The sequence below is a fragment of the Salarias fasciatus genome, assembly GCF_902148845.1.
Source record: "Salarias fasciatus chromosome 7 unlocalized genomic scaffold, fSalaFa1.1 super_scaffold_4, whole genome shotgun sequence".
Taxonomy (NCBI): Eukaryota; Metazoa; Chordata; class Actinopteri; order Blenniiformes; family Blenniidae; genus Salarias; species Salarias fasciatus.
Window position 1 is genome coordinate 8,995,892 of NW_021941229.1, and position 113,430 is coordinate 9,109,321.

The following is a 113,430-nucleotide window of genomic DNA, read 5'->3' on the forward strand; positions in this document are numbered from 1 at the left end:
TGGACGAAATTTCTGACATTCATAAAGGATTCTTATCCGTCTGACCTTGTTTTTGTAATTAACGACACACTTGTTGCACCAGATATTAATTCATATCATCAATAAGTGTTAGAATTTACAGGGGAGTCTCAATACATTCACTGATCTTTGTTTCTCAAGATATTGCTGGTCTTACTGTACTGTGAACTATTTAGAGTGACATAAGAGGAGAAAGAAAAGGACTGTCAAAACAAGTCTTTTCAAAATACAATAATTTCGCAAAATTACAGCTTGAGCTACAATAATCGCAACAGCTGGTTTGTCTGCTCCTGTTACTCTCTGTAGGAACAATGAACTTACAGACATGATCTCAGCAGGCGTAGGACCGTGTTTTTACAAAGGCTTCTAATTCAGCAATACAGAAATGACTGTCATTTAATCGGCATCATCTGAATCCGAGTCTCATTAATGAAATTTATGCAGCAGTGGAAATCAGATGGGTACCCGTTGGGAAATTATCATTTTCTAGTTGAGTTTTTATGACAAGTCAGAAAAGAGATGAAACTAACCAACTTCATGTAGACTTCGACTGCATGGAAATACCACTATTTATTTATTAATTTGTTTGCTTGTTTGTCCAGAAAAAAACAAGTGAATCAAGTGGTTTTTTTTTTTTTTCATTTTAACAGAAATTAATTGGTTTATGAAGTTTTATGAGTTTGTTTTATGAGGGAGTGCATCTTGAAAGAAAACTTCAATGAAGATGTTTGCCCCAGTCTCTCAGTTGTTGTTGTTTTCCCACTTTCCCAGTTGGAAATTCCTACTTTGAAAATGTTCATCTGAATTTTTCCCACCATGACGTGGGAACCCGAGCTGCCTAGTGGTGAAGTGGTAACACAATCATTGCAAAGCAAAATTGTCCCTGTTGGAATACAGTTTGCATGTTCTTCTTTGGTGCCAGTGGGTTTTACCCTGGATGAGTTAAATTGGAGGTTCAAACCATCTGTGTGTGTTTCAGTCTGTCTCTGATGAAAAGGCCTTCACTAAAGATTTGCATGTATTGAAAGAGGCGCATACATGTTGTGGAATCATTGTAGGATATGTTCTGTGTTTTATGTGAAGGTCTTTTATTGTGTTTATTTCTTTTTCTGCCAAACACAAAATGGCAGGTAAAGAAGCTACTCGAACGCCTTTACTTGCACTTCCAACTCCATGTGTTTGTGCCAGAAGGGCGAACGTGGTTTCATGGCTGGACGTCAGAACCTTCTTTTTACTTTTTATAGCACAAATCATCATGACAAGAAACTGTTATTAAGCCTTCACTTTTATTTTTTACGTCAAACCCCGACAAGATTGGCTATTGTCGTCTCCGCGGTGAATCCGTTCGGCTGTATATACCTGCCATCAAGACAAGCAGGTCACCTAATGAGCTGTGAACGGCGCACTTCACAGTTTCCCGTGTCTTTTAAGTGAGTGGATAATGACTGACGGCAGGTTTGTCTGACACCATACTTTGCTGACGGGGGGAAAACGGAGCGTGACGGCTTCAGCGGGATGGAAACGCTTGTCAGTCTTTAGTGTGATGAAATCAATAAAGCGGTGTGGAGCGGCGACCCGCTACATCCATGCATCTGCATGTAGGGCAGGTTAGAGACCAGAGTGTGGCCGTCTGGTCTGAACACGAATGTGATGCGATTGAAAAAAAAATAAAGAAAGAAGAGTCAATCAGTTGTTTAACTATGATGAAATTAATAAGGCAGCAGTCGAGGCAGGGAGGGTAAACACAGTTTGTAACCTACACTTCTATTCTCCTCAACATCTATTATTCATCGACCAAGATGATTCTTTCATGAGGCAAGCTAGTTGCACATAATTCATAACGCAGGCTGTGGAAACTAGGACAGAGTGAGATACAGGCAGAGGAGGTGGGGGGGGGGGGTGGATGAGAGCGCTGAGTGAGAAAGAGGGTGACGAAAAGGATGAAGACAGAGAGAGGGTGCTGGGAAGAGGAGGTGAGAGAGGCGAAGAGAGCACAGGCAACAGGATTTGGGGTTTGCAGAAATATAGCTGAATACTGTTTAGTCGAAGGCGGGGGGGGGCACACGGTGCAGTCTGTTCTACTTCACTACAGGAGAGAGGGGGAAAAAAATGGAAGTTGAAACGTGGAGAAAGAGAACACGGGAGATATGGGGGGAAAAAAAAGGGGGAAAAGACGGGGAGAGAGCCGGAGAGGAGGGCTGCGTCTGGTCGATGTGACAGACGTCTCTATCAGGGCGAGGGGGGAGGATCCTGCAGAGGAGCCAAGTTTATCATTGGTGCTTTGTTTCAGAGGGGTAAAAAAGGGAGTGGAGTCGGTGCCTGGCGGGGAATCGACGGGATTCCCGGTACAGTTCGCTCACAGAATCTATAGAAAGAGGCAGCCATCTTACACATGGAGGAAACCAATTGAATTGTACTATCTTCTCAAAAAGTAATTACTTACTATTGGTCAGTGTAAAATGTGTTTTTGGAATAGATAGGTTTAGACTCCTGCGGCTGCCTAAAACCTAAGAGAGAGTGAGATATGAGTGAACATGGTGGAAGATGAGGATTCAAAGATCATTCAGCATCTCAGAGTGTGTGTGTGTGAGAGAGAGACAGACAGACAGACTAAACAGAAAGGGGGAGAGAGAGATCAGAGTGTGTGCACTCTGTTCCTCTGCTATATAGCTCTGGGCCATGTACACAGCAGAAAGTCACGACCCCGAAGTACAGACCACGTTCTGAATTCCAATGACTTTTTGACTGAGATAGAGCATTTGTGACCGTGTGTGTGTGTGTGTGTGTGTGTGTGTGTGTGTACGTGTCTTGGATGGGTGAGGGTGAGAGTATCGTGGGGAGACGGTATTCCTTCGGGAGCTGAGAGCAGAAAAAAATAGAATGCTGAATTGTGACAATGACACAGAACCTCTGTACACAAACACCAACACACACACACACACTCACAGCAGCCATCCTTGGAAGAGGCGTGAGTGTAGGGCAGGACAAGGTGACCACAAATAGAGTTGGAACGAGGCTGGGAGCCCTGGCACCTGCTTCTGCACGTCGTTGCAAGAAATCTGGAAAAGTGAAGGTAATAAAAACACATGGTGGTCACAGAAACAGGTTCATTCCAAGGAAATTAGTTTTTAAAATGACTCAAAAAAAAGGTTTCTCTGACAAATTATTTAGTGGATCAAACTGCAGAGATGCAGCTGAATTGTCTTCTGCTGTGTTTAAAAGCTTTAAGTGAAATCATCTGTCTCATACGTCCTATTTATTTGTTTTTTCGTGCATTTAACATGTTCTTAATTCACTGACTGCAATGGTAGCAAGTGTCAAAGTGTCAATTTTTCAGTTTATTACTTGAGTCATGATTTAAATAGCTATTTATGATTTTTACTCCATAAACTTGAACAGAAATATGCATACGGTCTATGTGTTGCTACCTCTGGCAGATACGGGTTCCATATTTTACAGCCTATGAGACGATTTATTGATATTTATAACTCATGCACAGGTATCCTGTCATTAATTGTCATTAATGTTTTGTTTATAAATGTTATTGTGATACAGTTTGTGAGCATGGACTTACTTTTCATTATGGACATCCACCATTCCACATGTCATTTACATACGTTTGCTGACAGTAGAAATATTAAATAAAATGAAACATGTTTCATGCAGATTTTACATCTGCAATTTTCCCTGTTGTCATTGATCCTCACTCTATGTTTCGGCAACTGGTAAACAAACTGTAATCATAGTGAGATGTTGGGACAAGTCTTTTGCTTCGCGATTGGTCTAAATCAATACTGCTTTTTTTTTGCTTTTTTTGACATTTGTGTGAAAAGTCCTTAAGACTGGGAATATAGTATACTTTTTTCCGCTTATAATAAAAAAATTTATTGGCATTCATCATGTGTTTTTACGAAAACAACTTGTTTTGAACAGCTACATTTGACAACCTTGCAGTGCAGTTGCTCCATCCACTGCCATTTGAATTTACATTACATCATTTCTTTCTTTAACTCCCAGCATTTGCTTTATAACGGCCTGTGGCACTGTGATCCCATATGTATACATTACTGTGGTTCCTGAGAGATCGGTTCATATTTCTGTTTCATTTTACTTGAGACAGCGCCTGAGCATCTGTGTGCTCAAGCTTGAGATCCCATTATTATTTCTCTGCAGCCCGTCTTTTATTTTAAATGCATCGAGTTTGCACACATCGGGGCTCGTACAGCAGCATCGGGATGCTGATTCAAACCTCTCTAATGACACAGTGACTCACTTACAGGCAAGAAGCACTGAGCTCGTCTCTGGTATTACAGTGTAAGTTACATGTAATGGGCCTCAACAAAAGGCAGTTCTCAGACTGTCTGATGCCTTTTCTGAATGCTAATTCCAGTACAGCGCTACATGTGAAAATAACTGTGATCGATCAGCCTGCAGGGAAATTAAATAATCGTGTATGGTGCCACATCTGCAGCAACAGTATGCATTTTTAAAATTGTCATTTTCTTTATGGTGATGAGGGAAAATGCCATAGTGGTGGAAGTTTGTCGACACATTCTGTAAGTGATCATGTTACATGATATAATGTGGACCAGTCACTTTTGTTAAGTTGAAAGTCAAAAACAGCAACGCTGTCGTATAAATTGAGGTTGTAATCCCAATTGTAAATACTCGCACACAGGGGAAAAAATGCCCCAGCAAAGAGGGGCATTCAAGGGCAGACGTGAAAACTCCATCCTTGGCTTGATTTCTCTAATGTCATTTTAGAAGCGCTATTTCTCCCATGCTTTACTTAAAACCCCCGAATTAGCACTCAGCTGAAACTTTAGAGGGTGCTTTGGTTACCAGCACACCCATTTGGAATCAATACCAGAAGACGTCTCCCCCTTTAAAGATCAATAGAGGCACTTAACAGAGGAGTTTGGGTTAGGTCTTCTTTTTTCTCATATGGTCAAAATCGCACAGAGCTAAAAAACTTTGGTGGAGACTTAAAAATCATATATATTCGGGATTATCTTTGTTTGCAAAGTATATTACATTTTCTTTGTGGTAATCCATAACTATGAATATATTGTGCGCTAAGCCTTCTGTGACCGATAACAAATGATATGGAAATGTGACTTACATTAATTTCATGGGCTGTGAAATGGAGCTGGCTGTCCTCCAAGCTCAGGTTATGTCTTGATCTTGAGAAAATGGTTTAAATGTCACCTGCGATGTAAAGGAGTGTTCTTGTAACCTTAATTGGATCAATTTGAGCCTGTGGTTATAAAAAAAAAAAAAAAAAAAAAAAAAAAATGAAGGAGAAAAAAACCTTTTGGTTCCACAAAAAAGTTGCACAGAATTTCCACACCATGTGTTTTGAATGCTCTCATGACTAAATCAAGCATCAGGCCTCAATATGAGGAAGCGGGAGACCCCACCAGAGGGAGCTTTGACATTGCTCCGACCCAGAATATTACTGATAGTCATGGTAGATGTGGTTTTGGTTGATTTCCCCTGCTGGGTCACTTTATATTGGTGATGCCCTCAAATCTCAGGTGGCCAATGTGCAGCCTCTCGATATACGGTGGGGCGGACAGTGTGACTTCCACCGTGGTTCAGCCTGTTCTTCCATTCATTCTCACTTTGCCGTATTGTCTCTGCTTCTTGTTTCTCTCAGGTTGATAATAGTAATAAAGTAACAGTGTCTTCTATCTTATACTCATGTGTTGCTCATGCAGTCTGTTCTGTCTTTTGTTTTTTTAATTGAGAGCATTGATTTGATTGATTCAGCATTTGTTTCTATCAAAATAACCTGAGGACAACAGGAAGCTGATTAGACTGACTGTCTATGGTACTAAGTGAACTTCCTCAGCATGCATTCAGGGCTAGTCTGGGCAGTAATATTGACGAAATAATATCCAGAAATAATGCTTCCAGTTTATTAAAATCTTGTTTTTTTATGTTTCATATCAGTATATCTTGGCACGAAACCTTCTTCTTGATTGCAAAAGTTAATGCAATAAGGTTATAGTTAAATTTAGACACAAATTCTATGTTTTATATGTTTTTTGGGGGGATTACAAGTTACTTTGGGACTTAAAGTAACTTTACTATGAAATACTGTTCCTAGCAAATATATCTCACTGATGCAGTGTTTTTTTTTCACAAGGTGCAGTGTCAAAGTATTTACACAGTTATTAATATCCACCTATTCATGCACACACCTTCTTACCGATGGAGAGGTGTAAATGTGGATCAAAGCTGGAGGACCACCTTTACCAGGAAGGTTTGTTAATTTCACTAATAAACTGGATAAAAAAAAATCAAGATCATACCCACAAAGTCAAACATAATAAGCCTTCAACACAGACTTTGTCAGTTCTGTAGTTCTTTCACCTAATTTTCACATTGTTCCATTCATATTGTATTATATGCAAATTAGTCATTAATAGGTTTTTAACTCACAATGCCAGTAGCTTTTTCCTGGAGGCGAAGCTGAAACCAGACATTACATTAAAAAAAAAAAAAAAAACTGTGTGCCATCAAAGAAAGGAATTTACCTGCAGCGACTGACTAAATCAGTGCTGGATGAACTCATTTGGCACAGACTTGAAGGTAACAGATGTTCATTTATATCTGCTGTCTAGGTTTAAACTGATTTGTCCCGGTGTTGGTGCAAAGAGCCGGTGCTCAGTGCAACAGCGGTTCTTCAGAATTCAGAATTCTTCCCAAAATTATAACCCAAACAGACTAACAAAGATGAAACCTAACAGCTCATATGCATTTGTGTTTTTCTTTCATGTATTAATTTATTCTGAAATGAAATGTGTGAACCTTATCTGGACTGGCCCTGTTAATCAATGCTTACCACAGATTGCATTCTTAATGTCCTGATTCACCGAGTCCTCCAGGTAGCCGCGTATCAAGATGTGCCATAGTATATTTGAAGCTACAGAATATGCAAAGCACTTCATTTTAACTAAGGAATCTTATTTCATTTCGACGAATAAACACATATCTGGGTGTTGCTGTGTGATGACGGATAAGAATCAAGCCGACTGTGTCTTCAGAGGCCATTTACGACGACTTTGAGTGATGGAAATGGATAAATAATGATTCACGTCCTGTAACTTCCTCACATCACTGCACAGTTCTCCCATCACTCTCACTTTACGCCTGTAGCCATTTAGCGAGAATTTAAAGCTCATTTGACAGGTTGGGGTTTCTGCTTTCTGCTTGATCTCCCTGCTTGGGTTCTCATCTTTATTGTCTTTTTCTATTAGTTCCAGCTCTGTTTTTTTTTTTTTTTTTTTTTTTTTTTTTTTTTTGGTGGGTTGACATCCTTTCTCAGATATCTTTAGGAGCACTTGTGATGATGACTCAGTCATGAGAAACACATCCGTGTGTGTGTGTGTGTGTGTGTGTGTGTGTGTGTGTGTGTGTGTGTGTGTGTGTGTCTAAGCCTACTTATCATAATTAGTTGTTTCCTGTATCAGGCTGTTTGCAATTTGAAGCATGGGCTTTGCCAAAGACCCCAAGGGTATGTGTGTATATATGCATGGAGGTGTGTGTGTGTGTGTGTGTGTGTGTGTGTGTGTGTGTGTGTGTGTGTGTGTGTGTGTGTGTGTGTGTGTGTGTGTGAGTGTGTGTGTGTAGGAGAAACACTCTGGTGGTTCTTTGTTTATATTGGGGTCAACTGACATCACACATCCTGTGCTCCAGTATTCCCTGTCTGGCAGTGTGCATCTGTGTTGGGAGCATGTCTGCCTCCGTGTGTGTGTGTGTGTGTGTGTGTGTGTGTGTGCGTGTGCATATTACGAGTGGCAGAGTGATGACTGTGCTCTGCTGAACCCATAATAAAGCTGTCACCCACCCAGTGACTTCTGGTTCCTCCCTCCTTCCATCTCTTTTGCACCATTTTGCTGTTTAATACCTCTCCATATATATATATATATATATATATATATATATATATATATATATATATATATATATATATATATATATATATATAAATATATATATATATATATATGTGTGTGTGTGTGTGTGTGTGTGTGTGTGTGTGTGTGTGTATATATATATATACATATATATATACATATATATACATATTCAACTATGTTAGGTTTTTTCCTTCTTTTTCTTCTCAACGGGCTTCTGTCAGATATATATCATATATTGTCATATAGCTAGATACTCTACATATCTCCATTTTTACTCATCATTTTTTCCTTCTCCAACCTTCCTTATTCCTTTACTTCTCTCTGACACGCTCTTCTCTCGTCGCTTTAGAAATGGTTGGATTACAGAGATGAGAGTGTGTATTGTTCAGGACGGGGCCTGTCTGTGATCCCCCGGTGAAAAAAACAGCCTCAATGCCCCCAGCTGAAGAGGGCTGCATCACCAGGATAAACAGCATGAGGCTCCCCAGCTCATGCAAACACACACCTTGCAATTATGCTCCTGCAATGCACACTCGGGAGAAATTAAAATCCTCTCCGGTGAATGTGGAATAACATCCAAAGAATAGCTGCATGCTGAAGAAATGATTGGACATATTTTGGGCCAACAAGGAATTGATCCCCCCCAAAAAAAACAAACAAAAAAAAAAACCTGTTCTTAAAAGTGACATTTAGCAAGTAACACACAACTGTCCTCTTCGTATTTATTTTCATTCTATCAAAGTACTGTAAGATTTCTCTATAGCGTTCAAGGAGGATTACATTAAACATGTTGTTCACGTCCTGTGTTGCTGCGACACATTGTCAAATATTTCAGTCGTATTTTGAGGTTCAGTTTCAGGATGATTCGTTTATGTGGTTCAGCTGATGTTGCATCGGTTCATTAACTGATGTAACATGCTCTAAAATCCAAATGTTACAAGTGTTTCATATGACGAGAAGAGGAAGCAGCACAGTGGCAATTGATCAGATGAGTCTTACAAATAGATCAAATTTGCTTTACATGATGGTTCACATGAAGGTTTTGGTGAAAAGGTATCAACTTTCTTTTAAGAAAAGTTGTGAATTCACACAGCAACATTTTGGAGATGATAAATATACTGCATATATATAAAAGGGAAAAATGCTGAATACAATGTAATTTTTTGTACACATGTACGCAGAGAACAATACACTGTAAACACGGCGAGGATATGACTTTCAGATGCTTTGGATTGTGTTGTGTTAATAGACATGCAAAACACAACCAAAGTTTAGTGTTTTCACATGAAAACAGGTTCTTATAGTTAAATCCAAAAAACGTCTTTTACTTTTGTGTGGCGAGATATTGCAGGTTAATTGAGATAACAAAAGTTTCTCTTCATACATTATCTTGGATTATTGTTTATGTAAACAGTAGGTGAGAGACAGCAGCTCTGCAACCATTTTCAGATATGAGAGTATTAATCACCCTATTGCAACTCCCAATAGTGATTCTTTTTATGTTACTAACTTCTTGATCTGTATTGCTCTCTTTAATAATGATACATTTGTATTAATGCACTACTTTATAGCATTTATATCTTTATAACTACAATGCCTCAGTGAATAAATCCTTCCTTAAAGTGAGTTCGATGTTTTAGTACACACTTTTATCCGCCATGAATAAAACACACATGCACTTGAGAGAGAAGAAGTCTCTCACACCTACACACAAACACTGAAGCGCCTAACAAAGTCGTCATAGCTGTGCAGCTAACTAGATGAGGCAACCACCAGGGGGGTATTATGCCACAGAAGGGGGGCTCCCTTCTCCCTGTTTTTCTATTTTTTCTCCCCCTTTTTTTTTTCTCAAAATCTCCACCAGCATTCGCTGCTTTGAAGTTTTAATTTCCCTCTCCTCGTGTTTACTAGTTCCAGAGGAGCGTTCACACGGTGTGTGATTCAGTTTGTCATGGTGAGACACTTCACTCGTGTAATGCAGCACTTTTCAATCCAATGAAATGTCTGTCAGGGTATGGATTATATCTCCCTCACTTATTGAGTGTGAACAGACGTATTTAAGCTCTGTGGATTGGCAAAGGGCCGACACACATGACAAATTTGTTTTAAAATTTAAGTACTCGTGTTTTAGAAGCCGAGTTCATCATCTGAGCTCAGTGAAGGTGAAAACTGTTTTACAGCAATAATCTTACATCCCAACATGCTGTATTTTTATTTGTGGCATTTCAATACAGTGTTTGCTGAGGCAACAATACCAAGCTGCAAACAATTCGAAAAATCAACCTTTCAGTTAATAAGCAGCTAATCTGGATTCAGACGAGAACGACAGCTTATTGTCATCGCAACACTGATTGCCACTGAATATTAATTAAAGGTCAACTGTTTGCGCTGCAGAAGCTGCACACATGATTATTTTATGCATAATGTCATGATTACATTTTAGCGGTGGTGCAAAATACTCTTGACACGCAAGACATCATCATGTGTTTCAAGCTGCTGTGTGAATTTCTGATGAGGTGTTTATTCCCCCTCTCTTCTCTGCCCGTGAGAATACAGGACATTAGAACAGTGCTGGGAAAATGCAAAGAAATGAATTCACAATACTTAATTAATATCATAGATGTAAAAACAATCAACACAAGAACGTACATGTATTCAGGATATTGGAAAAATTGACTTTAAAATGCATCCTCTCATTAATTGCCATTGTGTTTGATAGTTACTGAAATTAATTGCAAAGCAGATTCCACTTGAACCTGTGGTGTGGGGAAACCATGGATTTATAATATAAGTGTGTGTCTGTATGTGTGTTAATAAGTGTATGTAACGTGCAGCCACCACTTGCACATATTAGCATGTATATTTGTCATGGATTGTACAGTGATAACAGTCTGAACATGTATTTTTAATGATAATCAAATAATAAAAGGTGGTAGGAATAAACAAAGCAAATTCCTTCTGCTTGTTTTCTTATACTATTTCTAATTGTCTTCCCATCTGTACTTTCTCTAAACAACAGTTCATTTGTATTTTTTCCGGCCTGCAGAGGAGATGGCTTTTTCTTTTCTCACGTATTTTTTTTCTTCATCATGAATATCGAGCAGCTTCTTATATATTTTGCCAACACCACAAGTTGTCAACAATATTTTTGGTGTAAAAGGACAAAAACGGAACAAGTGCATGAGCTCCAGGTGATCGACCAAGAAGCGATCGCTGTAAGGTTTAGTGCAACAAAATGGAAACATATAATTGAGCAGTTAACGTTTCATGATCTATCCTTTTGTATTAACAACACGACAACTTGGAATCTGAATAGAAGAACTAAAACAATAATCATTTAAAACACACAAACGAAATAGATGACCCATCCAGTTTTATCAGAAATTTTAAATCTTTTGGGTTTTAAATGGTTTTTATTTAGTGAATAAATATTGCCTTTGTTTTACTCATATGAATAAGTTTCAGCCACATATCCAGCACACCTCTCACACACACTAAACATGGCCATAGATCAGTACAGGCCTGCATCAATTTGAAAACAGTTTAGACGCACCGCTGCAGACTTTCACAGTGTAAAGCCATCCCAGTCGAAGAGAGTCTCCAAAGTATAGTTTTTAGGAAGGTCCCAAACTGATGGAAGAAACCTTGAGAGGCTCCAAACTCAAAAATGTGTAAATGGTGCCATTAAATGTGAGATAGACCAAAGTTACAAAGTAATCATGAAAAATCTGAATATCCAACAGTATGGGAGGCATGCATGAGAACACACCAACTAGAAAACGAATTGCAGATCTTCTTTCAGTGCACCTGATAATGCTCCTTTCAGTTCCCAAATGTCAGACAACAAACATATAGGAGCAGAAACCTCGTCAAGTGGCTCCAGTGGGACTAGAACGGCTTCCAAATTAACCATAAGTTACTGAATTTTGAGCACATTTTCACATGGTTTGGTTCGTGACAAATGGCAAAGCTGCTACCAAAATCCACACAAATGAGATGCGATGTAAATGGAACGAGTCCTCTGCATCTCTGCACATGGATTCCATTTGCTTGCAGATTTTGGCAGGGATTTGCCACGATGACAACTGATTTTAAACAATGGCATGTGAATTTGGACTCTAACTTCCTCCTCATAGGCGTCTGACTCTTTCCACTCCAGCCCAAGGTCGACCCGCTCTACCCTCTGTTCCACACTTCTCCGTTCAGTAATCCGCGTCAACACACACATATCTGAATACAAACACAATTACTGCAGCAGTGCTGCCCGCTCCTTACTGTGTGTTTTTTTTTTTTTTTTTTTTTTTTTTTGTTATTTATTAGGAATGAAATTGGATGGTAAATTGGTAGGCCAGCTCATCAGCCTCTTCTTTTATGCCAACGTTAGTTTAGCGGCGGGCGCGGGTCCCTGCAGAGGTGACGAGGAGGGGATTGGAATAAGCCGAGGGAGGAATGTGGACTCTCCTCTGCTTTGAAAGTTTATTCTATTGTGCAGCATTTCGGCTCCTGTGCGTGTCTAATGCAGTTAATAATAGAGCGAAGAAGGGCTTTTTTAAAAAACTGCAAAGCACTGCGATGCAGGGGTCGGCACACTTCTGTAATCGCTCGTCAGACGCAGGTCAGTTTCTCTCCTTCATTTTTTGAGCTTTGTGGTTGTTTAACTGCAAACTTGTATTTTCTTCCAACTGCTAATGCCACATTCAGGTGATTGGGGGGGTTGAATTTGCATCCCTGCCTGAAATTAGTTGCTTCAGCAGTTTTTTGTTTTTTTTTTGTTTCATTCCCCTCCCACAGAGCCTCATAGCAACATAAAGCCATCACATTTTTTTTATGTCTTTTTTTTTTTTTTTTTTTACTGCTGTCCTATATGTCTGGCTGCAAGCTGTTCTCCCGGCACCACCGCAGTGTCACCAGCTGTGCCACCGCTCCCCTGGCAGGTAAATGATGAGGCCTGATGAGACAAGATAGCATTGTCATGTCAGCTTTTTATGCAAAGAGATGTTTTGCATTATCAAAAACATGGGTCACCCAAAACATCCCAGCCCATGAACACTGACCTTCAGGAAGCTTCAAAACGGTCAAGAAACTTGATTTTCCTCCAGTTTTTTTCATGAAAGATAAATTAAATGTGCCTTTAAATACAGCATATCAACTTTTACTGTTAAGTTTTCCGGCTGCCGCCGTCGAAACGACCTGATTTCTATTTTCAATCACAACCACAATTGACAAGATAGTCAGGAAAAGGTGTAATTATGAGTGTAATGAATGATCCATTGAGCATTAAAGGCTTATTTTTTTTCCGGTGATAGGCAGTGAGCATCCAGTCGGCCCATATACAAGCTGTTATTAGAGAGCCTCTGCAGTGTCTACCAGCTGTGCCAGCTCGCCCCTGGCAGGCACCAAACCATCTGTGTCTGCAGGCACCAGGCAGTGACACCGGCGCGCAGCATACTGTTTGCCCTCCTTTAAAGTGGCGTTTTACCTCTGCTTCCACAACACCATGAACAAAGAGTGCCTCGCACTGATGTCTGACACCATATACTTTATTTCCCCAGTCGTGTTGCAGAGCAGATATCACTGTCATACTCAATTCTTTATGAGGCGCTGATCAAAATACAGATTTTATGTAAAGATAATATTTTACTTAAGTGACTTTTAAAGTTGGCAAAATGAGCTGATTTCAGAATTTAAAGCTAAAAAAATGCAAATGTTCTGTGATGGGTTTCCTTTTTTTTTTTTTTTTTTGGTTATTGCTTAGATATGAAATTTCCATAGAAGTATATAATAAAATACTGCATAAAAGTACAGTTTTCAATTTTTTTTCCATATTTTAAATCTAGTTACTTTTGCAAATGAAGGTCAAACAAGCAGTATCTGTGGGATTGTGATCCTTTTGAAGCAAATTCTGTCCAAATTTCACTCATTCACAAAATCCTACCAACATTAAAATATCTTAATGCATAGCAAGTATTTTAGCATATTCAGTGATGATTCGGAATAGTTAGTTTGGAGAAATTGTAAAGAAATGAGGTTACCAGATGCAGTGAATGCCTGAAAAAGGGGTTCAGTAAATCAAGTGCAGATTAACCTTATCTGTCTTTTTCTTCTTTCTGTTGATGCATGAGGTTGAATGAATTATATCATGCATGAAAAAGAAGAAAAGAGATGTTTCAAAAGGAATGCAGGAAGTAAATTTGCTGAGAGAGTTAGCCCCTGACCTGGCTGTAGTGCTCTTAATTACTGCCACATTTCTGCAACACAATGGCGCAAGGAATCGATTCTGCAAGGTGTGGAAAAAAAATATGGGTCCCTTGCAAAAAATGACGGACAATCCTGTAAAATCCCAGACTGTGGAAAATTGCATTCTGTTGTACTCGGGAGTCTCTCTGCATGACATTAAACGCACGTCCAACGAGCTCGGCAACGTCGGCATTTTAAGGGAAATTTCATGGTTTCATTATTTTCACTAAGAGTGTGTGTGTGTTTGCGTTTTACGCTTCAGGGTGTAGATTGAAGACAGACAGGTGAGATATCCCTGTTTTAGCAATTGTTTTGTTAATTGATTTCAGCTTCAAAAGTAGCATTGTGTCAGACGTTATTGAAAGGTTTCTGCTGGTTTTGTTTCTAGAAGAGCAGTGACCTTTTTGGTGCAGACTGTTTGAGTTTGTTATGTACATTTTTGTTGCAGAAAAGTTTTGCATTTACACAGCAACATTTTGGGAACGATGTCTATTTACATGGAAACGGCTTCATGTTGGGACTGAAAACACACTCACATGCAAGAAGAGAACAATGTGCTGTAGACATTAACAATGGCCAAGTTGTAACCTCTAAGTTGTTGAGAAATAGTTGCAGTTTTTTTTTTTTCTTTTTGCATTTTTGTCTTAGATTTACTTCATGCATGTTTTGTTTTGTTTTCTGGTTTATGAGATTCAACGTGAGATTCAACATAATAATGTTAATAATTAAAAAAAAAACTACAGAGGTCTTTAAGTTGTTATAAATTGAAATATATTGCAATGTCATATATCTATGCATAAAAATGTTAACATTTTTAGTTCACAATAAGACTCATTTAACTGGTTGTAAGTGACTAAAGACAAAATAGCATATATGTTGTAACAGAGTTGACTTTAACCCAAATTGTATTTTAAATATCAGAAAATCATTAATGAAGCTTATCAAGATAATAATCAATGCATTTATCCTGCCTCACGTTTGATCTAATTGGGTTTTCTGACATAAACTTGTCGTAGCCGAATTGCATACATGTGATTTCCTATGTGGGCGCTTTGGGTGGCTGACATCTTGTCCAACCGCCGATAACATCTGTTCAACTCCATCATGTTTCCCATCCACTCCCTGCACCCCAATCTAATACTAAATTTTTATACTTACAAAATAAAAATCAGACGCGCGTCCTGGGACGTGGCAGTATGTAACCCCCTCCATGTGGGGACGAGCCTATTAGGGACAAACATCTGGAATTTCCCCATCAGTCAGAAGTGAAGGCAAAGTATTTTCCAGCCAGGCGAAGTATGGTAACCTTGATTTACTGCTTTTAGAAACATACAAATATAAATGCGTCGGTGTGTACCAGAACACGTTTCTCCAGCGTGAGCGAAAGGAGGGTATAATTCATGGCTCCTCTCTGGGGAACTCCTATCCATATTCCCCCTCTTTTATATCCATCTACACACACGCCGCCGCGTCTGCTATTGCCCATCAGGGACTCATTCATTTTCACATGGAACATTCAGATTAAATATCATGCATGTGCGTGTGTGGGCAAGAGGCTGGCTCATGCATATGTCTCCGTTAGGGAGGGAGTGAAACGACGAGGTGAATGCGGAAACGGTGTGTGTGGGATTGTTGTGGGAATTGCATATGATTGACAGCGGTTGGAGGGAAACCATTGATTCAGCTTGTTCCAGATCATCAGAATATTGATTTTTAGTTGGTTCGTGGTTCGTGCGCTGTGGATGCTCATGGAAACTGCTATATGCATTTTCTCGCCAAAGGTCAGTCCTGACCAGATACGTGCACAGAAAAAAATGAAAGCATTCCTTCAGATTGCTTGAATGTAATGTTGCCATTAGCGATCTTGGCTGTGTGCTCCCCTTTGCCTGGAGAATGCCAAAGGCCAGATGCATTTTTTTTTTTCTTTTTTGCTGTTGCAGTTTTGTTGTTGCTTTCATTATCTATATTTCATTAGTACATTTTTGCTTGCATTAACTAAAAGATGGACTGATTACATTTTGGGGTCCAAAATTCACGGTCCTTAATGAAACTTCACAGATATGTGTGGAAATATCCCTGCAATGAAATGAGTTCAATTTGCCAAATCTTGCACATACCTTTATGATCATTTATTGGTAAGGAGTAAATGGATTTTACTCACATTCCGAGTTTCCACTGCTTTCTCAGCCCTCGAAACATTTTACACTGTTGCTCACATTCGCCGATTCACAAACGGATGGAGGCAGCTGGTTTATAACAGACTCCATCTATCCAGGGTTCAGTGAATTGAATTATTCTTCTTCATGTTTACATGGGAAACACGTTTATTTGCCCCCGTATAATTCCGCTTTAACTCCGGGGGCTGGGAAGAGTCCTGATTGTAGAGAGAGCGAGAGTGACGTATTTACATCAACAGGAAGCTAACATTTTTATGTCTTGATTAACGTTGATGCTACAGCTTTAAAAAAATAAAAAATAAAAAATGCTTCCGTCCGTCTACCCTTTTATTATTTCATTTATCTGTCTGGACCCCTGTGATCGGAGGCCCATCAGCAGTGTGAAAGAACCCAAGGGAGCAGCTGCTATGGGGCCTATTAACAGGCCCAGAAACATTGGCTTCACCGAGATCCAGCACTGTCAATTATGACAGAGAGACTGGAGTTGAGGTGAAAACAGATTCTATTGACCTCCAGACACATACAGCTTGGCTTTGCTTCAGTCCAATGCCTGTTCAAGGATGTTCCACAATGCTCCATAGCAGTCCATCTTACTGACAGATCCTCAATGGCCGACAGTTTTGTTTTGTTTTAGTGGTATAGGCACCACTGGAAGCCACTATGGTAAATTTTCTTGTAAAGAAAATCCTTTAAAATCAATATTCTCTGTCTTTTGTATCCATGCACAATGCAAAATGGTTACATGTCTCTTTGGGACTTTGTTTTTCATCCACCCTTCTGGGGCTCATATTTCCATGATTTCCTGCTGTTTGTACACATTTGCACTCTGCTGTGAAAGAATCTGAGGAACTCCATCTGCTCGGCAGCGCAGAAGGGTATTGACGGGAGCGCCAGCGATCAAGGGGTTCACTGGCTGTATTTTGCCGCCTTATTGTTGTGTCACTTAGTTCATTGTTAGATCAATGCTCATCATGCAGTGTTTGCCTCACTGCTTCGCCCTTCTGGCTTCACGCTGTTCACATAACACTGCGAGCACCGAGGAGTACAAACAGTGTTTACAGCAGTGCACCTCGCGCATTATCATTGGTTTGATGCTCACATATGTGATCATACGACTGCGTAATTCCGCTCATCTGCACGGTTTAGTGTTTGCGTGGAAATCTGTGCACACTGTCGACGCATAGTAAACTGTGTTCAGTGTATTCTGGTGGGATGCTGAGGAAAAAAGATAAGAGATGGGCATAAACTGAAAAAAAAAAAAGACAAAGCGATGCCAGCTTTTTGTTAACACAATTGAAGTGGACTAACAATTGATTGGATTAGCCTGCATCCCCAGGGTGTCTGTGGGCGAATGCGCACATATGTGTGTATGTGTGCACGTAGCCGGCATGGTGTGGTCATTGTGGGTTAATAGAAAGCGGAAATGCTGAACTGCAGCAATGGGATGTGTGTGTGTTTGTGTGTGTGTGTGTGTGTGCGTGTCTGTGCCTATCAATACATCTGAGAGCCAAATGTTCCCACAAAGCTTAGACGGAAATCCAAATGTAATCAATGATAATCACAATTACAGTAAAAACAGATCATTTCTACCTCATTTTCATCAAAAAAACAGAAGTTTGAGAGCTTTCTTTTTTTTTTACTTTTTTTTTTTACTTTGTGCCATTTTTTCTAGAAAATGTTGATACAATTTTGAAACTTTCTTTAAATGTCTCCAAAAAACTAATGAACAAAACAGCACCCACTAATGCCCCTACACGAAAACTACATCATTTCCAACTTTTCAGCCATTTCTGTGTAAACAGATATAGATCTCAAAATATGACCATGTCAGTGTGAAACTTTTCTGAAACGAAGATGCAAAAACAATGCGTTTTCACTTGAAATGTTGTGCAAACGAGGCCTCAGGATAACCATTCATGGCCATGCCACTACCACCCCTAACTAGTCCATAAAATTGTTGTCCACATCCGTTTCATACAGTTTAGCGCCAGAGCCAATCCAACATGAAACTGAGTTTTAGATACATAAGAAAGATCCGCAAATAAGGAAAGAAGACCTATATCTTCTTGCTTTTCTGTAATTGTTGAAACTTGCTTGTTCTGTTTTTTTTAATTGTCACTGCCGTAATAACTGCAGCCACTTAAGGACAACTTTTCAGCGGCTGGTAGTGGAACCAATGAATAACGCTTCCAAAATGTTAACTGTGTCTATCTGTGCTACGCTGCAAAATTGTTAAAGCAAGACAATCTACAGCGTTTGCACTGTGAGGACCGAACTCCCTGTAGCCGCTGCCTTTATCACATCATCTGAATTGGTATGTGTGGCGGCGGGAGGCTGATGTATAAAGAGGGGAAAACCAAATGAGAAGTGATCACATGGAATGAGAAAGCAAGGACGGGGAGGACAAAAAGCATGATGTATGTGCTATAGGTGCGAAAGAGCAGAGGGGGGAGAAGAGCGAAGTGGCGAGGAAGTTGAGGGAACTGGCAGGGAAGAGAGAGAAAGGAAGGGGGAGGCATTGGAAAAGACAAAAAGGATGAAACAGATAAAAAGGATGGGGGGAGGGGGGGGGCATGCCTTTGGGAAACGGATGAAATCGATAGAAAAAGATGCCAGAGAAACGGGGCAAAGGGGGGAAGAGGAGGAGGAGGAGGAGGAGGGGTGCTGAGTGTTATATAACCCCCCAAAATGGCAGCCCTGATTTTCCGAATAATCAAAATTCTGGAGCACCCTCATCGCTCCTGCACGCTGACGTGAGCGTAATCAAACCGCACGCGCCGTCTCCTGTGAGCAGAATTCCATGAACCTGAAGCGGAAGATGAAGGATTGTTTATGCATCCCAAAATGTCAAAAAAAAAAAAAAAAAAAAAAAAAAAAAGAGCGAGAGGGAGAGGAAAAAAACCTGTTTGACAAGTCCACATTTTGTGCATGGTAAACAGCGGGGGGTCAGAAGCATCTCTAATAGGATCGGTCGTTCCCATCAGCGCTGCAAAGGGACTGAGTGTAAAATCAATGTGTGTGTGTGTTTTTTTTTTTTCCCTTTGTTTCTTTTTCTATTTGAATCCAGCTCAGGTGATTTGTTTTTGCTGTACTTGTCTTCATTGTTTATACTTTCATATTCGGCTCAATTGTCTGCCCACACACACACACACACACACACTGAGGAGGGTAATGAATGATGTACCACCGTTTCTGATTGCTCTGGAGGCACTAAACCCATTTACTTAATGATTTTACTACATTATGAATGATTGTGCATACCTTTACATTTTTAATATTACGAGGCAGAGTGAATGTTTAAATTGATTCATTTAGCTTTAAAACTTTGCAGATTTACATTTTTGTAACATTACAGATTACTCATTGTCAGTATCGGTCCATTCCAGCTCTTTTGTTTTTCTTTTTGTCCTATTATCTTATGGGATATCTTGCACTGTATTTTATATAAAAGCATTAAGAGGAATGCCTAGCAATATAAACCAAAGCACTTTGTCTTTATTTAGTATTTATGGAACAGCCCGTCTTGCTTCCATGGGTTTTTTTTTTCTCTCCCCCTCCACGGACTGCTCTTAGAATTAAGTTATTCCTCAGCCCCTACACACTCTTTTTCATAAGAAGTATATATATATTCTGTAGTTCCTGAGTTGGGAGATAAAATGTGTGAAAAGAGAGCTGTAGGATTTGGAGCAGCATGCAGAGGGGAGCAGCCAAAATAGAGAGAGAGGGAGAGAGAGAGAGAGAGAGAGAATATCAGCAGCGCTGCCTGCCTGCCAGCCTCACTGAGCTGCTAAGCAGGGCTTAACGATGCCCAGGGGGTTGTGTGTGTGTGCGTATGTGCATGTCAGTGTGCGAGAGAGAGAGTGTGTGTGTGTGTGTGTGCGTGTTTTTTTTTTTTTTTGAGTGTGTGCCTTCTTTCTTCATAAGCCCAAAACAAGAGCTCCATGTTTCGGGGTCAAAGAGAGGCCAGAGAATTTGAAATGCAGAACTTTGTTTGAGTGTAAATAACTTGTCAACCAGGTTGTAATCTATCAATTGCAGGATGGAGTAACTGCAGGAAGGTGGCGGTGGAGCGAGCTGCTGTTTGATCCCCGGTTTCTGCCGGTGCAGGAGTGTGTTTGTGGTGGCCTCTGGGCTCGCCGAGCGCCATAAGGGTCTCGTTGGAACACCTTTCAATGCCGCCGGTCTCTTCCCCCTCCTCCATGCAGAGCCGCGATGGAGTTGTCAGCTACCTTTTTAACCAACGAGGAGCACTTTCACCCCCCAAGAGCTCAGCGGCTAATGATGTTCACACTGTCTCCCAGATCCTCTGAACCTCCCTGGATGGAGAGCCGACCTGGCCGGCGAGCGGTGGGAGGAGTCGCCACTGGGTCTGAGTACAGTCTCTCTTTCCCACTGTGAAGGCAGCAGGAGATCCGCTGCAGACTCGTCAGGGGAAGCAAAGGCATGGCACTTAAAAACAATGGCGTTTTTTTTTTTTTCCTTTCTCGTCCTCGTCCTCTGCCAGCGAGACAGAATGCACGGTACCATGACAGTAGAACAGAGACGTCCAGAAGGAGCGCAGCCATAATTCATGCTCATAATTAGACACATGGTTTTTTTCCTATTGCGAAACGTGAAAATGTCTGCCATGAGAAGCGTTCATTATCCCTGTTTGGACCACCTTTCGTCAGTTTCCCTTCTCTGTGCCACTCAAACATGAATAACGCAGTCCTCCAGTGTTGAATCCAGCTTTTTTTTTTGCAGTTAATTCAACTCTAAATGTAAAGCAGAACATAACAATTCCGTAAGCTACACTTTTACAGCCTCGTCTAATCTTGTTTCTAGTTGTACTGTTCCAGACGATGGCGTATGCCACAGCGGAGTAAATATTTATCTGGAAACGTAATGCAGTGCAACGTCTGAGCACATATTGTCGTGGAGTTGTGGAAAGTCCCACAGTTCCTTGCAGCAGAGGCCAGCTGGTCAAGCCCCAAAGCTGATTAGTTTGGGAATTGGAATGTAATGTGTGTTTGGGTTAAACGCTTGAGAAGTGTTGTGTGTGTTTAGTAGTCTTCTTTTCATATCAAATGTATGGTATATAACTTTTCAAATGGCATCATGAAACATTACAGTGGAAAGAATTTTGCTCGTTTTTGGATTTGTGGTTCTTTCTTGGATTGACCCTCTTGGAACACGTCTTTCGTTTTATTGATTCATTAGATGTACACACAACTCAGCCAGTGTAGCTACAAGGATCTCCATTACAATATTATGATTGAATTACACTGGCATTATTACATTTAGGTCTCTTTTGTGTGACAGTTTCAAGTGAAAACGTCCTCATGTTTTCATTTTAGAAAGATGTGCATTCTCACATCAGCGCTTTGAAAAGAGAGGCGGTCTACACGGAAACAGCAGAAACGCTGAAAATGATGTTTTCCGACTTACAATGTCGGGACACAATTTGTGAGTTCTGAGACTATACTCAGCATACGATGTTCAATTCTTCTAACACATACATACATGTTTAAAGTAAGAAATGACCTTTATGTAAAAACCTGTCAGATATACAGGTTGATTTCTGGTTTTGCTTCTCTTTCTGTTTGGTTTTACTGTGTTGTTGCTGATGTTTGTTCTCTTCATGTTCAACATAAATTTAATCAAGTAGGAGCACACAGAAGAAGAAAAAAAACAAACCAAGTACTCTCACAGAATGAATCTAACAACAACTATGTGACATTTTTGGTGATTTAAACTCACATTTTTCCAATTCAAATACCACGAAATATTTATTTAATCAATTAGTTATTCTCTAGTTGTCAAAGACGATCATGGTATTCCTGCTTGAAGAGAAGCCCTACTTCCTCACTGAAAAACTGGTTGTGTCCATTTACTTCAGCTGATAGTGTCTGAAGCAGGTGGTTGATAAAAGAGACATGACTTGGGGTGTTTAACAAAGACAATCTGGCAAATGGAGAGAGTGAGTGTGTGTGTGTGTATGTGTGTGAGTTTACATATTTATTTCTATATCCACGAAAATAAATATTAGGCCGCAAGTGCTCAAAAGGTTAGAAAGAGACACTATAATAACTCACGTTTCAAATGAAAATGCATTTTTCAAGGCACTTACTGTGGAAAATCCGATTTTAGTGAACAAAAGGAATGGGTTTATGTACTGAGAAAAAAAACAAAAAACAAAATCATATGATTGCTACCACTTGTGTGTGTGTGTGTGTGTGTGTGTGTGTGTGTGTGTGTGTGTGTGTGTGTGTGTGCATAGAACTCAGTGACTTCTTTTGACTCCCAACAGCAGAAGTCAAAGATATCCAGTGTGCCTGCAAGATTCTCCCTGAAAGAACTGTGCACATAAGTGTGTGTGTGTGAGCGTGTGTGTATAATATGCGTGTGCTTCACTGACCCCCCCTGACCTTGCCTTCCTTTTCTCCCCCTCCCACCGGCATAAGTGGCCAGACAAATCACAGCCTGGCTGCTCGGCCCCCGAGGCGCCATCACATCTGATTGCACCAAATCATTTCTTTTCGAAAAAAGCCTTAATACGGCCACCTTTTACCCCGTATTTGGCAAAGGGAGGAAAAAAAAAAAAGTGCCAGAGGTTGTACCACCATAAGACAAGTGAGAAAAACAGTTCAGATTTTCAGGTGATGTTTTGACACTTCGATTCTGCTTGTTTGTCTTGATCCGCCGAACGTGTCAATGCAGATATATGGATGCAGCTGATCCGACCAGCTGGGAAAAGATTCAGTCGGCATGACTCAAAGACTGCCGCTAATATGTTGTAGAGAGCTCTCTGATATAAAATTCAGTTAACATGCTGCACTGTCACCCTGTTAGGTATTCGTTTGAGTCACGCCACCAGCATATTACATTCATCCAGTATGTCTCCTCACCGTGTTGCGTCTCTTCCCTTACTGTCTTGGTCTTATGAAAATATGTTCCTAAAACCGACAATATTGGTGAAATGAGTCATCTTCCAATTGACTTCACCTAAGAAAGCAGGAACTAAAGTCCTCAAAGCTGAAGATGAGGTTTTTTTTTGTTTTTTTTTTACACTTTCCTCCGCAGACCTTTTATAGAATTAAACCGACACCTTCAGGAGACAACAACAGTTTCTGGCATCCCAGAACCACCTCCACACCCGCTGTCAGGCTGATCAGACCCCTACACGTCTTACACACCCCGGCTCTACACCTCCACTGCATCGTTCATGCCTGGCAAACATTTCTTCGGCATATTCAGATTCCGAAGGCGCCAAATAAAGAGCAGATAAAAATAGGATTGGACTCTGTGCATCTGTTGGGGTTGACTGCAGGTCTCAGCGGGGTCACGGAGACTCTGAATGTGTGGTTTTTTTTGGCTCGTGTGAGCGGTGGATGAATCGGTGTATGGATTTGTGTTTGTGCTTATGGGCATGAAGCGAGGAGCGTGGGAGGCGTCAGCAGGGTGAGCCACGGTAATATCATCAAGGATCGCTTTCTGATCAAAGAATTAAATAGAACCACGAAGAGAAGAAAGTCCAAAGATCAGATACAAATAGAAAATACTTTGAGAAAGACCCACCGAGAAAAGAAGGCAAAAAAAAATCCATTATAAGTGTTATTATTGCACAATAGGATATGAGAGAAACAAAGGGCGTTTCTAAAAGGATGTTTCCTGAATGGATCAAATAAGCGAACTTTGAAAAGTCATGATTAGATGTGCAGAGGAAATGTTTTATTCTAACAGAAAGAAAAACAAAATGGACTCATGTTTATTGTGATTTTTTAAATTTATTTTTCAAAGGAAACACAGTGGTGTTTTGTTTTGTAAGCTCACAGCTCTATGTAGAATATATATTTTTAGACCAGTCTGGATTTTATATCATGCAACAGAATAGATTTGCTGCAAGGACCACTCAGCCCTGAGACGCTCTGATTTCCTTGTGTTTGCTTCGGTGTGTTTAGTCCTTCTCTACATTAAAGCCATTTCTCCAGAGAATGTTTAGAAGAGGACAAAGGCAGGTGCTGATTTCTTTCTCCATCATGGAAATTAAATTTCATTTCATAATTTAGCTCTTCTCCAAAAGACATAACTTGCGCTAACACTCCTGTAAACATCAGGGCTTTAATCTGTCAAACTGTGTCTTTCTGCACAAACTCAAACAATGTGAGGCGGTTTGATGGCACAGATGTTGTGGCACTTACGAAGCACACACCATTCAGGATTATGTGCAATATATTTGGGCAATATGCAATATTTTAAACAGTGGAGTAGTGTTTTTTTTTATTACCGCAACTTGTATTCTCTGCAAAAGAACCATGTGGAAAGTACACTTCAGTATGTTATGACAAATGCTGAGTATTTTACCCAAAGCGCCTCCTGGCTGTGATTTGATCATCTGCTACACTTGATCTATTCGTATTGTTCTGCGAGCTTCTTCTCTCTCTTCTTGATATTTAAAAAATAAATCTTTACCTGCACCTGCATAAATGTGCTAAGATGTTACGTACCTGAGGAAGTACCAAACCTACCTCAGTTCTGGTGTTTAACAATATTAAACATTATTCACACAAAAAAATCCTTCTTTTTGGATGAAGGGTGTTTATGTAACCCTATTTTATGTGTCCAGAGCTCATATGGTGTCAAAGAGGTAAAACACTCGGTTCTTTATGTTATTCAGATGGAGTGTGAGGCAAAAGTGTCGAAGTGTCTTTATAATTCTCACCCATCATAACTGTTGGACTCTTAATGTCAAACACCACTTTAATTAGGTTAACACTCTAAATCAGATTAAAAAAATAAATAAATACTACTGAATCAACAAACTTACACAGAGAGAGAGATAAAACAAGCAAACTCCACACCCAGGACCTGAGGAATATGATGCAACAACATGAACCACCTTTCTGTCAAGAGAGAGAAAATGTGCCAAGGCGGAACACTTACAGAGACACTACAGGTTGGCGAGAATTTTAACAAACATACAAATATTCCCGCAGGTATAAAAAGACTAAACTGTGACCAGAGACTCTGTGTTGATCCATTATGATCCAGAATATCAGGCTTAATTGTGACAAACACCACAAAACACTGCCTGGATGTGTCACTGAGCTTCACCTAATTTTCTTTTCAATGGCTTTTTCTTACTGCTGACGAAGGCTTCCTAACACATCCGTGTGCACTGCTGCCAAACACCACAAGCCAGATTTTAATTAAATATGCACACTAAGCACAGAACACAAGATGATTGTATTTCATTAAAAATAGATTTTCCTCCCGTCACACAAATATTTTCAATTAAAATCTGACATTTTACATTTTCCTTTTGCCAAAATGTTCCAAATTCACATGACTTGAACACAAAATACCCCAAGAAAACCTGCAAAACATGTAAAGTCTTGGAGTATATTGAAGTTGCGAGTTTAAAACGTGTGTTTTCAGGGGCTCTGGATGAGACTGATGCGCTTGTTCGGCGGCTGGACATGATGTTAGACGCGTTCTTCTAACAGAGAAGCTACAACTTCACCATCAAGTCGCGCCTTTAGCAGAGTAGTAAGTGGCAACGATTGCTGGTGGGAATCAATCGACGAGCGTCCGCCGGCTGCGGGGCTTCACCTGTGGAGGGTCTGTGATTGGAGCGGCTGTGCGCTTCACTCCGCCCTCCCGGCGCGCTGCCCGCCTTCCCCCAAACCAGCGCGCCGCGCCGCGCACTGCGCTCCTCAGTTACCTTCCTCCTCCGCCGCCGCAGACCATGAACCCCCGTCTCTCCGGTCGGATGCTTTTCCCACCTTTTCCCGACTCGTGCTGACCAGAGATTGTGTTGACAGAGAAAGAAAAAAGGGGAAAAAGAAAGATCTCACCCGCAGTTACCGGTTTCTGATCCTTTTTTTTTTTTTTTTTTTTGGATGCGCCATGCAATCTTCCCGGTGGAGTTGTGGCTTTTGGCTGGTGGCGTGGACGTGGCTTTGGAGTGTGACATGGCTCGGGGCGCGCGGCATCCCCGCCAATGAAGGTAAAGTGAGAGAGGGGAGGTGGTGCGGGGTTAATTGGCGCTGGTCTGGTTGTGTGTGCCTCTGGTGCGGCGCACCGTCGGCGCCTCATTCAGACGCTGCTTGGATGGAAAGGAAAAAAAAAAAAAAAAAAGGAGGTCGCCTGTAAAAATGAACACGATGATCTTTATGACAACTGTGTTCCCCAACTCTGAGAGCTGAGACCGTAAAAGAGATGAGATAAAAGAATGAACCTTTGGTCGGATCATGCGTCTTTCTCTGATGATCCGTCCTCTGAGGACATGGCAGCGCAGCCAGACGCACGGCGCGCTGCGAAAACCTCCACATTCATCTTAAACATTCATCGCAAGGTGCATGAACCTCATGGCGATGTGCTTTTCCTTTCACCGTGCTCATGGAGGGAATCCCATCTCAATTAGAACAGTTGATCATAATCCACTTTCTAGACATTTAAAACACGTTCATGTTCATTTTACATTTTTGAGAATTGTTGAGTGCAGTCTTGTTTTTCCAGGTGAAATTGGGGACATTTAACCTGTGGGTGCTGACAGTCACTTCCCTCTGTCTAATAAGAGCAATCATACTCTACTCATCAGGTGAAACCTGTACAGGTTGAAATTTCATCACAGGGCGACCACAAAGAGACAGACAGTCTGATATTAACAGGCTCATTTGCTGGTATTGGTAAATCATTGTTGATTTATGAGCTCACTGGGTCCAGGCAAGCAACTGATCTCATGCACACCGATCACTGTTGCTCAACTTTCTTCTCTTAAAGTGTTTTATACTTGTATGACCTTCTTTTGTATTTTATGGTCACATTTAAAAAAAAACTTCTTAATGGGTTTATTAGCTTTATTTGTCTTTTTCATGCAGTGTGAGCATAAATGGTTTCAGGAGAAAATCAAATATCTTTTTATGAGGCGTTTTGGTCGGGAATCATCTTCTGATCTCGAGGTTGGAGGCTTGAGCCCACATCTCGTCCTATCCAGGCATCATTGTGTCCTTGGGCGAAACGCTCATCGGTGCGAGCGCCTTGCATGACAGCCAGTGGCGTGCAATCAAATGGTTCAATGTGTCTGGAAGTGTTCAACGCTTGAAAACCGCTTTGGTGAAATCCATTTACCTGCATTGTACCTGAATGAATGTGAAACGTGGACAACGGTAATGTGATGCAAGTTATAAGTAATTATGATAAAAAGAAATGTTTGAATGAGACGTATAAAACAGTGTGTGGGATATTGTTCCCACGCCATTGTCCACACAGAGACCAGCGTCCTAATAGCTGGAGATGAATGCCATTGTTTGCCGCTGTCATTATCCGGGAAACGGGGAGCATTCATCACCCTGTATTCTTCATGTGGCAGATTTATTTGGTCGGAGTTTAGGTTTCACAAAAGTGGATCCCCAGTGTGTGGTCACGGAGCGCTCGGAGGGTCCCGCAGGGGAACGCTTCAGTGCCACATAAAATTAGAAGAGCCCAGCTCCACTGGGTGGTTTACGTCTTTGTTTGAGGGTCTTTCGGATTGTATAACCGCATCAAGGGGTTTACCTACCATTCCACGTATCAGTGGAATATGTGCCTACTTTGTATTTAGAGGAAAATACTCTTTAATTATTCATTTCAATTGCGTCTGTTGACCTTCTGGTAAAATGTGCAGGGAAACTACTGGAATTCCAAATTTTGTTGAAACAGAATCAGAAAAAGGAGCAAAGTTCTCAAAAGAACAACTTTTTCTTTTAATATCAGTCAGGATTTTGCCCTGAGTTGCACCCAGTTCAGCTGGACGTGCTCCAGCCCTGCTGATTATCAGTTAAACTAGTATTGAAAATGATAGATGGATGAATATCCTAACACTGTTCATGCATTTGTTCCCTTTGTCTCTCCTTTTCTTTCTCATTTGCATGTTTTTGAAAACACAAGTTTCCTTCAAATTTGACAAGAACAGCCACGAACTCCCCTGAAATCACACCGTCCGACATGCTGGGCCTCGTTTCAGCGCCAGAAGCTGCCTTTCATCGCTGCTTTTACATTAATTCGGCACATATTTGCACCGCAATGGATAATCATACCATCAGATGCGTAATTGGAGGAGATTGTGAAGCCCGTAATTAAACTCGCCCCTCAATGGACTCATTTATTGTAATTGACAGAAAATAAGACTACACAATTTTTCACCCTCTGAGGTCCCTCTGGGGATTTCAGCCGTTTGCCCACCTCGGTATGTGGCGAACATCCTGTCAGACTGGATGCTGAAATGCTACACAGATATCCGCCATCAGCTTAGACTGCAGGTCAACCTCAAGCAATTGTTTTCGAGTTAGGTTTTGCTGTGCGGAGAATTCCTGATGCTTCCGTCTTTGTTTTGAAAGAGGTTTTTTTCTGCAGTGACAGGTGCTGCTGATGAATGTTTTCTGAAGGAAACTGTACTCAGTTTGCCAAGTTGATTGATTTCTCCTCTTGCCTCCCGATCCATTTCGATTTAAAGCGATCGCCTCCAGAGAACCTCTCAATGTGGAGCCAGATGCATCATATCTGTTTCTAAAGATGCTTTGATTAACCTAATGGTGTCGCAGTGTGTCAGATTAAGGCTCTTGGAAGACTTTTCAAACAAATATTGTCTCGACTGTGTTGTATTTTAAAGAAATAACAGTTGCTATAAATCCGCAAACTCCCACGTAAATATAATTTACAGATTGGCCGCAATTGCATCAAGGAATGACAAATTTCAGAGGGTTTTTGGAGCAGATTTTTAATAAACAATCCCTGAGGTCAAGATGAGTCTTGAAGCTTTTACCTGCTGAAGGAGTGCCCAAGGAGTGCTTCTGAAAATAAACACGGCTCCGACTTTGCAGAGCAGCCGTTCAGACGCAGACTCAAGGAGAACTCGATCAGTATTCCCCACGCTGACAAAATCCCCTCGCTCTCCAGCAGTTCGGAGACGCGTATCCTTGAAGTGATGTCGCGTAAGACTTTAAATCACTCTCCCATTCACCGGCGCCGACTTTTTAATAATAAGTTGTGTAGATCATTGTCATCGCCGAGCGCTGACTTGTTAGGTGGTTTGATCCTTGGAGAGAGCAGGAGAGAGTGAAAGAGGTAATGCATCCCTTATGATCTAGTTCAGTATCACTTATCTCTTCTTTATGGCCTAATTAGTTGTCTAATCGCCTCCTAAGGACATCTTTTATTATTCTTGGCAGAACAGAGGAGACAGTAAGACGAGAGTTGCGTGTGTGTGTCTGTCTTTGTGTGTGTGTGTCGAGAGGAATTGCGGAGCAAGTGTGTCTTGGTTGCTGAGCTCGTATTTGCTTATTTTCCTTCGGCTCACACCAGTGCACCCTCTTCCAGGAGATGTTTTATGGATGCCCATCCTTTTGTTTACCTTAGGGCATGGTTCACTGCAGGATTAGCTGTTTTATAGCGAGGCTTATCCGAGCACGCCGACCTGTACATAGCCACCTCAGCAAAACGGCTATAAATGCGACATGGAGTTATATGTTCGGGTTATTGATTTAATATCTTACATAACAAAGGTTGCTCTGTTAATAACCAATCGTTTGCAGCTTCTGAACTGTTGGAATATATAGAACTCCTGAACGTTTTTAACTCACCGCACAATCTTGTAAAATTAGGTTGCTGTTTTTTACCAAATTGGTCAGTTTATAAGGCTTTGTTAAACCTTAGGCAAGAGAAAAAAGGTCTCACAGGGTTTGTTACACTTTCTTTGTGTCGGTTAGTTTTGGATTCGTTTCACAATTGGAACAAAATCTGAATTTTTCAGTCGATTTTCAGGATTTTCAGTGGAACCTCAGTGCTTCATGCTGAATGTGGGCGCACTTCTATCAGCTGAAAAAGTAAATGGGAAAGTATATTTATGACCAACAAAAAAAAATAAATAAATAACAGCTTCAAGTCCTCTGTTCTCCACACCACAGTCGATCTTTCATCTGCCGCATTCTGAGTTTGGTGTGTTTTGCTGCGTTCATACTCCAATAAAATCACAGAGATCATTTGGAAGTGGATCGAAGGTCCTTGAGTAAAAGATCTCAATCAGCTGCTGCATGCTCCTCCACTTTCAATCAGCGGCTGTTGTGGTTTGAAGTGTGAACGTGGCACGGAGCAGACTTCAGAAGTGGATAAACACTCGAGTCTTCATGTACTTTTTTTTGTGCTCCATCATTTGGATTGCAGCTTTCCCGCATGTCTGAATGCTGATCGGCCGCTTCTCGTGAAGGCACACCTGACACGTCCAGCCTTAAATATTTCATGGTGGAATCTTGTGTGTCCACCTGGCCGGTTAGCGATACTTTTTTGCTCCCATTAATGGTTTTTCTCAGACGTCCAGCTCTTAATCTGTTACGTCTAAAAGCCTGTCAGCGGCTCATTGACTTGTACTCTCCCTTTTTATGATTTGAGTCCACGGAACGAGACGGACGTTATCGCAGAGGAGATAACGGGAAAGTGAACTCCAGCCTGGCAGGACTGGAGTTTATGGCTGTGCGAAAAAAAAAAAAAAAAAAAACCCCGCGTGAGACATGTCATATGTTGGTGTGATTTACGAGGCGCCCGTGAAACCGACCGCTGAGAGTTTGTTCTGGCTCGGTCATCCAGACATAATGCTCCGGCCCTTGCCGGAGTCGCTCAGGTCTTTACTCCTTGCCTGCGGTATTTTGAACACGTCCAACACGTTGACGGTGAGAACTGACATCTGACTTCCAGATGTGCTCTCCTGCGAGATAACCAGCCTGCTGTCAGTGACAGAATGGCGGCTCACTTTGACTTCTGTAGCGCCTGTGCTTGATTTCTCTAGATTTATTTGACCTGTTGATGGGAAACACAAGATAAGATGAACTAACCCAGAGCAGGAGGACGTGGCAGAGGGGCTTCTTTAAAGTATGAGCTGTGAGTTGGTGTGCACGTGCTGCTTTGTGTGAATCAGATTTAAAAAAAAGTGTTTTGGGAGTTGTTTTGATACGTGCACTTCGATTGTCTCGGCTCCTTGTTTCTTTTAGATTCTCACACATTCATACCAGCATGGTAAATTGTACAATTATCATTTACTCTCCATTAGAGAGACACAAAGCCTCCAGGAGGAAATTGCATTCTGGTTAATTTGATTTGAATTTTGTGCTTCACCTTGACAAATGCACATCATTAGAACTTCCTTTTGCAAAGACTAAAGATTCCCTCCGGGGAACAGTTCCTGATTTAGATTTCATCAGCCATCCAAATTTGACATTGAAAGCTGCAAAATAGTCCTGAAAGTCTCTTAACAAAAAAAAGAACAGCAATGTTTGAATTATATTTGATATCCATATGTTTAGTTATTGCACTTCACACAAATGTGCATTTCTACCAGCCAGTCACACTCCAGTGCGTTTTGGTCGGTATCCAAAGATGTTGGATCGCACTCTTGGTGGTGCAGCTTGGAAACTGAAGCAAACATTAGTATTACATAAAATGGTATTTGACTCTGTTTTGCAGAAAGAGGGAATAAGTGTATTTGATGTGAAAATGTGTTTTGAAAAGGTTTTGAACACGATCTATTGTCCCATGTACATAAGAAAAAAAACTAAGAAAACAAATTCTTTATATGCCTCGGGTGGGGGAATCTTTATTACTTGAATTGCATCCTATAAACTAAAGGTGATTATTTTTTTTTTTATTTTTTTTTTTTTGTTTTATTTTACTGCACACAAACTGTGCAAGTTATCACAAATCAGTGCTTCTACCTTAGACACCACATCCAGCACAGCAGCTCTTAACTTCTTACTTTTTATAGATTTACAGCACGACAGTCAACAAATATAACTGGTTTATAAACTACATGTATTTCTTTTTTACAGTTCTTCAAAAAATCGTATAATGCTGTGATCTGTGCAGATATGTATTTTCTAGCTGACTTTAATTATTATTATTGTTGTTGTTGTTTTTTTTTTTAACTTTGAACAGTGAATCTGCTGGATTCGCGCTCTGTGATGGGAGACCTGGGCTGGGTGGCCTATCCAAAGAACGGGGTGAGTAAAATAACTCCTGTGTGTAAAAATTAATGTGTAAAAAGTTCCATTGTGTTCAGTGAGTGTGTTGTTGATGTGTACAGTGGGAGCAGCAGCATGGTTACACAGGGGGTTCGAGTGTTAAGCATTCATGTTTTTACTTAAGTGGCATATAAGGACTGCATTTATGATGGAGAGAAAATATGTTCGATAACTGAAGAGGTGCTCCGAGTTTCATTAATTGAGAAAAAAGAAGAGAATAGTCATTAATTGATAACACATGAAGCAAAACAATAACTGAATACTGACAATGTGCCTGAATAATTAATGATATTGGTCCAATGTATGATTCAGTGTGATGAATTCTGAAACGTTAAAATAGAAAATATACTTATTTTTAACAAGTGGGATGAGCCGGACGTGCTGCGGTTCGAATCCCGCCGCTGATCCGTCCCTCAGCTCTCAGCTGCTCAGGTTATGTCAGGAAGTGCGTCCGGTGCAAAACCTGTGCCAAATCAGACATGCAGACCACATGATCTGCTCTGGTGACCCTTGGGGAGGGCGGGGGGGTTAGTTAGGCCGCAGGTTGGTTTTGTTGTGGTTCAAATCCACGGGCCAGATGTGCATGTTACCAAAACACCTCTTTTCTCAAAGGAGGTGGAAACAAAGCCATGCTGGTTCAGCACATTGCTGCACATCTGTCTTTTGTCTGAGTGTATTTCAAATGTCTGTGTGGTTTTCTACAGGTCTAAAACTCAATTACTCATCGGCAACGAAGTAAACATAAAAGATGCTCCCGTTAATGGAACAGAACTGGAAAGAAAATAGTTTCTTCCTCCCTTAAATGAAAGCTTCGCAGCTAAGCTTAGCAGTCTGGTCCAGGAGGTAAATTCAGCTTTTAGGTTTGCTTGGAGGCTTGGAGCGTAATGAAGTGCAGGTAGTTCCTTTGTTCTTAAAAAGGTTAGAGGTCATTTCATTTCCAAGAATTCTCTATTCATTATGGAGGCAAATTGAATTCATGAATAAGATATTGGAAGTCACAGTGGACGATGATATTCTCAAGCCAGGAATTGAATTTCCATTTCCAAGTATTCCTGAGAGGAAGGCTAATTGGGGAATGACTTACTGGAGTTGTGAAATAGTTATTCCAAGATATTAAATATTGTATTTTACTGATAAAGTATTAATGCGCGTGGATGTGTCATACATTGACTCTTCACAGTCAGAGCTGGCAACTTTCCAGAAAGAAAAAAAGAAAAAGCATTTGTGAAGCTGCGTGAGGTTTTCGGATTCAGCGGACATTCATTTATGTATTTGTTCGATCTGCATGGAAAAAAAAATATTCTCCCATATAGTCAGAAGTGTAGACAAATACGGAGCTGGGCCGATAGTGCTGACCGGAGCACTTTCTCCTCCCTGTGTATTCAAATCACAGCCCCGCTCTGTGGCTGTATGTAGATGGAGGAGATAGTGCTGACAAAAGCAGCCGCACACGCAATCATATTAATGAAGATGTGATCATGGCTTCTTTTTTTTTTTACCCCTCCAACAATGCAGCTGCATAAATATCAGCGCACGGCTCAGACAGCAGGAGGAAATGAAGGACATCGATAAAATAACAGAATGATATCCTCATTAGCGGCTCTGTTATTGTCGAGCTACTTTTTATGGTGATTAATTTCCTGTAATTTAACTCTGTTGTGTGGCAAATTAATGCCAGACATGCCCGAGTAAATAAACAGCCTATTTCCTGTGTTTGGCCTCTTTTTTTTTTTTTTTAATAGCATACAGTACGGTTGTTGGCCATTGCCGCTCGTGTTCACTGTTTGTACAACAACACCCCATCTGCAGTGTACTACCAGACAGTCTTCACACACACAAACACACACGTTCACACTTGCTTTGCAGTCTTGGCTAAATTAGATGTGAGGAAAAAAGCGCCGAAAGTTTTTAATGTTTAATTTTTTTTATTTTGTCTCGTCGTCCAGATGGCTCATTTCATCCCCGGTTTCCTCCTCTTTCCCTTCATCCCCGTCAACACCCGTCCCTCTATTCTACTTCTTTTCCTGGCTCAACTCCTTTTGCCGTTCCTTCCCTTTCTACTCCCAGCGAAGCATTTCTTTGACACCCCTCCCTCCTTTTTTCGTCTTATTCTTGTCATCTGCCACTCTCTTCATCTCACTTTGTCTTCTTTTCTCTGCCTTCTGCTTTGTTTTTTCCCCGAAGCTTCAATGTACTTTTGAAAGTTATTGAGACGTGCACTTAGACTAAGAGGGGTTTTGAAAAACGCCTTAAAAAGGTTTTAAATTTGAGGGATGACCTTGAAATACTTGGAAATGTTTCACTGGAACCAGTGAGACTAAATAAGGTGTAATTAAGAGACAAATGTTTCTGAGCTGGAAAGCGGAGGGAGCGGAATACAGGATGAATATTTTGGTTTAAGAGCTTTAATTGTCAGTGAAAAGTGTTCTGCGCTCATGCTGGGTTTCTTGAACTTTCTTAGTGGGGTTTTCCTCTTTCTAAGCGCTCATCGAAAATATCAAAATAAATTGCAAACACCTTGAGAAATCCTTTCTTTATTCTTGTTTGGAAGTCTTGTGTTGGAATTGAAATTAGCTACAAGAGAAGAGGTTTTTGTTCTGCAGACATCCTGCTGGGATCGTCTGGATTTGTGATGCTAAAGTACTGAGGAGTAGACCTGACAGTCGGTGACGGACTGGAAACAACAAGATGATGCACAGATCTCCAGCAAGAATCACTAGAGGAGGCTGAATTGGTGCGGGTGAAAGGATCATCAGCACAACAGCAATCAATCAGCGATTAAATTAGTTTTAGCTTATTGATCTGAGGGAGAACTGATGGTTTTTTCATGCACTTTGTATCAAAATATATATTTAATAAATATAATAAAACCAGCATCTGAAGGTTTCAATGTGTTTTGAGGCTGGCAACCTATTTTTCATTTAGAAGCTTTGGGCTTGCCTCTACAGAAAGCTTCAGACATTTTTTATAAAGTAGACACACCCACTTTCACGAGCGTGCAAACAGCAGCCTTTGAAATGAAGGCAGCGAGCAGTTTCCTAAGTGTGATACAGATTATTTATCGCACCTTTCTTTAATGTGTGCAAATCAAATTTTGACAGTTTGAGAGCATTCAAAGCCTCGGGCAGCTAATGACCTCTGGTTCCTCCCAAAGGAGACCCCAGACCTCAGATTGGGAACCACACCGGTCATTATTATATGAGACAAGATGGATACATAATGGCTTCACAAAAAAACCTGAATATTCAGATTGATTTTTTTTTTTTCCCTTTGTAAAACAAAATGCTTATCATAGATTGGATGGTCTTTACTTGGATGCTTTTATCTACCGTACTTTCAAACACCATGAAGCGACAAGACTGAAGTGAGAAAAGTCGGAGGGAAAAACAGATGATTTCTCTGCTCGGTTCCATCTGTCTCCATTACCGTCCATCAGGCCGCTAAATTTAAGAACCCCTTCTGAACATCGGTGGACGACGCTCGCCGGGCCTGTAAAACCTCTTCAACATGTGGCCGTCTCAACGGTCCAGGCAGTGACAGGAGGAGCGATGAAATATGCCGTGCTCTGCTCTGTGGTTAAAACAGTCTGAATAGAGAACGCTTTCAAATGACGGTGGTTTGTGCAACATTGCGATGTTGCAATGCGCTCCGAAGTGTAACGGGGAGCCATTCAGATGCAGCCGCCGCTGCGCTACCTGTGGGATATTATTGTGAGGCAATCAGCGGCTCATTCAAGCCTCGTCTGGCTCCAAGTTCGTCGGCTGCGCGAGGAGGAGGAGGAGGAGGAGGAGGAGGAGGAGGGCGAAACTAAAAATAAAGTGAAACCGCGCTAAATTGATGTAATCACCGCCATGCTCGGCCAGACAGCCGCTTATTGAGAGCTCTCTTTCATCGACTGCCTTCGCTGAATCACTGTGCTCAATTGACCAAAGACATGTGGGCAGGTTTGGCGTCAAAGGTGCCGAACACACTGCGGGAACTCCGGGCGACGGCCGGCCGTGGCGCAGATGCTCACCAATGCATCCAGTGACAGCTGACAGCTGGTGCGGCGTGTCGGGGCCTTAAGCCGCCCGTCCTTAATAGGAGAAGGGCAGCGCCTGTTTGAGGAGTGCTGTTTACTTTGAGATCTTTGGTTAAGATTTACCGACGTTGCTTTCTACTGTAGCGCAAAAGTAGGCAAGACATAAAAAAAGAGGAGGAGTGCAGTTCAAGAACAGGAAAAGAAGGAGAAATCAGGCACAAATTGGAAGGAAATTGGGGGGTTGATGGGGAAGGTGGGGAGCAGTGGAGCAGCATTTCTGGGCTAGACTTAAGATTTGATAATTAATGTTAGAAAATAGGACAAAAGATATAAAATGTGATCGGCGTGGGATGAAATTAGAGACGTGGAGGAATGAGATGTGGGGAGAGAAGAGGGGGGATGTGGGAGTGAATGTGATGGGGATTGTGGGGGAGGGGGTCTTTCAGCGGGAAAGGAAGCCAAAGGGACAGTTCTGTTACAGTGTCGTGATGGTCAGCGGTAATGGGCGGTAATAATAAGTTGGAGACAGCTTTATAGGCTTAGAGCCGGGGGGGCTCTCACCGCAGCCACGGGGGGTCCCGCTGACGGATGTGGCACACACACACACACACGCGCGCAGCGGTCAACAAAAGCTAAACACACAGGCTAATGAGGAGCCGAGCGGACGCCTTGGAGGGATAGTCGAACAGGGTCGGTGACAGAGAGGTTAAGGCTCCATGACAGGGTCTGGGTGTCATTAGGCCCGGTCTTTCAGCCATTTATCACCTCTGAGCGCTGGCACAGCAACGTGTTGGCTTTTTGATTGCTCGTATCGGAACATCAGATCAGCCAATCTGAACTCAATCGGCCGTCCACTGTCACAAGAGCCAGCGGTCATAGTGAGTTGTACTTACCTCACAACCTCAGAATTCACAGTTTATGAACAGAAATTATTGAATACCTGCCACCGTGAGGTTTGTCTGTTTACATGACAATGATTTGAGTGAAAACGCAAAACGTTTATTGCGTTTTGGGTGTCTCTTAATGCCATTAATGTTTACCGTACTGTTCTCTGTGTGTGTGGAGTTTCATTACAAAAACAGTGCCTACAGTAAAACTTCGTCTTCAGCATTTCTTTCTTTTCCGTTAAAACAGTATCTTCATCATGGCAATAGTGGTAATAAAAGTATATACCCAATATTTTCAAAACTGTTTCATTGTCTTTGCCATAATGTTCAGTGTTGGTATGAAGCTGTGATTGAGTCTGTTTCTACTCAAGAAGAGCAAGTTCAAAAACGGCATGATTCATCTCCTTCCTTTTCAGTTTTCTTCTCTACAATGTCATTTACAGTTACCATTATGCTTCTACTGAGTGGTTTTGGGATATTATTGGTTTAATTCAAATCAGGCGTGTAGCAGACAGCTTATGGCAGCTCCATCCTTCAGAGCCAAGATATCGGTTGTCATTATAATAACATGAATAAAAATAGGTGTACATATTACTGTTCCAGGACTTTACAAAGGATTTATTGGATTAATGAATATTATGAACCCATTGAATATAATATATGGAACATTAAGTGACACAAAGAGGAAGATGTTTAATGGAAGTCTGTAACTTTGTCCAAAACATCTGAGCATTTCTGTGACAGTCAACTGGAAAGTATATCTTAGATATTAGTATATTGAATTAGAGATGAACTGACCAAACGTTGCTTCACTGTCAGGTGGATCCGTTTTGTTTGTTTCAGCCGAGAGGATCTTGGTCCTCAAACATCAGACGCTTCAAGGATGTTTGACTTGTCCTTGCAATAACCTCTTCATTATTCCTCCATCCTGTTTGTCCTTATATGTTCAAAATGTGTTTATTCACGCTTGTGTCCTTTATTAAGCACTGCAGAAAGTTTAACTTTGCCAAGTTAGATTTGAAATGTCTGAAGATATTTGTTTTCGAATTAACCACATTAAGAACTTGTTTGATGACGGAGTTTAAAGAAACCGCCTGTCATGTCTCATTTACATTAGCGATCAAATATTGTTAATACGCTGAGCTGCGGAGTGGGAGGATTTCTAGAGGCAACAGCGACGGCCACGTTTCCACACAAACACCGAACCCATTTGGTTCTGGGCTCAACGGGAGAAGGTCGTCGGCTCGGCTCCCCCGCTGGGCCACTAATGACAAGTGTGTACGTGTGTGTTTGTGCATGTGTGTAAATGTGTGTTAAGCCGCGTAAAGCTCGGAACAGGCTGGTGGATCTGTGTGATCTAACCAGTAAGAGGCTTAATGTCTGCACTGGGACTGACTGGGTTGACGTCTGGGAGAGATAGGGGCCGAGTTACGTTGTTTCTTTCCTCCTTCATGAAGATGAAGAGTTTACTGACTGGAGAAAGTTCTGGAAAATTTAAGATTTTATTCAAAAAACAACCCTGTCATCTCAGAGACTTCATTATTATGTTGTTTTAGGAAAGTAACTAGTGTCTGAGCCGTATTTATTATCACAATAACTTGTACGATACACATTTCAAGGCCGACTGAACTGTCACACATCCATTCACCTTCTGCAAATTCAAAATGACATAATTTTCTGACAGCTCTGATTTTATTACTTGAAGCCACAGAAATCAGAAACATAAAACCAGAGAAAAATGACCCAAAAAAATCTGAGCTGATGGGGGGAAAACAGAGAAAAGATGGTATATTTAATTAAAAAGTAGATGTTGGTGAATTATGGTTGGATTGCAGCATTTTTATTTCAGTTTGAAATGAAATTGTATCAAATTCAGCTTTTCTTTGTTTGTTGCATGAACAATGCAAATTATAAGTCACAATGAAGAGCAGCTACCACAATCGACTCTCTGCTTATTTTTTTTCTAAAAAAACTTAGCAATACAGAGTTCTAAAACTAGAATGGAGTCCTCGTTCATTCTACAGTTTTATAAGTACGAATACAGGAACTTTTGTTGTGTTTTGGGTTCTTTTAGATAATAAAGGAGGTGGAAATCACTGAAAATACATTTTTTTTGAGAGTGGAAATGTGATCGTTTTGAATATGCCCTTGGGTTCCATCTCTCTTTAGCGTGAACAGTGTTGTTTACATAGCAGCACTGTTGCCATGTAAACATGAACATTTTCTTCAATGATGTTGAGTAAGGAAAGTTGAAATATAAACTGTGTGGATGCTAAACCTTAAGAATCCTTCATGAATGCCATAAATTATCAATTATAATACTGATGAATAAAAGTGATTAACCTCATTAACCTTCTCAGAAAAAGTCATTTTCTAGGACTTTTCAGTTGAGTTGTAGTCTCCCAGTTGAACCTACACAGAAACGTCCAAATTCCGAAACAAGCCGGTCATATTCAAGGATGCAACTAAAACTGAAATTGCATCTCATTAGTGCGAACATGTGCCTGTCATGAAAATGGCACGACTACAGAGCAACACAGACACAATGACACTCCAACACCTGCATGTGGTCTCACATTCTTCTGAAACGGAGTAATTATAACGAGAAGAGAAAAGAGCCAGGCTGAAGCAGGGAGGGACGGAGGGGGGAGAAGAAGACAGATGGAGAACAAGACACGGAGAAAAGACAAAGACAGAAGGCTGCGTACAACGGCCACCGCGCGGATTGATTAATATGGGCTATTAAGCTATAACACCAGATCATAGTCGGGTCCCCCTGGCCATATTATGGTGACATGATGAAGCGCCTGTATTAGCCATGGGAGAGTGCTAGTGATGCAGATAATAGCCACGTCCCAGGAGACCTGCAAAGGGAATTAATGCTGCTGTCTAGCACACACACACACACACACACACACACACACACACACACACACACATGCGTGGATGCAGATGCTCACAGACAGAAAATTGAATCCTGACTGTAATTTACATAGGTGAGCACACACAAGCAGAAAAGGATGCACACACCTGCACTTTTTAAAGACAAGTAGTCGAACGGACTTTTTTTCCTGACGAGACCGCCGCCCTTAATTTATGGTAAACACATACACACCTCGTAACACAAGCTGCTTCTTTCCTGCCTGTTGCAGTAGGAGAAAATGAGATGGGAAGAAAGAATGAGGATTATCCTATCTATACCTGTGTACACACACACACACACACACACACACACACACACACACACACACACACACACACACACACACACACACCTCTCTTATCACTTCCACTCTGCGGCTAATCCTCCTAAAAACCCTGTAGCTCATTTGTACGACTTTGCTTTGGTTTTCAGTTCTGGATGTACATGTGTTAACTTTTAGAGTTTTTTTTTTCTGATTGACACTTGACTTTTGGAGCAGATACTCATAATCAAGTGTTGACGGCAATGCGCGAAGCCATTATCCATATTCAGGTGATTCAGGGTCAACACTTCTATCGTCGCTCTTTCTATATTCAAGCACATCGTCATCAATCAGCAGTTTGTTCTCACTGAGGTTACATAAGTTGCGTTTTTATTTGCAGGACAGAAATAGCAACACTAATAGACTAGAGAGGCAAACCCTAAAAAAGACAAAGAAGTGTTTTTAATTAACAGAAGACTTCCTTCTTCAGCATAATGGATGATTTTATCCGACTTATTTCTTTATTTTTATTCTTTTTTAATGTCGTAGTGTTATCTGACAGTGTTCAGATTAGTAAGGAAGTCATGTAACAAATTTCTTTATGGGGAACGTTTGTAAGTAAAGTAACGCCGTTGTTAGTTTGATATATTACGTCCAGAAACTAGCAAAATTAGTCCATTTACTCAAGTTCTGTTGCTTTGATGTGCCGCCTCTGTCTTCTTTATTATCAGTTGTGCACTTGTATTAACTTTAACTTTTTCATGCTTTGAGAAACATGCATTACAAATTAAAGAAATCAAACAAAGAAGAGCTTAAGCACATACAAAGTCCAGTTTTAATCATATCTTCCTTCAATAAATATCAGAATATGTCTATGTAAATGCTTTTGCTCCATTGCCTTGTCAGTAGGCGCTTTATCGCTCTTAGTGTGGGTGCGTGTGTGAATGGGTTAATGTGATTTTTGAAATATAAATTGCTTTGTGGGAGCTAAGGTACGAACACACAATGAGAGCGCCGTCCAGTCTTCCCATTCCAGAGTTATTACTATTCTTATCTCTTGACCTTTTAGGACCTGGGACCTTGGATCTAACGGCATTAAATGATGTGATTAGTTATGTCTGAACCACTGAAGACCGACATGAGGAAGAATGGATTTGTGCATCAAATGCAATTGACTATATTTCATCCAAATCAACACTAATAGTAAACTGAATCCAGGATCAAACATGCTTTGGTTAATTAGATCCTATTTCATTATTTAGTGTTTATTGCCCATAAAATTGAAGAACAGTAGGACTACAAATTAATTTCATGTCAAACTACAGTCCTAAGAGACGTTTCTTCAGGACAATAAAGAATCTGAATGTTTGACTTGATCTGTTTCCAGTCATTCCGTCTTTTCTCTGTCGCAGTGGGAAGAGATCGGCGAGGTGGATGAAAACTACGCCCCCATACACACCTACCAAGTGTGCCGTGTGATGGAGCAGAACCAGAACAACTGGCTCCACACCAACTGGATCCTGACCGAGGGCGCCCAGCGGGTGTTCATCGAGCTCAAGTTCACCCTGAGAGACTGCAACAGCCTGCCCGGCGGGGTCGGCACCTGCAAGGAGACCTTCAACATGTATTACTACGAGACCAACGGCGACGAGGACGAAATGGAGGACGGGGAGATGAGGGACGGCGTGATGATGACCGAGGAGGAAGACCGGGCGCTGAAGGAAAGCAGATACATCAAAATTGACACCATAGCGGCCGACGAGAGCTTCACCGAGCTGGACCTGGGGGACCGGGTCATGAAGCTCAACACCGAAGTCCGTGACCTGGGCCCTCTGACTCGTAAAGGCTTCTACCTGGCGTTTCAGGATTTAGGGGCCTGCATTGCCTTGGTGTCGGTCCGGGTTTTCTACAAACGCTGCCCGTTCTTGGTGAAGAGTTTGGCCGAGTTCCCCGGCACCATCCCCGGCTCGGAGGCCTCTCAGCTGGTGGAGGTGGTGGGGCGCTGCGTCAACAACTCCCTGCCGCTGTACGAGCCTCCCAGGATGCATTGCAGCACGGAGGGGGAGTGGTTGGTGCCCATCGGGAAGTGCGTTTGCCAGCCGGGCTTTGAGGAAATCAACGGATCTTGCCAAGGTGAGATGGAATAGTGTTCTTTAAATATGTGTCATGACCTTTTTTAAATACTCTGGTTTGATTCCTGGCTCAGGTGTTGAGTTAAAATATCTACACAGTCATTCATTAGCTTTTCCTCCGAGTCCCAGTCCAAAACCTTGCATGTCAGATGGCAGGAAAACGTGTGTGATCATCTCTTGTTTGCCATTTGGTGACTTTGCTGACCTGACCAGTGTGAACCCAATGAACTTGAGTGTGAATTCAGTGGATTGATCTTTTTAAAGCGACGTCTCATTTGAAAACCCTTCCATGATCGAATAGTTATTTATAAAACAAAAGTTCTACTCCTCCATCTTTGTTCAGTCATGACATTCATGGTGCTTTTAGGTTTCTGTGTTCACATGCACGGATGTTTCCTTAGGTCGCTATTTCCGCTCTGTATATTTTCATAGCCGTGCATGTGTTTATTTTTGGTATTGTGTGCCCGAGCGTGCACATGGATCTGTTTATTCTCTCACTGAGTGTTTCTTACGGGAGTGCGAGTGTGAGTCTGTGTTTCTCCTCAGATTTAGAGGAGGGTATTCCCCTGAGCCCTGCAGCACTTTGCTGCTCTCATAAAGCCTCTGTTCTGCTCCGTCTTAGACCCGAACGCTCCCGACCGCCGACCTTAACTGCCATTTCCATGGGCAGCCAGGGCCTCTGCATTTTTCTCTGCCTCCATCCTCTCCAATCTTCCTCTGCGCTGTCTTTAAATTACTCAATTTTCCGACTTGCGCTCTACAATCTACTCATGCAAGCGAGAGCAGTTCTGAGTAGCATGGAGGAATTTATAAAAAAAGAAAAAAATCGCAGTGAACGCTTATTGCAGCCGCGGGAAGCTGTGGCGGCACGGGAAAGTGAAATGTGTGATTATTTGGTAGCTCGTGAGGGTTTTGATTTAATCTTCACACAATGCCTTGCAGATCAAGTGTCAGCATGATGTGATGGAGTGAATACACATGGCCAACTCTTGAAAATCACACAGAGATAGATTCTCCAGCTATTCTGAATGTAAGATTATAGGGGAGCTGATTGTGTGCGTGGCGGCGGGGGTTCATTCAAGCATTCTGCATATCAGACTTTTTACTAAACTCATCAGACGATGTGTCCAGAAGGTTTGCTGTAATCAAATGGTGAAATACAGTCGCAAAGAGTGGAGCATCCCTGCAGCAGCTTTGTCAGACACAGAATCTCTGTCGGGAGATCATTAGGAAAATAGCTGTCAGTGGGCCACCGGGCTGCCTCCAGTCATCCCGCCGCAGTCTGAACAGTCAGGCAGACTAATGTTACAGATCTACAGCTGACAGAGCTAAAAAAACTCATAACCTCGTCTTAGCAGCGGTACTCGTACGGAGCTCATTAGCCAGTGTGTATCAGAGATGTGTAACATCAGGGTGTAGCTGTACATGAGGGCAGCCGAGCTTAAATACTGTACTGAGGAAGGAACTTACATGCAGAAAGATTAAAGAACCTCTGAGCAGTGCATGATTTCCACTCATTAGCTTGCCACCCATTAGTGCGCAGCTAATTATGCTTTGCAGACTTCTGTATTGCCACTTCTGGACTCATTTGGTCCAGCCAGTTTTGTTACCTGAGGAAATATGCTGCCAGGACCTGGACTCCATGACTGCCGGTTGATAGAGTTGTGCATCTCTTTCTTTGTTTCGCTTCAGTATCTGTATGCTAATGTGTGGAACATTCAAAATGTTATAGTGCTGCAGTTTTGCTTTCAGCTAGCATTGTGGCGTCAGTCACGGCAACTTGTCTTCCATTTAACAATAATTGCACAAACTAGTGCTGTGCAATTTCTTGCAAATTTATTGTCTCTGCAATATCAACAATTGTAATGCACTTTTTGCAAAAGACTGAACTGTATTTGTTTCTGCACACTATACAGTCATGCACTACACATTAAGATAGTTGACTAATCAGATGGAGCTCTACAGAGCATAATTTCATACATATGTACACATCCATCATATTGATGCCATAGCTAATATTTATATCGCGATCACAATACAAAAGCTGGCATAAATGCATCACTACTGTGGTCATTTCTTAGTTTAAATAATAATAAATGTTGTCATTTACATTGTATAGGGCTTTAATAAGGTGGTGTCTAACACATGATGCCCAGATGGAGGAGCAAATTGTGGATCCAAAAGCTTTACAGCTATTAGTTTGTTATTCATGCCAACACAGCTGCACTGCGCTGGGACCAAAAACTAAGCTGCATGTTTGCTTTTTCGATGATGGATGAAATTGTTTGTATTTAACGAAGCTTTGATGATTCCACCTCTTGAAACGGTGGTATTGCACATCCTGCATGACGGCCGTCAGACTGAAAATCCCCTCTGCTGATTTGCTCAATCTACCCACCATTGATCACATTTAAAAAAAAAATTGCTGAAATTCGCCCTGATCCGATACTGACAGCACGATTATCTGTTCTCTTTATGCCTTTCATGTAAAACACCAGCTCGTTACACTCTGGCTGACAGTCAGCTTCAACACACCGGGAGTGATTTCAGCCTCCGTCAAATGGACAGTAACATACAAACGGTCATTCTTTTGTGTATTCATAAACATTTTACATGGATGTTCAACCACAGGATGTATTTTTGTGTCACATCTCTGATTCTCTGATACATTCTCTGTGTTTGGAACCGTCAGGAACATGGAGAGTAGTAAAATATCTATTTCTCATAACATTTCCATGGAAAAGGGCTCGGTCAGCACGCGGCACAGAGTGCTCTGGAACTGCTCGGGCCGGGTCTCGACAGCACCGAAGATTAAAACTGTGTTGCTTCTGCTGATGTAGACTGAGCCGGGAGGGGAAACGGCCTTAAAAGCAGTGATCAGCTTTGTACACGTACAGACAAAAGGGCTGGTGAGGGTGCTATTCTGATGACGGCGTAATAAAAACCTGACCTCTGATATGGGCCCCAAAGAAACTGACTCATCATAGTTTGTTTTCTGTCTTCTTTTTTTTTTTTTCATGCTGTTGTGGTGCTATAAAGTTTTTTTTTTTACGAATTACCTTCATTCTCATTTTTAATGAGTTTCAGTGTTTTGAATTCCAGGAAGATGAAGGTGTGTGATATGCAAATTTTTGCCATTGGTCTTAGGAATAAAAACATCTCGGGTGCTCACAGTAATGCCATTTATCGTGGTTTTTTTCTTCTTCTTCTTCTTCTCTCTCTTTCTAAATGTAGTCCTTAAACACAATCAAATGCAGTGAAGTGAGTAGGACACACTCCTCAAAATTAATGAAGCTACAGGATGTTTTTTTTTTCTTCTTTTTTCTCTTAGCAGTTTTGCATGCAGATGAGAGCGTTAAACCGACAGCCTTTGAAACCATCTACAGAGAGAAACGTGGCAGGGTTTCCTCTCCGCCAGCTTTGGAACCATATGTGTTCGCTGCCTCGGTAAACACTTTTTCATGTGTGTTTCAGTCACTCGCAGGAGTGTGAAGTGTCGAATTTTGTTTTTTGAGTGCCTGGAGTCCACGCTGCGAGCGGTTATGTATTCACTGTCCTTTTTATGGCGGGTGGTTTCTAGTTGCCTTTCAGAAGTGGATGTTCTGAACATCTGTGGGGCTGGATTTTTCAAACCATCAGTGGGTTTTAGTGCTTTAATTTCAACTGCATTGTGTCTATTTTACCCTCTTAGTAAATGTGTGTGTGTTTTCTGTCTTTTTTTTTTTTTTTTTTTAATTCAAGCTGTTTAAGCAGAGATCCAGCATCGGTAATAACATTTTATTTGATAGCTTGTGTTGACTGTGAATCAGTGGGTTGAAGGTCGGCGCGGCACAATGTGTGTACGCGAGAGGAAATGTGTAAATCTGTGTTGATCCTGGCAGTGTGGGCTGTGTGTGCTGCCCAGTAGAGCATGATTTAATGCAGCCTTTGTAAATGTAGGACAGAACTCATTATGGACGCCTCTCTCTCCTCCTTTTTGTCTCTCTCCTCCCCTCTTCTCTTGCTTTATCTCATTCCCACATCTCTCTGCCCCACTCTTTTCGCCCGTTCCCTTCTTTCTCATTTCCTTTGTATGTCTCTTTCTTCCATTTTTTTTCCTGCTTTAACTGCTTATCATTCACTGTTTCTCCATCCCGCCGTCTCTCTTTGCCATCTAGATTAGCACTCTTCTGCCTTTTTGACTTGTCGGTGTCTTTCACGAGATCCGTCTCCCGCTCTCTCCGCCAACACGCCAACATTACCGTCTTCATATATTTTCATCTTCACCTCCTTCACACAGTCATTCTCACGGATAAGCACTTCTCCCTGAAAACGCACGCCATTTTTATTGGCGAAAAATGCATAAAGCACCAGCACAATGAGAGCTTTTGCACAACACATCTTTCACGATGACGCAACAGAATTGGCCAATTTTCCCCTCAATCCCAAAACAAGTTATATTGCCATGTGTTCCCGCTGTAGGAACAACATGATATTACACCTAAATGACAAAAGAGGTAATTTTATGTCTAGACTCTAACAACCATGACTTTCATTGGCATTTTAACAAAAATAAACATGCTTCTGCCATTGTGTTAGGTTTTAACAGTGATCTCTGTGGTGTCGCACCGATTATGGAAAAAAATTGTAAACTTTTGTTACTTCTTTGGTTTGAGAGCCACTTCCTTTAGATTAACATCCCATTTAGAATCCATCCATTTGTCTATTTATCTATTTATCCAGCTATTGGGGTGTCTCCGTCGGTGTCTGAATAAGTGGTTGTGATTGTGACTAACACTGTAAAGCACTTTGGTGGCTCTTAGATCAGTTGAAAAATGCAATTTAAGTGAACTCCATTTCCCATTTTAGCATTTTAGTGCATCTTTTCTACCTTTTTATTCTACTTAGAGTCTAGAAGTTGCTGGTGTCAATTCATAGCTGACTGAGGGTGAAGGCAGGATTGCCAGTCCATCACATCCGTCACACACTTAGCTTCACTAATCACCTTAATACGTGTGTTTTGGTATTATGGTGGAATCTTGTGTCAGAACTTTCCACTTTAAAGCTTAAGACGGGACTATTGACCACTCCACCATTCTTAAACTCTCCTGCAGCTTTCAGAACCTACGCTACTTGACAACATCCATGGCCCGTGTCTGATAGCTCGGACAGAAATTCATCCTAACGCAGAAATACAGCCATGCAACACTTGCTATTTATTGCTGTTCCTCCGCCATTTCTCAGTTGTCATAAATTTATTTGTCGCTTATGCTGTTTGACAACTGACTTTAGTTTGTCAAGCCTAACGATGACAACATGCCTGCAATGCACATTTATTTACATATAACCTGCGTTGTGATGCCGTTCTGGATACACAAGAAGCAACGCCGTGTCAGACGACATCTAAAGACAGTGGAAGGCGACTGTGTGAGATGTATAGATATGCGCTCAAGTTGAGCCGGGATAATTGGCACAAGCCTGCAGCACTGACAGCCCAGTAAGACTGAAGGGACGAGCGGGACACATCCGCGGACGGACGGACGGATGGATGGATGGACAGAGATATGGGGATAGTACAGAGAGGAGAATTGAAGGCAAAACAATGGGGACACAAGATAAATTGAAGATTTCACACCACAGGGTGTGAGGGCAGACAGACAGAGAGATGGATGAGTGTTGTTTCAGGGGTGATAGCGACGGAGGAAGGATAACCGGGGATAGAAGTGGGCAGATGGATGAAGAGGGAGATAAGAAGGAAGGGGGAGGGCGTAGATTGAGTTCAGTCGTTGCAGATGTGACGGAGGATGAGTGAGTGCTAGACAGAAAGTGGGAATAATGGCTGAATGGAACATTGGGAGAATGGATGAATTATGGGTGAGCTGAATAACGGCTGAATGGGTGATGAGTTTCCTGACAATGCTGCCAGGATGTGACGTTTGACTGAAGCATGAAGAAAACCTGTTTACTGCTATTGTCTCATTTCAGCTATTTATATCATTTCTTTGCCTGCTTTGTTACCCGAGTAGTTAAGAATGAACCATAATCATGCACTCTACAAGATGTCCAACAATAGAGGAGCGATCATCCGTCACAGTGTGCCAGAGTCTAATGTCTCGGTCTGGTAGAGAGCACAAAGTCGAGGCCAAACCAAGTGAAAAAATACCACCAGAACTTCTTCAAGGGATTTAAACCACTCTTTCAAGGTACATGGGGTACGATATGAAGAAAATGTGGCACATGTCATAGAGAGGTATTCAGATTGAACTGGGAAAAATGCACACATTCAAAAAAAATCAGTATTGAGAGGCAATTATTCTCTATTCACTTCTTTTGTCCTCGTGTGGTTTTCAGTATCTATATCTGTATACGTCTTCTTTTCCAAGTGCTGATAGGACTTGGCGAGGTCCCAGCTGTCTCAGCAGGCTTTGCTTTGCAGAATTTACATTCTGCTGTGTGCTTTCTTTTAGATGTTTATTTGCAGAAGAACTCTTTGTGGTTTAAGTAGCCAGATCTTATTACAGAGGATTATGCCTGTACATCCAGATCTTCTTGAAATGCTTTCTGCATCCGCTGTCTTGAAGTGTGAAGGGAAGAGGGAAAAGGAGGAAGAATGCAAGTCACTGAAAATAAATTTGTTATACATTCAAGAAGCAAACAGAGACCATATTCCAAACTGTGGCAAAATCAAGACTTTTCCATTTGAACATTCAATTTTGAGAATGTGCAATCATTATGACGTTCAAATTTGGGCATCAGTGTGGTTTAGTTGTGGCAAAAACAAAATCCCAATGTTATGTCGACTTTGTCTTTGACTTTTTTGTAAGCAATCAATACGTTTCACAGTTCAGATTTGAGCACATTCATGAAATAATAGCAGGAAGATAAGTGAAATATAATAGCACCAACCAAGGCCAGCAACTCGACCTGAAATCACTCAATGAGATGTCAAGTCATATTTCCCAAGCTCTGTTTTGCCACAGCTGAACGATATTGTCTCCTTAGCGTGGAGACGTGTAGCACTGAGCGGGCCAAATGCCCCGATCCTGCAGTGTTAATGAAAACAAAAAATAACTCGCAGGTCTTCCACTGTGAGTCAAACCAATTCCAAACCCAACGGCTTTTTAAATAGCCCATGATTCACCCCTCCGCCAAGTCTCGTCAAAATCCGGCTACACCGGGAGCGTAACCTCCTCTGTGGAGGTAATAAAGCAAATGCTAAATGAATAGTTGAAATGACGAATTGAAGGTTGAATGGGGTATTTGCTGAAATGAGGGTTCTTTGAATGGCGGGGATAATGGCGTTTGAGCCGGGAGAAATGTTGTAATGATAGTGAAAGAGCTAAATGATATATTGCAAGAGTGGAACAGGGATTTGGAAGGAGTCTGCACTGATGGGATAAGGGCCGCATTCAGTGTTTGCGAAAGATGGGATAAGGGCTGACCGGGATGTTGGAGTGACACGATAAGAGCCGAATGACGAGTTTTGAAGATGAAAACGGGGAGGAATGGAAGTGTGGGATTCACTCCGCTGTGATGTTGGGATTCCAGCTGCACCGCGGAGGAAGCTGGGGGATGGTAGGAGGAGACGCAGGAAGAGAGAGAGGACAAGATAAGGAACGCAACTGGAAAATGGAAAAACAGGACGACTGCGGGTGTCAGCTTTTTAAAAGAATTACTTGGAGTTTTCCCTCGAAGAGCTGTGAAATCGAAGAGTATTTTGTTCGTTAAGCGTGTCACGGGGAGAGCTGGATCCTCCCTCGACGATACTTTGTTTCGGCGGCGGGGCTCCCCCGGTGTTCCTCTGTGTTTGCCTGCTTGTCAGACGTCACTGCAGCACATGTCAAACTCTATCTGGTCACGCTGACTGTGGCGCTGCCGTCAGAATCTGTCGCACCGGCTTCGAAACGCGAGGAAGCTTTCTGCCCCCCCCTAGGGAATTCTGGGATAGAGAACGAGCAGCTCACACTTGCTTGTGGTTGATGCAGTGACAAGGGGGTATTACTGTTGCACTGCGTTACAGAAGAGACGCACATCTGTCATTACAATCAGATTTATCATCAAGGACTGATAGCTTTAATATCACCTTGCTGTGGCTGTTTTATTTATTCCTTTTCTTTATGATGACGTACAACGATGGTGCAATTCCTGAGAATTTCACCAAACATGGCCACAATTTTTTTGGCAGGGAACAAGGAAAAGCACCATAATTGTATCTTCTGCAGATGCTCCAGTTATTTCCTCCTCTCCCCAAAGACGGAGAAGGCATGTGACCTCCTCAGCTGACCACTGTGCCGGGGTTTCCTCCTGTTGGATGGCCTCCAGGCTTCATTTATTTACCGCATGTCCACTATGAGACGGAACGGCCGCAGATTTGAAGACGTTAGAGATGCAATGTTAAGGAAATCTGATCCACCTGGTGACACGGTGGTCACATTGGTACATATCCAATAATTATCTGATTTTTTTCCAACATATGTCTGTGTGTGATCTCAGAATATTTCAGTGCATTCATAAGAGCCAAATAAGAGCAAAAAATTGGATTTTTGTCACATTACACTGACAAATGCAGCCTTTAACTTGATGTTTTGTATTTCTGTTAAGTCTCTGTTCCTTTTCTTCAAAGTCCCTCAGTACAAGTGAATTTGAGTGTTTTGAAGTGAATTCAGTTGTTGCGATTATTCTCTCAATTAAATGTAGCTGTGATCCCTTTAAATCAGGGGAGTCGAACACATTTTAATTCAGGGACCGCATGCAGCTCAATATCATCTTGAGTGGAACAGACTGGTAAAATAATGCCAGAACATTTCAATCTTTCCTTGTTGTGGCGAAGAGAGATGTCAACATCTTCACAAAACCAAAAATTATTAGACTACTACAAAAATGTAATTAATATATGGGGAAAAACTATTTAAAATTGTTATTATCCTCGCATATTTTGTGTGTCTTGTTTTCACTTTCAAAAAGCACAGGAAACAGTGTAAACAAACAAGCATCAGATTATTTTGTGTGGTACAGAAATGTGAACGTAATCCTGTTTCGTAGAGATTCCTCTCAGATTACTGTTGAAACAGTGTCACTGGATGCAAAGCTTGCAGCTTAAAATCTTCAAATCTGATTAGAAGTCACTGGACCCCGAACACCTGCTTATTAAAATTTTTCACCTGCATCCGCGTCTTTAAAATCTTTATCATTGCAGTTGGGGCATTCAGTCGCCCTTCAGGAAATAGAAGCCCTGCCGTCCGTCGGTAATGGTGAACGATAGCATACAAAAGAAAAAAAAAAAAAACCCCAGCGAGTGGCAGGAAACCATCATCTCCTGAAATATGAATTGACTGGATTTATCAGGGAAGGAGATGCCATTCATCTTTTTACATGTTGTTCAATCAGAAGTTCCAAATGGCTTCTTTCACCAAACTCTCTCTCCTCCGGCGTCTCTCCCTCTCTCCCCGCTTCCCTCCATCATTTTCTCCCGGCCCCCTTTCTCCATCACCCCATCATCTCACCGCCGTGATGCTGTCATGACAACTAAAGTGCTTCCTGAGTGCTTGTTGGGTAAACTGACTTTCCCAGAAGTGCTTCCTCCCTTTTACCCTTCCCCCCCGCCAACATGCATACACATCTACGCGTTTCTTCCTGTACTGGTGAGGAACTGAACGGATGCAGCACGCTGCACACCCTTGATCCGCAGTCATAGCCGGCATCCGTCATCAAACTTTATTATTAGACGCAAAAATTAAATTCACAAACCTGCATCGGATGCCTGAAAACAAATGTTTCTTTTAAAAAAAAAACATAATGTCCTCGCAAGTATAGAAACACGGGAGCTCACACACACACGCAGACACATTCCTGTAGTCTGTAAAATATTAATAAAATGCTTGATTCAGCAGCGCGAGCTTCTTTCCATGAAAGCCTGCTTGTCTCCAGAGTCCCGGTCAGTGATGGCTGGATGGTTGTTGGATTGGTCGTTAGCCACATTTTTAATGTATTTAGGTCGGGTAACGCCTCCTGCAAATGAAACACTACACAACATGATACTAAACAATCATGCCATCGACACATGGCGTGGTTTGTTCCACTCTTGACTCAAACTGAGAATGATACGACTGTGCGTGTGTGCTTTTGTTTTCGTTCCTATTTTTGACTCTTAAAAAAAAAATGTGGATAGATTTACAAACTCAAATCTTAGCTTGGCTTGCTTAGCTAATCATGCATGTATCACAGCTATATATTATTAAAGATGTTGAAAACTGGGAAGCGGTGACACATGACCTATAAATGTCTTTAAATGTTCTTTTTCTTTCCTGGAAATGCAAGTGAAGTGTATTTATTTTGCAAACAACTGAGAAAAGAGGCTGTACAAATTCCTGAAAACATACTAACTAGTTACTTTAAAATGAAACTGAGCTGTCAGCAGTGTGTGTAAGATGAAGTTGCATGTTATTTTTAACACCATCACCACAACACCAGTTAATAATTTTATTTCAAGCTAAATGTTCCAGGTTTGAACCCGGAAAGACTTTGTCCCGATTCCGAACATCGCCAATGTAAATCTGTGCAGATTAGTTATGGTTCCAAAATATTTAGAAAGACTTTCCTCTGCAAGAATCTACTCGTGCACATTCTTCATCTCCTGACTTCTCCTCTCGGGAGCATTGTGATCCCGCTGTGTACCTGATTTATGAATGAATGCAGCCTGCAGAGGTTCGGCGCATTGACACAGACAGATATGTGGAAAGTAAATCGATGTCAATGTAATATGTGATCCGGTGTCACGCTTGCTGGTTGAATTCCTTTTTCCCAGCCCCAACGTATCTGGTCAGCATAACTTGACATCTGATTGATCATTTCTCGTTCCCATCTGGACTTTCACTGGGCCAGTAAATTGGTTTTTGCTCAAAAAGTATTGCAACTCTCTTGACCTCTCGGTTTCTGCTTGTGGCCTGATTGTGAGAATAAATGTGTGGCGAACAATGACCTCCTCTGTCATCTCGCAGACAGGAAAACCCTATTGACTGGGTTGTATATTATTATGGTATTATCATCCGTCTTGGTTTGTGTTCACACACAGGCGTGCACGAATATGAGCATGCACAAACACATGCATGCATGCCGGGGCATGCACATCAGCAGCAATAAAACACGCAGAGGGATGAAGCTCACGCACACACACACACACACGAAAAGACACACACAGAGGCCGTGTTTGTGTTTCTTTGGCTGTAGTTTGCTGTGGGACAAATACAGGAAAAGGATATTTACTGCCTTTCCTCGTCGTGTTTATTAGTTCACAATAGTATCTGCTAACAATACATGCATTGCATTGAAACCCAGCTTGGTCGGTCTGTTGGATTTTTTTTCTGTTGAAGTTTACTTTGCTGTCAGTCTCGCTGCCTCTGTGGTCAGTTAGAGAAGCAACAGGAAAGATGAATATATGAGTGAATGACTCTTGGATTGATATTTTGTTCAATTTTATAGATCTCTATTTATAGAATCGAGCCACAGGTCTAGTTAAGCAGTGAGAGGTCTGCAATAATTGTTAAATTGTTGCGGCTGCCTCTTTTTGTGCATGTTGCATTTTATGTGCACTTGTTGGGTCGGACTCCTCCCGGAGCCACGGGGTAATATACTGCTCTCGGTCACAGAGGAAAGCGCTCAGTGACTGTCACTTTGCAGCAGACATCAGCTGGTATCCAGGCCTCTAAGGGGGGTAAAAGAATGATACTGGAAGGAAAAGGGCTGAGAGTAGAAACTTAAACATATAAAATGTGATAAGTGATACTTTTTCTTCTCTTTTTGTTGAAAAATAGTCATCTTTATAGCTATTTAGAGTATTTTTTTGGATGATACATTCAATCAGTTGTAACCTTTTGAGAAAATTGACTTAATTGGATCTAATAACAAATATGTGTATATATATATATATATATATATATATATATATATATATATATATATATATATATATATATATATATATATATATATATATATGTATGTATACACTAAACTGACATTCCAAAACCACATCCAGCATTAACATCAGTCAGTGGTTTGTGCCCTGACACAAAAAAGTTTAGTCTAGTTTATCTACATTGTTCTGTGGCTTTATTAAAACTATTTGATTCATATTCTGACAGAAGATGATCTCTAGTGCAGGGGTGTCAAACATAAGGCCCATGGACCAAAACTACAACACAAGAGGTTCCAATTTGGCCTGTGAATCTACCAAACAAATTGTGGAAATTTCAAACAAAATACTTTTATTTATTTATTTTTTGCAGATTTATCTAGATTAGTGGACACAACACAGCATAGCTCAAGGTTTTCTGTCTACTTTGTCGATACAGAAGTAAATATTCAATTGGACCAGTTGGAAATGTGAATGCTTATTGAATCATGAATCTAATTAGCATCACTTTAGGACCTACAGAATACATGAAAAAGAAAACAGCTGAATTTATTGAAACTACAGCTCATTATTCCAGGCGAGCAGTCTGGTGTGAAAGGCTTTTGAGGTTATCGTTTGCAATTATTCGACATTTCATTATTAAGACTTTTGAAGATTTATACTGGAAACTGTATACATTCTGGGCATGTTCTTCTTCATGCATTAAAACTGGGATTTCCCTTTAGATTCTCATTTTCTTTGAAGTCAAGATTGACTCTGTTTTGAACAAAGATTAAACCGTCATGTTTTTGTTTCACCGTTCTTTAATCCTGCCGGTGTGATCGTTCTCATTGGTTCTGGATTGGGTGGGAAATATATCTCTCAAGCAAAATCCTTGAAGCAGATTGTTAAATGGTCCAGGAAGCTGATCAGGGAGTCACCGCTGAACATCAGTTAAGGGCAGTTAACCAAATCCATTCCAAATGGTGATTCCCTCCATTTATACAGTGACTTCCATCTCCGTCCTTCTGGTCAGGCTTTTCGTTTCATAAAGGTGGCTGAAAACAAAATAAAAAGAAACCCAGTGCATATTTTGAGCTATTTGTCGGTACAGGTATATAATATTGATAGTTGTTTGAGTGGATTTAAATTATAAATCTTAATATTCAGATCTCTCTGGATCCAAGGCTCCTACCAATGAATTTAAATCCTATGTTGATTCACACTATGTGGTCCTTCACTTTGACTTCTGTGTCAGTTTAGCCCCCCACCCAGCTCGGTGTGTCTCTTTCTCTCTGCCTTAATCGCTCTCTCTCTCTCTCTCTCTAATCCCACCAAACGACAGCCAGTCATATAAATCAACATGTTTACAGTGAAATGTTTCCAATTAAAGAGGACGTTCGTTAAGAAGCATCAACGGACACTGCTGGAGCCTTAATTGCCTGGGACGCCGGTGTGTGATGCATATTAATTACGTATTAACCTCGAACTCACAAGACACACACACACACACGCACACACACATCCAGGCACATTGGTGTGTATTGCATATTAAATACCTATTAGCCTTTGTGCTGTGCATTAAGAGCTGCGTGGCATCAGAAAGACAGCTTGCCCAAGGGCGACACACATGCACACGTGCACACACAACACACACCCCCCAGTACCAAACTCCCACACATTAATACCACCATAGCTGTCTATTCAGGCTGCATTCACAATGAGAAATGAGCAATTTCTCTTTGCCGCTCGTGACCATCACTAATCCCACCACAGAATGTGCGTCTTTGTGTGTTCAGGTGGAAATGTTCATTTACGAGTGGGCGTGTCCCCTTCAAAACTCAAAGCGCCCCGATCGGTCCTGTCCTTGGGTCTAATGGGAGACTTCGAACATCTGAGACGTGAACACAAAGAGAATCTAACAAATTTGACACACATTTCTTTTTGCAAGTCAAGAGCTTAACCTATAATTTCCGCATGCAATTTTAGGGGCTATGGGAATAAACATCAAGTTGTCGTAAAGCATTGAAAATGCAATTGTTGTACGTGCAATGGGGTGGAATGAATACTGATTGATGAGCAGACTGTGACTAAACCAAATTAGATCCAGATGATCATGAAAACAGTGAGCAGTATTCACACTGTTCAGATTTAATAGATGTTTGCTGCATTACTACAACACACTTGGCTGAACAGGATAACTGTCTTTGTGTTTCACACAGGAAGTCAGTGGAAGGACGTCATCAGTGTTTCTGCATCCAGAGCTTTATACATGTACTTTAATGTTGCACATAGACGTTAATGTTACTTTAATCTATATGTTTATATTTTATCGATATTTATCTGAAAATGTAAGCCAAATTAATTGAGATAAGAATAAGAATTTTTCAAATATGTAGTGGTTAGCACACATGCCTTACATTAGGAGTATGATTCCAGGCTTGGTGTGTAGGGTATGCATGTTATCCCTGGCCTCGAGTGAGTTTTCAGGTGTAGTTTCCATAGATGGAGTTTTTATCGCCTCAATTCAGGTGAATTAAATGAATTTTTGTTTCATAAGTTTCACATTTTGATGGGAACATGTTGAAAATGATGTTCATTTACACATAATGCAGAAGAACTATTTATACCACAGTTGTGTTTCACGTGCGCGGTAACAGCGTTTCAGAAATGTTTTGTTTTCAGCCGTTTACACTGATATGGAGTTGGAGGGTTTTTGAAAACTTCCACCTCGGGGAGCCATTTTAAAAAAAATTGTGTTTTCAGTGGCTCTGAGCACCATTGTTTCTTTAAACAGACAACCCGAACAGTTATGACAGTTTTTCAGTTTCACTTGAAAACTTTGTCATGTAAACTCAATAATCCTCAGTTGTTTTGGAGTAAACATTGACAGAGATAACTGAATGTGGTCACTGCTTTTCGTTGAGAATCATTAAGACGATAACAGAGTAGGCATTTATCAATAGCGTTCATCAGATTAACAGTATCGACTATTCCAAAAACACTGCAGTGTTTTCCGTGCCTTTAAACCAATAACATATAGGGAACACATATAGAACAATAACATATTTGGCACATAAAACTCTGATTTCAGAGCGCCGTGCGCTTCTGCGGAGTAGATTTTGTTCACACTTTATCATTTAGCTTTGCCGCCACAATAGATTGGATCACGGTTTGTAATTTTGTCCTGTTATTTTGTACAAGCCGTTTTCCCCACATTGCTGCGAAAAGTCCTGTGCTTGAAATCCAGTTGCCATTTAACTGACATTTAGACACATGTTTTCATGCTGTCTGCTCCTGTCCTGACAGTTTACACCATGGACCTTAAGGCTGCCCTTCAGCTGAGGTTTGGGTCTTAGATTCCAGACAGTACATTCATGTTCTTTTTTTTCTTTCTATTTTTTTTTTTTTGCTCTCAGTGGCATTTTAATGGCTTTTCCCTTTTCCCAGTTCCAGCCTCCAGCTTGACCTTCATGTCCTCTGACTGCCTCCGAAACCCTTAAACACGTAATTAAGTGATGATGGTGGAATTGCTTCGCGACGTTGCTGTGTGGTAATTTTGCAATCAGGCCATCATGTCATGTCAAACAATACACGTCTGTATTTCATCCCCACACACGTTCCTCATCCGTTTGCCTGCAGAGCATAGATAATCTGTTTACCCCGGATGGAAACGAGCCAGAATTAATGACAATAAATACCTAAACATCTACTTCATTTGTGCTTATTAGTCAACTGGAATTGCTTTTTATTAAAGTGACATGCAGTGGGATTTTTTTTTTCTTCACACTCATTTGCACATTTTAATTGCAAATGTTTATGTCATTCTCATAATCATTTGCAACTTCCAGGGAGAAAACAGCATCCCCCATGCATTATTTTATTTTAATCAGAGCACATCATCTTATCTTTGACAGCACAAACGTCTATCGCTTTATGCTAATATGAAAAATCTGGATGGCAAAGTGTTTGATTTTGCACTGTTTTTCCACGTTCGCTTTTGCAGAAACAGAGACTGTCAAAGTAATCTCATGTGTTTGCTTCTTGGATTGTATAGTTAGCTGCGTCCGGTATATTCCCATTGTGCGGAGGAATAAATAGAAGAGCTGAGAAGCTATTCTGAAGTGTGACAGCTGGCCGCGGCCGTGGCCAGGAGACAAAGAAAGTGTTAAAGCGGGAGAAAGTTAAAACTTGTACAACAGGAAAGCCAAGTGGGGAGCCGTCAGAGTGCCACACTGTGCCCACACCATACTGTTTGACTGACGGCTGAACTTTGGGGAGTGCGGCACCGACACAGCGGGCGGCGAGCGGCTCACCAGAAATAAAAAAAAATAAAAAAGGGGGGGTGTGTAAATAAATAAAAATAATCAGGGATATGCTGGCATTACTTCTGAGTTATCTTGAATTATTAGGGAGTTCCTTTTAGCTTCTTAACTGAAATATTTGCGCGTGTTCAGGCTGCGCTCTCTGCATGTGTGTCTGTGTGAAATGAGCTGCCAGTCCTTCTTTATTGATTCGGCCATGGGGCTTTTGAGGATGGAGTCAAGGGGAGCTGCAGTCCAGACAATGGCAATAAATCTGGACCATAAACGCTATTGTGTGTATGTGGCAGCAGGCTGACAAAGGATTAGGTGTGTCCTACTGCCCTGCATTGAGCACACGCACACACGCACACAAGCACCATGTAATGTGGTCTTACATTCATTGACTGGATTCATTAATCGTTTATTTGGGTATTGATTTCAATGATGAATTTATTGTATTTGATAAACCGGGTTAACTGGTGCATCTAACAATAACTCAAAAAGCGCAACCAGGTTCATTTTCAATAAGCAAAAATGCCCTTCTGAACTTTCCCCATATTTTATGTTGGCTTTGTCTAAATTCATCAGCTTTATTTATGCTTGTATGTGAGAGAACTTTTCTTGTCGATGGGTATTTTCTTGCAGAACAAGATGACTAAAACATATGGCCAAAAAGAGAAGAGATATACTGTCCGTCAGTGGTGAAAGTTACATCAGTCATCTACACCTTTAAATGTTTGCATCTGGCTCTTGTTTCACATGAAAGCCTTGATGAGCATGACCCATATAGGCCTACAGTTTATTTCATAAATCATGAAAAAAAAAAATCAATCGAAGTTCAACTTTGGGATTCGTTAACTGATTAATGAATCTGATTTTCTTCTGGAACAATTTGGCTTTAGAACAACTGTCAGAAAGCAGTAAAGTCTTTGTTTCTGGGTGAAAACCCTGATATTGTGAATATATAAGCAATGATGTCATTGTTAAAGTGCTAATATCAGTAATTAAGTTGTAAGATAGGTGTAGTATAAATGATTGTAAAGGTGGTTTACCTCAATGTTCTTGATAATCCTGATCATTATTTACATTTTGCACCATTAGATGGTTTAAATGATACAGCTGTGGACTCTTCATTCTGACTCCTGCATAAAGAAAAAAAAAACAGACCAAAATGTAAATCTTTTCACATGTGAATTAACCAAACCCTGAAGGCGAACATTAGCGTCTGTGCTCTGCTGAGCATAAATTATGTCATCGTCCGTATCGCTGTCTGTCCTCTCGAAAACTAGGCCAGCCTCACGAGCGCCTCAAAAACAACATATTGAGGGTTTTGCGCGGCGTTCCTCCGAGCCCAGTGCGTTTTCGGTCAGAGCTGCGTTCGTGCGATTGCATGTGAATCCGAGGTGAGACTCGGAGCGATCCCGGGCAGAGGGAGAATTTTTCAGGCCTAATGTTCCATGACAACAGACCAAGGTTCCGTCAAGGTGAATCAGAGCCACCGTCGCCTAATGACCGACACACACACACACACACACACACACACACACACACACACACACACACACACACACACACACACACACACACACACACACAGCCTCTCCTCTTTTGTCTCTTCCCGCCTCCTCTTTTCTCTCTTTGCCTCGTAAACTTCCCTTTTTCCACCTCCCTGTTTTCTCGGCACTGCGATTCTTAATCACGGCTGCAATCTGATTGCAAACAAGCAAAAGAGGCTCCTAAACCTCCGAGGAACCTTGGTTGCTCACATTTCTCCCCCCACTTTCCCGTCTTCTCCGGTTGTCATTGACTGCACAATAATCCGTGAACACAGTTTTATCAAAAGTCTTCTAATGTATCTGTCGGGACCTGACAGCGGAGTCGTGAAGAAGACGAGGACGCCGAGGCTTCGGGGGCGGCGGCGGCGGCGGGGTGGGCAGTGCAGCCAAGGCGACAGAGATCGTTGATGTATTCTCGCGTGTTAACATTCAGAGTGCATCACCCTCCTGTCTACCTGCCCCACTTAGATCAGCCATCTGAGAGTGTGTGTGTGTGTTTGTGTGTGTGTTTGGTGTGGGAGGAAGAGACACTCTTCTCTGTCTCTGTGCTCCTGCTTCTTGTTTGTATACGCGCTGCACATATGGGATCAATATTGTGCAGCAGATGCAAGTGCAAAGTCTTAATCAGGAGGTGGTTATGAATCAGTGAAGCCCACAGAATGTGGGGAAAAAAAACTTTTTCTTTAATGGAGACAAAAGCTCTTGGAGGGAACAAGGTTTGTGTGGGTTGGAAATGAAGTTTGAAAGAAAAACTGTGACAAATTTTGGTTTAATTTCAGCTCTGAGGATTTGTATACAAATCTCTGATGAGAAGCTCTGAAACAACAAAACCACCCAGAGAAATGTTTCTGCTGCGATGCCGACCTCTTTTTTTGATTTATTTAGTTTTTCAAATGGAATAACCACGTCGCCCTGCTTTTTCCTCCCCCCCTTCCCTTTTTATTTTTACCTCTCCCCATGACCCCCTTCTCGCTTTTCTGTCTGTACGTCGACTCTTATCGCCTCATCTCTTCCCCAAACGCTCCACGGCGTCTTCTCCTTCCCGCCTCCCTCCTTCCCTTTCTTGTCTTTTCAGTCTGCAAAGTGGGGTTTTACCGCTCGCTGCTGGAGTCTCTGGCCTGCAGTAAATGTCCTCCTCACAGCGTGGCCAGGCAGACAGGGGCCACCGCCTGCAGCTGCGAGGACGGATTCTACAAGATCGAGTCTGACCCTCCTAATATGGCCTGCACACGTGAGAATACTGTCATTTTCTATTTGCAAGTCGATCACAGATTGGATGCCCTGTAGTTTTGAAAGTTGCACAATTTGCAGATTTTTTTGTGTGTGAAATAAAGTTGAATACAACTATTCTTAAACTATTGATGCTTTCCAAAGACAAAGAAACACAGGAGCTCTTGTTGGAGTAGAAGCACTTTCTTAATTCTGACTGAACTCAACTCTCTTTGCCTGTGATGAAATAAGTTAAGATGAATAACATCACCTATCTGTGACCGTCTGCATGTTGGCGCGTGGATCCCAGATGTTGTGTGAATGTCTTTCCTTTTAGAACCACTAACATTTAGAATATAGAGCATCTCACCTAAAATAGCTGATCCAGCTTTAGTTGAGCATAAATCAATAAATGAAGTGATGAAAGTTCAGCTAATGTATCACAGCGACAGTCCAAGTGAAGGAGACCCTTTAAACTAATACAAAAAGTGTTGATTCAAATAAACATTAACTTTTTAATTTATGAATGTTAAAGTAACAGCAAGACTGATAACCAGAATTTCTGAAATCTATGAACTGGTCAAAGTTTTATGCAGAACGACAGTGTGTAATATGGTGATTTTGTTTGCTCCCACCTCCGTCAGGCCCTCCCTCCGGTCCGCGCAACGCCATTTCCAACGTGAACGAGACCAGCGTCTTCCTGGAGTGGTCCATCCCGATGGAGACGGGCGGCAGGAAGGACGTGCGCTACAACATCCTGTGCAGGCGGGTCCTGCCCGACGGGAGGGGCCTGGAGGAGTGCGGCCCCAACGTCCGCTTCCTGCCGCGCCGCGTCGGCCTGTCCAACACCTCGGTGATGGTGGCCGACCTCCAGTCGCACACCAACTACAGCTTCCTGCTGGAGGCCGTCAACGGGGTCTCCGAGCTGGCCAAGGACCACACCAAGCAGTATGTGACGCTGAACGTGACGACCAATCAGGCAGGTACGTCGCACCCCGATCTGCTCCAATCAGCAGCCGGCCTCCCCACCCCTACAGCAATCACCGTCAACCATTACACCCATTTTGTCACGACTCCTTTTCATTTCCCTGACGTACACCGACCTGATGCCTCATTCCGCTCACAAAGACGACAGATGATCAAATTATCACAGTATTTGTCCAACAAATGTGTCGCTGTATTAATTTTCACTCAGGCGCCATCCCTGCAGTGAATGAGTGAGTGCAGCGTAGTCGGAAGACTTTTCTGCTTTTGCTTTGAATCCAGATATGCCATTAAAAGAAAAAAAAAAAACAGCTTTCCCTCCTTCACTCCCTCCTCAATTAGGCATCACATTTCATCAACAGGATTCTGCAGGAGTCTGTCTTACACTGAAAGCTCTTGATTTGCAGTTTGTTGCGTGTACGAGCCGAGTTGTGTGTAAGCAGGTGTTACTCTGCACGATGAATCGAGCTGATGACATGCGAGTCGTGTCTTTTAATTTCAGGTTGGGATCCACTTTTTATATAAACTCTGAGAGGAAAAAGCAAAATATTAGCTGGGATAGTATTTTGCACTTGTATCTGCATCCGAATTTCTTTTCTTTTTTTTTTTTTTTTTTACGATGCCAGAGCATCTTGGGGAACTGGCACAAACATAAAACCTGCTTAAGCAACCCACTAAAACTACAATAAAGGGCCAAACATAAAAAAAAAAAAGACTGGTTACATATTGAGCAGCTGAAAGAGTCCATCTACTTCACATAGCTGTAAATATCTCACGCTTTGTTAGCTTTGCTTTTAAATGAGCATTAGAATTCACATCTGCTTGGGGAGCCGCGCTCTGGTGTTTACAGGAGGTATGGGCATTTGTACTTCATTTTATTTGCCTGTAATGAAATGGATAGCACACAGCGTAATGAAATGAGGAGGGAAGGAAAAAAAAAAAAGAGTATCGGATTAATGCTCTCTTCCCCGAGGCTTCCATCTGGAGGGAGAAGGCACATTGTGAAAAAGCAGCGCTGAAATCGACGCGTTTCTTCTGTTTCGTTGAACAGATGGTTCGCTGGCAGTGAAAGGACGGCTGGTAGTGGTGGCGGTAGTATCAGTAGGAGTGTTGGTGGGAGTGACGGGGCAGGTACAGTGTGTGTCGGGGAGACAGATGGTTGTTGAACAGCTGAGTCGACTGACGGTCCTGGAGCTGTGCTGTCACTGCGGCTGTCAGCGCGCTGAGTGGATTACATCAGGCTACAACCGCTCGGACTTTATTGGAGTTGTGGCTGGATTAAAGTCAGCCAGTCACTGGACCAAGGCAAGATTAGGGATTATCTTAGATTACACTTGGCCGGCGGAGTCAAAGACAGATGAAATGTGCTGCCTGGGTGTGGTGCAGACCGGTGTAGGTGATGCTGAGGGGAGAATGCACTGGTTGAAAACTCTTAAATATCTACTCCATTCAGGTGAAGACCTCTGGATTCCTCCAACAACACACACTTCAAAGAATGTGCATCACTAAGGTTTTTTTGCCCTGCAATTGGAAACCATCACTGGTCACACTAACACCACTTAGCTTTAAATGACACTGAATAAAACTGGTAAATATAGATTGCAACTCTACACATTAACTTCGGAGAAGTTGTATGGCTGTTCCTTTGTGTGACATCTGTCAGGAAGTTAGATTGCTACAGAATCAGTTGGAGCACAAAGCCCACCTTGAATTTGGATTTCCGAGAGTGAAATGAAGATATTAGTACAGTAAAGATCATCAAACTTAAATGCCAGTAGTTGGATTTGTTTTAATTAATTTTCCACTCAAGGCAGTAAAAACTGTTTTCAAGAATTCTCAAGAATTCTTCAATTCTATAAACTCAACCGTTTCTAAACCGTACTCCTGCTGAGACAGTTTGAAACTTGATTTGCAATAATGACTCCTAACTTTTGACCATAAGGGGTTTTGATGATAAATGAGGAACACTGAGAGATGATTAAGAGAAAGAATTGTACTCCAATAATGAGCTGTACGGAGAGTAGCAGAAAAGGTCATTGGCTGCCCTCTTGGCCCCATTATAGGACATTTCCAGCTCTCTGGGAAAGGCAGCGGAGATCTCAGCCGACCCTCCTCCATCCTGAACAGCAGCTGTTAAACCTGCTGCCCCCCGACAAGCAGTTCACGTCCTCAACATGCAGGACCAAGAGATTTAAGAGCAGTTTTTATCCGGAGGCTGTCAAAACCTTGAACTCTTGTGGCTGTAAGCCGTGCAGTTCACCCCTGCAGAAGACACTGAAACTGTTGTTTCTCATGTAAAGACTAATTTTAGCATATTTATAACAACTGATATTGTTTTCACCTTTTTACTTTTTTAAAGACATTGCTTTGCTGTCCTTTTTTTTTGTCTGCCATCCCCCCAAAATATGCAAATGAAATGACCTGAGAGGTGAGAATCTCTGGTGCCCACTTAATCATCTACAGGAGATCCAACACTGGGGATTACTCATAAAACCTTACTGTACCCTAAAAGGCCTTTTGAAAGGTCACAATGTTGGAAAATTGGGATTCCTTTCCAACTATAAAGGCACCTCCAAAATTGCTGCTCCTCCTTTTGGAGTGAAAATAATTGGAAAACTTCGACATCTTCCAACAAGCTACGAACACACTAACACACCTCTGAGAGCTGATTCATCAGGACAGATGAAGGGATTAAAGGAGCTTCACATTTAGTCAATTCTATCACCAAGGCATACTCTATATCATGATACAGTGTCTGATCAACTCCACACCAGTTTGAAAAGGTCTCATTTCTATCAAAATCACAAAGGAGGAGAAAATATTAGATGCACCCTTGTTCCAGTGAGCTTTAGCATTCCTGATGGAGTCTCAGACCTAAGGCTGTTGGGTCAGAATGGTCCCACAGGAGGCTCCAACCTGGCCTGTCAAACCATCAAGCGAATTATAAAAACAGCTTCAGGAGAAGTTTTCACAATATTGCACCAAAGTGTGTCATCAGAATTGGCTTTTATGCTGAGATTGTAGCCATTTTCAGTAGCAATTGTTCGTTTTTTGAGAAAATATCAAAATTTTTATCACGTATTCTCTGCACCACCGCAAAGAAAAACTTCAAAGCTTGGATGTAAAGTCCACTGTGGTACTGTTTCACATGTGTGGCCAACTCAAGATGAAACTGGGTAAAATGTGTAAAATGTGGCCCCTGTACTAAACTGTGTTTGACACCGCTGTGTTAGGGTCTCGACAAAACAATTGAAAATAACAGAAATCTTCCACAGTGTGACCAGCTACATTTTTCTGTAAACCCATCCTGCTGTCACATGCACAGTGTTTGGTATGTGATGTGCGCAAACTGGCAGATAGACATGAAATATGTTTAACTCTGTAATTTTCTTTTTTCTTCTGAATGAGGTTGATGGCGCTCGATATTCGCTGCCTTGTTTTTCCAGTCAGTAAAGTGACTCCATCTCTTTCAACTCCACCACCATTTGAGTGGCTTCACTGTTTTTCAGAGCGGAGCTGTTGTTATCTTTGTAAGTGCTTGTTATCGTTGGGCTTGTTTAAAACGCTGTGCCACTGCGAGCCCCGTCTTTCTACGTTCATGTTTCCTATGCTAAGGTCGAGCGACGCTTTATAAATATATTTGCATAACAATAAATCCTGCTCCACATCCCTGCTGTGGAGCACGTATAACCTTCACTTTTCGCTCGTATGCAAGCTATGATTTTATGTATTCAGATTCAGCTTAAACACTGAGCAGAAGCTGTCAGTTATGTAATCTTGCTGGTATGGTGCAAATATGATCAACACAGGCTTGCGCTGTCTATTTCCATGCAGGAAAAACAGTCTCTTATCTGCTAACATGAGCGCTGAAATGAAATGCAAGAGACTTCATAAAGCATTAAAGGCAGACGGCATCCTCGAGGTTAGTGCTTTTCAAACAGAGAGCGTGCCTCCCCTCTAAGAGGAGTGCCAAAGAACCTAAATGTGGGGGCAGCAATGGAAAATAAAAAAACCAAACTATGGTTTACTGATTTCAGGTATGCTTCAGGCTGAATGCATCGATTTCTAGTGTGCACGGAGAAAAATGCAAAATAGGATTGCTGATAAATCATAAATTTATTGTATAATACACAGATTGTTTGTTCATGCTCTTCTAATTTAAAGCTTGATCATTTTAAATATGAAAGATTGTGATGAAGAGTGATTGATCTGCCATTGATGACCTACAGGATGTTTAAATTCATAGAATATCAGAGAAACAAAAACAAAGTTAAGAGTCTTTCACTTCTGAAATATACATGTGATTGAAAACACACGACTCTGTTGCAGCTGGTGTGAATTAGAGGCAAGAAAATAAAACTTTTTCTTTTATAAATATAATGTTGTCGTCTACGTAGGGTTTTTTTCTTGATCACCAGTGGTATTATGTGGTATTAATGTTTATCAAATATATTGTTCAGCTCTATGAAGTCAGAATTATTACCTAAAATGTGGATTTTAAATCCGGGTGCTCTCCTGCCACAGGTTTCAGAAACTGTTCTTTGAGCTATGATCTCAAGCGAAGGTCACAGACTTTGAAAATGTCTGATTTCAGCTTTAATCAATGAACAACCTTCATTCAGACTTCTGAGTCGCCATTAGGCAGCCTCCGAGATGACTTTTAAATCACTCTAATGGAGAAAGTCCATATTTTTATTTTAAAAGTCAAACTTGAAACGACTCTGCTTCAGAGCCACAGCGTCTCCTCACGCAGCCACAGCCTGTGTTAGCCTCTGGATGCATTGTAAATAGCAGTTAGTAGCTCTTTGATGCATTGTGGAGCAACCACTGTTTGTGTAATGTGACTCTTGAAATCAACAAAGTGAGCACTCCAGTCTCCGAAGGCCTTTGTAAAGCAATCAAAACAGTCCTGAAGCAATAATTGTAATGAGCAGTTAAACACCCTCTGATCTGTCTCGGCCTTTGTGTCACAGTCGCAATTACTCACAGAAGACCTTGATCAGCCTTTTTGTGTGTGTGTGTGTGCCTGTGTGTGTGTGTGGCCCGAGTGCAACAGCGGGGAGAAAAACGACAAAAAAAACGAGATGCCGAGACAAAACTACAGAGAGGGACTCAAACTGCGAAGGAGAGAAGGAGTCGAAGGATCTGCCGTTTGATGTGTGGGAAGTGTCACACACGATAAGGGATCCGTGACATAGGTGATTTCACAGTGTCCCTGTGAAGCCGCGATGAATAATAAAGTGTCGGCGCTGGAGGTGAAAGGCAGCGCAGGCGATGGGAAGACTGGGCCCGAGCGGCCGGGCGGAGGTGGAGGTGGACGGGATAAACTGTGGAGGCGGGAAATGACGGGGAGGCCGGGTTAGGGTCGCACGAGAAGCAGTTGATTGAAAATAATGGGAATTGACTGGAGGAGAGAAAGAGAGCGGACAGAGCCGCTTGTTTGCAAAAAGCTCTGGTGCATTCTGTTAAAAAGGCAAGTCATGTATTCTGCACCGCTTTGATGTTTTCTTCTCACAGCAGTGCATATTTTGATAAGGTTGCCAGCTAGGAGCCACTATTAAGAAGTAGAAATTAATTTGAAAAAGAAAAGTCAATTCCCAGAATGAGTGAGGAACCCCTCCTTCCACCCATTTACTTTCTCTATGGGCCTAATTTACCTAGACCCTCTATACACCATGCCAAACTGTGTGTGTTCATGCTATTAGAATGCACTTTCAGTCTGCATGTGTTGGGTGATCAATTAAGAATAACATCTTTTTAAACATCATGAACAAAGAGGGTTTTATTTTATTTTTATTTTTTTACATTAAAAGCATCTGGTGGAAACAGTTGTTCCCGCATTAATTGCTTGTTGAAAGTTATCAAACACGTAGCGTTACAGCAAGTTAATATATTTGAGTTTAAAAAGAAGAAGAAGAAAGCAATGATGCACCACAAAGTAAAAGCTGTGGGTGAAAGAATAGCAACAAACCTCAAAAATCATATGATAAAGTCGTGGAGGGCCAGCTGATAAAATGCCTCTCACCATATTTCATGTTGGTGAAAAGGTTTCGATTGATCCAATAAACTGTTGCCTATTTAGACAGTTAAGGACTAAACTGTTGGTCATGAAGCCAAATCTAAAAGTTGGAAACTTAGCGCTCTAATTGAATTGAAAACAAAAAGCCAGGCCTTGGTATTGTCTGTTAGAGCGTGAATATGCTCTGACAGTTCTGCTTTAATTTATCTTTGTTTCCAGGTTATTTGTTCTTGTTCACAGTGTAGGGACGCTGTAACCACCCTCCATTGTTTTTACTTTTGCTGGTTATTAATCTCAGGAGTCATGATACATGACTTTGCGGATGGTGGGGAAGAAACAAATGCCCTGCCTGGCACTGTGGCCATGTGTCTTCCTCCTGCTCTGGGCACATGTATGACAGTAGAACCTGGGGGCAGCCAGGCAGCGGGTCTGCTCTGACACTGGAATGAATTGAAGCAGAGATGGAAAAGGATTGTGTAAGAGTGATGACACAGATCAGAGGATATGGGGAGACGGAGTCAGCAAGGATAAAGCTCTTCCAGGTTGTGGGTGGCAACAAGATCATTCACATGCCCTTGACTCACGTACTGATGTATCTTCAATCTCAAGAAGCAAGGTTTTTTTTTGTTTTGTTTTTTAATACACCATAGATCAAAACAGCATTATTCCAATTTACACCTGTATATGGAGGCTTGTAAGTTTGTGGGTTATTTATGTCTTGATCTTTGAGAAATGCGTGTCCAGAAATGATTAAAAGTATATTTTCCCATCAGATTACTTCTTTTTTCTTTTTATCCAGAACTGTGTCAAATGTCTGAGAAGTCATGCTGCATTTATAACTTCAGCAACCAAGTTTGAGCTGCTTTGTGTCAGGTTTGCACCGACAGCTCTGTTAGGCTTTGGTATATCAGCTCCGAGTGTGGAACACAGCGAACCACGAACTTTGTTATCAAATGCTGAATATGAGCTGTCATTATCATGAACACTAAAATATAGAGAATCAAAAATAAATAGGACATTGTTTCAGCATCTTCAAGATAAATTTATGTAAATAACAGAAAAATGCTTCATTACACATAAACGTTTCAGATCCATGGTTTTGTGGTAGGTTTGAAAATACTTTCAACTGTTGGAAATTGAGTGCAATATGATATGGCTGTACATTTGACATTAAGGAACTGGAGAAGAAGTGCAAGAGTCTTAAACTTGTTCTCAGGCCGTTCATTGAAAAACTTGTTAGAGGACATGTTCTCGGCTCTTTGTTGAGGGAATCCGACTGATGCTAACAGCTTTGACAAGCAGTTGCCATATGTTTTCTGTAATTTCCCTCTAACTTTGTGCCCGAAATGGTTAAAATTGTCAGATAAATCATTTTCCTGCTGACTGAATGAATTTCAGTGACATGAAGGGTTAAAACGTAATTAAAACAGACGAGAGCACCTTTGGTACTTTACAGCCTTAATAAAGGCATCTCTGCCTCTCTTTCACTCGGCCTCACCATCCATCTTTCTGTCATTCTCCGAGGGTAGTTATGGGATAATAAAGCAGATAGTTGAGGGTCTGTATTGATTGTGGTGATGGTGCGGACAGATAGCGGTCTGCGAGGCTTATGTTCAGCACTCTGATAATGTTGCTCTTATCTGAGGCCAGACTTGTTACTCTGAACAGCTACTACAACCTCTTGTGACCTCTCTTGAAAGATTTCTCAAAATATTTCATGGAAGGCAAAATAGAAAAAGAAAGGGAAAAGGGAGACGTTGGTTCATGTGTCTGGTGTTCTGTCGGCGCTCATTAGCAGATCTAACACACACTGGAAGTGTTTAAACTGCGAGCTGTGATTACATCGTCTACCGTGCTGCTAAAATAAAAGTGTTGCTGGGACCCTGTCTGCACTCCGTCAACATGTCCTCCCCCTCATGTTTTACCCCTCGCTGTTCCCCTCCCCGTGTTCGTCAGCCCCACCGACTCGCCTCGTGCCTCCTCGACTTCCTGCATCACCCTCCTCTCAGCCGCTGTTTCCACAATCTCCCTTTTTAAAACTTTACTTTGTGTGACGGGAAGGTGTTGTGTGTCTGAGCTGCTCTGTGTTTGGCTAAAGAGGAACGGTGAGCGCTCGGAGGCAGGAGTCCGTAGCTGATTGTTCTGTGGATCCTCCATGGCCAAAGTGATTTAAACTGCATCGGCAGAGGAAATGAGGCTCCAGGGGGAGAAAACATCGAACTACCAAAGGTTAATGTCAGTTTGATTTGAAACGGCTTGAGTTTCTCCACCAACTGGAATCCAATAAACACGTGTGTGATTGTAAATTTGGATTAGACAATATAGAAGATACATGAATGAAACAAATAGCCCTTGTTATAGAACTTTTTGCACCTCTTGGTTTCAGTCATTGGATTTCCAGGTTCATAAAGTTTGAGCTCAGTATTTTTTCAAATGACATTTTACAGACGCTGCCACAGAGGAAACCTTCAATGGAATGGATTGATATTAAATCCTTAATGTGGTGATATATCATCACATAATGCCATAAAATATTATCACACAATAAAAATATATTGGTGCCATAATATGAAAAGTTTAGAATTGTATTTAAAAACTTAATCGCAACATAAAATAAGATTTGGTAATGAGCTGGCACGGAGAGGAACAATCACACACACACATTCATACGGACAGGCACCATATTTAACCTCGAATGAATGTTTTAGAATATTAGAACATGCAAACTCTATACAAAAATACCTCTAAGACTCCTGGACGCAGTGCAAGCCAAACATGCTAACCGCTACATCACAGTTACTGAAACATTTTTCTCTAAATTCTATCTTTTGAAATCAAGGTGACAAAGTAATATCGTGATGTTAAAAAAATGCAATCACACATTGGTATAAGTTCCTGGTTTAGTACGATACTAACTATAAAAAAACACTTGGCACTCTGATGTGATAGTAATTGGATTTGTTTGGTATTCTAGCACCAAAAGGTGAAATATTTCTTTTTTCTTCATATTGTTTGAAACATACAAGGTTAGAATATCTCATTTCAATACTCATTAAAAAAAATAAAAAATAATAATAATAATAATAATAATAATAATAATGATCTGTTCACAACATAATAAAAACACAAAGTAAACATGGGAAAGTAGCATATTTACACATTAGTCTGTCTTGTAAATAATCAATTAACGTGTAATTTTCCAGAAAATCTCACTTTTGTAACAGCGAGAACAATGTTAAAGGTCATTTCATCGATAAGATTGCTTGGCTTTATGTCTGTTTTGGACTTGATTGAGCAATAATAGGTAATTAAGAAGTATAATTTCCTTCACGTCAACACTTTCTAATTTATATAAAGTAATTAAGAACTGAGTAATTTACCAGATGAAGCTTCAGATCAGGTCGGTAGTGCCGGATGTCACTTATAGTTTACGATATATGAGTTATAAGCTTTTATGCAGACACTTTGATTTGAACGTATGTACACAGAACTTTTGATTAAATGCAAAAACAACATCAATCTATTTAGGGGAGATTTAAAGTTGGATTTTGGTGTTTTGTTACCCGTGAAGCTGCTGGGAAAAGAAGCTCCTTCTCTCAGCACTGAATCCAGGCCCCTTTGTATCATTTAAGCACTGTGCGTGCGTGTGTGTGTGTGATTGTGTACTTGTGTGTGTGTGTGATTCGGTCTCTGGTTTCAGGCTTTTAAGATGTTGCAGATAACACTTCTGTGCAGCCATCCACTCAGGATACAGTTACTGTGTTTGTAGCAATGATTTATTCTCCGTGGAGTTCTGCTGAGCCCATTGAAACCTAAACGGACTTTAGCATTTGTGTGGGGGGGTGGGGGGCACGTGCATGTGCATACACACCCTCAAACTTTCACGCGCTATCAGGATGTTGCCTGAGGGGAGCGTTTTGCCTGGTTAAAAGCTCTTTATGTGTCAGAGACTCTCCAACTGTTCCTCTGGGAGATGGACCCACGGTTCAGGTTACAACAAGATGCCTCTTTGATTGAAGCGAGGTAACTCCACTGGACTCACTTGGCTTGAGAATTCATTAAACAGTCAAATGAAAACACATCACGACAACAGAAACTATGGGAATAACTGAAAAATATAAATGTCTTTATTTCAGCATGTACTTGAAACTTGTTTTCAGTGTTTGTGTCCTCCGCTCGCTGCCAAATTTGTTGCACTCGAAGCTCAAAGCTTATGCAGTTGACTCTTCACGGACTCCTCTGGCAGCATCTGCTAGATCCTGAGATATAAAGGGATATTTTAATTAGACACCGGCGCGCACCTTGTTGCCAGATTGCAAACATGTTTTTTTTTTTTTTCGAGGCTGAGCTGCTTTTAGAGCTGAAAATAATCTCGCCGGTCGAGTTGGAGCTCGATGGACCGAGCCAAACGAGCACAGAGGAACCGAGAACATCAACAAGGAACTCTGGGGGAATAAAAATCTGCAAAAACATTGACAATTACTCTTTTCTTTTTTTTTTTGTTTGTTTGGCATAAAGATTCTAATGTGAAAAAGCGTCCCCCTCTCACATCTGTCATTGCTGTCATTTCTGATCACTTTCATCATCATTACTTTAATGTTTGATGTCTAATTTGCAGCTTAATTTTTTATACCTTACAACAATCGCAGCAAGCATTACAACCAGCTCCGTGCGTGTAAACATCAAAGGATGAGGTGTCATCAAAAGAGGCATGTCTTATGGATGAGGATGATGAGGATGAGGATGGTACCCTGCAGATTTTACAACATTGGCACCATTTCTTGTGTTTAATCACCGTTTAGCAGAACATCAAGTTCATGTTGTTTAATTTGGGTGGTTTTAAAGCGATGCAGTGGGTTGCAGCTTGTTAACCGGCTGGATTTTTATGATGCCAAAGCAAGTTGAATTTTACGACTTGAAACTGTACAGTGTGTTTTTTTGTCTTTGTGTGTGTGTGTGTGTGTGTGTGTGTGTTTGTTGTGTGTGTAGCTCCTTCCCCGGTGAGTGTGGTGAGGAAAGGTCGCACAGGGAAAAGCAGCATCGCCCTGTCCTGGGCAGAGCCTGATCGGCCGAACGGGATCATCCTCGAGTATGAGATCAAGTATTTCGAAAAGGTAAAAAAATATATATATACATTCGATAAATTTAAATGGCTCTTTTATTCAGTTCCCTGTCTCCTGGTTTCAGTCTGCCGGTGTTTTCTCACATCAAAACTCATAATATACAAATGTTGCTGAGTCTGTCACACAGGTATTGATTCTCAAAGCATTCTTACACGAGTGGAGGTGTATTTCATATTCATAGTCACCTCATATATCGATGAAACTGTGTCGCATTCACACATAATTTCACTGACTTTGAGATTTTGAAGTGTATGTCTTGGAAAACTTGTTTCAGTTTCAACAAAACACAGCATAAAGCCTTTCTATAAAGTTGGGGAGATGTGTCTCAAAGTTTTTCTTCTGTTGTCTTATCGATGCACCTTAATGCTAATTCATATGGTTTTAAATGAGCATCATTCCTCTGATCAAGAGCTGCAATGACTGAGGTGTTAATATAAACATCCTGGTAATTAGGAAAAAGTCAAACACTATCACAACCAGGCTGTCAGGTGTGTGAAGCAACAGGTGTTCAAATCTGAAATAAAAGCTACCTGGAACTGAACAAGACGAGGAGGAAGAAGGAAAAGATGAGCAGAAGTGTGAGACAGATTAGGGCTGGACGATTATGGCAAAAATAATAATCACGATTATGTTGATAGATATTGAAATCACGATTAATAACCACGATAATTCATAATTCCAAAACTTGAGTATTTACAACTTGAAAGAACAATCAAAAATAAACTTATAAAAAATTAATATCTTAAATAATATCAATAAAACAAATAAAAATACCCAATCTGCATGCATTTCTATAAAACTTGCAAAAATAGCAATATGCAAAATACACTAATAACTCAGTCAAAAACACAACCTGAAAATATTCTTTGAACTCTCTCAAAAACTTTTTTAAATAACAAAAGAGGGGTTGGCTGCATAGTTAAAAACTCCCTGTAGTTAACTTCCTACAGGTTTTTGGCAAGGAAGACGAGTCTGTTCACTTGGTCTGGCTTCAGCGACTGAAGAAGGCAGGTGACAACATTTCCACCTGCGCTGAAAACCCGCTCTGATGCAGCACTTGTGGCAGGGATGCTGGATGTCCGACGAGTTGAAGCCAAAATGCTTCCAGATGACTGGAGTAGTCCTACCTTTCTTGTCAACTAAAGGCCCCTTTTCTGCCATGTTTGTAAACCGCTTCCTTCACGTGTTGCTGATAGAGCCCTTGCTGCGGCTGCGTGCACAAGGTGCATTCATGGTACTTTGGCAGCGTAGGCAATTACATACACGTCGCGCCGTGCGGCTAATTAAGCGTTTTTCTCCGATTATAACATTTTTATGATCGTGAGTAACCAAAATCGAAATCAAGATTGAAATTCAATTAATCGTCCAGCCTTAAGACAGATCAAAGAAAGCCATCATTCTTTTAATGTTGTCATGTCTCATATACATACAAGAGGGTGGTATTTTATGTGAACAGATGTTTTTCACTAAAATAAGATGTTGTACTTGTCTGAATAAACACACTTCTGGCATTGTTCACTAATCAATGTATTTATTGGTATATAGCTCCAAATTAGCAAATTTCAGGTTACCTGGTTCTGCCTGTCATATTTGCATAGAAGTCTTGGAAACCAGGACTTCTGGGAAAAAAAACCTTTGACTCAAAGTGACTCTTTCCTGAAACTGCAGCTGAGCTCTTTTTTTTAAGTTGGACTTGAACAGAGCCAGCAATTTGATGCTTCTATTCAGATCATTGTTCCCGGTGCCCTTCCTCTTTTCTCTCTGTCATCCTCTGATGTCTTCCTTTCCAGGAAGGTCAGAATAAAGGTACAGGGGAGAGCGGAGCGGGGTTTGTGGTCAGTGGTTTAGCTAATGGCTTCAGGCTAATGGAGGCTGTGTTTAAAACCCGATGCGGTTACAGTTTGGAAAGGTGATCCCCGGGCGCACGCACTGAGACACACTGATCCGCACACAGGTAGCTTCATCATGGAAATGTTGGGATTTATGAAGAAAAGTTTCGGTAAACTTTATGCAAGAAGTTTGAGGATGAATCAAAGGTTTTTTGTTTTTGGTTTTTTTTTTAATTTGTTCACGACAGGAACAAGACTCCAGTTACACCATCATTAAATCCAAGGATACCGAGATGGAGGTGGAAGGCCTGAAGCCCTCGTCTGTCTACATTTTCCAGGTGAAATCTGCTAAGAACAGACTTATATCATCAACCCATTTCTTTGGATCTCCATATTTAACCTATGTGTCTGGAGAAACCTACACAATCTATATTCCCACAATCACAACAATGCATTATGATCAGGGCTGTGAAAATACTATAAATAGGGATAAAATTGTGGCTACGTTTGAGATGATCTGGGATTTGATGTCTTACAGGTACGAGCCCGGACCTCGGCGGGCTACGGCGCGTTCAGCCGACGTTTTGAATTCCAGACCAGCCCTTACTGTGAGTACATCGGGGGGACGCAGATCGGGGGAGCGACAGTATAATAAAGTTCAGCCTGTGCAGGGCTCCCACCTGCTCCTGCCGAGGCTTGTATCAACAACAGATGCCAGGTGTGGCTTTGTGTGCGTAACTTTGAGTGTCTAATCCCACCTCCCTGTTTCTTCTTGGCAGTAACCGCCACCAGCGAGCGCGCCCAGGCGTCGATCGTGGCCGTAGCCATCACGCTGGCGCTGGTCCTCCTGGCCGTGGTCGCTGGCTTCCTGCTCAGCGGACGGTAAGGGAGAAGAATATACATAAAATTTTAGAAAATACACCAAAAAAAGGGTGCAGATCGTGATGTGCGGGAAGGTGTGAGGACGTTCTGTTAGTGCGCAGGTGGGGATGGGATCAGCCGTGCTGAAAAGTATAAAGACGAGTATGACAGAGCGGCGGCGTGACAGCAGGAGGTGACACAAAACTACTTAATGTGCTCCGTGCTGATTGGAATTATTAATTCAAATCCATCAACAGTGAAATGTCACTGTGTGAGTGGAATACTGATGGTGTTTGGGTGTTTGGATTGTGACTCGAGTTCTGATGTTGTTTGCTGAATTAAGTGTGAGAGAATCATTTCATCCTTTAATTCCAGAGAAAAGGCCGCTCACATTTCCAAACTGCCGCTATCAGAAATGTAAATCATGCTGTACATCATGAACATGTGTGCATACATGCTTGACCTTAATCAGATTAGATCCTTTTATCCTCCTCTGACCTTGTGCTGAGCAACGAAAAACCTCAAATCTCATTTCTGCACCCTATATATCTGTGTTACTGAGCAGCTTTATGGGATTAGACACATAGCTTGAGGTTAGAACGGGGTCTGCAACGTTTTTTTTCCACATAACGCAAATGTAATTTTTCTACAACTGTGAAAATACAGATAATACAGTTCATGAATCTTTGAATATTGGATATTTCAACAAATATCTTATCCTTTGTTGCATTTGTTTTATAAATCGGTTTAGCCATTTTATCTGGTTTACCATTGTTAGTGGTTTGAGCTATTTTACTATTATTGCTCCTGTTTTGTTCTTTCTTCATATGTTTTGGTGCATAGTTTTATCTATTTTGAAGCTGTCAGTGTAACATTTCTGTTGCTCCTCCCAACTTATCAAATATACATTTTTGTAAATGATGCATATTTTGTCAACTTTAGTGTCACATTAGTCATTTCGTAGTGCTATGACTTATTTTGAAAGATAGTCAAGTATTGTAAAATAAGATGAAAATCCTGAGTTACAGCTGCTGAAAGCTTCAGTGAGCCACTCCGGGGAGGATAAAGAGCCACATGTGGCTCCAGAGAAGCAGGTTGCAGACCGTCTGCTTCGCAGTAGGTCACTGCAACAGGTAGCTTTTTAGCTTATAGTTTATAATTTCAGAATTAGGTGTAAGGTAAATCATTTTTTCTTTATATCGTTTGCTTCAGGTTGTACACTATATTAATGCAGATTTGTTTGCCTTCAGACTTATTTAACCTTTGGTTAACCTCATCTTGTAGTAGCTGTTTGTTTTCCCACAGGCACAGAGAGGACTTCTGATTACAGCCTATTTTTACCTTTATTGCCTTTCAATTTTCTGTAAAATTTGTTTGATCTTCATTAATTCTTACTTATAGCCTGTCGCAGCTTACAGGATTTGGCTTGCAGACTTCTTAGAACCATGACTTTGAGGCCGATTGTGACAAAATTGAAACTAGCATAAAGCAAATAAACAGAGCTTTACACCAATGTGAATATCATTCACTATTGTGCAACTGCCAGATCTTCTAACTTTAATTTAACCAGGAAACGAAGCGGAATTGCTCCCTCATTGCACATCTATGCCAATTTTACAGCCACAAAATCAGAATAAATCCAACCAATCAAACCCTGAAAGCCAAACACAGACTATATTTATCAAAATATAACATTAAGTTTTAGTTTACAGCATCTTACAGCAGACCGCATCTTCAGAAAGCGTCCTCAGACCCTTCTATTCTAATCTTTTCATGCATTACTGCAAGGGATCTCTCACCGGTCTGTGCAGATATGATTTTCAGTTCATTTATCAATTATTTTTACTAGCAGCACGACTAGTGTAAGTGATTTGTTATCATTTGTTATGGTGAAGAAGCCTCAGTGATTATATGTACTTATATTATTATTTAACATTGCCTAAAAGTGAAGGGTCCACTGGTACACCTCCATAAAAAGGATGGATAAAATAGGTTTATCCTTCTTTCCGCACCCTTTCATTCACAATTTGACAGTTTAGTTATTTTAAAAATTGTAATATTGTCTTGTTTTGCATAAGTATGAAGTCAAATTTGAAGGAAACAATACATTTTTGCTAAAAATGTCTTGACAAAGACATGAGGCGTATTGTTTTGAACAGGCGTGCTGTGTTTGTGTGCTGCTGATGTTCAAGGTTTAAGAGCAAAGATGCCGAGGTGATTCTGGATTTAGACAAACTGGGAGATTCCAGGATGGCTCAGGGGGTGTGTGTGTGTGCGTGCGCATGTGTGTGTATTTGTGTGTGCATGCGGGGGAGGAGAGATGGAGGAATGCCAAATTTTCCAATGATGGATTTAGGGCACGAGTACCACAGCTCCCCCCACCCCCCACCCCCGTCTGACCAGTGCACGCCTCCCCGCCCCCTCAAACCCTCCAGACTACACATGCTTCAAGCAGACAGATGTGCATTCATGGGCACATGTGTGCTTTATGTATACGTGTATGTATGCATGGCTTAACCGAGGCACACAGGTCTGGCAAACGGAGCCCCCTCTGGACACAGACGCAGACAGAGAGACCCCCCCACCCCCACCAAACTGAATGTCCAGCTGCCTGTTAACAACCTTTCCAGCCAGGAAGACTTGGACGTGATGTTTCTGCGCCTGATTGCATGCTGTATTCATCTGTCCAGAACTAAATCCTGCCCGGTCAAGTCTCCTTTTTACAAATGCAAATGAGCGAAAAATCGGTTAATTCATGTCCCAACTGCTGTCATTTGGGAATGTGTTTGTGTTTGACCAGAATGTATGTGTGTGTGTGTGTGTGCGCGCGGGTGTTTGCATATAGGATCCAGTTTAAAAATCACACCTCCTGTTTGTTCTGGTTTATCAGCGATTATCTCTGATGCCATTTGTCTAAATATTGACCTGGAGGTGCTTTTTTGAGCACAAACATACACACACACACACACACATGCGCGTCCCCACAACAAACACATTATTACAGATTTCGTCCATCGCAGCTCTGGAAGCACAAACAGATACGATGTGGACACAGATAAAAGCTGTTCTGTGAAACGCGATTACAATCTTTGTATTGGATATGCCCTCTGCTGAAAAGTGCTGGACCTGTTTCTCTCTCGCCAAACGCCGGCGCTGATTTGTGGAGAATGGAAGGGACATTAAGTGGAAACTGCATGCTTCGCTCACATCCAAATGGCTGGAAGTTCACGGAGCTTTAGTAATATTTCCAAACAGCATGTCATCTCAGCCTAAAGTGTGTGTGTGAGCAGATTGTTTGTGGTAATAGTGCAGTTGGATTTGAGGGGTGATTGTGTCCCTCTGCTGGCCGGGGCCATCATGACTTTTTCCCCTCAATCTGTCAGTCTTGATAAAGAAGACCGAGTATTCTTGTGAAAGGTGATCAGCCTCAACCCAAACAAGAATGAGCAAGTCAACCATCATAAAAGTACTTTGGCCAGTCGTCCCTCTGCCAAAAACTAATCAGGCACCTTCCATATATCCACATGCATGATAGTTTGTGTTGCTTTAGCATGAGGCCACATAGTGAGGTAATGGTTACTGCTCGTCTTTGGTAGTATGGAGAGTTTACATGCTCTCCCTGTGCGTGCATGACTGAAATCCACTCCAAAAACATTTGTATTGGAGACTTACATGTGTGAAAATGTGAGGTGGGATTGAGTGAATGGATGATGGACGCTTTCGGATGGATATCATAGTCTAAATGGCAAAAGGTTCAGTATTTCTGGGTGACTGAACGTCTGCAGGTGGAGATGCTGCCACCTGGCACACAGATAGTCTTAAAGCCATTGCTTCTTTATGTCCATTTCCTAATTTGCAATAAATTCCTTTGCCCCTTCTTCTTTTTGTGGATAAACAAGGAAACAAGCCACTACGGCCCTAAATAATCCACTTTATTGCCCAACAAATGTCCATCAGGCAGTCACTGTGTGAGGCCTGCAGTCCAGCTTGAATAACCATGTTCTCCAGACCTCCACCTCTTAAACATTCCCCCACCTTCCTCGCGCCAGGCCACGCTGAGGTCTCTGGATCTTATTCACACTGCTGCACGAGTCACTGTCACCTCTACCGGGATGCTGAAGTCAGCATTGTCCAGGGCAGAGAAAAACCTCTGACCTCCCATCCATCTGATCCTCCCACCTACGCTATGCTGCTAACAGCAAACACACAAACACACACACATAAAGGGACAGAGTGAGGGCTCTGCAGCCAGGTGCACCACCATGATATCCACCCTTTCAGTTTGTTGTCACTGTGCTGAATGGAGGTATAGCTGGAAAGAATTGTCTAATTGGCACTGGTCTTCACTGGTCCCACCTTCTAACAGGGTTAGGTACTAATTTGATTACATTACATGGGAGTAAAAATCATTCGTCACTGATTTGACACCACCCTGTGTGTGTGTGTGTGTGTGTGTGTGTCAGTGTGACAAGTTCTATCCAGTCTCAATAAGATTTAGTCAATACTCTTTCATAATGTGTGTATTATGACACTGACAACATGTTTCTTTCTGTTGTTTTTGCCTCAGACGGTGCGGTTACAGCAAAGCGAAGCAGGATCCTGAGGAGGAAAAGATGCATTTTCACAACGGACACAGTAAGTCTGCTCATAGTGTGTGTGCTCATCTTTGCGCTGGAGTTTCTATTCCTTTACACTGGAGGAGAACTGAACGTGATCGCACAGTAACCCAGTGACTCAGGTGGTCCCCATGGTGGAAATTACTGTTTTGTGATGATTGTTCATGTTATGTAACGTGAGTTTAGAGTAAGTCTGAAAAAAGGCATGATGCATGGAAACGTGTGTGTGTGTGGAGGGGTCCATGCGAGTTCACCTAAAGCTGCCGCAGCATCTACAGTAGAGAGTTCATACAGCGGTCATGTCTCTGCGAATTTGTTCATCTCTGTAGGCGTGTGTGTGTGTGTGTGTATGTGTTCGACCAGTACGTCGACACTGGGAGCTCTCCTTCCAACAACACAGCTACAAACCTGCCCCATGGCCGCTGTGTTAACAAGAGCACACTTAAAGCTCTGGCAATTTATAGGCTGTGACAGCTTAATATATTTGTCCTCAGTTTTGGCATTGTGGCCTGCTGTCCATCTGTTGGATTCAGAGCCAACTGTGACGGATACATCAGCTCCAGAGAGGCATGGAGAACAGGTTGGGGGGGTACGACAGCAACACAAAGCCAATATGTGTGGGATACTGTCATGTTGACTCATGCCGTGAAAGAAAACATTTGAAATGAATGTGCAGCAGCAGTTTTCATGCACACAAAGATGTTTACATTCAATATTAAAGACTTTATTGGCTGCAATTAGTTTTCAAATGCTGTTTATTAAATGATAGCCATAATATGTGATAAATCTGTAGCTCAGAAAACTTGGGGATGAGATCAAACTGAAGCAAAAACCCATAAACTAAAGAATTTTCTCGACGCTCACGGCCGAAGGGCCCAAACGGATAAGAAAGCTCCCCCACTGCCTATATCTGTCATTTTCTGCTACATTCACTGTCACTGTTATGATGGAACGAGCGGCGCCGTGTTTGACGGTAAATAAAATGCGACTGAGCATGTAAGGCGGCGTCTTGGTGCGAGTGTGTGTTTATGAGTTGCTGATGCTGTATGTAGACCAGGGATGAGTTATCTTTGACAGTGTGTGTAGTCGGAGCAAACACACTGAACCACACCGCAATTCAGAAAATGACAATGAAATAATAATCAGCTGCAATGTGGAGTCGTATTGTTGCCAATCATCATATCGCACTGTCCTCACAATCATTAGGCACCGATTTGGATCCTGGCAACCGCACTGGGGGGGGGGGGGGGCACTATATGTGGCAACGATGGCCGCATCTCCTGGAGAGGAAGATGAGACATCTTTAGACATTTCAATGTGTGTGAACATGGCTCTGTGGAAACAAGCCTTGCTAAATTTTGCTAATTGAAATTACCAACAGTTTAATATTGATGTATGAAAATTGGTTCCAACAAAACTATAAGCCAATGTGACTTCTCTGAGGTTTCATGGTGAAATTTGTGAAAATAGTGCTTGTGTAGCTGTAAAACACAAGTACGTCCAAGGTCGTGTTATTGTATTGCAGCAAAGCTGTGATTATCTTTGGATTACTTCCGTCCGAAACGCACATACTCAACACAACAGCACGATCCCCTGGGAGGCATTGCTTCAGTAAGCAGTATTGACGCCCGTGTGTGTTTCTTCTCCGCAGTAAAGTTCCCGGGCGTGCGCACCTACATCGACCCCCTCACCTATGAAGATCCCAACCAAGCCGTGCACGAGTTCGCCCAGGAGATTGACGTCTCATTCATCTCCATTGAAAGGATCATCGGCGCTGGTGAGTGTGATCTGTGACCTTGCATACACACACATACACCTCTGTGCGTGCGCTTTACTGATGGCAGTTTATGGCTGGATTGGCTAAAATAATGAATTATAGGAGATATTTTTATTCATTCTCAGGTAATTAATTCAGTAAGAAATGGCTTAGCATCAAACGGCGCTCCATTAAAACACCTGCTTGACTCGCGTTAGCGAGTCGAGCTCGTTCCTGTCATGTTGTGAAGAATTTATCCCCCTTTCTTATTAGCTCTGCCCAAGTGCCTCATATTTTACCTGGCCTTCATAAACCTGTCAGATTCATAATTGTATGAGCTTATTTGTGTAGATGCACATGTTTTTATTCCGTCACTGCAGCCTGATGCCTTGCAAGAAAAGAAGCGTTCACAGAGCCACAAAGAGTGTCTGTGTTCTGCTGATTTCTAGCGCTAGTTCAAAGTGCAGCTATTTAGCAAGAAAATGTTTTATTCTAGGAGTGAACCTGACAGAGGAAAACAGCTGAATTTCGGTAGCTGCAGGTGTTGAAGGAAACGTGGAGAGTTAATGTTTGTGTGTGTGCCTGTGAGTCAGGGTGGTGGGTGAGGGTTGGCCACTATAAAAACTAAAGAATTTCAGGGTAAAACTGTTATTATTTATTATAAAACACACATTTGAGACCTTAATTCAGCCAGTGTAATATGTCCATATCTCCTTATCTAATAGAACACAACAATCAGCCTCCAGAACCAGAGCTGAACAGTAGCTGCCAGCAGAGATCGTAGCCCAGAGATGCGATTGTTACGTCCCATTTACTTGTTTGTGAAAATGGAAAACGTTTGTTGTTTTGCGTGTCTTTTGACACAATGCTGATGGTCGGACCCTCTGAAAATGCGACTTTTTGAAAACAGACGAACTTGACACAACATCAGTATGAGAAGAAATGCTGTGATTGGTCAAATTGCTCGTTTTCTGTGACGTTCAGAAGGACATTTGTTGAAAGTAAATATTACAAATGTATATGTGTGATATGTGTGTATAAATAAAGACTATTGTTTGACAGTTGCAGACTACATATAACTGGGAAGACTACTCATTGTTCAGCTACTTCAACATTAGTAATAATATATTATAATGAGGAAAAATCATTAAACCAAATAAGAGTTCTTAAAAATATGAAGACATAACAAGGTTTCTGTCAACGCAATTTGAATTTAACAATGCAATTTGGGAAACGCTCAATAATGAAGGAGGCTTTAATAATTCCAATATTTTTGCCCATTGTGTATGTAATTAAACCACTGTTGCAATAATGTAATAGCTGATTGAAAGAGAGCGCTGTTCAGTTTGTTTCTTCAGTGAATGAAAATAATGACTGCCGTCCACTATGCATATTTCTGATAATCAAACTGCACAAAAACTGAAGAAAAGCTTCTATTTCCAAGAAATGCTGCCTTATTTGTGCATTATTACATTATTGCCTGTAGCTATGACATTTTGAACGTAATATCATGGGAGTTGGGGGAGTTGAGTGGGGCTCATCCTCCCACACTTAGTTTTTTTTTTTTTTTTTTTTTTCCCCCCCCTCTTCAGGTGAGTTTGGCGAGGTGTGCAGCGGACCCCTGAGGCTGCCCGGAAAAAGAGAAATCCAGGTCGCCATCAAGACACTGAAAGCCGGATACACCGAGCAGCAGAGGCGCGATTTCCTGTGGGAGGCGTCGATCATGGGCCAGTTTAACCACCCGAACATCATTCGTCTGGAGGGCGTCGTCACAAAGAGTGAGTCGTCGTCGGCAGTCGGATTTAACGCAGTGCGTCTTTTTGCTTTTCGGGCCGTGGGACCAGTGGGATCAGGAACGTAAAGAATGTCATAATGCAGATAGCGGAGGCGCCTCGGAGCAGCTGCGCCGCGTAGATATTTAAGAATGTCAAGCTCACAGCGTCCCTGATCTGTGTCTGGGAATCTGCTGTGATTCATTCGCTCTGCACTTCTGTTGGTGCTTCTCATCCATCAGCCCGAGCATCCCCCTCATCAGTCAGCTCCCTCACAGTTTATCAGCCTCTGTCAAGTTTCCACTTTTGAAATCACCTTTTTTTGTGTGTGTGTGTGTGCGTGTGTGTGAGTCACATTCAGGTGTTAGTCAGCAAATGTCATATCTTTCAGAAACACGAGCAAAATCAGAGGTTGTGTGAGATAGATAGATAGATAGATAGATAGATAGATAGATAGATAGATAGATAAATAAGAGAAACAATTTTCATAATGCAGTGTTTTTTGTTTATTTTGTAAAATCCCACATCATCTTGGAAATTGAAAAACCTTAACTCAAATCCTTGTCAATTTCATACAAATTGAAACGAGCTGAATTACTCGGATTATTGTTAGACTACACCAATTTCCCAAACTTGGCATCGTTTATCAAAAGTGAAGACAAAGTGAGATGTCTTGTCAAATCTGCTGGATACACGGGGCGCACAGTGGAATCTAAATTTGGCCTTGACTTGCCTTCATACAGTGTAGAGAATATATCACAAAGAATAAAGACTCAACAAAATAAATGACCCAAATGAGAAAAAATAGAGACTATAGTTAAGAAAAAAGTGCCATGAGAATTGAAAATGTACATTAGAAAAAGGAGTTTTTCTGGCCATGGATCTGGAGTTATTATCAGTTGAATTTTGATCTGATATACTGCGATTGTCACACACATGTTGAGCAGCGTCTTGGGAGATGCCTGTGAACCCCGGGGGGGAAATTTGACCCACATTCAGTGCGATTTCTGCCTAATTCTTGCAACAAGCTTCTGAAAGATGCAAAGTCTTAATTAAGTATTTGAATTGTGACATATGTGCACATTTTATTCCATTTTTTTGTGTCTTGTTCCAAATCTTTGCAGCACTGTACTACATTCTGTGGTATATTTCACTCTTTTCACCTATTTGTTGTGGAATCTCTCAGCATCACACTGTTTTGTTCTTTTGTTCTCCTAAAGTGCAAAGAGCTGAAGTGTTTTCCTGATCTGTTTACAGGCAAGCCGGTGATGATAATCACCGAATATATGGAGAACGGATCGCTGGACACCTTCCTCAAGGTAGGATGAAAGAGGCGAGGAGAAGGACGAGAAAGAAAATGAAGGGAGGGGAAATGCTCCAGTGTTATAATAGGAAAATTGAGTCTGTTCTTTGTCGACGAGGTGCTGGAAAAATCTCAGCGGACTGAAGTGTGTGGCAAACACAGTGGAGTGGAGTGGCACTACTGGCTGATGTGCTGAATTGGGAGGACAATTGTTGCTTAAGTGGAGCGGCGCGTTATCTCCTGGAGGGATGAAAACATTTGTTCAAACATAGTTTGACAGAGATATGGAACTGTAGTGAAACATGAACATGGTGAATGGTGAAGCCAGGTACCCAAGCTACCTCTGGACAGGATGGCTTAAATACACTGAAATTATTTAAACATGAAGCCAATAAAACTCTATATTACTCTGCATCAGATAATGCATGCCATAAGCGAATGCGTTTCTAGTTTATACCTCTTTGTGTGAAAGTTGGCAGCCTTTAATCGAATGTAAAAACCCAGGTAATGGATGGCTCTTGGTAATAATTTAAGTAATAAATAGACAGAGACTACAGAGGGTGCAGATTTTTAGACCGGTTTTTACAAATGTGGAGGTATTCCCTCGTCCAGACTGTAACACGGATCACTTTGCCAGAGAATATGAAAGTCATCTGAGCACTCAGAGCTGGAATAATGTCTGCACCGCGCAGCCCAGACTTCACAGATAGTCGACGTTGGACTGTAATGAACAGGCTGGCTGGCGGATCTCTGAATCAAGCAATCCCTCTCCAGAGTATTTAGCAGTCTATTTCACTGGTTACAATGGCAGAATGCGCCGGCAGAGCACAAGGCTAAATCCCGCGTTTGAAAGAAGGTTGAATTCCGGCGGCAGATGGCTAATGGAGATGAAAGAAATAAGGTCATGTGATTATGCACCACATTGGTATCACGGCAAAGGTGCTTCTCAGGTAGTGAAAAGGGAGAAGCGACGAATAAAATGGATGCGGATGAGTTTGAAAAGTGTGGCGTTTTCAATGAGGGGATGGCGTTCGGTCGTGGTCAGTGGATACTGCTGACGCGGCCGTCCGGCGTGCGCCGCTGGGGAACATAACCTGGAGAAGGCAGGGGAGATTTGGAACCAGCAGGCGGAGCAGCACAGAAAAAAAGAAAAAAAAAAAGACCCTGTGAAGTAATTACATGGATGGCTGGTGCACTGAGGCTGGTATAAATGACACAGCCATGAGGAAAGGGAGGAAAGGAAAAAAAAAAAAAAAGCGGGGCCAGACTGGGTCCTGGATTAGCTGTCACGGCTGCGGACAATGCATCACGAGGCTCATAACCCGCATCTTTGGCTTAACATCTCATTTCACATGTAAGTGGGATGTTCTGCTGTGGGTGGATGGAGAAAGGAGACGGAGGCGTGAGGGGAGAAGCGCCGGCCGCCGAAACGAAGGGAAGGTCAGAGAGTTTACTTTTGGATCAGGCGAAGCCGAGGCTCAAACAAAGAGAGTTGTCACTGGGAGAAAAGGAACGAGGACCCTGGTTGAAAACAGTCACTCTAATTTACGGTTTTCTGTCTTCGTCACATGAAGCGGGTTTCGCTTGACGTCTCCTTTGGCACGGCGACGCCAGTCCCTTCACAGATAATTATACACGCGACGTCCATCGTGTGACAGTACATTAATGAGGGATTCTGTGCAAAAACTCCTGATTGATAATACTGGATTTGCTGCACATTTTAATGTAAATGACAAGAACCTCTAATAAAACAGCAAATACAAGTCAGAGAAACATGAAACAGACAAATTGTGTAATCCCCGCTCGCTTCTGGACACATTATTCTATTCATTCGACCTTGATTTTCCACATTGTGTCTTAAAAATGCTGACTGTGAAAAGCTGTGATGATCACTTATCATTTATTAATGGATATTTATTTCTTATGAAATATATCAGGTTTTTTTCCTTGACACGACAAGAGAGGATGGATCTCGAAAACTTTCATTGGAAAAAATCAGTCATTTGTTAAATATTGAAAAACCAGGACTGAATGTGTCACATATGTGTTTCTTTGAGAAACACTGCAGACCTCTTCCCAGGTCTGTCCTACCTCATAGAATTGGGCTAAAAGTTTTGTTGTAGATTTTTTTTTTTTATATGGGAAAATGACATTGTGACAAACTCAAAGGCACCGTCCCTTTAGTTATTTTTTTTCTTCCCTAAAACAAAACCAGAGTGGATTATTCCTGGATTCATACTCTGCGTTCTTGAGGAGTATCACAGAAAGAGACGTCGACCCCAGACTGGCAGAGACGAATGAGTAACTGGCTGCGCCTCGCTTCAGGGGAACATATTTCTGTAGTGGATAACAGTGATTTCATAAAACATGGTGTGATTCAGAGCAGCAGGGCAACGCTGAGCTCTTGGCAGGGTTTAGAGGAGTCCTTAATCTTTGGTTTGGGTCGTTCTTATCGAGGAGGAGTGTGTGTGTGTGTGTCTGTAGCAGGAATGACCTGAGGAGCAGCGGCTGGATGACCGTCATCCAGCACTCACCCTGTGAGGAGGGAATTAGCAGAGATGTTTATTTAGTGGAGAGAACACTACAATAACGCGCGTGGCTCGAGAAATCCTCCTACGCCGGAGGGGTGAGGCCGGTGGTTTCGGTGGCGTCGGAGCACAGCTCGGGTTAATTGTTGTAGTTTGCAACCTTTAAGTGGCATTTACCGCACTGTCTTTCAGCGCAGGTGTCTCGCACGGCTTTCCCCCTTTTTGTTTTGTCATGGTATTTGTTGTGTGACCCATTTCTGCAGGCTGCATATGTTTGAAATCGGTGGAATACATTAAGTGCATTTAAGCATAATGTTTCACTGCAGTTCTCCTGACCAATCTACCATTCATGACATATAGAATGCACTGCATTTATATATCTATGTTTGCCTCTTCTTTCTTTTTTCACAAATTACATATATTCTGTGCCACAACAGAGAAAAACTTCAGTTATTTAAAGGTTATTATGGCCCTATTTCCCATCTCTGGCTGACTCAAGGTAAAATTTCAGTGTTGAATGACATTTTGGAAATGGTTTGTTTTTACTGCCACAAAACCCTCGTATCATTTCCAACATGTCTTCTTCCTCTTCTTCTAGAAAAACGACGGTCAGTTTACTGTCATCCAGCTGGTGGGAATGCTGCGCGGCATCGCGTCTGGCATGAGGTACACACTCTTCCCACCAAACTCGCTGTGTCGCAGATATCCCATCATTCATGTGCAATCCTGTCCTCCTTTGTTCACGAACGCAGGTACCTGTCCGACATGGGCTACGTCCACCGCGACCTGGCAGCTCGTAACATCCTGGTCAACAGCAATCTGGTGTGCAAAGTGTCAGATTTCGGTCTGTCCCGAGTCCTGGAAGACGACCCGGAGGCTGCATACACCACACGGGTGAGAATATGAAAAGAAACAAGGCTGTCAGTTAACTTTGATTTGATTTTGTTTGGAAGTATGCATATGCATGATATTTAAATCAAAATAGTGATTCAACAAACAGAAAAATAGGAAAGGTGCTCAAAGACAGTAGTTTGCTCATATTCTTGATTTAAGTAGAATAGTACCGATATAAAGAACGGGTTACGAAAATTCAAGAGTTTTTGCAACATTTGTGGATGGAAATGTCTATATTTGTTGCAAAACTAAGCAATTAGTACTGAAAATGACCACAACCTCAAGATTTTAATGATAGAATCTGAAGCAAAATACAGTAAAAGCTTTTGGGCCCATTTCCTTTTTGTGTTTCAGTTGTATGCATTGTTTGAAAAAGAAAGCAGAATTCTAAAAAAAAATAATAATTCTAGTGTTCAAACTTTGCTCAAGTTGAAATTTTTAATAAGTGATCAGAACAGGTAATCAGACAAGGCAACGTACTGGGTTTTGTGTAAATGCTGCTACGATCATAGTATTACAAGCCTCAATGTCCTGAAAATATATTTCTGAAAAAACAGTATCAGAAATCTTAACCTGGTTTTTTGAAACATGTCTTTTGTGTGTCATGTTCACACTTTTCACAAATCTCACCAGATTAAATCTGGAAGAGGTCCAGAATATTTTTTTTTTTTTTTTTTTTCTGTCTACTTCTGCGGTGCCCGCTCGGGTTCACACTGTTTTTAATTAGAACAAGTGTGAACACACCCAGAGTCCATGTCAGACCAAGTAAATGCTCAACACTGCTACTGGTTTTCAGTTAATGAGTTGGCATCAGGAAAAGTTAAGTCTCAACCTAAAGTAGTTATCAAAAGTCACATCTAAGTTTTTATCGCTGAGACTTAAAAATATCCCAGAAGTTTGTTCTAAGAGTCGGTTTTCTTTATAATCAACTGCAGAAAAATCCACGTTTAAAAGACAGAACCACAAAATATTTGGCAACGAATGTTTTTTTTTCTGATGCGCTAATCAGATAATCCACAAATTGGCAATAGAGAGACGGAGAGATGGCACACTGTTCCCTCTGAAGACATTTACTGTGTATTTAATCAGGTATTTTGTCTGCCTGCGCCAAACTTTTGGTGAAAACTCAGAAATACACACATCGCGGACCTCATGTGTGAACACACACACACACACACACACACACAGACGACGACAGCAGCAGCAGGTTTTAAATTGAGCTGTGTATCCCAAGCTGAGTGGCGTCCTGTCAGCCAGAGACGGGCTGCTTCCTGCCGGAGGAGGGCCAATTAGTACTCGGCTCAGTCTCCGCAACACTCAATTAGCACCGAGTCTTGCTGCCTCGGTGCCAAATATCCTGTCAGTCACCTCTCACTTGCCAGCCACCGTCTCCTCTCGCTCTCCGCTTCGCTCTGGCTCCGTCTGACTCTCCTTCCCTGACAGGATACCACAATCCACACCCTTCGAATAATCAGAGCCCGAGATATCCTGCTGCTGTGTTCATCAATACTGCATCAGGCTAATTTCACTTCTCATCAGCTAAAAACACATTTTCCTGAGGAACTCAGCAGTCTTCCTGTGAACACTTTTATTTATTTATTTATTTTATTTGTAGCAATGAAAGCCTGATAATGAAGATGAGGGAAATGAGTTGGGGGGGGGAAATCTCGGGCCCCCCGACAGTTAGGACGGGGAATTCGTGTGAGGAAAGTGAGACTTGCGCTCATGAATGTGTTCTCAAATTGGTATTCATTAGTGTTAATGCGGGGTGGACCGCATGCAGCAGAAGTGTCTCAATTAAGGCCTGTTCTTGATTTTCTTTTCATATGAGAAGACATGAGATCTCTGAATGACTGCAGCTGTATTTAAACGCCCGTAGGTCATTTGTGCCAGTGCAGGTCTTCAGCTGCTCCCATGTAAACATCAAAAGTCAAAAGCAGCTATTTTAAAGTTTTTAAAAGGTTCTTTTTATGTTGAAGTCCAAACACTTCCTTTTTTTTTTTTTTTTTGTTGGAAACCTATTACTTTTAGAGTGTTATGGTAAACTGATTTTGCTGGTCCACTGCTTTAGGCCCTGATTTCACATTTTTAAGTGAAAAAAGAAAACTTCTGTTGCACTTTGGGTGCTCAAAGCCACTGAAAATGCAACTTTTTGAAAACGGCTCCCAAATTGTATTTTTTTTTTTTTTTTTTTTTTTTTTTTAATTTTTGGAGACAGAAATAAACAGACAAAAACAGAACAGGACAGAATATCTCAGTTCATAAATTCACAGTCAAACGAACAGGTTTATAAAAAATACACATAAAAATACATAAACATCAGTATCTCTAGTCTTTATCTAAACAAATAGCAGAGGTATCTATGCCCATATATGTCAGGAAAGGTTCCCATATCTCATTAAATGCATTCTTCTTGTCGTGCAACCTGCATGTCAGAAAGTCCAGTTATGTGTTAAAGTATCGACCTTTGCCATTGTGTTTTATATGGCTTTGGTTTCTTGCTTGCTTTAGCTTTGTTACAGTTTCCTTTTTCTTAAACTGTCCTGTCCAGCATCGAAGCAGCAGAATGGAGGTCTGGCTGCCTTTATGTGCTCGACAGATTTGCTTTTCCAAGAGGAGCTTATAATAGAGCTCTTGACGACATGGTTTCTTACTTCATTTTAATTATTTTGAATACTGATACATGACATTGCTGGACCTGAAAGGGGGAAAGACAGACAGACAGACAGACAGACAGGAAGAGAGACAGAGAGTGAAGGAAACAAACAAGCAAACAAACAAACAAAAAAAAAAAGAGTGGAGAGAAGGAAGAGAGTGCAAAAATACGACGATCCTTCAATTAACATCGACATATCACTGCTGCCCCTCCATGAAGATATGATAGAAGGCATCCTGCAGACTTTTGTTGGAGAACGTAGCTGGTAGTGATCTCAGAGTTAGATGTGCTTTAATGTATAAGAATTGTGGTGTCCATCTTAATTTACATAGTCTCTCACCTGTAAATAATGAAAGAAGTCTTGTTTTGAAATGATAGATTTTTGGGTGAGCTGACTACATCAGGGTGATGAATAACACATTTTGTAAGAGAAATTCAGACATGGAATTTTCTATGTCAAGGCAGAGAGATCTAGATTTACTGTGTCCAGTCAGCCATAATATGTAAATGGCCACTAAGCTGATATTTCCAAATATCAGGGAGGTCAAAGCTTCCCTCTGAGGAAGGGAGACATAATGTAGCTATTTTAATGCGAGGCTTTCTTTTAGCCCAAATGAAAGAGCTAAACCACTTATTTAGGTTTTTAATAGCTTTGTGTGGGAAGATAACTGGAACCATCTGAATCGAGTACAACAACCTCCAGAGGATGTTCATTTTCAAAAGAGCAGCACAACCTAACCAAGATATTGGGAGGGAATTCCATCTCTCTAAATCCAGTCTGATATGTTCAAAAAGAGGAAAAACATTTATTTTGTACATCTGGTTGAAAAGTGGTGCTATATATACATATACCAAAGTATACAAATCCTCCTGGTGACCATTTAAATGGGAATGGAGATGGAATGATCCTATAACCTGAAAATGCTTTAAAATTATTAAGGGTCTTAATAAGTGTGGGAATGGATGAATCAGGCCTCTTCTGAAAAATCAGGATGTCATCCACATAAAGACGTTTATGCTTTATGCTAACTTTATAAGAAGAAAATGAAATATGGTTGGACAGAAAGCATGCAGAATGAGGTAAAATGGTTAAAAGAGCTAAAATTCCAAAATGTACTGTTTTGTGTGGGCATCAAAACTGAAACTTCATGAGCTGCGTTAGCCTCATTTCGAAGGTCAAATGTGCTTTGTGGCTCCAGACCAACTTGACTTGGTGCAAAGCCACAAAAACGGCTCTTTTGGTTATGAAGGTTGCAAAACTCTGATCTAGGACCTCTTTCTTCGTAACAGTGGCATCCAGGAAGAGCTTGTGATCTTCTGAGACTCTAGGAAGCTCAAAGTCACAATCAGTCATTCTCACACACACACACACATACACACATACATACATACTCACAATATGCTCAGTCCATTCAGGGCTCATGGGGTTCGGTGTCCTTTAAGAAAGGTGATATGAGCAAACTCTAATCTTAATGAAGTAAATCATTGCACAAACCTACAAGGAAACGTTAGTCTTCTTAGCTCTTTGAAAATTGAGGTTTGAACTGTCTAGGTTGAAGCTGCACAATATTAGGTAAACATAGAATGTATGATAATGTTGCATATTGCAGTCATGATTTTTCTTTCAAATTAGGTCGATGATGTTAATATCCTAGTGGGGGAGCATCCAGCGCAGCAGGAATCTATCTGATTGGGAAATATGTTGACATGCAGAACATGAATGCACCGCCAAGTGAAGCGTAATCCATCACAGCTTGAACAGTCCTTTGCGATATTGCACATATTGATCATGCGATAACAATAAATTGCTGTCCAAAGGGTGTCATAGCAGGTTTTTCCTCCGTCTTTTGTTTGATAATTCAAATCCATTGATCTGTTGAAATGATGTTTTCTCTCACAGGGTGGGAAGATTCCCATTCGCTGGACAGCTCCGGAGGCCATCGCGTACCGAAAGTTCACCTCGGCCAGCGACGTGTGGAGTTACGGGATCGTCATGTGGGAAGTGATGTCTTACGGAGAGAGGCCCTACTGGGAGATGTCCAATCAAGACGTGAGTCTGAATGAAGACGTCGGAGCGCTGCGTGCGGCACCGGCGTGTCCGATGACGGTGACGAGTGAGCATGTAGGATTTGACGGACGCTTTCGCTTTTACCACTCGTGCTCAGACTCAGCCCCTCCTGTGACCTCTCCATCCCCGGATTCAGACTCCTCCCTCCTTTTGGTGATTAGGCTGTCTGTCTCAAAGTGCAGAGAGAGGGAGAGGAGAGGAGAGGAGAGGAGGATGAGAGGAGAGGAGAAGACGTTTGATGTTTAATTGAAAGCGTTATGCTGGATTTTCTCTGATCTGCACAAGAAAGTGCAGGCTCTCACTCTCTCCCTCTCTAAGCTCCCTCCTTCTGTTTCCCACTTCTCTCTATTTCGCTGTCACTCCTTTCTCTTGTCCCTCCTTTTCTTTTCCCTTTGCTCCTGAACGTGATCTCTGTCTGCATCGTTTCTTTCTCTCTTTCTTTCCCCCTCACCTCATTCTCTCTTCCTCTGATCTTTCCTCCCTGCCACTCAGCCGTGTGTAGTTCTCCTCGCCGCTCGGCGATGATTTCTCCCTCCTATGCTTTAGCGTACGTATGCATGCGCTTTCATGCGTGCGCATGTGTGTGTATTGGAGCGCTATCGCGTCTGTCTTTTGTGTGAATTTGACAGAAGTAAAGGCTGTCATGAACTCGGCGAATCAATTCCCTGCAGTGAGCTGCACTGGCAGAACTAGGCTGAGAACTGCAGCCTGCTTCCCACTGCAGGGTCCAACGGAGGCAGCTGAGCTTTATTTATTATTCATTCCACTCAATTTCCCACCCCCTAAAAACATTTCTGTGATTCAGGGCTGTATCTGGTTACTTGCAGGAATCATTAACAAGGCTGCGCAGCACTGGAAATAAACAAATAAAGCTTTTATGTTGGGCTGCTCTGTTGATCCTCGCAGGCGTTCGCCTTCTCGCAGTGCGAGGTCAGACAGAGAGCAGGCGCACGCCTCCAGCTACTATCAGGATTCAGGATCTTCTTCAGGAGAACTCAATTTGGGAGTAGCATTGCATCGCTGAAGTGTGTCATGGGCCTGCTGAGAAAAACTTATTATCTGTCCGACTGTCAAAATATGTTGTGTCCTCTACAAACTGTTGTCCACACTCTGGTTTCTCATTTTACTGCCCTGCTTGGATCAGTTGTGCGTCCCTGTAGTGGAAGTCAACATTTGGATTTACTTCAGCCCCAACATCCTCTTTATCTTTTTATTGGGAAAATTATCACGTTTGATAACTTGTGCTTGTCTTTTGGAAATTAAACTCATCAACTTAAGTGGTTTTCTCACAATCATGTCGTGAGTGGAACAATCAGAATACGAGAGCTCTGTCCATTTGTATAGACAGTACTCCCCTGCTTTTTCCTTTTCACCTTATTTTTTAGTTTGGAGGAATGAATTTTCATGCAGATCATGTGGATTGCCCCAAGTCATACAAACCTGCAGCTGTCCGTCTCTGTCTGTCTGTCCGCAGGTAATAAAAGCAGTAGAGGAGAGCTATAGGTTACCAGGTCCCATGGACTGCCCCGAAGCTCTCTACCACCTAATGATGGACTGCTGGCAGCGAGAGCGCAGCAATCGGCCCAAGTTCGACGAGATCGTCTGTTTGTTAGACAAACTCATTCGCAACCCCAGCTCATTAAAAAAGCTGGTCAACTCCTCACACAGGTAAGAGTCTCTTCTTCTTGAGTTCTCCAAGGGTATTTAAGGTGCCTCTCTCTTGTGTGCTGTCAAAAAGCGTAGGTTTGCTGTGTTAGCTGTCCCATCAGTTCTCCCAATCTGTAGAAATGTTTTACTACTATGGATCAGGGCTTTACGAACTCACATCAGCTTAGCATTGATTCACACAGCTGCTGGAAAACTGAAGCAAATGTTAAATTACAAGGATTCTATAAGAGCTACAGCTTGTTTCAGAGGATGGAGCAATGGACAATTTGTTGAATTATCAACATCGTGGCAGTTCCAGCTATTAATGCATTTATAATTTTATAAATACAGTCATTTTTTTGTTGTCTAATAAAAGGATTTGTCCCTGAGATATTTAATGCGCTTTGGCATTATGTAATGAAAATCTATCACTGCGCAGCTTTCATTTTTAGTGTAGTTCTAGTTTAACAGCAGTTCTAATTATTTGTGTATGTTTTTTTTCCTGATTTCATATGTTCATTTGTTACCCATTCATTCCAAAGTAAATCATAGGCTGTCCTTCAAGCTAATAGATATAAATATCTTTTATTGAAGCAGTATATGGCGGTATGCTTAAATCAGGAAGAACGTAGGTTTTTGTCATTGGAAAGAAGAGCACTCGGTGGAGAGTGGTGCAATTTTGTTAATATTAAGCACTAGTGTGAAGAGTATTCTTGTGATTATCATGTCTTTTGAACTTTCAATTAGTATTTTCCCGCTTTGTAGGTTCACTGCATTAGTGTATAATGATACGAAACAGCTATAAGTGCTGTGAAGCAGACATTTATTCAGGCTCCCCGTTTTCTTTACCGAGGTAATGAAATCTTGATGTTTTCTTGACTTGTCTCTTCTCCTCTCTCACACACACAGACACACTTAAATAAGTAAATCGGCACCACAACTAAAAGCCTTGCGATGACATATGACGGCTGTGAAGATTAAAAGGACACCAACAAGAGCGAAGTCCTTTTGTGACGTTACACCTCTGTTCTAGCTGCGGCGTGGAGAATATAGTTAGCTAGCATGAACATTTGTGTGTGATGGCAGGGAGAGTGAGCAGAATGACAAAAAGCTGTGATTGGACCGCCGTTCAGCCTTTGTGTGATGGTGCATAAGTTCAATTTTGATGCCTCGCTGGTGCCTGTAGGGATGGTTGAGCTCGGCGGAGCCCTAAAATATATGTGCCAGCACAGTCATATTTATGATAATCGTCCGGAGCACATCCCATAATCTGCTTTTACTACATCTCAACACTCATGGATGGTTTTTCGAAGAACAAAAGAGAAAAATCGGTGGGTCATTTTAAAAGTGTGTATGCTGGGTAAAGGCTGCAGAAATACATTGAATTAAATAGTACTCAACGTACCTGGTTGGAATTGGATTGTTTTTCCATTTTATAACAATCAAATAGCCTTTTCTCTCCAACACAGCCACTTTAATCGAATTACTTGATATAAAACATAGTCCAACAGTTCAATTCCTACAAAAATTTGACAACATGACTGTTGTCCACATATAAAGCCAAACATCTGGAGTGTCTAAACTGGATTCACTGAGAGGTAGTTGAGATGCATCCTTCACCTTTCCATTCAGTTAGTGGGTCAAACTCTCCATCTAACCCTGCTGGGTCATGGAAACTGCTGCAGCAGGGAGTTTTTAGGAGTGTGTGTATCCATGTGCGCCTGTGTAATTCATGTGTGTAATTACTCTCTCCCCGTGGCTCTGTCTCCGTTTCCACGCCAGGGTGTCCAACCTGTTAGTGGAGCACGCCAGCGTAGAAGGAGACTGCAGCACTCGAAGCCAGACCGTGGGAGAGTGGCTGGACTCCATAAAGATGGGCCGCTACACAGAACTCTTCATGGAGGGAGGTTACTCCTCACTGGAAACAGTGGCTCAGATGACATCAGAGTAAGGCCACCAGCGCACATACAAACACACACGGGTACAAGGACGTCAGACAAGTTTAGCTTAACTCCCTCAGGTTTGAAGACATTTGTGTCTTTGACTTTCACTGCAGTCGCTGTCCACTTTTTTTTTTCTTTTTTTTAGTAGAAGCAATCATGAAATGTTTTGAAGGTCAAAGTGAGATGAGAATGCAGAATCTATTAAAAGTGTGTAAGCCAGTAAAACATTCTGAAAAGCATGCACCTTTTTATGGACCTGCGACCTTCTGTAAAGATAGATGTAGCCACAGTAAATCTGTACGGCGTGCATGCTCAACGAAGGGACCATGCAGAAACTACCACAGCAGCACTATAACTGCCTTTTATGTGCTTTAGTCAGGGTGAACGTTAGAGCTTCACCCCTGTGTCGGAAATGCCACCTGTCTAAAACTGTAGAAATAAGTTTTAGAAAGTTGTTAATCATCTACATCATGCTTTTTTTTTTTTCTTCTTCTTCTTTTTTTTTTTTGCAAGCAGACTGCCTTAAAAATAGTGGCCTGTTGTTTGTGTGCTGTTTTTCAGGGATTTGCGAAGAGTAGGAGTGAACTTGGCGGGACATCAGAAAAAAATTATCACTAGTATTCAGGAGATGAGAGTCCATATGAACAACACCAACTCTGCTGTAAACATCTGACGCATATGTACAGGCATGCAAGTACACTCGCATAATATGGACACACACACACCTACATACACACACACACACACACACACACACACACACACACACACATATGCATACGTACAAGATGTGGACCTAGTATGTAAACACAAGACTCTGTTGGACCTAGAACGGCTTAGCACTTTTGGTGGAGCAGGAAACCCAGAGTTCTATGGATCTAAACCCAGAGGATCCGCATTTGTGTGGAGTTTGCTTGTGCTGTCATGGGGGATATTTGACATTGCAGCGCTGAAACCAAACTGAACTGGACTGAAGGGTGCTCTGTGGAGGAGTGACGACGGCGACCTGAACTGAACTTCAAGTGATGCTTTTTATTCAAAGGATTCCAGTTGAGCTCATTGTTTTGGGCGTTTTTGTTTTTTTTTTTTTGCACCATTTGGATTCTGGAAAATGAAGCATGGACCACAAGCTTTGGCCACATTGAGCAACCATAGTTTTTTTGTTTTTCTTTTTCCTCTTCTACTTGGTTGCATCACAAACATGTCTTTCATACAGTGGGACTCAAACTGAACTTTTTTGACTTGTCTCAGGTGAGATGAGCCCAGTGCATCACATCAGTATCTTGTTGTCTTGGCAGTTTTCTCTAGAAGTGCAATTCCATCAGGACTCAGTGAATTTAGTGTTATTCCTCGGCAAAATTCACATCTGAAAGGACCAAGGGTTCATTATTCAATCTCAACCTGTGGCACTCAAACAACATGCAGATCCAACCCAATGAAAGGCGATGCCACCTTTTAAGATTGAACTCAATTGAGCCTCTAAAATTTAAGAAAAGTTACAAATTTGTAGCCATTTGGATACACTCAAAATCTGAATGCATATCAGTGTTGGAGGGAGGCAATAGAGTTTCTCTGGTGCTTGAGACCAGCTCCAGAATGAAGGCACAGATTGTTTGACAGATTCATCTGGTTGTGTGTGAAAATCTCAAATAAGATGCTCATGTTTTCCTGTAGAATTCACACAGATGTCTGCTCCAAAAGGATGCATATTCAAAATGAAACGGAAGAAAGATTGGAAAGCTGAATCAACCGGTTGCCTTATGTATGTTTTAGTAAATTGTTCGTTCATATTTTGGTCAGATCAGATGTGTCGAATCACAGGTATTTTTATAGACTTGTGATATGAAACATGTAAACTGCAGATTTTAACAAATTAAAAGAAAAATAAACATTTAACAACATTTTAAGAGATTCTTATCTCAACATTTGTGGTGAACCTTAAAACTGACAGATATATTGTTTTTCAGTTCAAATCTACCTCTCTTGCCCTCTACTTTTCACTGCAGGTGATACATGTTGACTTTCCAACAACACCTCTTGGAAAGCTAACCATGAATGAATCAAAAAACAAGATGTTATATGGTAAAGAAAAACTAATTTGGGGGGAGGGGGCTGACAGAACGGCTGAAAAACCTGAAATCTCTGGAATTTTTAACATAAGAAAATTAAGTATAGTTTGGGAAAAAAAGAATGACTTAAAGGTTAAATGGATAAAAAGACTAAATTTTCAAATTTATTAACAAAAAAATCGGGTTCAAAAATTATGTTAAATGTAATCAAATGTTCTCGATTCTGAACTGTAGTTAAAAATTTATCAATGCATCATAAGTTAAATTTTTTGTGTGTCCTTTAATACTATATATGAAACTTAGTGAGCTGCATTGATCCACTTTTTAAAGGTTGAATGTGGTTTGTAGCTCAAAACTTGACTTGGCGAAAAGTTACAAAAACTGCTCTTTTGGTCATCGAGGTTGCAGAGCCCTGGTCTAGGAAAACTATAATCGGAAACCTTAGTTTGTACTCAATTGGTTGATTCGAATGGCACAAATTCAGTCAGTCTTGATGGAACATTTCTTCAGCTGTGGACAGACTGCCCACCTGGTTCTCATTGGAAGGACCGGCCGGACTCAAACCGAACTGTTGGCTTTCCAGTGGGGAACACTCACTCAGATTTTCACGGAAACTCCGCAGGAGTTTTCATCGCAGCCTTTGGTTAAGAGTGCATTCAGATCTTCGTTGAGCCTTCACTTTGAACCGACAACCTTCAGGTATCACAGGAAACCCTCAGTAACCTGTTCAGTTCACCACGCCGCCGAGTATCTCTCACGCGCATGTCTGCCGCACCACAATAAACCTCACTCTTTACAGGACAGCTGAATATAAGGAGGCAATATTGATAACTTGATAATCATTTATTTATTTATACTTGTTTAAAAGAATTGCAAAAATTATGTGGACAGTTTGTGTTTGATCATAATCTTTTCTCTTGGACTACTGAGCAGCTCTGCCTACATGTCTTTCATGTATATAATGTATTATATATATTTAAAAGCAGGGAGCATTGTTCTTCTGTCTACCATTATGTGGACAAGTTGGTATTGGTCAAGCATCTCAGAGTAGTACACATTAGTAAATAGTGTCAAATATTCTAAACTATTGCATTTCTGCTGCCGTTAACCTGGACCACTGTCAGGTGGGGGCAACCAGCACATCTGTCCCCATCAAAGGGTCCCCGAACAGGTATGCAGAAAAAAGCAAATATTCATCTTATGTTGTTGGTGATTGTGTTTCATTTCCAGTTTTGGTGCAAGACCTGCACATATTTTCAAGTGGCCCCAAATGAGACGGCAAATGCTTTGTTGTCTCTGGAAGTATGAGTCAAGTATGCACACAGACTGATCTACGAACTTGTGGTGTATCGAATCGTTTAAAGGTATTTAATGATGTCAATGATCAACCCCTCGCTTTTGTTCTCTTTGATATGATATGGTATACATTTGCTACTCAGTGCTTTATTGCTGAAACTTTTCACTGCTGTGTTCACCGAAGCAGAAAGTTCTCCCACTGTATATATCGATATCTCTTTATTTGCAGATGACACGCTAATATTTTTCAAGATCGGTATACTAATAGCGCTGGGGCGTAAAGGTGGAAACGAAATGAGATTGTAGAGTATTTTAGGAGGTGGTATAACCTGACTGTTTGAAAAGCATAGAAAAGCACACAAGAAGAATGTAGGGTTTTAAAGGGGTATTTCACATTTTACGAAGAACATGTTTGACTTTTAAATGCTCGGACCTTCGTCGATGCACAACAACCGTTGAACTCAAATGTAGATGGAACCTGCTTTACTTATTGCATTTAAGCTTTTCCAAGAGCTTTTTCTCGATTGGTTTTATGCAAGAATTTCAGTAGGTAAGGAATATTGTCTGCGGTTTCTGAAAGTCAGAAAGTTTGAGCAAAGGGAAAGAAACATCTGCATAGTCTCTTGAGTCTACAATTTAGTGTAGCTCCATCTTACAGTAAAGATCATTTTGCAGTTTTTATGACGGCATAAGGAGCCATTTAGCAAGTTTAGAGATGCAGTTTTGCACTGTTTTCAAACCATTGTCACCGTCGTGGCTCCTGTGAAAATGCAACAAACTTTTCTGGCAGTAAATCATACATATGTAGACTACTGTGGCTATGCAGATGGTAAACTTAGCAGGGGAAAGCATCAGTCACATGGTGCACAATATAAGGCATGTACAGCGAAAATAGTAGCGTTGGGGGTTTCAATTCACCACCCAGCACGTTTTTAATTAAAGCTCCCTCAGTCAATGTGAATGCTCCCAGCGTTCGCTGTGAGTCACACGTGTTTGGATCCTTCCCAAATTTCAAGATATTGGCTTTTTACCACCACCTTTTTGCAGCTTGATTTTAAAAACTTTTGCCTGGGGCAAGACCATTTGGTGAATAGTACACCCTTATAAGTGCCTCTCATCTTTTGAGCACCGTTATTTCCTCCCCTGCCAAAATGCTATGCCCCAACTTTCCTATATTTTCACTTTTCTTGCCAACGATGTCTACAGGCAATAAGAAGAATGTCAAACAATGTGTATGTTGGAACTAATTTAATTTGCACTTTATGAGAAATATGTTGCCCTTTGTGTTTATCTCAAACATTTAATAGGTGACTGACTTTTTAGTGTCAAGGTTTTTCTGAAATATCTATTCTAGAATTACTATGATTACTGTGTCCCCTGAGGCCGATTCTATCACGTCATAATGACAGTGCTTCCCATGGTGTAAAATCTGACAGTCAAGCACAAAGGATTGGCTATTGGTTTAAAAAAATGAATCTGTGGAAGCCTCATTGATGTAGAGCACCATTTTCTCATGTATGGCACAACGATACACCTTCAGAGGAACAAGCACAGGGTTGGACAGACATCTTCTTGGACAGTGAGTGATGTGACTGGGATACCTTCTTTTTTTTTTTTTTTTCTTAAGAAGTTAGAAGCACTATGCCTTGATGTCAATAATCTTCAGCTAGACAGAGTGTATGAGACATTTTTAGCATAACTAGTGCTTGAAGTGTGAAAACGGACATTAAGTTGTTGGCGTTGCCAGCTACAATAAACATGCAGTTTAGACGATAGGTTTTGCCGTCGGCACGTTCGGAATGGCACGATTCCATCTTAGCAGTTCTCATTAAAGCAGGGAAAAAGGAAAGCACAGCAAACCAGTCAAGATTAGATATTTATTGATGTGTTACCTAAAATGACTGTCAGCATGAACTCTATCAGCCATGCAGTGTTTATGCAGGAGCCAAATTTGCAGTGTCGAATTAGATTACCTGACAGATTTGGTAAATCGACAACTTTGTTGGTTAATATTGAGTTCCAGAACAGATGATCAGTTTCCTTCAGATCAATACACAGAGGTTTCTGTGGCATTTGTATGCATTAGGGTGTGCTGGAATTGTCTTCACAACAAACGGGCAATTCTGACTGAATACTAGCAAATGTACAAAAGCAATACCTGATACTATCAGCAAAACTCAGTACACAAATGCATGGGAATAAAAGGTTGCACTTACTTCTGAAGTATTTGAAAAATATCTTAAAAATACAGGCTTGGGTGAAAATGAAGGAAATTCAGAAGTGGGCAGGGCCTTTTAACTGTTATAATTGTGATGACATGTTGAAATGTAGTGTTTTTAATGGTGAAACTCTTCGCTCTTAGTAATAATCTAAACGCCACAGTGAGCCACCACCCAATGCGATAAGTGGCATTATGGTCTTTTACATATTGTACCTTTTAAAAGCAGCCATTGGTTGAAAGATGTCAAAGACTAATTTAGGCACTCCAGCATTTACCAATTTCTGTTAAATGTCAACTTCTATTCTGCTATTGGCCCCGCCCACTTCCCCACTGACATGTTGACTTCTCAGGAAGTGAAAAATAGGTACATTCATTGGGTTACCACACATCTGCTCTTAGGGAAATACAGGTATGTGATTATAGATTTTTTTCCCCCCCCTGGGTCAAAGACCATAACCATGTTATCAGTAAGTCACTCATATGGTTTTAAACAACTGAATAATGGTTTTGTGATTCATTGAAAGCACAGTAAAAATACTTAGCTATCGATGTGCTATTGGTTTGTCTTTGAGACTGTCATGTATTATGTTTGTGTTGATGTTTTTGTAGTGTGTTTTCAAAGTCTTTATTTTTGCAATAAAATCTGAAGAGAAATTTTAACGTGGCCATCATTGTCTGATCAACAAAACAGTTTGTGTTTCATGCGAAATGGGGCCGGGGGGAGTTGTTAATTATCACCTAATGTGTTGAGCCTGACACCACCAGCAGCTCAGAGGATTATGACCTTAACAGCTCAAATGTGTGATCCTGCAGTGTGTGTGTTGGAAAAAAAAAAAGTGATCCAGCAGTAACAATATTGGATTATGAGTGCTGACATCAAGACAGTAGGTAGGTCATGTAATTCTAATGTCTTCATCGATGAGTAAGTTGCTACACAGAAAGCTGTCGCAGCAGCCTGAACTGACTGCACGGCTTGCTGTTAAGCTAAACTAAAAGGAGAAATGTTACCAGGGAAACATGAGACTGTCAACACTGCCACAGTGCGTGTGCTGACAGGTAAGTCCAGACTGCAAGTGTGTTTAGAGACTTTATAGGAATTCATCTCGAATCCCAATGAGTGAGAAAAATCAGTGTATAATGACTTTAAAGCGTCTATATCAGCAAGCAGTTGGATTTTATCTCCACAGTTGAATGTTTTCCTATTCTGGGATCTGTTGCTTGTTAGCTATGCCTGTTTATATCGGCTCTGTTTTACTTCCTTTGTCACGCATGTCAAAAAACTGCTTGATGGTCTGAGTTAGGTAAGAACTTAATTTGCCTGTTTAAGGTAGCTGGCTTCTATTTGGTAGGCCTACATGCGGGCAAATTATAAATTGTGAATTTCAAACGTGCTGAGTCATAACCTTTAGTCTCCCATGCTCCTTGTGGTAGTAGTTAAGCAATACATCCAATAAGTGGCAGTGCAACTTAGTGTAGTAAAGAGTATCAATGGGCCTACCAATTTTTTTCAAATAGCAACTTGCAAATAGCAATAGAAGCAACGTAAGTTTGCTTGTATTCACAGTCTTTCCTTGAATAGATGCATTTATGTTTTCCAAGGTTTTTGTTTTCTTTGTTCGTTTTACTGTTTGCACATGAGCTAGACTGTGCCACACTGCCGCCACAGGTCATCAGTGGTGTTACTCTACCTGCTAAGGACCTACAAGCTCCCAGGATAAGAACCAAAGCACAGACACAATGAATGCAGAAGACCAACAAAAGGTGTCGATGCCTCCATCTGTGTGTTCAGCGTTGTTTGGTGCATTAAAAACCCTGTGCAACTTTGTCACATTGCAAAAGTGAGGAACCAGTCTTATGACTTATTGTACACATGCAGCTTATTCATCCCATCATTGGTTAAGTTTGGGTTGTATCACTGATTCTTTGAATACTAAATTGTATTTGTTAAAAGTCACAAGACTGATCTGTTGAAGTGTATGTTATAAACAGAGTTGCTCAGTACTTTAGATTATAGTTGCGGGTTATTTTTTCGCTATATAGTCAAAATATAACTTGTACACTAATTTTAATTATTTTCTCCTCATGAAGTTGCCATTGTTATGTCTGCACAGCTGTATTAGTGCAGTTTTGCATCTGTGTGTACCTGACATTTTGCCACAGTCACTGACATTACCTCCACAAGCAGACCTTAAACTGTTCAGGCACAGGAAGTGAGGAGAACCCTGAGGGCAGTGGAACCCCGGAAAAAAATTGTTCAACTTGAGGGAGTGACTGGGAGGGTGCTCAGGGACTGTGCTGACCAAATAGTGGGGGATTTTACCAGAATCTTCAATCAGTCCCAGTTCTCCCTTCCTGCCTAAAGTCCTCCACCATCATCCCTCTGCCCAAGAAGAGCCCACAGCATCATCAGGGCCTCCTCACACCCCGGTCACCGTTTGTTTGAACTCCTACCCTCTGGAAGGCAGTGAAGCAAAAAAACAAACGAACTAAGAAACAGTTTTTATCCAAGAGCTGTTGTTACCCCGAACGCCTCTAACATCAGCAAACCATGAACAGCTGATACCTTCATCCCCACCTTGTATGGACCTGCCAAAATGAATGCAATTATCTATGCAGTGTTCTTGATAGTTTTTTTTTTCACCCCCTCCCTTTTTAGAGACCTGTTTATATATTTGATATTTGTCTTGACAAAGAAGGAATTCTAAATCCAAGATGTCTGTTTTGCGTGTATAGCATATATCACAGTTCAACACTGTAAAACCTCCCAATTAAACTACAGTGAGATTCATGAAATCTTTTGTTCAATATATAAATAGCTTTAATACACCTCATTACTGATGATCCTAATAATGTTAAAGCTGCTTTGTTTACACTCGCACTTAGTCATGCAGGCTTGAAAAGGGATGCATTAAAAGGGGAAAAGACCCACTGAGACTGCGTCTGCACAGCCGGGCGAGTTGTGAGCTTCGCCTCGTGGGAAGAGGTGTGTCGCTAATTTTAGCAGCTCTGAACTGAACATATTTCAGCTGGTAATTAAATGTTTTATCGATGCACCTGTGTGCTTTGCAGCTTATTTTCACTGCCGTTCATATTCACAGGTTATTAGACCAAACGGCAGGCTGTGAACTTTATTATTGCTGTACACTTTGTTAGGATTTGCGATCCGTTTTCCACCGTGTTTATCTCTCGTGTTGGTTTGTATGTAATGAGCTCTTTTAGTCAGACGATGTAATTGCTCAAAGATGTTTCCCAGCAATGCAATTAGACATGGTTTATTGGCTTGAATACCAACTGTCGGGGTAACAGGGGAGCGAGTTACCGGTTTTCCTCTTTGTCGATGTGGAGATTTGCGGGGGAGCAGATCGGGATAAATGAGTTAGAAAAAAAAAATCTTTTGATCTTTTTTTTTCTTTTTTTAAACCTTCCCCCACCAGTAAAAATGGTCACCCCTTTATGCAAATATTCTTATCTTTGTGTTTCAATCTATTGTGTAAATGTGACTGTCAGCAGTGCGTGATGGTTAAACAACAGAAGCCGGTCAAATACAGTTCATTGCCGGGTTATGATGACAATAAGCCGTGGGCTTCTGCAAAATGTATGATGCTTTAAAAAAACCTGATGATGCAAGGCCTGGCAACGGCGTGTCTGTCAGATGTGGGAAAATTAGCTGCTGATGTCAGCAGCAGCAGCAGCAGCCGCCTGCTTTTATTGTACGACAACGCTCATCTGAGCAACCAGTAATTTGAAGGCACAGCTGATAATTAACATCGTGCATATTAAAAGACTGTTATTCTAGGTTTATAAGTGCATTCTACCCTTAAACGTAAACAGCTTTGTGTCACAGTTTCATTTTCTAGTCCTTTTTTATGATCAATTTTACACTGAACAGGTCAGTCTGCTTTACATAAAAATCCAGAATACACACACGTGTATGATTTCTGTGATAACCTTGAATCATGTAAGAAGGTGACGCTCCGTTCCTACAGTAGTTTATATGTAAATATCACAATAGCATTGAGTTTTTTTGGTGTGTGTGTGTGTATGTGTGTGTCAAATCAGACGGATGTGCTCAATCTCTGGGGGAATCCACTGCCTGAATAGCTCAAGGTGATTATTACACTCAAACACATGAATTGTGTGAAGGTGAAATTAGCCATCACACGATCAGCGTGGCCATTACTAAAACCTCTGTATCAGCGGCTCCAAGCTAAAAAAGAGCACGCTTGCGTGCGTGTGTGTGACAGGATTGCACGGGGGCCATATTCCCACCGGTGCTGACTGGGACTGTTCTTGGATGGATGGGTCTCTGGCTGTGGGCTCGGTCGGCCTCCCTCTGTTTTGACGGGCTCAGTCTGCCTGACTGCTATATCCTTGTACATCTCCATATCTGCATGACATTTGGCTGGCAACTCTATTAGCTGGGACTGCCTTGACGATTCCGTGTCCCCTGTCTGCTGCTCCTCACTGTTTTGCTGTCTATTAGGCTGTCACCGTGTCAGACTAAAGTCAGGTATCCCAGGGCACGATAAAGTAATTTTCTCTTGAAGAGGTGTCAGTGGTCGAGACGTCCCGGGGGTCATTTGAAAATCATTGCAGAGATGCCTTTTTAATCATTAGGAATGACCTTCAGCAGAACCTTAGCTGTCAGTTTGGGTGTGATTGTGCGGGTGTCTGTGAATCTACGGCTTTGTGACTGCAGCTGCTACATCCAGGCGTCTTTGTCTTCATAAATACAGATCAGCCACAACATTATGATCATCTGTTTGATAATTGTGTAAGTAGGAACTAGGGAAACACCATAACCTGGTTGTTGTGTATTCTTGAATCATTCCTAGGCTTATTTTTGTATGTGGTAGAGGAACATCATACTCGTGAAAGATGCCACTGCCATCAGGGAATATTGTTTCTATGCGAGTGTGCACATGAAACATTGCTTCCAGAGGTGGCACATGTCAAAGTAACATCCACATGGATGGCAGGACTTGACTGTCCCAGAAGAGCACTTCATGTGATCCCTAGATAAAAGAGGCACCTGCTCTCGATGTGGTGGAAAAGACAGCAGGACTCTACCATTCCTTCATGGTCCAGTTTTGATGTTCACATTTTGATGTTATTAGCTTTTAATAACAGACATAGTTAAACGTGAGCCCCTTGACTGATTTGCAGCCCCATCTGCAAGAAACAGATGATGCATTCTATCATCCTAAGCTTCATTTACGGAACCTATTTGAGTCCCCCAGTGCCTTAATGATCCTTTGTATTCTTTTGCCTGTTCGCCGCTTCCTTGTTGGACCACTTTTTAACAACACTGATCAACGACCCACAAGAGCTGCAGTTTTGGAAACTGACTGCCAGTTTGTCAAACCATAACAATGTAGCCCTCGTCTATTTTTCTGGTTCCAACGAATCAACTTTCAGTACATTCGTACATTCGTACAAATATTCACTCACTGCCAAATGTACACCAACCTCAAAGAAGTACCTTGACAAAAAGACAGTCTACGTTACTCACTTCATCAGGCAGTGATGTTAATGTTGTGGCTGATAGCTGCGTTTGTCATTCCAAAATTGAAATACAGCAGTGTAAATTGCATCATGAAGTGTAAAGCATGTCCTACAAGTCCTGTCTGCAGAATGAAAATATTTCTAATATGAAAGATTTCAAAAGGTAAAAAAAAAATTCCCTCTCTTATACTGGAATTGCGTTTTTTCTTGAATCCAGCTTGTGCCATCCGAGTTGTCAAAATCTCATTTCTGAAATCACTTTTCAAGCAGATATGAGCCCAAGGTGCATGTGTAGAGATAGCACAGTCTATTGGCTGTTTAGAGAGTCTGCTGCCTGGTGGAGAGCAGTTACTGGAGGTCTGACCCGGACCAAATAAGCTGCTGGTAAATAGCCTTATCCATTCTGCTACTGATCCGAGAAGCCTGCCATGAGAGGGCTGTGTGATGTCAAGTGGCTGGCAAGGACACATGCACTCACACACACACACGGACCCCACCAGTGGTAGCGGTCTGGCAGGTCTTTGTGTAGAGCTGGCAATAATTCAATGCACACATCGGCCCATCTCGCTCCCTCCCTCTCTCCTTCTCTCTCCCCCTTCCTCCCTCTCTTGCCCACAGTATCTGTCTCCTTCATACAAAGGCAGCCACAGGGACAAATTTGTCACTTGCCCAGATGTTTTTCCAAGGTCCTTTATCCGAAGCAGTCAATCATATGAACAGAAATGTCCCCAATGTGAGGTCCCTTTGGTTTAATGTCGCCGTGCTAGTGTGTGTGTGTGTGTGTGTGTGTGCGCGCGCGTGTGGAAGGTCAGTCAAGGTGAGATGAAAGTGCAGTTAACCTGAGACACAGGGAGGTAACGTATTAATAACAGGTACAATACACTGCACCCGTCGCACTCAGAAAACCTACAGTCGCTATTTCTTTGGTTTAATGAGGTCTGTCACTCGGACACAAAGAGATCTGAATTAACTTAACTCCCCGCACTCTCTTCACTCTTTTTTTTTCCCCCCCATTGTTCATTCTCGATTCACTTGAATGCACACAAACCCATTTCCATGTTAAGTGATGCAACTGACTGCAATGATTTTATGAAAACGCATGTCCCGAGATACACAGAAGCATCTGTCATTTTGTCGCTAATTTGTCAGAAACGTAATGCGTCCAACCATCTGCTATATGAAGAGAGACAATATGTGAAGTGTATGGTAAGTAAACGTCCTTCTGTTATATGATCCGCGCTTGAAAACCAACCCTCACTTTTCTTTTGCCAAAACCTTTGCTGCCAAGGCTATTGTTTGAATCCAATGAAGGGATGTATAGAGCGTGTAAAAGCACGCAATTAAAATGGCATTTTATTGAAAATATCTTTGGGAAATCGGCCAGAGTGTAAAAAATATGAATTACGCTTCAAATATAGTACCGGCACATGCAAGATCTATTATAGATGCATTAAAAATAAAATGACACAGACAAAAACAGCAAAGATGAAAGTGAAATTAAAAAAAAAAAAAAAAAAGATTGCAGGACTTTCCTATCAAACCGTGTGTGGTCTATCCTTCCACATTTGGAGGGTTGTTAGCCCCCTCAACCTTGCTCTATAATGAAGAGGTGCTGCCTGCCCACTGAGCTGTCTCGTCTGATAATTATTTTGACATTACCCGCTGAGAGCTGGAAGGGAATTATCCTCCGCAGCGTCTGCTTGCCATACATTCTCCATAATCAGCCTCACCGTGCATCGCTACAAACGTGGATGCACTGCGCTTAAGTGCAAAATCTGTGCATACGTGGTTGGGTTAACATTTGTACAAATGGGCCATAGTGACTCGACCTTTATTTCAGCAGATATTAAAAAATAAATAAATAAATGTGTGCATTCAATAAAATGATTGTTTCATATAAGCTTCCTGAACAATCCTCATCACTAATGTCACAAATTTGTGGATTTAGTATCACTTGATAAGCAAAGCAGTTCATAAATCTGCCTTCTTGGTGAATTTTGATTACCTCTGATCTTTAAATGCTTCAGGTTTACAGGCAAATGTGTGCATCTGTATGTCTCAATGCTTCAAAGACTGATCTTATCTTCACAGACTCAGACGGAAATGTGCTGTGGATAAAATATCATTTTTACCAGACAGTAATCGTACACAGCTGCAGCCGCAGTGAATTTGGATGCTGAGACTCTAACTTCATGGCTACTGTCACTCGCTTTTTTAACAGTCCCACAGATATGGTGAAGAAGAGGTTAACAAGAACGACTGGTACCAGCAGGTGAGTTTTGAAGTGTTTTCCATAATCTGTCAGTGTTTCACATATTTATTTGGGTCATCATATTTGAATTGCTTATTAATCTAAACCTACCGAGCAACAGCTCTTCGTAAAGCATTTATTCTTCACGTGAACAGGCATTTAACAACAATCATCACTTATTTTTAGTACATTTATTAATAAAAATGCCTAATTCAACCAACTTAAGGATAAGAATGTGGTGTTCCCTCCTCACGTATCTTTAAGATTGATTTAATTGAAGAACCGCATTGAACGTTGTTTGTAGATACAAATACAAGTTCAGATTCGTGCTTGGAGAAAACCACAATAAGACACATTTGAGACGCTTTCTGCTTTTAGGTGTTTGCCTGTGATTGACAAATCAGTGTTCAGGCATTGGATTTGTGATTTTTTTTTTTTTTGCATTCACTGCCATAGAGGGTGTTTATGCTTCTGCTAAATATTCCTGTCATGATTCAGTTCTTTATCATTTTAAATCATAATGACTAAATAAGACAGAAACCGATAGATTGATTTCTCTTCATTCGGGGCCACTCTGTTTAGTGTAACAACTTAGGCGATGTTTCCAGTGAAAAACCATCTTTCTCATGTTTTTGTTCAAGAAAGGTTTCACATTTACACAGCAACGTTTTCAAAACAATGTCTGTTTAAAAAGAAATGCAAGAAACGTTAAAAGTGATGTAATCTTCCTATATGACCACTAGTGGGTGCTGGGTTGTTTTTTTTTTTTTTTATATACTTAAATCACACATACATGTGTTGGATTGCTTTTACAGATGACTCAACAGCAAAAATACCAGATCCCAGGAGAATATGGACTGGGAGTCAGGACAAGCTGGGGGCCGCCATGATGTTATTGTTAATCTTCTAACGCTTGTGCAGAAGAACTATTTTAAATATTTTCAATATAAATACTGTGTATATGAGACGGGAAAACAATGTGGTACAGTAAGAACACCTTGAGACTAAATAAGAATTCATGAACAATAATCACACAGTGTAGAATGCAAAGAATTCTTAACTACAGCCGTGGTGTGTATGTGCAGCAGGTTTTGAAAAAAACTAATTTTCAGTTTCTCTTAGCACCATTGTCATGTACATGGACATAATGCAACAAAAGTTTTCTATTTTTATTTGAAAATGTGTCAACAGGGCCTATTCAGTTAAAATCCAGATCTGCATGAGTTGGGTTTACACTCCTGTGTAATTTCTAAATTGCTTGTTGACAATTCATGTGTGCATTTTGATGTCAAGCTCCTTCCCTCATTGTATCCACTGAGGCTGTGTTTCCTACAAGTAATCCTGGCCCCACAGAGCTTGGTGACGAGCAGATCATTTGAATCAGGTGTGTTGGAAGAGGGAAACATCTGAGGACCAGGACTGGGAAACACTGCACTCAGGTAATCATCTGTCTTCAGTCCTCTCATTACATTTGCCCTTTGTTTATTTAGGTCTCAGCCTCTGTTTGGTTTTTTTGCCTTTCCTTGTGTGTGTTTTCCTCTCCATCTTCATCCCTTGTGTAAGTGAATTTTGACTTTGTTTACTCTCTAAGTTTTAATTGTTCTTCATCTTTAGTTGGTTAATTTTCACTAACTACTTTCGATGTTTCAGATTGTTCTCAGATCTATGTTGCTTCTCTTTTAAGGAAAGAGTCTATAAAGATGTTGATTTAGCTCAAAAAGTTAGTCTTGGTTAAATCTGCTCACTAAAATATGAATATTAGATATAGAACTCCACTTCTGCAGTTATGCTTGGGAATCCCATTTTGTAGCACACGACATAAAATTCGGTGGTTTCCTCCAGATTTGTAAAAACTGGAGTTTACAGCAATGAAAATACACTGGAGTCTGAAAAGCAGCCTATCTGTCTCAATATTCTGGTGCTCAGCAGACACTTACTAACGACTGCAATGCATCACCTGAATATTGCATTTCAATAAAAGGGATGCCTGCACATTTTTATGTGTGGCAGATTTCCTCCTCTGTGCCAGCATTCTTTGTCTTTCGCTTAAACACTTGTTAAATCAACATGAATTATAAGCAACGCGCCGTATATGTCTACTGAAATGCCTCCCCGTTCAGACGCTCCTTCATATCTATTCAGTGAATTTGAATAGTGGGATACTTTCACTGGCTGATGCACATTAATTGCCGGCACTCTGAGTGGTTTGCCTCTCGTGCAGCAAATGAAAAATGAATGAGTCGATAAGGTGAGGAATACAAAGTGTCTCACTGAGACACCTGAGGCCGAGCTTTCTGTTTCATCTTACACACCAAGGCAGCATCGCCCTGCTTAATATTTAGGAACTCTGTTCATGTAAATCATGAAAAGCTTTACTGCTGATTTTTTAAAATTTTTTTCATTATTTGTGCAACATCAAAGAGGCTGAAACCACAGGAATTAAGGAGTTCTCTATATGTTGCTAAAGTCATGTTTGACTCAGGTTGTTCTGCTTGATGACATTTTAAACTCTGACAGCACCGGATGACCGGAGGGATT

At 41.4% G+C, this 113,430-nt stretch overlaps 1 protein-coding gene across 2 annotated transcripts; it reads left to right on the forward strand.

The window, feature by feature from the left end:
• Positions 1-26,078: 26,078 nt before the first annotated feature.
• Positions 26,079-109,623, forward strand: epha5 (EPH receptor A5). Of its 2 annotated transcripts, XM_030085698.1 has the most exons (19): positions 26,079-26,348; positions 32,303-32,367; positions 41,894-42,614; positions 61,418-61,573; positions 62,196-62,534; positions 73,544-73,668; positions 75,755-75,844; positions 76,045-76,114; positions 76,286-76,388; positions 80,935-81,002; positions 82,635-82,760; positions 84,332-84,517; positions 85,769-85,830; positions 88,941-89,008; positions 89,095-89,236; positions 93,793-93,942; positions 95,435-95,628; positions 97,390-97,554; positions 98,112-98,677. In XM_030085698.1, exons 1-19 carry the CDS (start codon positions 26,249-26,251, stop codon positions 98,221-98,223), a joined length of 3,042 nt encoding a protein of 1,013 aa, XP_029941558.1. In that variant the 5' UTR covers positions 26,079-26,248; the 3' UTR covers positions 98,224-98,677. The 2 variants fall into 2 exon arrangements, with proteins under 2 accessions (XP_029941558.1, XP_029941559.1); XM_030085699.1 differs by lacking the exons at positions 82,635-82,760; positions 84,332-84,517; positions 85,769-85,830; ... (4 more) ...; positions 97,390-97,554; positions 98,112-98,677 and adding exons at positions 89,366-89,371; positions 109,409-109,623 and having other exon boundaries at positions 80,935-81,019.
• The last annotated feature ends 3,807 nt before the right edge of the window (positions 109,624-113,430 follow it).

What these genes read in the sequence shown, in the direction of transcription:
- epha5 (XM_030085698.1), top strand. Translation starts at nt 26,249, where the DNA reads ATGCAATCTTCCCGGTGGAGTTGTGGCTTTTGGCTGGTGGCGTGGACG. An exon ending in TGGCCTATCCAAAGAACGGG is followed by an intron (nt 32,368 to 41,893) that starts GTGAGTAAAATA and finishes TCTCTGTCGCAG; the next exon opens with TGGGAAGAGATCGGCGAGGT. An exon ending in CGCTGGACACCTTCCTCAAG is followed by an intron (nt 85,831 to 88,940) that starts GTAGGATGAAAG and finishes CTCTTCTTCTAG; the next exon opens with AAAAACGACGGTCAGTTTAC.